The sequence below is a fragment of the Antechinus flavipes genome, chromosome 1 (assembly GCF_016432865.1).
Source record: "Antechinus flavipes isolate AdamAnt ecotype Samford, QLD, Australia chromosome 1, AdamAnt_v2, whole genome shotgun sequence".
In the NCBI taxonomy this organism is placed as follows: domain Eukaryota; kingdom Metazoa; phylum Chordata; class Mammalia; order Dasyuromorphia; family Dasyuridae; genus Antechinus; species Antechinus flavipes.
Window position 1 is genome coordinate 42,522,340 of NC_067398.1, and position 123,454 is coordinate 42,645,793.

Genomic DNA, 123,454 nt, shown 5'->3' on the forward strand with positions numbered 1-123,454 from the left:
TACAGCACCACAAATGATTTTGCCTTAAAACAATCCCAGATTGAAAAATAAAAATAAATATTCAGTTATTTAAGCTGTGTAAACAAATAAGCTATTCCTTTAAACAATAGAAGTAATTAACGTTAAAGGAATTTTATTTAAGCACGTGGGAGGGTGGGGCAAGGAAGGGGGATTTGAGTGAGTGGGTTTATTTTCTCATTTCTAAGGAGCAGCCACACCCACTGTGGGAAGGATAGACTAATCCCTTACCTAACTGAGCCAACAGATCATGCAAATACTTCAATAATAATGCACACATATTTCTAAAATCTTATTCCCAAATGCATAAATTGAAAGTTATTCTATCATATACAGCTTAAATTTAAACACACAGCAATTTAGGTAATATTTTTGGGAGGAAATTCCTCTTCTCCCTCAAAAATGCAGTGACCTATTTAAGATCTGAGATAGAGACATAGACCACTGGAAGCAAAATGGCAATGGTTCCTATCTCCCCCCCCCCCCTAAATTTTATACTCTTCCCTAAACCCTATATAGGGTTAAATCATTAATATGACTCAGCTCTAGATTTCCTGACATCCCCTCTCCTCCAGGACTATATGAGGGGGAGATCCCCGGAGTTCCCACTCCTTGGCACCATTAAATCCCCCATTTTACCAATCTGGCTGATATTTCAAATTGTGTAAGATGACCCCAGCCCAAAAGCAATACCAGATGGTCCCCCTTCTTATCTTTGGTCTGTGTACAGAGTTGCCTGGCTGCTGCAGAACTTACTCTAGCTCCCTCCTGATTCCTGGATTCATCAGTGACCTTACTTACCAATGTGGTCCTGAGACCCCAGACGGTCTATGAGTGGGGGCCACCACAGCTGAGCCACGAGGCCTCTGAAATCAATGGGATGCATCTCCTCGTGCTTCAGCAGGGACCACCACCAACTCATAATGTCCGGATCCTAGACAAGCCCCCATTTGTAAGAAACAAAATATTCTACCTACAACTCCACTGACTCTCCGCTGAATTTAGAAAAGATTTTATTTTATATTCTTGCAAGAATTGATGCCTAGGTGAGTAGACACACCTTTGAAACTCCAAAGGCAACATGTTATTTCCTGTCCTGAAGCACAAGTTCCTCTCCCAATTTTCCATTAATTGGATGTTACAGAAGTTAAATGACATGAATCTCTACCCCTTATTACATGGCTATCCCTTCACCCAAAGAGCTTACATTCTAGAAGGGGAAAGGTAACAGAGGAAGTCAACAGCAAGAAACAAAAGATTTTTTTTTTCAACTCAGGCCAACACCCCTAATTACAAAAGTCAGGTCCTACCCCCAAGAAGCTTACATTCTTTTGGGGAAAGACAACCTCCATCCTTGGCCACCTTTTGATGTCTCTGGGGTTTTCAGTTTTCTAATTTAAATTTCATTTCTCCAATTTAAGTTTCATAAATGTGGAAACCAAATGCCCATCCATTTCTCATAAAGAAGTTTTTAACTTTAAAACCACTGGAAGAAATGGACTTTGCAATTAGGAAAGTTGCTTCTTTTAGCTAACTCTAGAATCCAACTAGATTCCACTCTGGTCCCAACACAAAGATTATGGTTACTAGAGCCTGGGGCTGTTGGCTGTTGTGGTTACTCCAAGAAGAAGAGAGTTTCCAGTAGCTTAAGGCCAATATAATAAAGAACTATGAATTTTGTTTAATCAGGTCATTATAATAACAAAGATTAATAAAAAGACTTCATAGAATTCCCAGAATGCTAGAGCTGGAAGGTCTCATAGGCTTCCTCTAGCCCAACCTCCTCTTTAGAGGTGAAAACTGCCTCCTTGAAGGATGAAATTTTGTGGCATGAGTTTAATTCACAACCTTCAGAATCCTCCAAACTTCTTTCTTTCTCCATTCCTAGTTTTCTTTGTTTTGTCTTCCCTTAACTAACTTCATTTTTAAAAGCTCATAGAAAAGAACTCATTTTGAAATGTCACCCATAGTTCTAAATTGTGCTTGCCTTTTATTTTGATTCTTCTAAGACTGTGATGTTCCCTGAGTCATAGCCCCAAAGTAGCACGAGATTAATACTGATACTATAAAGATGCACTCTGCTGATAGGCGAATACCTTAGAACCATTGGAAACAATGCAATTTTCCAGGGTTCATCCAAATTGATCCTTATTCAATTCAGGATCCATGTAGTGAGTCTATTTATGACACTTATTCAAGACATATATACTCAATTTAGACTATCCATCCAACTACACATCATCCAGGATTTGGACAATAAGCACAGGCTTAGTAGGTGCTTCATTTTTATTAGCCCAAATGGAATCTTTATCCTCTTAATTTCTTCAGCATGAACCGCCAGGCTGAGCTCTTTCAAATGACTATGCATTTCATCAAGGAACCTTTATGGAATTTGAGGACTTGATTTAGTTAGTATAAATGTCAGGTAACAGTGTGTGGGACAGGTGCTAGACTCCCTTTCCCAAATTAACTAATCAGAGACATCTTCAGGTAAAAAGAAAAAGCATTTATTTAATCCCTGCAGGGAGAGGCCCAGACACACACCTGGAAGTCATCCCAGCTCCTGCCATATGTTCCTGAACTTGACCAGTTGGAATTAGAATCCCGGTTAAACAGGAAAAGACCCAAGCTTTTTCACTGGATAGACTAAAAGAACGTAACCATTCTTGACCAGTTGTCTGCTTCCCACAGGTCACATCACTTCCTGTCACTTCCTGTCACTTAGGGTCCAACCTTTTAGAGATCATTTGACTTCCCAGGATCCTTCTTGGATCCAGAGTCCAAAGCCTGATATCCCAGTTCTGGGAATAGGGATCATGTGATGTACACCCAGTCCCAAACTGACAAAACTTCATCCAATCAGTCCCATTCATTACCATTTAGAAGACAGTGTCATCAGAATGGAATATCTCTTCTATATGGAATCTTCTCATTCTCTAAAGAAGATTCTATGATAATGGCAACTGCTATGGATAAGCACCTTTCTTCTGTCAAAACAGGTTATTTAGCAGATCACTGAATCTGTCTTAGCATTTTGTGTACTTTTAACACATCTTCAACATTGAGTCAACACTTATAATCCATGGTCTTTTTGTATGTACAAATAGAAATTAAAAAACACATCCTACACAATAGGAGATTCATATCATGTTGCTAAATTTATATGCTTATTATTGTTGGTGGTGGTTTTAATAAAACTATTCTATTTTTTACACAATGCTCAGTCCCTCAGAATCATAGAACAGTGGATGGAGTGCTGGGCTTCAGGGTTTGAATCTTTCCTCTGACAATCTGTGATTCCTGTTTCCTCATCGTTAAAATGAAGTTCATCGCATCTACCCTACTGGGCTGTAAGGCTCGAATGAATGTGTGTATAAATAAAGCACTTTGTAAAGTTGAAGAACATTCTATAAATGCTACTGATAATTTCTGTAATGGAAACCAACACAGACCAAGAGATCAATGAGTCACCATTATGAAAAATGGATGGGCATTTATTTGGTTTCCAGTTATGAAAATTAAATTGGAGAAATGAAACTTAAACTAGAAAATTGAAACCCCCAAGGACATCAAAGAATAATCAAGAGTGCAGGTTAAGAATGTAAGCTTCTTGGGGGCAGGGACTGACTTTTATAATCAAGGGTGGCGGCCTGAGGTTTAAAAAGAATCTGTTCTTTGCCCCTAGCCCTCCAAAGTTATCATCTTCCCCCTTCTAGAAAGTAAGCTCCTTGGGAGCAGGGACTAGCTATGTAAGGAGGGCTGGAGATTCATATCCTGTAACTTCTGTAACATCCAATCAATGGGGAATCAGGAGAGGAACTTGAGATTCAGGACAGGAAATAAAACCCTGCCTTTTGAGTTTCAGAGGTGTGTCTACTCACCTAGGCAACCTATTCTTATAACAATATAAATCTTTCCTGCATTCATCAGTGAGTTAATGGCATTCTTGGTTAAATATTTTGTTTCTTACACCATGGTATGGAATGAGGAAGCAGCATTTGGTGCACTGAATAAAATCAGGGTTAAATTATTGCAGTAATATCATCAGTGGACTTCTTAGCTATCAAGTTAGCATCATGAGACACTTCAGGGTCTCAGATTTCTATTATATATAGGGTCCCTTCTCCCACCCACCTCTTATTGGAGGCTGCTCATAGGTCAACTTATCATAGCAGGGATTGATTTCTGTTCAGAGGTTGGCTCAGCTTATCTCTGTGTTCTGAGGTCCTATAAAATTTACCAAAATAAGGACAGCTCTTGAGAAAACTGGTTCCTAAAGAAGAATTAGTTTTCAGTCGTGGTTGCCACCAGCTAGATATTCTGTGTAAGCCACTTAGCCATAATCTTGAGCCTTGGGTCCACTTTTAAATAGGAGATGATAATATTCTGGTGTATCTATCTCACAGAAAGACTGCAAGGAGTGTTTGGTCAATTGATTTGAATGTATACTCCAAAAGGATAGAGATTGTTTCTTTTTTGTCCTGCTATCCCCAGTAGCTGACATATAAAACATGCTTAATAAATGCTTATTAATTGACTGTAAAACACTATAAAAACATTGTCTTATTAAGATAATATAAGATAGAGGAAAAGAAAATCTGAAATTAGAAAACCTGAGTTCCAAACCCAGCATGACCACTTAGCACCCATGCTTCATTATTTGTACTGATTTGAAATATTTCAAATAATGAAATATTTCATTATTTGCTGATATAGCAAATGATGTGATTCCAGGTGATGGGCTTTAGGAGAAAACAAATGTTGGAGTTCGGTTAGGTAAAGAATTCACATTGGCCATTTTCTTTGGCAAAGAGTAGGTTTATTGAAGAGAAGAAGTTACAGATAAAATGAAGAGATACAACAGACCATCAAGAATGGTAAATATGAAATAGAGTGGGAGAGTACATAGTTTTAATAATTAATGATGGAAAGGAAAGTTCCCTAGTAGAACTTACAATTAGTCAAGAGAAAGGAAAGACCCCATAAGGTTGGAGTGTGTCCTTAGCTGGCAGGCTAAATCCTAAAAGAGATTTAGCACCTAAGAGTTAGTTAGCCATAAAGAGAAGTGGGATCCGAAAGGAGAGACACCATAAGGCTTAGATGGGTTAGGAGAGACTCCATGACACAGAGGAGAGGGACAAGGGGAAAGACACCAAGAGACAGTGTCGTGGCAGACTGATCCAAAGGAGGTTCAGCAAAGATGGCATGGGCAATAAGCAGATTTATGGGGAAGATTTAATCTCAGGGACATGCCTGGGATTTCATGACATCAAAGTGAGGTTGCCCATGACCCCCCAAAAAGTTCAGGGGCTTAACATAACTTGGATTTCTTGGTTGGACACAGCAAGGTGGGACCAACTGCTCTCTATCAGAGCCTTTTTCCTGCCTGCCCGAGGGAACAATTCCATCATTGCTCCAGTTTCTCTCCGTACCTAACTATCTAGGACCTCAAAGAACCATTAGTAAAACTGAAGGGATGGAAATCCAGGGTCTTTCTCTGATCAGATCAAATTCTTCTCCCTTTAGTTTGAATTCATTCTTCAAAAATCACAAAGTGACCACTAGAGGGAGCACACGTGCAATTATGCTTAAACCCATCTGAAAGAGAAATAAGTAGTTATTTCCTGTGGATGGATACAAAATTATTAGCTACATCAAGTTTTATTAAACAGTGCTTAGTAACACTAGGGAACATCATGGCAGCACTGGACCACCCCTCTTGTGCTTGCATAAATGAGCTGGGAATGAGATAAACAGAAACATGGCCCCCCCATCCCCAAAGTGGAAGCTTTTTACAAAGGCCTGACCAGTTCAGGAATGGAGAAGGGTCAAGGGGGAAAAAAAAGTTTGGCTGGATTCTCAAGCAACATAACCCTGGAACTAGGTCTTATGAATCAACTTTCATTTGTTAACATGAAGAACAGTGACTGTGGAGGGTAAGAAACTTTATCCTCCTTTCACAAAGCCCAGGCAAAGGAAAGCTTAATCTAATCAAAGTCTTTCTACCATAACCTTTTGCCAAGTTGCAATTTAACAGGCCTCACCCAGCAAAACAGTTTCCTTTACATTCTTTCCTCATCTTTCCTGTCCCTTTTATCTAAAGGGTGAGATTCCTGGCCTAGTAGTGGAACTGATATTCACCTTTGGCTCTTCATGATTTCCAGCAGATGAAACAAACAGACAGACAGAGACAGAAACATAGAGAGAGAGAGAGAGAGAGAGAGAGAGAGAGAGAGAGAGAGAGAGAGAGAGAGAGAGACAGAAAGAGAGAGAGAGAGACAGAGAGAGAGAGAGAGAGAGAGAGAGAGAGAGAGAGAGAGAGAGAGAGAGAGAGAGAGAGAGAGACACCACCTGTTTTGCTGGAACATAATCACTTTATAAACACAGAGGTCACATTCTTTGGAAGAAATGGGAGGAGAGGGAAACACTAGCCTTTGGGGATTTTTAATCTTAACCTTGGGTATCTTGCTAAGAGTGGCCTGACTGCTGTGTTAAGAATAGTGATTACTGGAACATTACTGAATTGCTATGGCGTGGACAGTTTAAAATACAGGATTTCCTTTGAGCAAAATATGGAAAGTACATGCATGTGCATGTATATTCTATGCTATTCTTGCCTCTCTCTTATCCAAAATAAACTCTTTGCTAAGTTTTCCCTCAATTGCTCTCATTTTAAAAACTGAAAATTGACCTAGATTTGGAAAACAAACCAATAATAAATAGATCTATCTGGTACAATCTCTGCAACTGACATTCTTCTGACTCTGGGGCCTCTACATCCAAGTGGCTTCTTAATTTCTCCCAGATGGATCTTTTTGATTGGGACAAGCAATGGCTTTTAACAAACATCATGCAAAGCAGCGTAATCCCTGTGCACAGGCTCATAAAATCATTGATTTCAAGCTAGAGAGGACCTCAAAGGACATCACGTCCAATCCCCTCATTTTACAGCTGATGAATCCGAGTCCCAAAGTAACTTACCCAAAGGTCAACTTGGTGGAAAGCTGGAAGACCAAGAAGAGAATCTGGAGCTTCTGAGTAAGGCCAGTACTCAGACATCAGGCGTGACATTGCTGAAAATAAGTAAGTCATTCACAGTTTTTCACTATACAATATTGCTGTTACTGTGTACAATGCTTTCCTGGTTCTGTTCACTTCATTATCCATCAGTTCATCTAAGTCTTTCCAAGTTTTTCCGAAATCATCTTGTTTGTCATTTCTCATAGCACAGTATCCTATTTATAGCACAATGATCATACTCCACAGCTTGTTTAGCCATCCCCAATTGACAGGCATCTCTCTGATTTCCCATTTTTTTGCCACCACAAATTTGTTTTTGTACAAATGAGTTTTTTCCCCCTTTGGGGATGTCTTTGGGATATAGATCTAGCAATGATATTGCTGGATCAAAGGGCCATGCAGTTTGATAGATCTCCAGGCATAGTTCCAAACTGCTCTCCAGAATCAACCTTCTCGTTTTAAATGAGGAAACTGGGATCCAAAGAGGTTGTGATTTAACCAGGCTCACAAATCTGAGTCTGAATGAATGATATTCACAGCACAAAGTGGCTTATGGGTCATGAGACAACTCCAGCTAGCCAACCACGAGGTGGAAAAACCAAATTGACTTCACAGATCATATTTAAGGAGAAGAGGCACATTTTCTGAGCCTTTAAAAGCCAGCCACAGCCTGAGTGGGTAGCAGCACCTGTAACTTCCCTAACTTTAAGGATTTTCCAGCTGAAACAATTGTGTCACCGTGGGAGGTGCAATACACTCACAAAGGACTGTTGCACCGTGTACCAAACACTTGCAAGGTCCCAGACAAGGCAGTCATTCAGCACAACACTACATGAGCTACTTAGGGCAGTCACTGGAAATAATCTCTTAGAAAACACGGGACTTTGTTGCTAAATAATCTATACTTTCCCCCATTGATTGCGAGTCCCTGAAAATTACACCAGGTTCAAGACATGTTTGTGTTAACATCTGCTTTAGATTATAACTCATAAGTCCCCAGGCGTTTGTTTTTTTTAACCTAACCAATCAGAAAACATTAGTTCAAAGCAGAAGAACATTTAAACAGCATAGCAAAGTAGATGACAGGCAAATCCCATTTCTCACCATTCCAAGGATCCACACTCCCAAAGATTGCCACAGGACACAACTTCCTCCCCCTGTCCTCCACCCCCGTGAGACTCCAGTGCCTTTCCCCATCCTGTTGCCTTTTTGTACTATGGAAAAGAGCCCCAGGCCATTTATAGGGAGTTGTACCAGCTCCTCAAAAACTTTCTACCTTCTCTTCTTGGCATAGGGAACAGGGACTAGGAATGACAAAAACAAACAATGGGAGTCGCTTTCCAGGAACTACAAAGTCCTGAGGGCTGCGGTGTGGCCCCTGGTGACTAATATCCTACTAAGGAGGAAGCCTCCTCCTACTGGCCCAGGCCATCTGCAGTGAAGGAAAGAGCCTCCCAAAGGGCAAAATCAGCTCCTCATTTCCTTCCCCTGGCACCAACTGTTGCTTCTATTACCCTGTCCTTTTACCACCAGTCTTGGTAGGATACAGGTATGGGGGCCATTCCCCTTCTATAGAAGATAAAGAGATTTGTTCAAGTGCTTTATAGGGAAGGTACATTGGAAGAGAAGCTCCTTTCCTGTAAAGGGCCTTTTCACTTGCTGTGTTTGGATCCCTAGCACCTTGCTGATACCTGGCTTCTTCTGGCATGGCCTCCTTCCAAGCCTCCAGGCTCAGCCAACCCTCTATCACAGAGCCCTGGCCCAGCACGGTCTCCCTCTGAGCAGGTCTCTCAGTCTCAAAGCAATGTGGAGAAAGTCGTCTTCAGTGCAGAGCATGGAGCAAGGCCAGGGAGGCACAGACTCTATATAGTCTAGAAAATACATAGAGTCTGGCCTACCTTGTCCTGCTCCATGGAACCACCTGGGGAAGCATATGACAACACAGGGTTGTAAGGTTCAAATGGGCCTGGTCACTCAATTCCACTTTTTGCTGCTTCTAGGTAGGCTTCACCCGGAGGCTGACAAACTGGCACAAGGTTCTGTCGCACACAGTGAAACTGCTCAGTCACCACGCATCTCTTGCAAGTTTATAAATTTCTTAGTTAGAACCAACTAAAACGTGCAAAAATGACAGATCACAATGAGCTGGTGTTGGGTTTGGAATCGGAGATCCGAGTCCAAATCAGCCTTCAGACACTTCCTAGTTGTTTGACCCTGGCCAAGTCACTCAATTGCTGTCTGTCTCAGTTTCCTCACCTGGAGGGCAGAATAATCACATCTTCAACGGGCCAGGGTCTATGTCAAGGACTTAACGAGTAACTCATCTGATCCTCACAACAATATTGTAAGGTAGATCACTCTTATTCCCATGATAACTCTCTGAAGCAGGTCACTTAAGGTTCAGTATCCCCATTTATGGATGAGAAAATTGAGGCTCTAAGAGGTTTAATACTTGCCCAACATCATATGGCTATTCCATTCCAGGCCAAGATTTGAAAGAGTGACTCCAGGTCTTCAGCTCATTCTTTTCATACTTCATGTAATTCCTCTTCTCTGCCTTCAGAAAATTTGCAGAATGGCAGGCATTGTCTCCCACTCCGAGAACTTCCCTTGCTCCTGGATAAACATCACTAAACAGCACCTCCAGTATTGTATTTGTCAAGCCTTTAAAAACTTTCTCACTTGGACACTAGCCAGAATTCTCTACCTCTCTCAAATTATGAGATCCCAAACAGGATATTGCCTTAAATAATAAACTAATAATTCTTCAAGTAATTTAACCAGAAAGAAAGTTTTAAAGGGACAGCACAAAATGTTCTTTTAAAGAAACTCCTAAGAGGCAGCTAGATGGTACAATAGATATGGCACTGACCCTGGAGTGGAGAGGACCCAAGTTCAAATCTGGCCTCAAACCCTTAACATTTATTAGCTATGTGACTCTGGGCAAGTCACTTAACCTCAACTGCCTGAAAAAAGAAAAAGAAATGGAAGAATTAACTTCTATACCAGGAAGCAAGGAGAGTACCAGAAAACCATACAGGTAGTGTGTACTTTGTAGGCATCTGGACAGCAGCAAGGTGTTCTTGGGGATTTGCTTTGTTTGTAGGGAAACTTACTGTCCCTCAGAACATTCAGGGAAGTGGGGGAGAAAGAGGAAGGAGAGGGAGCCAGAGACAGAGAGACAGAGGCAGAGACAGACCTAATAAGACATACACACACACATTCTCCTCCAAAGAGTATCAGGACCTCCTGAATTTTCTCGAGTGACGAATATTCAAAAGAGAAGCTGCCTGCAAGTCACATCCTGACAGTGATGCCCAAATTTCCCCTTAATGAAGTTTCTGGACTATGTAGTCAAGAAGTTTACAGAACAAATGCTTGGCCATGAATGGTAATCGTTCTAACTGGAGCTTTGCGTGGTTGAGATGGGCCACAAGACTCATGTTGGATTTTTAAATGCAGTCTCTTGCCTTCTGGAAGGATCCCTTCCCACCAGTGTTTCCAGTGCGTGCATCTGTGGTCCACAGCAGACAGGCCTTCTAGCCCTTCTGCTTGTGAGACCACCCTGTGGAGAATCTCAGCGAGATTTTCTTCTCTATTCATACTTGTTTTTAAAAAGTAAAAATAAGACACTTTGCAATTTGTTTAAGAAGTAAAAATCCACGACTTTCAGAATACAGTAATGTAGTAAAACTTAGTCTCTTAAAAAAAAAAAAAAAAACCAGCAATACCCCAGCAATTTTCCCTATCAGCACCAGATGAAAAGGCGTGTCAGTGCCACCTGACAGCATGTGGCCTTTTTTCCTCTTGATTTTCCATGAGTTCATCTGCTCTTTCCCTAATGTTTGGCTTCACAGCACTTTGCATTATTATCTTATTACCCTATTTAGGGAGAAGCTCAAGAAGCTAAAAAGAGATCTCTCTCACTAGTTGTTCACCCACAAGCCCACTCTGCTTAGAAATCTAAGAACCTAAATCTACATCCACAAAGGACTACAGGGGGTAGGTCATCTAGTCCAAACTTTTCATTTTATAAACGAATAAACTGAGACCCACATTGAGGGATTCAGACCTGGCCTCCATATTAACTTGCGTTCATCTACTAGACGTTTACAATGTTATCTTTTTGTGCCTTGCCTCCTGCAATATTCCCAGAAGGACTGTTCTACCTCCTCCCAACTGTAGGGCTATTTCAGAAAGGCTCCTTCCTCACTAACTTTCAGATAGTCATTACTTTGGCATCATTACCATTTTGGAAAAGGTTAAAACTCATGACTTCAAGCAAGAAAATAACTCCTTATTAATCCTCATCAATTTTCCTATCTTAGTGGAGGAAGCTTTTGAAATGAACATGTCTCACTTTCCAACTTACCTGAAAATAGTTTGCAATGGCATCCCATTTTTCATTGAGAAATTAATCAAACCCCTTCTCTCTCATAAGCACAAGACCAAAAGAAAACAATTCTTCAGGCCCGATGTCACTTCTTCACTTAAGGCCCTTTGTGATCGTCATTTCCAAGCTGTTGTAAGCATCTAAGAAAATAGTGAACAGGAATATCTATTCATCACAAACAAATATGGTGAGGTCCATTCTTTGGCAACTTTTATTAAACTTTCAAATAAAAAGAAATCACAGAAAAAAAAAAAAAAACAGTAGGGTAGAAAGAAAAAAAGTTTTAAGATCCAGGAGCTTACTGACCAGAAAGCACAAGGCATCATTATGTCCCACTTGCTCCCAATACTACTTACCTTTAGACCAAGACTACGACTTTCCAACTCTTGGGTTCAAGGGAATTGCTACTTAACAATAATTTGATTTTGTTTTGTCTGAGGTATGGGGGAAACGGATCTCAGCTTTAGAAGGCTTGGGCTCAATGATTATGATTTCCAGGTTACAAATGCTGTTCTTGTGTCCTTTTATAGTTCTTTCTTTGAAGAGAAAAATAAGAAAAGTGCTTATAATAGACAGAACACCAGACAGAAAGTTAGCAAGTATGAATTCTAGGTAGCCCCTTACTTGTTATGACTAACTTAAGCAAGTTTCCATGTCCCTGAAGATGAAAACAAATCAATCAGAATCTGTGAATATTCGATCCAACCCTCCCAGCTCATAATTAACAACAACTTTGAAGGAACTGTATAGTATTTCGGGGAAAGGGTAGGAAAAAAGGTGGCAGTTATTATTTCAGGAAAAGAGCAAGTAAATATGGATGTGGCTCAGGGGTAACTACTCAGAACTTTATTACTTGGACTTTAATTTTATGCCTATTCACACACTGCATCCTATTTTATTCTCATTGTCCAGTTCACTGCTTAAGGTTAGAGATCCTTAAGGGAAGGAACTTTCTTTTGCCTTTCTTTGTATCCTCAGGGCTCAGTACAATACCTGGCACACAGTAGACTCTTAGTAAATATAAAATGTAGAAAAAAGAAAAACCACTAAAGACTATAGAAGACTAAGGACTAAGAATTCAAGCCACCCAATTATGCACATTGTATGAGATTCACAAAATAGTTTCAGGTTAAATTCTTATTTCAGCAAATTTTTCAAAATCATATCAAGACATCATAGTTCAGTTGACAGGGGGATTTATTAAGAAAAGATTTTTATGTGCAACTGGTAAAACAAGGTAGACGCATATGATTGATTTAAAAAACAAATAATACTTAAGCTATACCCAACAGAATGCCCAAACTTTTTTATTGATAAGAAAGTTCATTACTGTTTAGTCTCACTTCATAGTTCCTTCTCCATTTAAAAACTATTGCTAGTAGAATGATTTTGTAATCAATAGAATTATGTTTTCCCACTCTTGTGCAGGTCAAATTAAGTCATCTTCATTGATTGATTCCTACATGGTACCTTCAACTTCTTCCGGATCATTAGTGGATCATCAGGATGGTGTGCCAACTTTAACACAATGCCTGGCATGCAGTAGATGCTTAATAAATGTTTATTGATTGATTGACTTGCCAGAATGGATTGGTAAATTACTTACCTTTATATATCTTTATGCCTAAGTTTCAAATTTTAAAAAAATATAAAATCTGAGGTTACTATGCTGTTTGAACCTCTGAAGACAGTGAAATCCTAAATATGGCTCCTCTTATCCAATTGGTTCCATGTTTCTGAAGTTAAAGAAAGATGAATTAAAGTTTCTGTTCCTACTTTAAACTGAGATAAGTAAGGGTATTCCTGATATGTGGAATAAACAGTATGGAAGTTTCCTGGAAGTCATTTGGCAAACATGAAATAAGTCTGAATACAGATGCACTACAAAGAGCGCGATAAGCTAATTTTGTTTGAATCTATACCTTTATTGCTGTAGGGAGCCCTCAATAAAGCAACCCTCTCTAGCAATGCAGATTGGCAAATGTTCTAACTTAGTGTCTTAGAGAGTCGCTAGTACAATAAATTGTACAATAAATTGCCCAAAGTGCAATAAGTGGTTAAGTCACTTGCCCACGGTCACACCGCCATCCTGTGTGAAAGACAGGATTTGAATTCGCTGGTCCCTTTTCCATTCCCACTCCTCTGTTTCTCCACAACATACCTGTCCCCTGCTTGGTCACACTTTACAAGGTCAGACGTAAATATGGGAGCAATTGGGTAGCCTTAGCTTCACATTGGCTATTCTCTTAATCTAATTGGTTTCCAGATAAAGACCAATTATGTACACCTATGATTCAATTCCAAACTACAAAATAAGTTTCTCCTAAGGATCAAAAATTGGCCAAAGTTTATGGCCAAAAGTATGCGTATTTGGTCCCCAAAGCCTATCAAAGGCCTGTACCATGTTTCTAGAAGGCAGGTGGTACCCCACTGATGCTGGGACTTCATGCAAGAGTTTGCTGCAGGAACAGCGGTAAGTACTCTTCTTCCAGGCAGATGTCGGCATGTTCAGGATGCAATCACCTCCCTTTTCAGGAGGCCATCAGTGGCTGCCAGGAAGAAGAGCTGGCGTGAAGGGCATTCTGCTCAGCCATCTTTCCTGCCTAAAATCACAGAAATCGTTTCTGGGGTTCAAGCCTCTGATTTCATTGTTGTAGGAAACTCCCATTAAGGAAATTCCTTGTACCTGTGTTAACAGGCAAAGGTTCCCTAAAAGAGAGTGGAAGAAAGTTGCCTGGGGGCACTCAGAAGGAAAGTGGCTCACTGGGCGTTAGACAGCAACTCCAAGAATGGTTTTCTTTCCACTATGTGACACTGCCTTTCACTTGCTAGTACAGACCTCACTGGATCTTCCAAATGCCCAATGGAACAACTTCTAGCCTCTGACACGCAAGCTTTGGCTAAAAGAACCGGATGGGGCAGTGGTCTGCCAGTAGACAGGCTAATGGTGAGCCCACTTCCCATTCTCCCATGCGGGAGTCATCGCAACAATATTCCATCCTGGACTTTCCTTGAAGAAAAACATGTGAATGAATACAAAGGTGCCTCCTCCGTCTGATCTAAGAATACTCATATATGTGATTACTATCACGTAAGGAATCTTTTTTATCTTCAAAAGCAACCACAGTGAGACCTAAGAAAGAAACTGATTCAATTAAAGCCTCATTTAGCCTACAATGATTTATTCAAAATAGTGCACAATTCAAAGCATCTGTTATTCCAAAGCCTACTAAATGTCCTATTATTCTTTGATTAAGAATTCTGGACCATCCGAACTTGGTCCATTCAAGGCCATTCACCAACATTCCCATATTTAGAATGAATAAGGACTGACTACAGACCTCAAATGTCACATTCACCAAAGACTGGCAAAAGGAAAAATGGGGCTTTAGTACATAGCTGCCCCTTCAAACTAAAGGCACTTAATGTTTAAAAGACATAGCACTACATCACCCCTCCCCAGGCATTCAGGACAGTGAGCTATCCCGAGTCTCACTGTCCCATTCTTCCAATCATAATATGCTATCCTTGGATTTCCTTGAAGAAGAAAAAAAGTGCCAATGAATACAAAGTACTATGTCCTGCCTCCCACTGCATGAAGCCTGACATAAGACAACTCTTGTTTACATGATTAATATCCCACAAGACTCACACATGTAAAAACATCTTAGCTAAAAAATAAATCTGTCATAGATTGTTGTTCGGAAATTACGTTTGCTCTTTAAAGACCACCCCCAAAATAACAATAAAATTGCAGCTCTCTCCAAAGACACACCACAATAATAAAACACTGGCTACTAACACTCTGTGTCAGTGATTGAATCTCGCAGGGAAGGGAGGGTCCTTTGGCTGGCAGCTCAGTGGATGCAGAAACTGTCAAAAGTTGGGCATTTCCTTTGATAAGAGATTGGCCACTTCAAAGCTTTCCAGGAAGCCCAGTTCAGGCTGGACATCATCCTTCTGCTGGTTGGAACTGGAGGCCTCCTCCCCAACTTGGCTTTTATCATGTATCTGGGAGACGGCTGCTGGCACAGCGGAACCCAAGGTTCGAAGAGGAGCTGTCTGGTGTATTCTGGCTGCGGGCAGCACATCGGTACCTATAACAATAGGACTAAGCACAAAAAGAGAAGAAATACCATTTTTACTCTCTTCAAAAGGCTCTGAACTGGGTAAAGCATACTCGGTGAAAACAAATAAATAAATAAATAATGATAGTGTTTTTAAGTTAAACAATACTTTAACATAAAAACTTTACTTCTCTGACCTTCACTAAATAGGCAAACATTCTGAAAGTGATCATGCCCTCTGCCAAACATAGGACACATGGGGCCAAAAGACATTGGATCCCATTTTTCCTTTTTTGTAGAAGAAGAGACTGAAGGCCAGCAAGGTCAAGGGGTTTCCCATTAGACTATCTAAGGCTGTCCAGCTAGGAAGGAGAAAAGCCCAGGACTTCATCCCAGTTCCTTCTGCCTGCCAAGGCCATTGTTGTCTCAATAATTCAAACACGATTCACACCCGAAGGCTTAGAAAGAGCCACAGCTTCTTCACAACAGCTCTCTAGGGACCGCAATGTAAGCATTATTATCTCATTTGACAAGAAGGGGAAACTGAGCCTGAGAACACAGAGACCTGCTGAAGGGATAAAGCTGGTGGCATCTCCCCTGGAGAAGATGCTTTTCAGAGGAAAGGAAAAGAATACTGTTTAACAGAACCAGCGTAGTAAGCTTCCAGGAGAAAGGCTCATCTTTCGTCAGGAACACTAGAGTTCACGTTCTGCCTCTGACATGGACACGGAGTATAACTAAACGAGCAAAAACTCACGCAAAAAGTTCAGCATCCCAGACAACTCCTTCAAATTAGTTATAGATAAGGCAGCTATCTGTATCAATGGAGGGAATTTCCATACCAGATGTTCTCTATAAGAATGAAACCACAGGTCCACACCAATAATAATTTCTTAAAAATTATCTGACCACCAAAACATTTCCTAAAGGCAGATAAAACATTATTATATGTCTCTTTTCTCCTTTCACCCTGAATTCAAGACATCTTCACCAACCTCCTATCCCTTTGACACTTTTTCCTGGTAAACACCCAAAATAACACCTCCAAATGGAAATAACCCTTTATGTAACCAATGCCTTTGTTTTTTCAACTACAAAATTGGGAGTGACTGGTGACCTCTGGATGTATACACATTTTGGGCTCTTCTAGATTTAAAGTTCCTTCCTGTGCTAAAAGTGTTCCAGTTGGGAGTGCCAAGAACACCACCCTTCCACCACATGCTGAGAAGTTAAGTACAGGATTCAGATCCTGTGTCTGTATGCTCTTTATAGGTCAAGCTTCTAATTTAATTTTGCCTCTTGTCCCAAAGTAGAAAACTCCCGCTAATTTGCATGGGAAGAGCAACACACCCCGATGCAAAAATAATCTTGAGATTCTGTCCTTAGGACTCTCCCCCTCTTCTATCCCATGATCACCCCCTCCAAACTGCCCTATTAAACACTTTGCATACATTCTGCATTTAATTAGCCATGCACAGGCTGCATCTAGCCCTGGGGAATATGAGCAGTATTTCATGTTTGCTTTTGCGTTGCCGATGTGTTTAGTACGGTGATGTGCACATTTTTTATAGATGCTCAATGAATTGAGCTGGGGCTTCAGGGCACAAAGCAGACCTGTTGAGATGAGCACCGCAACAGACATGGCATTGTCAGGTCTGCACAGGACTTACAGCCACCCTGAGAGGTTGGGGGGAGGACAGGCATTAGTCTCACTTTACAGATAGGAAATTGAGGCAGACAGAAGTAAAGTGGCTTTAGATGAGCTCAAGTCTTCCTGAGGCCAGTTCTCTATCTGTTCCACCTCAGGGCAGTTGCCATGCTGCCTCACCACGTGGGATGTGCCCGAACTCAGGCGGTAGTGGAGAAAGGGAGAGAAGTGAGAGGTAGAAGAGCCCTAGCTACCACAAATGTCCCATCTAGCACAGGGATGAAGACAAGAGAAAACAACACTGAGATCTCTGAAAATAATGTGACTACAAAGGAGAATCTCTCACTTCAGAAAAAGGAAAAATTACAACTGCGCTTGCTCCCAGTTCTGGCCCCCTAAGCCATTGGTACAATAGCCCAAAGAAAGACAGCAGGCTTCTGAAAGGGGCTAATTAGCCAAGGGATCCATTCCTATCCCACTTCTCTTCCATGCCAGCTGGGCTCCCCTCATGTCATTCAGCATTTGTGGCTCAGGAATCCAGAGTTGGGGAGGTTCTGTTTCGTAGGGATGCCGGGAGCCTGGTGAAGCTTACAACAAGGCAAGAGGAGACAATAATTCAGCCCCAGAACAAAGAATGGGGCACCACTGGCACAATGGAGTCAGAACTTGAATTTGAAACTTCATTCCTTCACGTGTCAATTGTTTAATTCAATGTAAATCACTTTAATTTCCTTGTGTACTTCAGTTTTCTCATCTGAGAAGTGGGCCTAATAATATTCATACTATTTCATAAGTTGTATATAGGTTCAAATAAGATCATATGTGTAGTTTTCTAATCATCAAAGGATACTTGGGTTGTTGTTGTTGTTGTTTTTCCTCAATGATCATTAGCAGTTTTGGGTAAAAATTCAATGTACAAATAAAAGGAAGGGCACAGTTCAGAAGTGTGCAAAAAAATAGAAGCAGGAATAGAAAAATATCAGAACTACAGGTTCCAATCCAATCCTTCCACCCATAGCTGTTACAGTGATTAGAGAAGAGCTGTTAACTTAAGAACAAACAAACTCAACTTGAAGTCTAAAAATTAGCATTCAAATCATGGACTCTGGATTTACCAGATAATTTTTCTAAGCCCTTCTCATTCTCAATTTCCCCATCTGTGAAATGGCAATAATAAAACATCTCACTGACTTCACACCACAGTTGCCAAGATCAAATGATAAAATGGATAAAGAGATTTTATTGTTGTTTTTAAGAAAGGGGAAGGTACTAAATATAAAGTACTATTAAGCATCATGTGGAAGTGGAACTTATTTAACAGGACTCTCCAATTCTATATAAAATAGGACTTACCCTCCTCTAGATGGAAGTCACAAATTCTCAGACACTTAAAATCCATATCAGCCTGTTGATTTAATTGTGTACTGTCTTTTTCTATTAGTCCTGTTTCATGTTAATAACTCCTTAACAAAACTGTAAGACTGTTTGGGGGCAGAGATCACATCTCAAGCCTCTCCTTTATCACCCTCTTTATCACTTACTATGTGCTGAGCACATAGTAAAATCTTTGCAAACAGAATATTTTAAAAGCTTCCAGATCTTCATGCTTTTATGAACTGCACCACCCAAGCCTCTCACAACCTAAATAATAACTGACATTTGTACAGCCCTTGAAGGTTTGCAAAGCACTTTACATATATTATCTCATCTGATATTTATTGCCTTTTGAGCTAAAAATCCCTGAGTTTTGACAATAAATCATTTTTCTTGCGCACCAAAAATATCTAACAATGAATTTGGCTCTCTCTTAAACAGGAGGTCATGAACTATATAAAATTTCATAGAGGAATCATGAGGAGATTAACCTTGGAACTGAAAAAAATTAATTTGTGATTTGTGAAAATAAGTCAAGAGTTGGAAGTTTAACAACTTGCCTCGCATAAGTAGCACATTCCCAATGTTCTGAGAAATTATCCCAGGGGCTGACATAGATATTTTCTAGAGAAGGCACAATCTCCTTCCCCCACTTCCCCAGTATGGTTACTATAATCACATAATCCAGTTTTGTTTCTGCATTTGTCCTGTGGATAGGAAGGGATGTGATGCTAATAATTCTCTAGCTAGCACAGGTAGGATGAAGAAAAACATGTCTGAAATAATAAGAACTAGAAGACAGATTTCAAGGAAAATACTTGTCCTTATGTATTAGGAAACTATCAAATAATCAGAAGATATTCATGTATCAAAGTGCAATGGTAGCCTCACTATTTTGCTACTCAGAGGGTTCTCATGGGAAAGCCATGTATTGGGGGTCTGTCAGAGTCTGGGTAGGCAGTGCTACAGTGGGAAAAGCACTAGACTCGGTTTTGAGAACTAGCTTTGAATTTTGGGATTTTTGGCTCCTATGCTTACTAGTTGGACAGATCACTTGATTTCTCTTAGCCTCAGTTTCCTCATTTGTAAAATAGAAATAATAATAGTCAAAGCACCAACATTATGGGATTGTTCCTCCTCCCCCCAAAAAATTAACAAAAAACTTTGTAAAACTTAAAGCCTATAGGAACATGTGGAGTTATTCTATTAGTTCTAGCAAAAACAAGACAGATGATGAAGGGTATGAAAATCAAGAGAGAAGTCTGGACCAGTTACAATAAGAAACTGGGACCGGAAAAAAGTCCATGGTACAATGAGAAAAGAGTCTTAGATTTGGAATTAAGACCTCACTTCCAATTCTGGCTCTGTCAATTACTATCTGTAACCAACTGCCTTATCTATAAAGAGAGGGACAGGCTTCTAAGTCTCTTTCACTCTAAAACTATTATCCTATAACAAACCAAGAAATACATAGTAATCTGTTTATTAGGTGGAACAGTTAACATGTACTATTTTATTACAAGGTCCCTGTGAAATTATATATATTATGTCTCATCTGATCTGCTTCCCAAAATGAACTTCTAATTTTCTTAATTCAAATTCTAACTCACCTCTGTCATAATTATATATGCAGGTAATCCCAGTAGATCTTTGAGAAACACAGACAAGCTGGAGCACAACCAGACGAAGGTGACTCACTGATAAAAGGACATGGCCTTCAAGGGACTGGTTGTTTAACCTGCAGGGCAGAAGTCAGCAGAGACAGTGCTTCCAAACGGAGAAAAGCCTGTCATATGCAAGAACAATCAGACAAAGCCAGCACCAAAAAGCACCAGGGAGAAGATCCAGATGCAGGTTTCAGTTCAAAGTAAGAACGCTAATGGTGCACAGGGCTAATGGAGTTCTTTTCTGGAAATATCCAAGCAAAAGCTAGATAACCACTTCTTGAAAGGCTGGATTTGAAAGCCTTCAAGGTCTTGGGCCACCTAAAGTAGCATCACGGCTGCTTTCCTAGACTTCCCTTTGGATCCCATAGAGCTTAGAGCCCTGCAAATACCTTCATGAAGAATGCTTGTCTTGTAAATGCAAAATTTCTTTCCTAAGCTGCTATATAATAAAAGAAGCTTAAAGCCAGAACTTGAGAAAATTTTTACTGAAGGTTCAGGCTGGAGGGAAATAGCCACAAGATGACACAATTTTATTATGGGTATATCAAGTCCATATAATGCTAAAAAAAAAAAAGGCTCTTCTGAGTAACTGTCCATATGCTATCCACTCACCTAAAGGACAAACTATAAGAAGCAAAAGGAGGAAGGCCTTCCACGATTAACTTGTAAGCTTCGAAATGCAACCACTTCTCAAAATAACTTTCACAATAAGTCAATAGTTTTTAACCACCCTCACCTTCCAGATCACTTTTTTATTTTTAGGGTGGGTGCATCATAGGGGCTTAAAACCTACTTTCAGACAAGTTTTCTCACACATCTCCCAGCTAAGTTTAAAGACAGAATAGTGGAATGAAGAGGTTACTAGGCTTGGAATTAGAAAAATTTGGATTCAAATCTTGCCTTAAACACTCCCTTGGAGGTACTAAGAAGGAGTCAGCTAAGAGGGCTTTTAATCACAGCTCAAGAGTCCAACTCCTGTATTTCACAAGGGAGGACATTGAAACTTGGAGGGTTCAGTGACTTTCTCAGGTGGGTGTCAGAGCTCAGGTCCCCCTAATCCAGAGCCACTCTTCTGTCTACTGCTCCAGACTAGCTCCCTTCTAAGAGAACATATACTTTCAAACCCAGTTTTGCTTTTTTTTTTTTTTTTTTTGGTCACTATTTCGGGATCATGTGCAATAAGGCAGAAAATACACATTCTATGTTTATGACACCAAGGAAATATTACTATTCACTTACACTAACATTCAATTAGCATGACAAGATCTTTTAAGTGGCCACAGAAGCACAGAATTTTAGGGACAGAAGAGCCCTCAGCAGCCATGTAGGCCAATGCACACCTCTAAAAAGAATCCCACTATAATAAACCCTATCAATAGCTGTCTGGCCTCTTCCTGAAGACTTCCAATGAGGAGGAACCCACTTCTTGCTGATGCAGCTGATCCCACTTTGGGACCGTTTATTGACATCAGGACTTAATTTAGCTCTTTGCAATTTCTACCCATTATTTCTAACTCTGTCCTCTGAGACCAAACAGGGCAAGTTTATTTCCTCTTTCACATCAGAGTCTTTCAAATACAGTATCTAAATACAGCTATCCCTACCCCCAAGCCTTCATTACAGCAGTATAAACTTTTTCAGCTCCTGCAAGTGATCTTTGTATCATAGGAAGTTAAGAACCCTAACATCTTGACTGCTCTCCTCTGGACTCACTCCATTATCAATGTCCTTCAAGAAATGATATTCCCCATGCATTTTGACCAGTGCAGAAAGAATCAGCTCATGGCTACAGAAGACATTTCAATGACTGATCCTACAACTGATCAGTTGTTAAAATCCCTCTCTTTTCCTCTCTCCAGTTTTTGTGTTAGCCTAAAAGATCATGAACTTAACTTCAATAAATGAGGGAAGAAGTCTTGCCATTAATGCAGTCACCACAAGAAAGTTAGTATCTTTCCCCACTTCACCCCTTCCTAATCCAACACTGGCAAGTGACATCATAAATCCATTTTCTAGAGAAAAGTGGTTCACTTGAAATTCTAATCTTTAGCAACTAATGGATCAAGTAATTAAACAGTTACATGGCCTAATTCTGAATGTTCCCATTATAAGCTCATGCACATATGTGGGCTGTTTTATTTTTTTTAAATATCCACTTTTAGAACAAGAAATGATTCTTTAGGATAAGAGGTCTTTGGGTATCTTGAAAATTGGGTCACTTTTTTAATCATGAAAAAGGAGAGAAATTCATTCCAGAATAAATTTAATCAAACTAGTTAATTAATAGGTGACATTGATTTCACCTGAGCCAGATACTGGTGCTGAAAATGTGAACTCAGATGAAAGCAATATAATGAAAAAGATGATCTATCAAGGCAGGGCTCAGAAATCAGGCAGAACAATTCACAGATGGCCTCATTTTTGTGGGAAAAGCCCCCATAGTGAAGTAATTTTCAGGGCAAAACAAGAAATCTGCATCCTTTGACTGGACAACATGGTATAGAAATATTTGTCAGAAAATATCACGTGCTATGAGGAAGAGTCTGTGCTGACAAGAGATAAAGGTCATCAAAGGGGGGTTTACCTAATTTAATTCAATGTTAAGTACCTACCATGTGCCAGATACTGTCCTATATACTATGGATAGAAAATAAATAACTGCTATGAAGGAGTTTATGTTCTATTGGAATATGCAAACACAGAAGTAAATTTAAAACATTTTAAGAAACAAAGAACATTAATAATGAGAGGGATCAAAGATGACAACAAGCATATTATCCCAGCTCTTTTATCAATGGCTATCCATCTGGATGGGCTATTTACAAAGAAACATGTCTTTAGAGTTTACAAAGCCAAATGGAAAAAGTAGAGATAGCCCCTAGGGATGGTGAGGTCTTCCAGATACTCCTGTTAGTAAATGACACGGTATTGATTACAGCCCAGAATATTAGACAATCTGCTAATGAGATAGCTCCATACTCACTCAAAAGGATTTGGTTTATTTATTGAAACTGGCAAATCCAAGCCAAAGGAGAATGCCAATGCAGCTGGATAGACAAACTTTGACAAAAGACAATGCCAATGAACTGGGCAGAAACCTGAACTGGGAGGGCAGAGCTGGCTGGATTGACTTCCTGATATTTTAAAAGATTCTGAGCTTCTACTCAAAGCAAAGGTCCACCTTTTCAATACAGTAACATGACAACATTCTTCCACTGATGATGTAAGTGGTATGACTCATGTAATATCACAGTCTCTTAAGAATCAGTTGATGGTCAAACAAAGGACAACAGAAACGGGCAGGCTTTACATATCGCCAACCTGAACAGAGGCCAATGTGATAGCAGATTCAAAATACTTATCCCTGAGATCAGAAATAACCAAGATAACTTTTACAAAGGGTCCTATGAAGTTCACGTGACTCTCAGTAACCCTGAAAGAATATATCCAAGTAGCTTCTCTTTCAAGCACTGGCTCCTCTCCCCGAGGATATTTTCAGACCTTTCTCCAGGGAACTACCATTGTTACCACCACCACCAAAGTTATGATTGGCTTCTCCTGAATGGATTCTGTCTGTTTACTGCTTCTAGAGACCCCAGTGAAACTTTGGGATTAGAATGAGGAGCTGACAGAGATAGGAGGTGCTCCTGGATGTCCTGGCTCAGGGCTCCTACTGCCCTGATTGGTCTGTGTCTCTTCTCTATGGCTGCTTCTGCAGCTCTGTCTCTCTCCACCCTTAAATAGCCCTCCATGGGAAGGTGGTGGCTTTCCCTCCTATTGTAGCTCTCTCTTTGAGGGAAAGGATTTGTTTTTTGGCCCTCCTCCCTGTATTTCCTTTTCTAGTGAGAACTCCTGATCTTTTTAAAGGTTCAGCTCTAAGGCCAACTCAAATATCTAAACCTCCATATGATAGGGTGTCAACTTTTTGTTCCTCAGTGCTTCTCTGATTCAATTATTTCACCAGGGTTGCTTCATCAATTCCAGGGAAGGAAGCGAATCCCCACTCTTTCAGAGAAAGGTCAAGTTAATACTTTGTTTCTGCTCTAAGGCATATATATCTAAGCACCCCATACTTCACAAAAATGCTTCTGGGTCCCTAACAAATCAGTAAGAAGTACATGTACATGTAGCTTCTAGCTGAGGAATCTGAAGGAACTGATCAAGTTTGCAATTGAGCAAGAACGAGAAAATCATGCGGGGAGGATTTGGGAAAATGGCTTTATGATTCAAAATCAAAACAATAGATGTTCGATATAAAGTCTGTTGGCTACTACTCCATCATACGAATAAAGAAATAACTTGATGATACCCTTGATGAACATCCATCCAAATAAGTAAATGAGGAAGGAATTACTTGTTCAATAATCTCCAGAGTACATTTACCTTTGGGTGGGAACCCAAATCACAGCATGTGTCTGTCTTGAGGGTAAAATATGTAATAACCCACAAGAAAGAGGAACTCACTAAAATAACAAAGCATTGGTCTAATATTAATTTAAAGTTTTGTTACCTTCTAAGGGGCCTTAGAACTTACTTGAGTACTTTCTGCATTTTCCTAATTTGTTAACTGGCTCTTTTGAGTCCCCTGAATTCTATACATTTTCTGTATACTTTGAGCTTGTCCTATTTGAGGTGCCTTTAATTCCTAGAATGGTGGGCTATCCTTTTTTTATCCACATTTGGGAAATCTAGACAGAATTATACCTAAGTTTTAGGTAAAAGCGAAGATTTCCTTGGAATAAACTCTAATGTGGAGGCAAAGGAAAAAGTGATCCTTTATGGTGGGTCTGACCCTTTCTGTATAAGTCCTAAGACTTGAAGGCCCCAAAGCCAGGGATCACCAATATTTTATTATAAGAGAATAAAATATAGTATAAAGAGTGCTAAACTTGGAGCAAAAAGAATAAGTTGGAATCTTCAGTGTATGGTAATTTTTCTAATCTGGATCTTACTGGCAGGAAAAAATGATGATGAATGTTGGAGGGGATGTGGGAAAACTGGGACACTGATGCATTGTTGGTGGAGTTGTGAACGAATCCAACCATTCTGGAGAGCAATCTGGAATTATGCCTAAAAAGTTATCAAACTGTGCATACCCTTTGATCCAGCAGTGCTACTTCTGGGCTCATATCCCAAAGAAATACTAAAGAAGGGAAAGGGACCTGTATGTGCCAAAATGTTTGTGGCAGCCCTGTTTGTAGTGGCTAGAAACTGGAAATTGAATGGATGCCCATCAATTGGACAATGGCTGGATAAATTGTGGTATATGAATGTTATGGAATATTATTGTTCTGTAAGAAATGACCAGCAGGGTGAATACAGAGAGGCTTGGGGAGACTTACATGAACTGATGCTAAGTAAAATGAGCAGAACCAGGAGATCATTATACACTTCAACAATGATATTGTATGAGGATGTATTCTGGTGGAAGTGGATCTCTTTGACAAAGAGACCTAACTCAGTTTCAATTAATAAATGATGGACAAAAGCAACTACACCCAAAGAAAGAACACTGGGAAATGAATGTGAACTATTTGCATTTTTGTTTTTCTTCCCGGGTTATTTTTACCTTCTAAATCAATTCTCCCTGTGCAACAAGAGAACTGTTCGGTTCTGCAAACATATATTGTATCTAGGATATACTGCAACATATCTAACATATATAGGACTGCTTGCCATCTAGGGGATAGGGTGGAGGGAGGGAGAGGAAAAATCAGAACAGAAGCGAGTGCAAGGGATAATGTTGTAAAAAAAATTACCCTGGCATGGATTCTGTCAATAAAAAGTTATTATAATCTGGATCTTACTTTGTTCATTGAAAAAATAAGAAATTTGGACTAGATACTTTATAAGATCATTTTAAGCTCTAAACCTGTGACCCAAAGAATACTTCTAGAACTAAAAGATTTACAATATTCTTCCATACACAATCACCAAATCAATATATGTGGAAATAAAAAAGAAAATAAATTTCTATAGGCAATTTAAAGAAATTAGGTTTATTTATCAAGTGTCTCTTTTTAACTGGGAAAATAATGTAGGCCATCCCCAGGTTTCTTATGAGTCCTTGGATCATCTGAACTAAGTAAATTAATAAAAAAAGCACTTAAATCATCCAAAAAGCCATCTTTGCATGAGGAAGAAACAGGTTTAAATCATTAAAAATAAGTCATAGATCTTCTGAAAAATAGCTTTATGACTGTTAAAGTCATTTAATTTCACTGGGCTTTATTATTCTCATCTATCATTTACCTGCAAATATTTTGCAGAGAAAGTACTTTTGCAAACAGTGAAACACTAAATGTGGGCTAGCATTACTTCACTTCAGATCAAATCATGTTCAAAATTCCTTCTGCTTATAACACAAGCCACAAGTTATTCCAACCATGGAGTAGTTCTGTCACTAACAAGGGTGAAAAAAAGGCAAAGCAGAAAACCAAAGTGCAAATAAAAACCCACTACGAATCATGTAGGTTTCATAAGGCACACATTCTATACCAGGAATTCTTTTAAAAGTTAAGCTAACAAGGGTTACCAAAGTCTTCCACCCACTAACATTTTAAATTAAATTAGCAATTTAATATTTCAGTAGAGTCTCTACTGAAGCTGATATACAAATAGAGGAATAGATTGTATCACACAAACACAATCTACTTGTCCTATTCAGGGAAGCCAACCATAACTTCAGCAGCAGCAGCAGCGACGGTGCTAGTGATGGTGGTGGTGATGGCAGTGGTGATAGCAATAGCAGAAATGGTACTAGTACTATTTTTGATGGTGGTAAGAGTAATAATAGTAGAAGAAGTAGTAATGGATCACATTTAAAGAGAGCTTTAAGATTTACAAAGCACTTTCTCCACAATGCCTTGGAAGGGAAGCATTCTAAGCATTCTTTTTTGTTCAGATAAGGGGGGTTTTCCCCAAGACATTCAGCTAGTAAGTCCTGAAGTATATAAACTATTAGTAGTAAACATCATTTACAATGAGTCTCAGAAATAGGGTTGTGTCCAACTAAAACAAATATAAGAGAAATGATATCTGGCCTTCATGTGAGCAATTTCTGCACTATGTATTTTCTGTGTTCCTCTTTATTAAGTTATCAGAATCTCCCCAGGCCATTTATAGCCTTGATTTTTGCATCATCACCTCCTCCTGGCTGCAACTGAGTCAACTCCGTTTGGGTAAGAAGCAGGAGAGTTAAAGCTGCACTATTGTACCTATGTGGGAGTCTGCATAGGTGACTCTAGAAGTCTGTTAAGAAATACATTGATTTTCCAAGTGACTTTTACCTTATGGCACATGTATGATCCTCCTTTCTTCACCCGGTCATTCCCAGAGGGAGGCCCTTTCTGTGGACAGAGAGAGGACAAGCTGTCAGGCCAGAAAACAAGACTGTCATTAGTGAAGAGAAGCCACTCCAACCTAACCATCCATTTTTCTTTCTCTGGAACATATCCTTCACATGGAAACTACTCAGGCTGCCTCTTTTCTCCTCTCTACCCCCAGACCCTAATCAGTGTTTCCTAATCTCCTCATACCAAAATCCTATCAATCTTGCAAATCTCAACCTAGTTAGTGTCCATTTCCTCAATGAAAGCTTCTATGATTGCTCCAGACTACCTTCCTTGTCTATAAATTTCTCTAGCACTAATTGCAACAGTTAATCATAGGCTGGTCACTTTATAACAATCACCTAACTATCAAGTATATAATAAGTACCTACTATGTACTAGGCACTATCTAAAACATTTATACAAAATCAAAAATTAAACAGTCTCTCCCCCTCTCTAGTGAGGAGACCACGGGAACATATATATATATATATATATATATATATATATATATATATATGTGTGTGTGTGTATGCTTGCTCTCTCCCCACCCCCCCATCTCTGTCTGTCTCTCTATTTCTCCATCTCTCCCTCCCTCCTTCTCTGTATCTCTCTCTTTTTCTGTTTCTGTCTCTCTGTCTCTGTCTGTCTCTCTTTATCTTTCTCTTTCACTCACACACACACACACACACACACACACACACACACACACACACATACAGTAATTAGAGGGCACTAGCATCTAGTGCTACATGTACAAAGTATTCCTGAGCTGAGCTTTAAAAGGAAGTAGGGGTTCAAAGCAGTAAGCAAAAAGCGAGTGCATTCTGGAATGGGGAGCAATCTGAGCAAAAGCACAGTGACCCATTACTTCCAAACATTAAATATAAGACGATTTTAGATGAAATCTTAGCATTCAGAGTACTAAGGAATAAAGAAAATGAAAGACTATGGGCCTTGCCCTGTCCTGGGGTGTATTTAGCATCTCATGTGCGACTATCTCAAGTCCTTGCCTATTTAAAGCTCTCAGAGGTCAAACTCCCTTCTATGTACTTGTCTACAGGCATATACTGCAGATGCTTTCTCCTGGGCCAAACCAGAATCTGCCGGCCTGCTCCTTCTGGGAAGGGTGGGCATGGGAGACAGTGCCTTCATCACCAGCCATTGAATGTGGACAGTCCAGAAACTCAGTTGCCAACATGAGATTGTCTCCCTTGGGGAGCCAGTGGCAAAGCAGCTCACAGGGCAGAAATGGCTCACACAAGCTCACTGTGAAGGGAGCGGGGGAAGCAGGGAGACAGTCCCTTTTCAAGCCTGTTCAGCAATGACAGAAAGAATGCTAGAGATGCTTGGATCCCCCCTAGGAGACAGACTCCTCTCTTGTCCATCATATGCTGTCACAGCTTTAAGAGTCCAGAATGTAAGGAACCACACCTATTCTAGGTACAATTACCACCAACTCTGAAAACTTTAATTCAGTGAAAAGGTAGAGGAAAAGCTGTACTGATCTATTTAGGTAAAGAAGGATTTCTGTCAGAAATGTTTCCAGCTCCTGGGCAACTGCCCTACGTCAAGCAATAACACAGTCCCTGTGGTAGTGGAGGCCCAGTTTTTTAGCCTTCTTCACTGCTTAATGTTGCTACTAATAGAATTTCATCAAAGATTACAAATTGAATTCTCTAAATCCACAAAGGCTCAATTCTAAAAATTAAGCTTTAATGCTGAACTATTAGTTCTGGATACATTCTTTGGGTGTCAGATCTCCCACTGGTAAGGATACAATAAGATCCTCAAAGGTAGAGAATTAAAAAAAAAAATAATCTAGCAGGTGTTTCCGTTAGCATACCTAATATGTTATAAACACTTCACCCGAGTCAGCAGGATAAGGTTTGTAATTCTCATCCCTCAGCAATGAAGTGGCAATAAACTAATTGATGACCTCTTAGCTCTGCCACAACACTTACTCAAAGTCAAGTAGGTAAATGTGATGCAATTAAACACACGCTTAATGAACACTAACTATGTATAAGTCACTGTCCTCATTAAGACACACATTCCTTGCACTCAAGGAGCATACAAACTAGTTATGGAAAGGACAGCTATAAAATTAGTTAGAATACAAAATAAGTCCTTCAAAAGAAAATGGATAAAGTCAAAAGGAAGGAGAGATTTTAGTTCATGCAGTCTAGGGATCTGGAGAAGTAAATCAAGTAGTGGCAGAAGGGACAGGACAAGGGAAATGAGACTAGTAAGACGCTGCTGGAATATTCTAAGTGAATGACAATGGAAGCTTGAACTGGGATGGTGGTAGTGGGGTGTAATGGAAAGAGCACTGGGCAGGGACTGAAAAAAGTCATAGTCTCCAGAAGCTTTAGTTTACTCATCTGAAAAATAGGGTGAAAACACTTGTTCTACCAACCTCACAGAAATTTAGGAGAAAAAATACTTTACAAGTGTGAGATATGAGAAGGAATGAAAAGGAGGAAGCGGATGAGACATATTAAAGAGGCAAAACTGCCAGGACCTGAAAAACTGATTATATTGTGGGGGGAAGGATTCAAAGATGATAACAGGTTTTCTAACAAGAGAAGCAATTTCTGATGCCATAAATAGAAATAGAGAAGTCAGAAGAAGAACAGACTTTGGAGGGAGATAAGTCCAATTTTGGACATTCTGCTTTTGAAGCACTGGGCCAGTCCATCCTCCACTTGGTTTTCTAATTAACCTTCCTATTGGCTAAAGCTGACCATGTCATGTTCCTATTCATTAAACTCCCTATCACTTCCAGATCTGTTTGACCTTTAAAGTCCTTCCCAATCTGGCTCCCTCTTCCTTTTTTCGGTCCTCCACCTTACTCTCTTCCACATTAGCCTGTGATCCAGTAACATTAGTCTCCATGCTGGCCCATGAACAAGACACACCTCAGCATTTTCCTCTCTGGGTGTTTTCAGACTCTCTCTCAGACCCAAAATGTTCTCCCTCCTCCTCTTGGCCTTCTGACTTCCTGACTCTCTTGTAGTTGCAGCTCAAAGGCCACCTGCTATAAGAAGCCTCTCCTGATCTCCTTTAATGCTAGTGCCTTTTCTCTGTCAACCAACTCCAATCTACTCTGTCTGTATAGCTTGTTGGTGTACAGTTGTTTGCAGGCTGTTTCCCCTTTCAGACTGGGTGCCCTCTGAGTTGTCTTTGACTCTTTTTATATCCTCATCCCTGGTCAAAGAAGATGGTTAATAAATGTTTGTTGACTGACTGGTGACCGAGGGGACAAATAGCTGGAGATGTCCTGTAGAATATGAGCATTGGAACTTGCAAACTGGAATTCAACAGAGAAGTAGGGTAGAAAACGTAGCGTTATTAGTCAGTTAGATGGGGAGAAGCATTTATTAAGCACTTACCAGGCAAAAGACCGGAAAGATGGATGGTAGTTGAGATGCAAGAGGCCCTGATTGCCAGGCTGCAAAGTATGTATTTTACACTATAAATAAGAGGGTACCACGGCAGGGTTTGGGGCGGGAGAAAGATTGACACGGTCAGCCCTGAGCATTATGCCATTATTTTCTCAGCTATATTTGAAGGGGGAAGAGTACAAAAGAATGACTGGTTATGAAATTAGTAGGAGAGTTTTGGTGAAAGGTAACAGGAGCCTGACCTAAGATAGTGTGAAAAATGGGGATGCTTCAAGAAATGGGTCAGAGGCCAAATTGATAGAATTTGGCAAAGAAAGAGACAGAGAGAGGCAGCAATCAATAATATGTTTTAAGTCAGGGTAAGTAGGGAAAAAGTGGTGCCATAAATAAAAGTAAGGAGATTAGGAGGATCACATCTGAAAAGAGGAGTAATAAATTCAATTTATCACATGCTAAATTAAAAGTGTTAAGAGACATTCAAGTGGAGATGCCCATCTGAAATATGGGACTGAAGTTCAGGGTCAAGTCTTAGAGATATAATCTGGGAGTCAATGGCAGTGAAAGAACAAACTGCAGTCAAAGGCAAAGACAAGATGTCAAAGGAGACAATAGACAAAAAAAGAAATGTGAGCCAAGAACGGAGCCTTGTAGCCAAGCAACTGTCCATGAGCCACTCACTTCTGGGACAAGTCACTCCAGATGCTCCCTGGGATTTTCTGATCCCACCATCGGGAAGGAACTACTTCATGGCCTTCAGAAACCAGGCCACAGGGAAGCTAACAAATGAGTGGGTGAGGAAGAAGCAGAAGCCCTGAATAGAGATTACTTTTACTAGAAATCTGGCAGTGAAGAGAAGGAAGGATATCAGAGTTGAACTCAGAATTCAATTAATAGATATGAATTCTACCATGAACATTTCTGTCTCAGTGGGACCACAGTAAGACACACAATTAAAGATAACACATATATACCTATGCATGGGAATGTAAAAGCTTTAATGATATAATGAGGTAATGGTGAAAAACTGTCCTAAAACTTTTGGAACATCCTGTGTGTATATATATATGTATATAGAATGTACGCATATACATACATATGTATATATAATGTATTATATAAACTGATGTATGTATGATGTTATATTATACATTATATATGCATACATTAATATATAAACATTATATATACATATATATTACATTAGTGAATCATCCACAGAGCTTTACAAATAAAGCCATTTCCTTGGCAACAATATGACAGGCAATTTAATTACAAATATGTGACAGGCCATTTTGCTGAAAAACAGAAAAAAAATAATTGAAGGGAAAAGTCTCATCTCATATGTGCAAAGAAAAGGGCAGGCAAATCATACTCAAGGCTGCCTGCCTATCACTAAGGCTGTTTCTGGAGGATGTATGAACATAGGGCATCTGTACTTGTCTGTCATACATTGCATTAACTACTTTATCTTTCTGCTTATTCAAAGAGATACATTATAGACCCATCCCTTCACCCAGAAAGTTCAATTAAAAGAAAACACAGAACACTGGGTCTTTTCAAATCACACAAAACAAGAGAGAAACAGCCCTGAATCTTTAATGCTGCTCTCAGATGTAACTCACACTTAGCAATACTGCTGCCTATGTGCTCTGAATATTTCCTCTCCATATGTAACCATATGCAATTAGTCACCCTGGTATAGCTTTTTAAAAGAAATTGGGGGGGGGGGGATAGAACATGAACAACATTGTTGATCAATCCATCTCAATAAGCATTTATTTAATATTTTCTAATTGGTACACTAGAGAAAAACAGAATCATCTTTGCCCTTAAGAAAGTTCTATTTTAATTGAGCAATGAACAAACACAGATGGGGAAAATATAATACCACAAGATCCAAGGATGAACGGTAACAACTATAGAGACTGTGGAAGGCTTCCCAATGGGCAGCAGCTGAGCTAAGGTTTGAAGTTCCACTGTTATTTGAGAGAATCAGATCATACCTGGAGTTCAGAAACCACATTTTAGGAGGGATAAAGAATACAAGGATTGCAATCAGACTGAGGAAGGAATCAAAGACCACTCTCTTGGGAAGGAACTCATGATGTCTAGAAAAGTTGGGATTTGAGGAGAATGTGATTCTTGTATTACAGCAATTGAAGGGCTAGCTTGTGAAAGAATGGATTAGACTTTCTCAGTTTGACTTCAGAGGAAAGAACTGGGTACAAGCTATAAGAAGGGTTGGTATATTCAATCCAAAAAAAAAAAAGTAAACAAACGAACAAAAGCTGCTGAAACAATTCAGGCTTTTCTGCTGTGGGCTACCTCACTGGAGGTCTTCAGTTTGGAGATAGATGATCATTCGTGATGGATGTTCTACCTTATATTCCTGTTCAGTGAAGGGCAGGGCTGTATGAATGACCTCAAAAGTCTCCTCCAACTCCGATGTGACTGGGGAGAATGAGAAAACAGAAACTGGAGCCCTGTTTCCTCACTGGTAAATTGTTGGGCTGGAATAAAGTCATTTTAGTTCTATGCCCTGTGAGACTTCACAAAGCACTGATAATCATAAAGAGAGCTCAATGCTAGTTATCAGATCTCCAAAAAAGCAAAACAGTCATGAATCCGTAGGCTGTAGGATGATAGGCGTTCTGGATGTAGCATTCATTGTCAGTGGAGGGAAAAGCATGATCCATTTCAAAACATCGGGATAGGAGGACTATATGAAAGCCTTGCAACATGACTGCACAACCTCCACCAGAAGGAAAGCTATGGAAAATGTAAGAAAGTAAACCATGAGGAAGCAAGTTTGCTTGTTCAAGGAGAAGCAAGCACATAGAACTGAAGTCTCCCTAGATTAGAGTTCTGAGACTTAGCAGTGGTGAGCTTCTGACATCAAAAACAGAAGAGATACCCTGCTAAAAGTAATAGAAGGGACAGACAGGAGCTCAGAGACAGACACAAACCCATGGCCTCTAAAGAATGGGTGAATATGATTTAAAATACACACATAGGTCTGGAACATACTTGTTTGGTTCCACTGGGAGAAAGAGAAAACTCACTAGTAAAGATCTAACTCCATTTCCATTACCTTTCCTTTAAGTTCTTATTATGGTGATGAACCTACATCTCTAAATATAACAAAAGATATTTCTTCAAGAACATTAAACAAAATTTGGGTCTCTATCAAAGGACTACCATCACTGCACCAATGAATTTTGGAGTTGCTTTTTTTTCTATCATGACTTCAAAGTCATTATCAGCTTTAGAAAAATAAAATAAAATAAAAAACAGCAGTTTGATTCTGGCAGTACTCTGGTGCTTTAGGTACTTGCAACCCGCCCAAGGATTCAGACAGAACCCCTGCCAAGGCTGGAAATAAGAACCTTCTCCTCTTGTTTCTCCTCTGAGTCCAATGGAAACATCACCCAATAAATAGAGGGGGAAGAAACAAATTGAAACTACTTTAAAAAACAAAACAAAATCCAGCATTCATAAGAGAACTGGAATCAGAGGTTGATCTCGAGGATGAAGCTGCTTTCACAAGTACCATAAGTTCTAAGAAATAAAAGATACCAAACCAGGCCGCACTCCAGGTTTGGAGTCTCTCAGAAGCAATAGATTAATACCAGACCCTTCCAGAGGCATACTCAACCTGTTCCCTTTTCCTTCTTCCTCACCTTTCATCTTCAAACTTCATTAATTAATCCAAGGGACCAAGTCATCATCTCACAAGATGCTCTTTTAGTCACCCTCTCACAAAATGCTCAATAGAAAACAACAATCCCTCGATAACTCAATTTCCCTGAAGGCCTCACCTGCCCTCAGAGGCCAGATGGCTTACAGCCTTTGAATTCCAACATCACAGTAGCCCATCACAGTGACCATCTGTCCTAGTTCCTCAAAGAACATCCCTTAAAGCAAAGTAATGTCCTTGTGAAATATCACCTTAACTGTGAAACACCCAGACCCTACGCAGCCCTCTTACTCTTCAGATTTATTTGGGCCCGACCCCAAGGCTATCCCCAGTTTCAGGCCCCAAGCCAGGGAAAAAGAGGATATCCACATTTATCATCCAATCCAGATCCTGGATCTTTCCCAACTTCCAAGTCATTATCCTTCCTTCCTCAATGAATTTAGTGCCTGGCTCACTTTCCACTCCACTCCTGACCTCATACTAGGGGACTTTAACATATATATCTCAACCTATATCAGCATATACAGATACTTCCTCAAATACCCAAAGTACCCAGTTCCTCATTTCACTCAATTCCCATAACTGGCTTCTCCACTCCATCTCAGCCACTTACAGAAAGGGTCACACAAGACAGTGTTCCACTTCCATATCCCTTTATCTAATTGCCTTACGACTCCCAATCCTATTCTTTGTTCTAATTCTGCCTTCCATTCTCTCCAGGTTGCAGGTCTTTTCCTGGCCATCACCCCAGCACTGGCAACATTCTTACTTCTTCCCAATAAACCCTTAGGTGAACTATATTAAGTACAGTTTTGGAGAAGGGATGGGGTCTATTCAAGCCAAGTTCAGCACACAGCAATCATTATTTGAATTTAAATGAAATCTATATAGAGGAACTTCAAAAGCCCACAAGTGAAAGTCCCCTTTCTTTCTCTCCCAGGCTTCTCTCTCAGACCATCACCTCTACAGGTGGCCATTTTCTCTCATAAATCCAGACATACTCCATACTACCCTCCACTCTCACATCCCTCCGAGTCTGGGCAACAATGCCCGCCCAAACCTCAATCCTGGATTATTCTACGTTTTCTTGACTTCAATTCACATAGTGCTAGAAGAAACCAGAAGAAATCACATAACTATGTAGACTGGATCCAAAACATCTTCTACCAGACTGTTTCTGAGACATAAAGTTAAATGCTTCCAACACCTTGAATCAAATGTCTAACAAAGGAGGTCAGACATTTTGATAAAGTCGAAGTAGTCAGGGAAGCGGGACACAGGTGACAGAGGACATAAAGGTGACATTCAATATGACTATCCTGAAATTGACAGTGTTACCATTAGAGAGATTTTCAGTCTATCCTATTTTCAATCACAATTCTACAAGAGTTATATTTCTCCTTGAGAAGCTTTAGTTGCTTCTGCCCTCCGACCACTATACCACAACCACCTTTAGGAAAGACCAAAGCTTGTTATTTCAATTTCACAGAAACAGACCTCACTTTCTAACATTTCTCAGAAAACCCAGTAATCTTGGGAACATCTGAAAAATGTTTTAAATACAGCTTTTCTAATCTTCCAATGGGGGCTGCTCAACCCAAGTTCAGCACACAGCAGTAATTATTCTGAAATCCAGTGAGAGGAACTTCAAACAGACCTGTGGTGAAAGGTCAAAATGTCTTTCCCAAGGCATTAAAATGCCGCAAGCAAAACCAAACAAATAAGCAAAAACACAACAAAACAAAACAAGACACCTTCAGTATACCAAATTGGGTTTTGTCTGTAAAAAGGCACAGGGAAATATAAAAATCCAAAAGTTCACGCTAGGTCCATATAATCTCTGTCCACATGTGTCCATTTGAGAGAAAAGGCATACTGGGGCATGTAGCCAAAGGCTGGCCAAGCCTTCAACTTGCCAGATCATACAAATCCCCCACAGTTACAGTATAGCTGTATAGTACACCTGACCGTACCCAGGGCAAAGAAAAATAACAGTTTTGCTGTGGTTTCATAGCACCACCTTGTTAAAATAAAAATAAGGAAATGGAGGGAGGGGGAAGGGAGACAGAAAGAAGGAGAAGATCTTTTTTTAACTGGGCAGTGGGGGAGGAGGTTGGAGAAATTGTTATTACTGTCTGTTTAAAGTATTTTTGCCACTGTAAAAGTTCTAGAAAACTGCTTTCTAGGTGAAGGGGTAATATCTGAGCTATCCAAAGATCACCTGCGAGGAGGAAGAGGAAACTGGTTAACTAAATCTAATTAAGCCTGGAGCTCAGCACCTGCTCAAAAACTCTTCCCCACAAAGGAGCTGGAGGCATCTCCTCAGACTGGAGCCAGAAATTCCATGGGAAGTGCAGAAGGCCCAAGTTTTGAAACAGGAAGAAAAGCCGTCTGTTCCTGAAGATAGAGGGGGAGCAAATACAGCTCCAGGAAACGATGGCACCCAGCACTGTGGCCACAAGGCAAGGAGACCCAGATGCTAGCCCAGAATAAAGGGGTGGGGGGAGGCAGATCTTACCCCTGGTTAGAGAACAGACCAACTGGACTGAAGTAAAGGAAAGCAACAGAGGAAGAGGTGCCCCTTAACCTAACCACTCAGCAACTCCTGTGGTCGCCTCAGGATAGGGTGTCTGAATTCTAGAAAAGTGCTGGGTTAACGTGAGATCCATTTCCAACCCAAACAAGATTCTCTTTAAAACCAGCCCGTCCCTGGCATGAAGGCTGCCTTTTTAGTGAAAAGAAAACAGCATTTCTTCCACATTTCGGACTTCACGGGGGCTAAAAGGACGAGAGAACTCCTGTGTGTCCCAAGCACCATCAGCTTTCACAAAGAGATGGCAGGTGGCTCACCCTTTCCCTGTGCACAGCACATCCTGTCATACCCCAAAGCCAGGCATTTCCCTGCAAGGTCTAGCATTCTGGCTCCATGGGATTCTCACTGTCCTGGATTTTCCATGTAGTCAATAAAACTCCCTACTTAAGATATCTCAGCTCCCTCTGAAATTTACACCGGCCTACTGTAATTCATGAGGACACCAGGGAAACCATTGAAGCCCCTAAACCAAATGTGAGTGATAGCTTAAAATACATTCTTTAGCTTTCGGGGAAACACAACTTTTGCCTTTTCCCATATTTTTCTTTCCTTAAAAAAACAATAAATTGATATGTAATATTAATGAGCTTGCATGGCAAAGCACCTACATAATATCACATTTGGATTTCACTCCGATTCTGTGAACTAGGTGTTTTTATGTTAGTTTTACAGATAAGAAAACGGAGGCAGAAAGACATTAAGTGACTCACCTAGGTTCACAAAACTAAGTGTCTGAGCCACAACTTGAACTCAGATTTTCTCTCCAAGTCCAAAGCCCTATCTGTATATAAGGCATAGTCTCACCTCTGACCCATTCTAGAAGTATAATAATGATTCACAAGACTCAGTGTCCCCAGGCAACTCCCAAAACTCTAAACATACAAAGAAAAAGAAGCCTTTCCTCAGAGCTCCCCAGAACATTTCATTCATAAATCCAGGCCTTACTCCAGTTTTTTTCCATAAAACAAAAAGGGGAGAGGAGAAGGGAAATCTGCACTTCTCTTAAGCCTTTTGCTTAAGTAAAATTGACCATAGTGTGACACGTTGTAGCTCAACTCTAACCTAATGATGTCATTTTGGTCCACTTTGGGAACGCAGGACAACACCCCCAAGTAGGTCCATTGACCCCCATTTCTATTTGTCTGACCCCCCCCCTTAGCTGTAGCCGATCTCAATGTCTCCCTGTGCATTCTCCTTGTCTGACCATCATTGACTTGGGTGAGAGTAATTTAGTTGTCCTTCCCTCTTCATCTTCATCTTTATCATCCCTTCTCTTTGCTCACAGAAATCCCTCCCTCTTCCAAATGGAAGCTAATCTGCTTCCTTGGGTCCTTGAATGTTCTTCCAAGACCTTAGGCCGGCAATCATCACCCCTCTGCTGTCCAGCTCTGGTCTTCTCCCTTGAGTCCTTTGATGTGTGTGTATGGAAGGGGAAGACTACCCAGCCAACATCACACAGTAAGTGGGTTTTGGGAGCAGAATTTTAAGTCACTTCTCTCTACTGGGATCCTCTTGAGCGTTTAGTTGTTTTAGACTTCTTCCCCTGATCATCACCCAATTTACAATGACCCCAAGAAAGTAAGTGAGAGGAAGAATAAGGCTGCTTTCAAACAAAGCCCTCCAAGTTAGTGCTACACAAATGCAAGACTCAAGCTCAGGTGTGTGCAATGACTAAGCCAAGAGTCGGCAGTTTTGTTTGGGTTTGTTTGTTTTTAAATAACATAAGCTTGTGTCACACCTGGCTGCTAATAACTGGTCTGTTTTATTCCATCACATTACAATGTAGGAAGAAGCTATTAAGAGAACTGGAATCCTTTAACAATACAAAGTGAATCATTTCCCATTTCCTACAAATGATAATGACTTTCTTTTAAATGAAATTTCAAACAACTGCGGCTTGTTTCTATAATTTTAAAGTACTTCCCAGCAAATTTATTTTCAGGGGGAAAAAAATTGGCTCCAGGGCACCAGACTAGGATGGATTTGAAAATGGAAAGTAATTGCTATTTGCTCCATAGCTGTGTCTTAAATACAGTCTTATTCTAAACCAACTATCAACCATGACAATAAAAACAATCTCCCCAAGAGTCCCAGCTTATTGATTACATGTGCTTTAAGAATCTTTATAAGTCCATGATTTATACATCACAAAATAATGAGGGTGGAAAACATTGCATTACATATTCTAGAAATGGCTCCAAGCTAGGCTGGAACTGGAGAGATGAGGGAGGGAAGATGGCTTGGTAAAGAAATCATAGCTAGAATTTACTTTTACTTAAGGTTTCATTTATAGTCTCCACATTGAGCAGTTCTTATCCATTAGCAAGTTATGGAAGGCTAAAGCAATAAGCTTTTACTATATTGCATCTTTAGTTAAGGAAAAAAAATTTCAAACTCTCAAGTGGCAGGGACTTTAATACATCCAGTTTCCCCCATATCTGATAATAGAGGAGTGCTGGGAAAGAGAACCAAGGCCAGGAGGTTAAATGACACATTTTCTGTTCCCAGTTTTTTCCCTGAATACAATAAAATGCAACTTGTTAAAAGGATAGAGTCTATTCATTTTTGTTGTTGAGTCATTTCTTTGGGGGGCATAGTTGATAGAACAGCATATTTGGAGTCAGGAAGAACTGAATGTGAATCCTGTCTAAAGCACTTACTAATTGTATGATCCTAGGTGAGTGACAAAACACTCTGCCTCAGTTTCCTCATTTGTAAAAGTGTGAATGATAACAATAACTAATCATAGGATTTCTAAGAGGATCTAGTAAGATGGCATGTAAAGGCTTTGCAAACCTAAAAGGACTATAGCTCAGTCCTTGGGTTTGAATTCCCAATGGCTAGCACAATGCATATTACCCAACAGATACATTATCTGGGATGGAAGAGACTAATTTTCTGTACTTCCTTCCCTGAGGATCAAGACAGGCTCCATGAAAAGAAGAATTATTTGTAGCTGGAAGCTACCAGATGAACTGTGTCCATTTCCGTGTCACAGAAGAGGTTTTTTAAATAAAGACACAGATATAAACAATGAGTTTGTAAGCTTTTCGGAATAAGAGACCACTGAACACATTATTTATGCCCCCCTCCCATGCTATCATCAGAAGTGATCTTTCCTTGGTGCAATAAGCACTTACTACCACTTTTAATGTAATGGATCCTTTATCATCCAGATGAATTCTTTCTCCAGTGAAACAAATTTCAGTTCATCCATGCTTTATTCCTTTTTTGTGACTCTTGTCTCTCTCTCAAAAATCTTAAGAAGTGGGAAGAACGGCTATCATCTTCTGGATTTCTTGACAGTATATGGGTAACAAGGAATACTGAACGTCCATAGTTGATCTTACTACATGATGATCCTCTAGTTTTTCCAGTCATATACAATTCTGATGAGATTCTTCTATAAGCTCCTTCTTCTCTAGCATGACAATCTAATACACAAGTCATTATTTTGCTAAAGTATATTTGGGAATATCATTTCCCTTCCCCTCTCCACTAGAAGGCAAGTTCCGCAAGGGTAAGGCTGGATTTTAATTATCTTTGTACATTTCTCCAAACCCAGTCTAGTGCTTTGCACAAGGCAGATATCTGAGAAATATTTTTTGAATAATGAGTGAATCTCAATCAGGTTGGATGCTTGTACTGGATATATATACATCTGTATTTCACTGAGTACTCTACTTTTAATCTGATCTCCTCTTGTTGAACTGTTGTCCAAATTTCATAGCATATGTCTATTCGTTCCCAGTGGTGCTGTAAACAAAGGAATCTCTAATAACCAAGCTAGCTCAATTTAAAGGAAAAAAAAAAAGAACTCAATAGAGCTAGGTTTCAATTTCTCTATCAATACAATGACTTTCCCCAATGGCTTTATTTTATATCATGGAGAAGGGAAAAGAATAAACAGGAGATAACATTATGGAAGTTCACAAAAAGGACTCCATAGACATTTAAAGTAGTACACTTGTGTTTCACTTATCACTGCATTAGTTAATTGCTTTAAAATTCAATGTCTTAAATCAATAGTGCTGAAAATAATTTAACTGAGTAAAGAAAGGGGAGAGACAAAATAGTGATGCTAAAGAAGAATTCTAGAGATGACCTTCCACGATCTTAAAGCTCCTTTTATACCAAACTTCACCTGCAATCTGATGCATATATTTGGGAGAAACTACAGCGTGCTATACAGATCATATCTCCTAGGATCATTTATCATTAAAGATTTTCTTTAAAGCACTGTTCTTATGTATACAGCACATTGTAAAACTGCATTCTGTTAGCATAAATGGTCATTTCCAATATTGCATTTCAAAGATGGGCCAATCAATGCTGCCCACATCTCAATTCCAGACCTAGCTCTACAAACGACAATGAGGTTCTGGACAAAGGTCTCCTAGAATTTTCTTAAATGAAAACCACCTGTTGTTCCTGCCTCCTCCATAGCACTGCCATAAGGGTATGACATAAAAGAGTTTAGCATTTTAAAAGAAAGAAGAGCATCTCACACATTTCAAGTTGACGATAGGTCGACTACTAGTGTTTACATGTCTAGCAGTGAAAGACAAAAGGAGGAATGAGAGCTAAGTGCTCAAACAGGGAATGGGAGGACAATTATGTTTGTGAAGCAAATAAAACAGGATTCAAAAGGCCCAAGCTCTTTTGTTTTTATTCTTCACAACTATAATCTAGAGACCTGAACCTCACAGAAATCTGTCAAATTATCCTAGGAGCCCTAATATCCACCCCAAAGATTACCACGAACAGTTGGAAAGGGAAAAGGAGACGTTCTATAGCAGGTCCTTAATGTTGCAAAGCCTGAAAGCAATAATGGGAGTTCAGGGGGAGGTGTGAAGGGGCAGAGTTTTCGCAAGCAAGCAGGCCTGATATATGCCTGTAAGCCCCAGGTACCACCTGCCCCGTCCTGCCTCTGCCCAGTGTCCAGAGAAGCACAGGTGAGGAGGGGCTGCCTGCTCTGGTTCCCAGCCTGGCACTGGTTTCATAGCCAAAAAGCAGAAAAGCATTAAGTTGTTAACCAAAATGTCACTGCATTCTAGAAATAAGCCTGGGACGCATTAATGCACTATTGATAAAGCTGTGATTTGGTCCCAACATTTCGGAAAGGAATTGGAAATTAGATGCTAAGATTGTCAGAATGGCCAAATCTTTTGATTTGGTCAGAGATCCCATTGCTAGAAACATATCCCAAAACAGAAAAAGTCCCATATACACCAAGGTACTGATAGTGACAATTTTATAGAAGCAAAGGTCTAGAGACAGGTTAACGTGATACAACTGGGGATGATTAAACCAACTATGATACATGAATGTGATGGTATAATAGTACTCTGTAAAAAAGAATAAATATAAAGAATTAAAGAGTAAGAGAAGACTTAATATGAACTACTGCAAAGTGAAAGAACAAGAAAAATTAAATATATGTACATGTATGTGTATACACACGTACATATATGGGTTTATACATATATGTATATATTAATATGTATGCATGTGTATATGTACATACGTACATGTGGGGCATCCCTGAAGTCAGGAGGACATGAGCTCAAATCTGGTCTCAGACACTTAACATTTTCTAGCTGTGTGACCCTGGGCAAATCACTTAACTTCAATTGACTCAGCAAATATATATGTGTGTGTGTGTGTGTGTGTGTGTGTGTGTGTGTGTGTGTGTGTGTATGTGTGTGTATTTATATATACATAAACTTCAACAATGTAAATAAGCAACAAAATATAAACAATAATTATAATAATCAAGTTTGATCATAAAATAAAGGTGAAAACATATCTCCTTCCTTTCTTTGTAGAAGTAGGTAAGCATAGATGGGAAACATTGCAGACATCATCAGACTCGAGTGACACACTAGTTAATTTTATGCATTGCTTTTTCCCCCTATTCTTTTAAATTTTTTATTAAAAGGAATGGCTTTTTGGATCAGGAAGAAAGGAGATATATATATATATGGAATAAAAGTGCAATAAAAACAAAGAATATCAATCTCAATTTTTGTAAAGAAACAAAACTAGGGATTCACAACCTACTAGTGTCCTGGTTCCCCACTTAATTACCAGTCTCTTGCTGGCCAAGATACAACGTTATTCAAGATGACTACTAATCACAGTGAAAAAGATGGTAAAAAATATTGTGGGGAAAAGAATCATGAGGCATGAATTCTGATCTTTACTCTTGCAGGGCCAACATTGAAAAGAAAGAAATGGACTTCTTTTAATCTCATTGGGATTGGGAAGAGGACATAATATTTACACTAAAGAAATAAATCCCAAGTATATAGAAGTCAAATTGATGTGATATGTTCAAGAATAACTCACTAGATTGATGAGCTCTATTTGTATGAGGAGTAAATTATTCAGTCTTCAATTGATGTTCCACCTATTATCCCAATTTATTTTGCTGATTTTCTGCTTCTAAAATGACCCAAACCTTGCAGCATATGGCAGTTCCTTCCCTGTGCAGCTATAAACTCTGAAAGAGCTAATAAAAATCTTTATATTGAACAAACGAATGTAAAGAGAATAGTTTTACAAGCTACTCACTAAAAACCCCAGCAAGTTACACAACAGAAATTCTCTAAACCCCAGGCTCATGACAGAAAAGAAAAACTAGACTTGCAAAAATGAAACAAATTGTTCATCGTGAATTCTATTTTTACTTTCAGCACGAATCAGAAGTTAGAGAAGAATATTAATTGGTAGCATTTATGTTAAAGCACATTAAGATTTGCAAAGTACTTTATGAATATCCTCAAGTCAGGAACTGTGTTCAAAAAAGGCCTCAGACATTTTCTAGCCGTGTGGACTTGGACAAGTCACTTAATTGCTGTCTCATTTTCCTCATTCATCATTCCTCATCCTGCACCTCCTAGGATTGTGAGGATCAAATGAGGTACTACTTCTAAGGCCTTTAACACAGTGACTGCTATTACTGCTATTATTACTACTGCTGTTGCTATTACTACTATTATATTACTACCACTACTGTCACTACTGCTATTACTACTACTACTACTGCTACTGCTACTACTATTATTACTATTACTACTACTACTATTGCTATTACTATTACTACTATTACTACTGCTATTACTACTATTTTTACTACTATTATTACTACTGCTGCTGCTATTACTACTACTGCTATTACTACTACTACTATTACTACTACATTACTACTACTACTGTCACTACTGCCACCACTACTACTACTACTGCAACTATTACTAATACTGCTATTACTACTACTGCTGCTATTACTATTATTACTATTACTACTAGTACTGCTATTACTACTACTACTGTCACTACTGCCACCACTACTACTACTGCTGCTATTACTATTACTACTACTACTACTATTACTGCTATTATTACTACTGCTATTACTACTGCTACCACTACTACTACTACCACTGCTATTATTACTACTACTATTACTGCTATTATTATTACTATATTACTACTACTGTCACTACTACTACTAGTACTACTACTACCATCACTACTACTACTACTTCTGCTATTACTACTATTACTACTACTATTGCTACTGCTACTACTATTGATACTGCTATTACTACTATTACTACTACTACTGCTGCTACTACTACTACTACTACTACTACTACTACTACTACTACTACTACTACTACTACAAGTCTTCCTCTTACTACTTTTTCCCCTCCTCCTAACTTTAGGTCCATGATCCTATGCACCATGTCACCTAAATGTCTCTAATTCAGATTGGAAAAGAAAGCAAAAACTGCTATTAATGAAAGAACATGTTAGAAGTGATTAAAAGCACTCAGGGAATTTGACAATTCAAATGTCAAATTGTCAAATTTGACAATTACAAAATGTTGTTCTCTTTTTTAAAAATCACATCAGTGAGTTTATTGATGCTAGACCTTTATAATGTGACTGTGAAGTATTAATACATTTACAAAGCCATTCTCATAGGGAGTGAGAATAATGTACTTAGGCAAACTGCTAAAAGTAAGTGAAGAACAGAAAATAAGAATTCATCTTTTCCTAAAGTTCCTCTTCATTGTGTCCCAATAAAAGGGGAAAGCTACTGGGTTCTCAAGATCAAGTTAGCAGAATGCATTTGCTCTAACCCTAGAAAACCTATGAGTTTTCTATGGTTATGGGCCTAGTGTCAGTTGGCCACAGACTAGTTTAGTTATATCCAGAGAGGCCTATCAGCAGAGTAGCCATATATGAGATCATGAGTTTTCTAGCCGTATTAATTCTTAAAAAACATCAAGGTACTAAGTGTTTACAATGCTCACTGTTAAAAGAATTATCCATCCTGAGGAAATCACAGAACCTCTCAACAGAAAAGAAATAGCACTGGAGCTTTGACGTTAACAAAGCAATCCCAATCTGACCTAATTAACAATATTCATTTCCATCTGTTATTTTCCTTTTGGATTCCTAAAAAGGTCTCACCCTAAAAACTGCTGTCAAATATTTAAATGTCTTTAAAGGTTCTCATTGCTTGTGACATTTTTAAAATAGGGGGCTTGGAAAGGTATCCAGATGCACTATACTAACCATAACCACTTAGAAACAACAATAGAAAAAAGAGAAAAAAGACAAGAACTAGAAGCAATAAAAAGCCAAGAATTAATGTTATAAAATTCCAAACAAAAAGATAAACCCAAGAACATAAACTAGTGGAGAAGGATTCCATATTTGACAAGAATTGTGGGGGGGAAATTTGGTTTGGACCAACTTCCAATATACCACAATGAGCTGCAAGATATGTGAAATGACTATAAATAACCACATCATAAAAATTTAGAGATAAGTCAAAATCAAAGATAAGTCAAATAATATAATTATTATTACAGTAAAGATTTTAAAACAAAACAATAAAAGGCAAAATTAAGCAAAAGGCAAGAAGTTTGAAACAAAATATAATAAATATTAACTGTGATGGAGGAAAGTTTTAGATTGCATATCAACATATATGGGGTAATTGAAATAAAAATTTCTCATTTCTCAATAGATGAGTGGCCAACAGATATTAAGTTATTTTTTCTTCTTTCTCTCTCTCTCTCTCTTTTTTTTTTTTTTACTCTTATATTTGCTAATAATCCATAAAGACTATATCTCTTCCCATCTCCAAGTTAGTAAATCATTCCTGGTACCAAAAATTAAAAAAAAAAAAAAAAAAAAGACAATTCAAGAAGGAAAAAAAGTTCAAGACAACTAACCATCAATCCATATGCATAGTTCTTTAACTCTTCAGTGAAGGAAGGGGATTTATTTTCTTTCTTTTTAAAATAAATTTTTATTGACATCGCTTGTTTTTATATAAGCTAGCTTTCCTCTTATATATTCCTTCTCTTCTCCAGGACAACCATTCTTTGCAACAAAGAATTTTCTTTAAGAGGAGGGAAAATAAATAAAACCAAATCAAAAGATCAAAAAATCTCACAAAGTTCCACACTCAGGAACTTCCCCTACCCCCTATCTTGCAAAGGAAAGGAGGAAGGTGTCTTCTGATATATCTTCTTTGGGCCTTAGTTTTTATTTGGAATTTTGTAACATAAATTTTCTTTCTTTTAAAATAAATGTTTGTTGATTTTTTTTGTTTGTTTGTTTTATTTTGTTTTATATCGCTTAAATCTCTTCAGGTTCTTCCCCCCTTCTCCCTCCCTGAGCTAGCAAATATATTTTTTAAAGAAAAAAACGATTAAGGAAGAAGGGGGAAAATAAAAGTAATCAATTTAAATATTGCATATTTGTAGACCACCACTATCCACATTCTTCCCTCTCTCCCTGCCCCACACACCTCCAAATTAATGAAGAGAGGTATCATCTCATGTCTCTCCTTTGAGGCTAGGCTTATTCCTTGTAATTCTGCGACTTGTACTTTTACTGTTCTGTAGTTTAGCTTATTCCATTTATGTTGTTACAGACATTACAGACATTGTTTTTTTTGACTCTGGTCCTTCCCTGTCCATCACTTGTAAGTTTTTCCATGCTCCCTATATAATAATATTTTTTTATATGTAATCATTACAATCATTGTTTCTTATAAAACAATAATATTTCATTATATTCATATACCACAAATCTACTTATTCCTCACCTGATGGACATCTACTTTGATCTAAAAAATACTGCTATAAAAATATTTTGTTATATAAGACTTTCTTTTTGTCAAAGATTTCCTTGAGAAGTATGTCGAGCTGTGAAATTCTAGGTCAGAGTGTGGACATCTTACTTTACTTGCACATTTCTAAATTGTTTTCCAACATGGTTGGACTGTTTCACAGGTCCACCAAGTATTCATTAGGAGGCCTGTATCTTGTACAACATATTCAGTGTCGAGCTTTCCTATCTTTACTCAACTCTGACAATTTGTTGGCTGGTGAGGAGTGTTTAGTGCATTCTTTTATATGGGTGTCAATATTCTGATATTTTCCTTTTCAGAATTATTTGTTCTTTGACCATTTATCCATTAGGGAATGTCTTTTTGTGTTATATATCTGTTAGTTGTTTACATATCTTGTATATCAAATCCATATCTGAGAAACTTGATGTAAAATGTTTTCCTAATTAACCACTTCTCTTTTTATTCTAGATGAATTTTATTTATGCAAAAGCTTTTCAATTTCAAGAAGTAACCAAAATTAGCTATTTTATCTTTTGAAATTAACTATCTTTTTATCTTTAATATTCAAGTCAGAAATTCATTTTGAATTTATTGTGGAATCTGGTGTAAGAGGTTGGTTTAAGTCTAATTTCTGCCAAATTCAATTCAGGTTTTCCTAGCAATTTAATTCTATCAAACATTGGATTACTGAGTTCCAATTTGTCTGATTCTTCCTTGTCAAGTGTATCTCACTGATATGCTTTTCTATTTTTAACTAGTATCATATGGTTTTGATAACTCCCACTTTATAATATAGTCTGAGGTCTGAAAGTGTGATTCCTCTTTCATTGCTACTTCTCATTTTTCTTAATGATATTCCATATCTTTTCCTATTGTAAATGAATTTTGTTATTATTTTATTGAGTTCTACTAAGTTTCCCTTTAGTAATTCGATTAATATAGCATTAAACCATAAGTTAAGTTTGGAAGTGATGTTATTTTTATTATGTTAGCATGGCCCCAACAAAAACACTGAATATTTCTCCAATTATGAAAGTTCTTCTTTATTTCTTCAAGGAGCATTTTGTAATTCAATGTCTACAAATATTGAATGGGCAATGCTACATTAGATCCTAAACTTTGTATAGACACCACACTGGATTAGTGTACTATAGCTTAGAACTCTAAAGATCAAGAGTTGTGTCAGCTTCAGCTTCCTCGGTATTAGGGAATCACAGACATAAGCCACCATGCCCAGCTCCCTAAGATTTTCTAGATAAACCATCTTATCATCAAGAAAATAGGATATTTTTCTCTCTTGCTTGCCTGTCATTACAGCTTTAATTTTATTTTTTGTTTGCCATTCCTAGTTCTAGAATTTCTAGAACTATATCAAATAATAGCAAGCAGAGTGGATATCGCTACTTTCCTCCTGTACTTATTGGGAAAGCTTCGAGTGTATCGTTATTGCATATAAGCTTTGGTTTGGGTTTTAGGAATTTTGCCAACAACCATTAAACTTATTAATACTAATCTGAAGACTGAGTGGTTGAATGAGATAATTCTCTTCATACTCTACTTTTTATAATATTAAAAAAAAAAACCTTCATGCCTATGCTTTGTATGCTTTTAGCATAAATGAGTTAGGCTTTATCAATTGTTTTCCTGCATCTAAGGATAAAATCATGTGGTCTGGGATGTTTTTCTTTTTAATATGATGAGATTGAAAATTTTTCTTAACACTGAACCATCCTTGTATCTCCAACTTAGTTATAATCATTGATTTCTCAGATAAATTACATCAATACATTGATTAGGATTTCATTTAAAATATTTTAATCAATATTTATTTATAATATTAATCTACTGTTCTTTATCTTTTCCTGGCTGAGATGTCAGAGGAGTATTTGTCTTATAAAAAAAGAGCTTAATGACTTTATCAATTTTTGTAATGGGACTAACTGTTCTTTAAAAGTGCTGTAGATGAATGTAATGTAATATTATTATATAACAGGAAATGATGAGCAGACAAATTTAAGAAAAAAACTGGAAAGACATATATGATCTGATGCAAAATGAGATTTTAAAGATTAAAGATTTAAAGATTAAAGAAAAGATTTTAAAAATCTTTTCTAAGCTTTTTGGGGTTTTTCTTTAAAAAAGAAAAAAGCATACTCAGTTCATTAATCCTCTCCTTTTCTACCTTGTTAGCATTTATCCCTCTGAAGATCATTTTTGTTACATGAGGCCTGGAGGTTTACTTTGGGGTCATCCTTGGTCATTACAATTATGTTTCTTTCAATTTTAGTTTGTTTTGTTCTTCCTGATAAAAGAGTCCAAATTAGTAATAGAAAAACTGAGCTTTTACCTCACAGCCTTAAAAATTGGCAAAGATGAGAAAAAAAATGGAAATGGTGATTGTTGGAAAGACTATGGAAAGCCATATAACAAATCAAAGTTTCAACAACAAAATTTAAATCTGATATCAGGAAAAAACTTTCTAAAAATCAGAGTTGTCCACATCTGACAAGAATGAATTTTTTAAAATTCAAAACATAGACTGTACAAACACAAAGTAGGAAAATGTAGTTTTCTATTTGATATTCGGCTTTAAAGCTAAGAACGAGAGATTGAAAAATAGCTATCTGCAGGGCCCTCTGATCTACACAATCATTCTAATGCTTAAATCAAAGAAAATAATAGGACTACTGAGGTCCTATGTACAGCACTTAGTCCACTTCTGGATGACAGATTTTAACAGACTCATCAATTCCCCAAAACACATCCAATCATGTCAAGATCCAAAAGCACAGCTTTGCTTGCAGGTGGTAAAAGGCCCAAAACAAAACATCTCATTTATGCCTGATATTATGTCTTTTATCCTGATATTTCTCATCAAACAAAACTCAACTCTTAAAATGGTTGTATCTGCTACCTTTCCCTCCTACCCTGACAGGACCACTGACCACAAGTGTCAGATGCTCAAATACTCATGATGCTGGATGGGTTTCTAGGGTCTCAAATTTCATGCCTTGACATAACCAGGGCATCATTCCTAGTCATTTGAGGAAGCAAATATGGATGTGAAATAATCAAGGCAGAAAGGAACCTCCAATTGGTTACTGAGCAATCTGTGACTGGTGAAGACAGAGACTATTGAGATCCTTTTCACATCCTTGGGAAGAAACTCACAGACAGAAAGCTAATACCCACTCAGGCAGGCACCAGATGGCCAAAGATATGTATTTCCACTACGCCAGAAGGCTGCAGTTCGTGCTCTGCTTCCAAGCTTGCAGATGCTTTTTATCTGAGAATAAAGGAAAAAGCTCCCTCCTCGTTTGACTGCAAATCATCACAGGGTCTACATCTTGCCAGTGGACGGTGATGTTTTCTGGCTACAGACCCAGTGAGGATTTTCTCCTCAGGAAGACCTCTCTATGCCCCTCAGCCTAAACATTGCTGCTCCTGAAGGATTCAGCCTTTTCATCTTTCACCAGAGAAGCACATCTAAGACTTGGATTATTCATGAATAGCCCATGTGTTACACTCTAGAGAAAGGCAAGCACCACAAAGCAAAATGATAATCACACCAAGAAACATGCCTGGGGCACAAAAACCCGAGTTATGACAACTTCTACAAAATTTCCTGAGTGGCAAATGACAGTTGCCTACCCACCAGTGAGAAAATCCTGAGAAGTTATTTTCCTTTTCCAGTAATTTCTCTTGTTTTTAAAAGGCCAAAATGTAAAATTAAGTATGCTAGCTCCTTGTCTAGCTAGTATTAGCAGAAATAGAGACACCCAAAACTGGATTTATCTGAATGTCTGAGCTTCTTATTCAAGGACGTTCTGTGTGTGACTTTTCAGTCTGTTCACACAATGAAATACATTTGAGGATATTATTTTTAATGATTATGTTTTCTTTTTAAAGAGCTTTATTGATGTCTTTTGTGAACGGTGTTAGTGAGGAGGAGGGGAGAGACAATTCTTCCTTTTACCCTGTCAATGAGAAACACTTTCCTTGTGACAAAGCAAAAAGAAAATATATAATTACTTCATCTGAGGATGCATACAACATTCCACCATAATATGAGAAAGGAATTATGTTTCATTATTTCTTTTCCAGTACCATCAATGATTTCTCAATTATTCAGTTCTATTTCTTTTGGAAAGATCTTTTTATTTACATTGTTCTAGCCAGTACTCATTCTTTTGTTACTTTTTCACTCTACAGAAGCTCATACAAACCTTATCATTTTTGAATTCTTCAAGACATCATTTCTTACTGCACAATAATATTCCACTATATCTGTATGTCAAAGTGTTTTCAGCCTATGAATGATGGATTTTTTCACTGTATATATAAATTTGTTGTCATTCAGTCATTTTCAGTCACACCCAACTCTTCATGACCCCATTTGGGGTTTTCTTGGCAAAGACAGGAGTCATTTGTCATTGCCGTCCCCAGCTCATTTCACAGAAGGAAACTGAGGCAAACAGGGTCACACAGCTGGTGGGTGTTATAGGCCAGCTTTGGATTCTCAAAGGGACCCAGCCCGGCAATCTCTGCCCTGCGCCCCCCAGCTGCCCCGACTGTGAATATACACCCACCCACATGCCCACAGACATGGTCACAGTCTTCACTTATTCTGCGTCTCCTTCCTTTCTTCCTGCAATATTATACCAAACTCACCTCCCATGGGCCCCGTGCTCCGACACCTGGGAGCTCCTCCCAGACCTTCCACTTCAGGGCAGAGCAGAACAGCCCCGCACCACTTCCCACCTGCCCACGAGACTACAGCTCACCCCCAGCCTGCAGATGCTCATTCTCCCCCTTTCCCCCCTCCACCTCTTGGGGGGCAGGGGGTTAATATGTTCTCTTCCTCGTTAGTCAGTCCCTTAAGAGCAGGGACTGTTTTGTGCCTCTTTGTATCCCCAGAGCTTATCACAGTTCCTTGTATATAGAAGGCACCTAATCAATGTTTAGTTATTGACTGAGCCAAGGTAAAAAAGCAGATGCGTCCAAGGTCCTTCCTCAACCACATCATAAGCAACTTGCAGGCAGAAACAGTGCATAAATCATCCACTGCCCTTCCCTATTATATCTAGAAAACTGCTAAGCTTTCTTAAATGAGCACAATCCTTTTCAATTAACTGGAGAGTCACCTAAGTCATCATTTACAGAGTATCCCCGCCCCTCACAATATTCCCAAAGGCTGCGGCCTTGTGCTTGCCTTCCAACCACACAGATGCTTTTATCTGTGGAACAAAGGTCTCCCCACCCTGGAACATCTCTCTGCCAGACAACCGTCTTCCCTCATTGGTAAGTTTCTCTTGGCCCCCCTATTCTGGGACAGGCCCCGCCAGCCAAGCTTTATTCCTCTTCGGGCCATGATTCTGTCTTTCTGAAATTCAAAGCTACACCTCAGTGGCAGCCACCCCCTAGAAATACAGACCTCCCAGCCAAGAACTCCCATTGAGCCCTACAGTCTTCTTTCTCATCCAGTAATATCTCACTCACCCCAGTCTCCCGTTGGTGAGCTCCTCCTACTGCCGCCATGTTGGGAAGGGCCTCAGGTCTTCACTAACAGGGCCCCACACAGAACCTTTTCCGCCCCCCCCCCCACCTCACCTCTTCTCAGCACCCTTTTATGTATATCTTCCCTCACTAGAATATAAACTCCTGGAGGGCAGGGCCTATCTTTTTTATTATCTTTGTACCCCTAGCACTTAGTACAGTGCCTGGCAAAGAGCAAGTGCTTAAAAACTGTTTACTATCTGCTTTGCCTAAAAGCTTCTGTTCAAAAATTTCCAGTGGCTTCATATTATGGTTTGACTAAAATCCAAATTATTCAGTCTGAAATTTCAGCCTCTCTACAACAAGGCCCAATTTTTTCAGAACCACCTCCCATTCTTCACCTCTGTCACTATTCTGGTGACAATGAATTGACCATCTGTGATTTCCCAACTTCAAGGAGCTCCCAAGGAGGACCCTCCCTCATAGGATCCACTCTGCCCTGGGTCACAGAGTTCATCTGTGTTGGATTCAAGGTCAGCTCACTCTCCTTTCTACCACACTGCCACTCAGCATACTCTCTAGTGCAGCCAAACTAGATTACTTAGTGCTCCCCAAATATACCGTGTCTTTCTACCTTTGCTCACGTGCTCCTCTTGGCCCAGAACGCCTCATCCCCACAGATCTGCCTGCCAAAGTTCTACTCAAACTCCAAAGTCCTATCCAAATGGCATTTGTTATGAAACAAATGATCTCTGTTATGGATCTTGCCCCCGATCCAAGAGATACTATCATTCTAGCCTCAAGTTCCAAAGTACATGACTAATCTCTTATGATACTCATCACATGCTCCACTACAAAATCATTATGTCTTTTTCTTATTGGACTCTCACCTCCTCAAGGACGCGGACCAAGTCTTTATATAGCCCAGAGATCTTAGCTCAGGGCTTTAACCATAACAGGTCCCACCAAGTGCCATTAAATTGAACTGAACATCTTCTTGGTGCTAGAGAAAAATGGTCAAACATACCCAGAGAAGGCAGATTACTAAAGTATACAGAGCCAGTGCAGCAAAAAGCAAATCTTCAAAAAGGGATACTCACAGGATCATGGGTTGCATCAACAGAATGATGAATAGTCCACCAATCTGAGGTCCACTCCCATGCATTCCCGACTATGTTGTACAGACCATACCCATTTGGAGGAAAGGCAGTAACCTATACAAAGTAAACAATTTGTTAAAATTTTAATCTGTTTTCATAAACCCATTTGGCTGAAAAAAGGTATTAAATTAGAGCTCTGATTCTCATATGTGAAAATTAACATCCCTTTCATCAGTCAAAATGCAATTTGGCCAACAAACATGAATGCAAACAAAGATGTTTTTTCCCAGTTTGAGGCCCTCGAGGGAAATTTATAAACCCACAAAGAGTTTATACTTATGTAGTATAAAATGCAATTAAGTTATTTCTAACAGGAAAATTTATTACTGATTATAAAATAAAACTTCATCTAACAGAAGAGGGTTGTACAAAATAAACTTGGCTGTGAATTGCCTCTAATCTCAGTAACAACATAGTTCTGGGATGGTTTTGCATTTCCTTTTCCAGCTTATTTAACAGATGAGGAAACTGAGACAAACAAGGTTAAGTAATTTGCCCAGAGTCACCCAGCTGGTAAGTATCTGAAGGAGGATTTGAACTCAGGTCTTCTAGTGCTCTATCCACTATAACACCTAGTTGCCCTTGTATGTGTATGTGGACACACATAATCACATACACTCACTTCTTGAATGGAATTTAACAATCATTTCATATTTGTGCATCAAGGAAGGCTTCAGGGAAGATACCACCTTGGAACTAGGCCTTGACAACTACAAGTAAAGCTGACAGTGGCAAATTAGGGGGAAAGAATGAGGAAAGAACAAGCAGGATAAGAGATGCTGACATATTTATAGCTGTCTGAGGTCTCTCTAGAGTTTTTTCAACCATTATTACTATGATCTTTGGAAAATCAATGAAACCAAGCCTCAGAGAGACAGGGCTAAATCTTGGACTTTCTTGACTCCAAATATTCCTGGGGAAGGAAGAAAATGAATAAAAGCATGTGATGAAAACAAAGAACAGGAGTCCAGTGGGCCAGAGCAGCAGCTCTCAAAGTGTGGTCCAGAGGTCGCCTCTATCCTATCAAGATCCATGATGTCAAAATTGTTTTCATAACAACATTAAGAGATCCTAATTTCCATTATGGTAAATATGGATAGATATAATGCATACAAGCAAAAATTCTTAGGGGTCCTCAATAACAATGGAGGGTCAGAAGGATCTGAGTTCAAATCCAGATTCAGATATTTGATACTTACTAGTTGTATGACCATGAACATATCACTTAACCCCAACTACCTCACCCAAAAAAAAAAAAAATCTCAAAAAACAAAATAAAAGTATAATGGAGTCCTAAGAGCAAAAAGTCTGGGAGCTGTTGAATGAGAGCAGATGACAAGTAGAAATAGAACATAAAAATAAAAAGACAACCTGGACAAGTCTTAATAGGCTTGAATTATTATTTGGAGGTCCTCCAGATGGGCCTTGGTCCCAGCAGGATAGTCACCACAAGAATGGTCAGGAATAGAGTCTAAAGTCTCTATTGTCTCCTTCACAGTCTGTTCACTCTAACTGACTAACTGTGTCCCCAGTTCTCTCAGCCCTTAAATACCCTATTTCAATTACATCATTATAGCATACTGAGTATGTGTGAACTAGAGAACCATTACATCACCATGCTAAGTACTAAGTAGATGTAAACTAGAGCACCATTATCTCATAATCACACTGAGTTAACACCTTGTTTTAAGTATTCTTGTTTCAGGTATACTTCTCTAGAGTTCCGGCCCTCTACAAATTATGGGTTTAGGAATACAGATTTTATTAAAATAAACAGATGAACAATGAAACTTTTTAATAAAAGAGTGACATAATCAGAACTGTGTTTCAAGATTCCTGGCTCATCAAACATATAAGATGGACCAAAAGGCAAAAAGACTGGAGGAAGGAGACTAACAAGGAGATGACTGGCAGTTCAGCCAGATGAAGCAAGGATCTGAATTACAGTGGTGACACTGGGAAGGGCAAATACAGATTCAAGAAATGTTAAGAATAAGAAAGTCAGGAGAATGAACAGGTTGGGCAAGAAAGAGAATGAGTTCTGCTTTGAACAAGCTGAGTCTGGTGCACAACTGGAACAGCTGGGCAAGAACTGTGAACATCACCATCGTAGTTAGCCTTTACATAGCTCCTACCTACTATGCACCAGGCACTGCGCCAAACGCTTTGCAGCTATCTCAATTCATCTTCACAACAATCCTGGGAGGGAAATACTTTTATTCCCATTTTACAGTTGAGGAAACTGAGGCAGGCTGAGGGAAAGTGATTTAGCTAAGGACTAGTAAATGTCTGAAGCTGTATTTGATCTCGGGTCTTTCTGATTCCAAGCCCAATTCTCTACCCACTATACTCCCAAGCTGCCCCAGACAAGAAATCTCGTACTATAAACTTACCCGAAACAAAAAGGCTCATTATGCATAATGTTTGCATAATGTTTGGGTACCAAAGAGGATAGACAAATGATCCCACTAAGTGGGGAAAGTCCCTCCGTAGCTCCACATCGGCATCTCATCTGGTGGCAGCCCGGCTCCCCGTGGAGTTAAGGCACTTGTTTGGGAGTCATACAGGTTATACTTGCCAGAGAGAGAATCTAAACTCCCAACTCTAAGGTCAACCCATTTTCTACTCTGTCCTGCTGCCAATAGGTCTTTAAGAAATGTATAAAGCGGGGGAGCTAGGTGGCACAGCCCTGAAGTCAGGAGGACCTGAGTTCAAATCTGGCCTCAGACACTTAACACTTCCTAGCTGTGTAACCCTGGGCAGGTCACTTAACCCCAATTGCCTCAGGGGGAGAAAAAAAGTTTATAAAATAAACCATGACATGAAGCTTTATTTTCTAGTAACTAACATCCTCAAGTATTTTCATAGCATTCTACCATTAAAAAAATCACTTAGTGTCATTCAGCATCTTAAAAATAAATGCAAAACCACTTCCCTGTCTTTTCCTTTGACATCTAAAAGTGAGTTATCTTCTTTGCCTTTATTTCTTGAGGCAGAAATAAAGAATATTTTTTTAAAAGACAACTTAAGAAAATAAGCTAGCAGCTTCCCAAAGTACTCACTCCCAACTGTGAGTTTCTCTCCAGGACATTAAATAAGGAGCTTCCCACATCATTTCATTTAAACATTTGATCACCTGCAGCTCAGGCCACGTGGGCAGCATTACTGCCAAGGGAGCAGAGCAGACAGGGGGTCTTCTGTCTCTAGCCAGCCCTAATACTCACAGGCGCCGTTCCTCGGTAGCCGTCTTCTCCAGTGTTGCTCACAGGGAACTCTCCCTGCCAAAGGTTGGCATAATGTTGACCTCTTGGCTGCAACTTGTTGCCCCAGGGGTAAAGTCTGTCAGAAGAGACAGGAGCAGAGCCTGTCAAGTGTGCTCAGGCCTTTGGACTGGAATCCAGGAGAGGGAAGAATGTAAACCCCTTCCCTCCCCCCAAAAGAAAAGACATGGCTACAGCGGCCGGGCCAAGTGCCATTAATGGGGCACGTCTGCAGAACCAGACCCCGTGAAGCTCACTGCTCCCTCTATCGCCCACTGGATCGTTCACAAGGACTGAAATAGAGGCACTCTTAGGGGCCACACCATGTACTTATATGGTAGCCTGGTCACGCAACACTACACTGGGATTTCTTTAGAAATATTTCACTATTTTAAGGAGCCTTTTCCTAGAAGATTTAACACAGGCATCAATGCACTCCAAGTTTTAGCAACATAGAAATATGTATTAGTTTTAGAAGATGCCTAAAAATAGGAAAATGCTTACAGGGAGAGAGCCTGCCAAGGAAATGTAAAGAGCAATGAGTGTCTTTCTAATTCCCCAGCATTCCCCAACAACCTCTGCCCTTTGGAAAGCAGAAGGCTTATAACTCATTTTACAATACCAGGGAAAGAGTTTGGCCAGCTCTTTGCTTTTGGGTAATGTACTGATTGGTTACCCATTTGTCAATATGCCCCCCAACTAACTTTGCTGAAATGAATTAAATACAATGAGAAAAGAAAATGAAGAAAAGATTTTTAAAAATGAATATGATCACTGAGAGATCTCAAAAAAAAAAGAAAAGAAAAGAAAGATTTCCTAAGCATTAAAAAAAAAAAAGGTTTAGTAAGGTTTATTCTCCACAAGTACCTATTCTCAAGGCCCCCTCTGCAGCTATATTCCCATTCGGCTTCTGTGGGTAAGCGTTTTCCAGCCCAAGTGCAGTACGCAACCGCATCATTCCAGGAGACGTGAAGAACTGGGTGATCCTGTCTGATTAGTGACAAGAGAAAAATGACACAAATAAGAATGCAAAGAAAATTAACGGTCAGTGAGACTCATTTTATTTAAAAAGCCCCATCATTCCAACAGTATTACCACATGGATTAAACAGACATGTCCAGATATTAATCCAAGGTTCATATGTACTCAACTGCCAAGCAACATCATATCTTGTTTTCTGCTTTACCCCCAAAATTACAGAATCTTAGAATCTCAACCCTGAAAGGAATTTTATCTAGTTCAACCCTATAACAGAAGCAAATATTTCTCTACAACAACCCTAACTTAATGTCTATTCTTAAAAGTCTCCAGCTAAGGAGTATTCCCCAGTTCCTAGAACAAACTACTTTTTAAAACATTATAATATTTTATTTTTTCCCCAATTTCATGTAAAAAACATGGAAAAAAAACATTTTTATATTCTTTTTTTTTTTTTTGCTTTTTTTTGTTCTATGAGAGACAATTAGATTTAAATGACTTGTTCAGTGTCACAGAGCAGAGCAGATTTGAACTCAGACCCTCCTGACTCCTGTGCTCTATCCACTGTGCCATCTAGCTGCCCCTTTTTTTATATTCTTTAAAAAAAATTTTTTGAGTTCCAAATTCTCTTCTTTCTTCCCTCAGCTGACCCTTCACTGAGAAGACAAACCATTTGAGAAAGATCATATATGTGTAGTCATGCAAAACATATTTCTATGTTAGTCAAGTTGTGAAAGAAAACACAGATCTAAATAAATGAATCAATCTAAATTTGAAAGGGAAAAAAAATTAAAAAGTAAAGGAAGTGAGGCAGCTAGGTGGCACAGTGGATAGAGCACCAGCCCTGAAGTCAGGAGGACCTGAGCTCAAATCCGGCCTCAGACACTTAACATTTCCTAACTGTGTGATCCTGGGCAAGTCACTTAATCCCAATTGCTCAGGGGAAAAAAAAAAAAAAAAGTAAAAGAAGTAAAGAAAAAGTATGCTTTAATCTGCATTCAAATTCCATCAGTTCTGTCTCTGGAGGTGAATAGCATTTTTCATCATAAGTCCTTCAGAACCATCTTGGATCACTGTACTGCAGAAGTCATCCAAAGTTGATCATCCCACACAATTGTTGTGACTGTATACAATGTTCTCTTTGTTCTCCTTATCTCTCTTTTCATAAGTTCATGTAAATCATTCCAGGTTTCTGAGAGCATCCTACACATCATTTCATATAGCACAAAAATATTTCATCATTATCATGTACTACTTGGTCAGCCATTCCCCAATTGATGAACATGCCCTCAATTTCCAATTTTTTGCCACCACTAAAAGAACTGTTATGAATATGTTGTACATGTAGGTACTTTTCCTTTTTGTTTTTTATCTTCTGAGATACAGATTGAGTAGTTCTATTAAAAGAATTTTTTTTTCCATCTCAAGCCAAAATATGCCTCTCAAGAATTTCTACGCACTGTTCCTAGTCCTGCCTCCTTTAGTTAAGCAGAACAATTTTCATCTCTTTTTCACTCAACAGTCAATAAAATAGGTGAAGACAGCTATCGTGCTCTCCTGGCCGGCCCAAGACTTCTTGCCTCTACATGAAATATCCCCAATGTCTTCAAATTGTCACTCTTATGGCATGATCTCAAGGCATTGCAAAATTATGACTGATTTCCTATTTTGCAATGCCCTTCTTACTAAACAATGGTCCTGAGAAAAGAACACAATACTCTGCTATAGTCTGCTATAGACTGGTGAAATACAGCAAGATCATAAACTATTCACTTCTTAAGAGCTATTCCTCCACGCCACCGTCGGCCACACATAAACATGGTCATACTGCCAATCTTACTGCCACCCACCTCTTCTTACTATAATGTAAACGTTTGCCCTTCACCTCTCTCCCTCTCCTCTCCCTTACAAAATCCTGTTCTTCATCTCCAAGGGGACCTCCATCCCTGACCCCTCAGTTCTGTCTCAGACCACTTCCCTTGCACTAACTCCTCCCTCCTCTTCTCCCCACCTTGATCCAGCCAAGCCTCGACCTCAGGTCCTTCCTTCTCACCTTTGTCACCTTGGTGCACACCCTCACCACCTCCTACAGAGCCTCCTACCTTTCCAGACCTTACTTGCAGGGACACCGACCTCCGGGATATTCTAGGAACAAGAAGCTCTATCTCTCAGCTCCAGACGTTTTTACTGGCTGTCCTAGCATTGATTCTTTTTTTTTTTTTTAATATCTTTTTATTGACAGAACATATGCCAGAGTAATTTTTACAACATTGTCCCTTGTACTCATTTCTGTTCCAACTTTTCCCTTCCCTCCCTCCACTCCCTCCCCTAGATGGCAGGCAGTCTCATATATGTTAAACATGTGAAAGTATATCTTAAATACAAGATATGCGTACACATCCATACAGTTCTCTTATTGCACAAGAAAAATCGGATTTAGAAAGGTAAAAATAACCTGGGAAGAAAAACAAAAATAGCATTCATTCTTCATCTTCATCTAATGGCTTCCTTTAAGTCCCAACTAAAATTCCATCTTCCCAATAGTTTTTCCTAATCCCCCAAAAGGAGTTTTTCCCCTCTTAATTCTCTTTACTTCCTTCTAATAATTATTTTCCATTTATCCTATGTACAGCTTGTGGATACATATTTTGCTTGCATGTTGTCTCTTTTATTGAACTGTGAGCTCCCTAAGGGCAGGAATTGTCTTTGAACTCCTGTGAATCTAGCCCTTAGCAAGGGCCCGGCACACAGGAGGCACTTAATAAATGTTCACTGACTAACCAGATTACCACCTTTCCCTCTGGACACTCTGCCTTTATAAATGGGGTCAAAGACTGGGATACCTTGAGTGTCTGCCATATTACACTAGTGACTCACACTGAACTTTCACAATTCTAACTCCACCCACCAGATATTTTGCAGGCTTCACCTATCTTGCCCATCTTATACCTGTATAACTGGACCTTTTGAAGTAGAGTTTAAGATTTTATATTTGTCCCTAATCAGTTTCCTTCCATTTGATTTGGACCAACATTCTAGACTGCTTAGCTACTTCCAGACTCTGATTGCCTGATATCTTGTGTTAGCTAATCTCTGCCAAATCACTAAAGTATGCATCTATACCACTTTGTCCCCATCTCTGCAAAACACCTAAGAGAATTCAGGGACAAAGACATATCCACAGGGCACTTTATTAAATGCAACCTTCCACACTGGCATCGACCTATTAATAACAACACATTTATAAATATTTAGAGAATGCTTCAATGTTTGAAAAGCACTTTATACCCCATGTACACTAAAATAGTTTTCAATGTTTTAACTAGTCTTGCTAAGCTAGTTTTTCCTTTTTTTTTTTTTTGTCTGTGTTATAAGGGAGTTTCCTAAGAAGTGGAGGGAGAGAGGAAGCACTAATAATCATAAGTAATGTAAAAACAAACAACATACATTCTAAAAATTAAAAACATTTTAAAAGGAAAGCACTTTACATATATTAATCTCCTCTGATAACTGATAAATTAGGTATTATAAGCACTACTTTTACAAATGGGGAACCTGGGGCTCAGAAAATTTAAGTTACTTATCTAAGGACATACTCAAAGTTTAGTGCTTTTTCTATTAAACCAGTAATGGTTGTTCTTTGGGTTTGGTCATTTAGAGAACAATCCCAGACCAATAATCCTATTAAAAATGAAAAGGGGGCAAATCTGTTTGGCATAACCTGCTCTTGATAAAGACACATTGGCTTTTTGTGGTCACTATTTCATTGTGAAGAATTCATAAGCTATTACTTTAAGGAGATGTTCTAGAATTTTGTCAGCAATCAAAGTCAAACTCAATGGTCTATACTGTTCACATTCTATTCTCTTACCTTCTGCAAAAATCTGGAGGACATTTGACAGCACTCATTCTCCATGATCTTTCAAAGATCACTGACAGTGGCTTAGCAAGCCTATAGACCAGTTACTTACTACCTAAAAATTAAATTTAATCAAGGTTGATGCCTGAAACTCTGTGAAAGTACATATGCCCTTACTTTCTCCTTATTCTGAATATTAACCTATTCATCATTTTTGCTCTGTTCTTTCCAGTTTAAAGATTATTCACCATGACAAGGGGGGAAAAAATCAAAATTCAAATTGTGTCCTTTTTTCTCTTCTTGTCCATTCCCTCTCAACAGGCAATTATGAGCCTTCTTTGATCCTTCCTTCTCGTTAGTTACTAACATAATCGTTATTCTTTTTTTTAGCATTTATCAGTAACATAAGCTCATTCTAAGTTTCAATCACCCTAACACTATTCTTACTTAAGCAGTCCTCTCTTTTTAACTGATAGTCAGTATTATTGTTTCTTCTGTAAATGCCTTTTTTTCCCCAAACTAAACTGATGGGTTCTTTTTGCCTCCATATCGATCAGACCATTGCTTTTTCTTTTTGTGTCTCCTGAAATAAAATCATCACCAACTACCTGATGGACATTTCAAACTCTGTCTCAGAGACATCTCAAACTCAGCACATTCAAAACAGAATTGTCTTTTCCCCACACCCTCCTCCTAATGAATCCCCCTATTTCTGTCCAAAGTCCATTCTTTCAGTCCCCTACACTGATAACCTTGGTTGTTACCCCTGATTCTGAACTCTTTCACCCCATCTAACCAATCAGTTGCTGAATTTTGTTCATACTTCCACAACTTTCACAAATGGCCCCTTCTCTTGTTCAAGCTCTTATCATCTCTCAGCCACTTGGTTACAATGGTCCCTTCATTGGTCTCCTTGCCTCAACTCTGCCATTTTAAAGTTCTTTTTAGGCTGCCACCAAAGTGATTATCCTGAAGTGTCATTCTAACCACATCACTCTTCTACTCAAAAAACTCCAGTGACTTCCTTTTCCCTAGAAATCAAACATAAACTGCTCTGGTTTGATTTTAAACTCCCTTATGACCTTGCCCCAGTCTCACTGGAATTATTCCCCTCTCCAACTGAACCAAATTTGGCTTCTTCTTCATTCTTCCCACAACACTTGACCTTCTATGTCCATATCATTACACTGGGTATCTCTAACACTTGTTTTGTTCTCCCTCCTCAGCGCAATCCCACAGAATCCCTCTCTCCCTTCAAGATGCAGATCAAGTGCTACCATGGACAAGAAGCTTTTCCTAATCCCTTCAACTGTACATCCTCTTTTTCACACTCCCTTATATTTAATCACTATGTATTCATTTACATTTGTTTTCTTTATATTTATGCTGGATGTACTTAGACATCCTCTGTGTTTATGCCATTAAAATATGAATATTTTGAAAAAATTCATTATATGTATATTCCTGGTACAGTTCCTGGCACGTAAGTATGCTTAATAAGGACCTGTTGATCAATTTCTTTTTAAAAATTTATTTAGTATTTTATTTTTCCCCAGTTACATGTAAAAAACAATTTTTAACATTCATTTCTAAAATCATTTCTCTTCCTTTCTTTCTTTCCTCCCCTCATTGAGCAGGCAAGCAATTCTATATAAGTTATACATGTGTAGTCATGCAAAACATTTCTATAATAGTCATATTGTGAAAGAAAACACACACACACACACACACACACACACACACACACACACACACAAAAAAGAATGCTTCAATCTATATTCAGAAACCATCATTTTTTTCTCTGGGAATAGGTAGCATTTTTCATCATATATACTTCACAACTGTCTTGAATCAGTGTATTCTTAGAATTGCTAAATTATTTACAGCTGATCATCTTAGACTATTACTTTCCTCACAGAACATTTCATTTTGCATCAGCTCATAGAAGTCTTTGTGGGTTTTTCTGAGAGCATCCTGCTCATCCTTTCTAATAGTACAATAGTATTCCACCATAATCACATTAACAAAACACTATTCCTCAATAGATGAATATCCTCTCAATTTATAATTCTTTGTCCCCAGAAAAGATCTGATTTGCATTTTTGTATTTATAGGTCCTTTTGTTTTTTCTCTTTTGGAATACAGATCTACTAGTGGTATTGCTGGGTCATTGCATGGTTTTATAGTCCATTGGGCATAGTTCTAAATTGTTTTAAAAATGGCTCAGTTTGTTGACTAATTTCAAAGTTCTCCTTCTCTTGGATTGACTTCTCCCTTCTGGATTTTTATTCTATGAGATTCTATATCCTCTTTCTCTGAATCTTTTTGAAATCTGCTTTCCTAAAAATTTATAGTGTACATCAGAAAACTGTAATTTCCTTCTCTATCAAGAATCCTGAGATGTACTAGTTTCCCCACCAAGATTCCCATTACTTCTAAATTTAGTAACCAATTCCTTTTTGTTAGTCAGAATCAGGTCCATTCAGAATAGCAGATAATTACTTTGCCAGCACTTTAGAGACTTGATCAACTTGTTGCTTTGTGATTCACCACTCAGAGGATGTTACTGTGGCACTTTAGGGATTATTTTTAAAAGTATGCCAATCCCTAGAATAACAGGGAAAGATAATGTGGAATGTTGGAGGGGATGTGGGAAAACTGGGACACTGATACATTGCTGGTGGAATAGTGAATACATCCAGCCATTCTGGAGAGCGATTTGAAACTATGCTCAGCTATCAAGCTGTGCATACTCTTTGATCCAGTAGTGCTGCTACTGGGCTTATATCCCAAAGAGATTTTAAAGAAGGGAAAGGGACCTGTATGTGCAGGAATGTTTGTGGCAGCCCTGTTTGTAGTGGCCAGAAACTGGAAACTGAGTGGACGACCATCAATTGGAGAATGATTAAATAAATTGTGGTATATAAATATTATGGAATATTATTGTTCTGTAAGAAACGACCAGCAGGATGATTTCAGAAAAGGCCGGAGAGACTTACATGAACTGATGCTGAGTGAAATGAGCAGGACCAGGAAATCATCATATATTTCAACAACAATACTATATGATGATCAATTCTGATGGACATGGCCCTCTTCAGCAATGAGATGAACCAAATCAGTTCCAATGGAACAGTAATGAACTGAACTAGCTGCGCCCAGTGAAAGAACTCTGGGACTATGAACCACTACATAGACTTCCCAATCCCTATATTTTTGCCCACCTGCACTTTTGATTTCCTTCACAGGCTAATTGTACAATATTTCAAAGTCCGATTCTTTTTGTGCAGCAAAATAACTGTTTGGACATATATACATATATTGTATTTAACTTATATTTTAACATATTTAACATGTATTGGTCAACCTGCCATATGGGGGAAGGGGTGGAGGGAAGGAGGGAAAAAGTTGGAACAAAAGGTTTTGCAATTGTCAATGCTGAAAAATTACCCATACATATATCTTGTAAATAAAAAACTATAATAATAAAAAATTATGCCAATCCAAATTGGGAAATAATTTAAATCCTTAACCCTAAAGCACATAGCTTCAAAAACTAACCATTTGGCAAGACAGAATTATTATTGATATAAGTAAACACTGATATTAGTAAACAATTCACAAACTTAACATTCCTGTTTAATAGTAATGTCACAACTGATCCAACCCTTTTGGAGAGCAATTTGGAATTATTCCCAAAGGACTAACAAACTACATATCATTTGATCTAGCAGTCTCTCTATCCTTAAAGAGATCTTAAAGGGAAAATGACCCCATATGCAAAAATGTTTGTGGAAGCCCTTTTTGTAGTGGCAAGAAACTGGAAACTGAATGTCTAAATAAGTTATTGTATATGAATGTTATGGAATATTATTGTTGTATAAGAAACAACCACCAGAGACAGTTAGTTGGCATAGTGGATAGACCATCAGCCTTGAAGTCAGGAGGATGTCACTCAAATCTGGCCTCAGACACTTAATATTTCCTGATTGTCACTTAGAGGAAAGGGAGAGGAAGAAGGAGAGGGAGAGGGAGAGGGAAAAGGAGAAAGAGAGGGGAAGGGGGAGGGGGAGAAGGGAGGGGAAGAAGAAATGGGGGAAGAGAAGGGGAGGGAGAAAAAATCAGCAGGATGATTTCAGAGAGGTCTGGAGAGATTTACATGAACTGACACTAAGTGAAATGAATAGAACCAGGAGAACATTGTACACAGCAAAAACAAGATTATGTGATGATCAACTGTGACAGACTTGGCTCTTATCAACAGTGAGGTGATTCAAAGTAATTGGCATGGAGAGTGCCATCTACACCCAGGGAGAAAACTATGAGGACTGAATGTGGATCGAAACAGAGTATTTCACCTTTTTTGTTGTTGTTTGCTTACTTTTTTGTTTCTCATTTTTTTCCTTTTTGATCTGATTTTTTGTGTGTTGTGTGCAGCATGATAATGTGAACACATATTTAAAAGAATCGCACATGTTTAACCTATATGGGATTGCTTGCTGTTTGGGGGAGGGAGGTAAGGGAGGGAGAAAAATTTGAAACACAAGAGTTTTGCAGAGGTGAATGCTGAAAACTATCTTTGTATGTATTTTGAAAATAAAAGGCTATTATAAAAAAAATTTAAATAATGTCACATTTCATAAAAGCTTTAAAAGCCCACTATAAATGAAATATGAAAAGAGCCATGGTATGAAATGGGAACAAAATTTATTTTAAAACAAAATTTGAAATAAATTCCATGAGTGGCCAAATTCTGGGGAGCTCATCTGAAGATTTTGAATTCATTCTATAAAAAAGCAGAACCAAGAAGTCTGCAAAACTAGAAAGAAGGATTCATTTGTGGGAAACAGAGCCTAACTTACCTGTGCAGAATAGTAGAATCCGGGCCTTCTGGATGTCTCCAATTAGCTCCTTTAACAGGCAACCACCACGGAGCAGCTGCAACCTTAAATAAAAGCAGGCCAAGGAGAAGATGTTACTAATGAGCTTTAAATTCCCTAAGAGACCTTCTTGATAACTAGGCACAAATTTAAGTGTTTTTGCTCCACAATCTGTAATGTTCTTTGGGGCAATTTTGAAAACCAGGCCCCTTACCAACTTTTTTACAGAACAAAAATGCATGTGAATGCATTTTAATTATGTAAATGTTTCTTTTTTATAATTTATTGTAAAGATTAAATTAAAATGACATATTCGCAGGTTACCTAAAGCTATATATTCACAGAACTTAAAGAAGAACAAGAGAACATTATGAAACGGAAAATGAATACCTTTAATTACATTAAATTAAAAAGTTTGGGCACAAACAAAACCAATTCAACCAAGATCATAAGGGAAGTATAAAGCTAAGAAACAATTTTTACAGGCAGCATTTCTGATAAAGGACTCATTTTAAAACTATAGAGAACTGAGTCAAATTTATAAAAATATAAGTCATTCCCCAGCTGAAAAAAGGGCAAAAGATATGTGGACAATTTTCAAATAAAGAAATTAAAGCAATTTATAGTCATATGAAAAAATACTCTAAATCACTATTGAATAGAAAAGTGCAAATTAAAACAACTTTCAGATACTACCTCACATCTGTCAGATTGGCTAAGATGAAAGGAAAAGATAATGATAAATGAAAGGGGATAAGGGAACACTAAGGCACTTTTGATATCCAGCCATTTTGGAGAGCAATTTGGAACTATGCTCAAAGGACTATCAAACTGTGCATATACTTTGTTCCAGCAGTGTCACTACTGGGTCTGTATCCCAAAGAGAAAATAAAAGAAGGAAAATGACGCATAAGTGCAAAATTGTATGCAGTAGCTCTTTTTTGTGGTGGCAAGGAATTGGAAATTAAGTAGATGCCCATCAACTGGGGAATGGCTGAGTAAATTATGGTATATGATGTAATGGAATATTATCATTCTATAAGAAACAACCAGCAGGATGATTTCAGAGAGGCCTGGAGAGACTTACATGAACTGATGCTGAGTGAAATGAGCAAAACTTAAAAGATATACATAGTAATAGCAAGACTGTGTGATGATCAACTATGACAGACTTAACTCTTCTCAGCAATACAATGATTCAAGTTCATTCCAACAGACTTGGGATGTAAAATGCTATCAACATCCAGAGAGAGAACCATGGAGACTGAATGAAGATTGAAACATACTATTTTCACATTTTTTTGTTTGCTTTTTCTTTCTCATGGTTTTTCCCTTTTATTCTGATTTTTCTTTCACAACATGACAAATATGGAAATGTTTGGAATAATTGCATGTGTAACCTATATCAGACTGCTTGCTACCTTAGGGAAGGGAGGAAGTAAAGGAGAGAGGGATATATATTCATTTTTGTAAAAATAAAAGTCTATTAAGAAGTCTTCCAGAAATTCAATTAAGACATGAGTAGAATCATTCCAAGTTTACAAGTACAGAAACAACAGTGCAGAAAGAGTCAAGTCACAAGGACAGCATTCACCTCCAGAGGAAGAACTGATAAACACAAATACAGAAAGTTATGATTTTATATGTATATGTGGGTGTGCTTAATTGTAGCCTTCTTTGGGGAAAGGGAGGAGAAAAAATTAATTAGAAAACAAAAGATAATTTACGAGGAGGCAAAGAAAAGCTAAACAGCTTTGAAAACAATGTGTTTCCATCAATTGGAGAATGGTTGAGTAAATTGTGGTATATGAATGTTATGGAATATTATTGTTCTGTAAGGAATGACCAGCAGGATGAATACAGAGAGGACTGGCGAGACTTACATGAACTGATGCTGAGTAAATGAGCAGAACCAGGAGATCATTATATACTTCAACAACGATACTGTTTGAGGATGTATTCTGATGGAAGTGGATCTCTTCGACAAAGAGAGCCTTAATTGATCAAAGATGGACAGAAGCAGCTACACCCAGAGAAAGAACACTGGGAAATGAACATAAACTGCTTGCATTTTTGTTTTTCTTCCCGGGTTATTTATACCTTCTGAATTCAATTCTCCCTGTGCAACAAGAAAACTGTTCGGCTCTGCACACATATATTGTATCTAGGATATACTGCAACCCATTCAACATGTAAAGGACTGCTTGCCATCTGGGGGAAGGGATAGAGGGAGGGGAAAAATCGGAACAGAAGTGAATGCAAGGGATAATGCTGTAAAAAATTACCCTGGCATGCTTTCTATCAATAAAAAGTTATTAAAAAAAAAAAAAAGAAAAGAAAAGAAAGGCCAATTATATAAGAAGAATGAGAGATTAAAAAAAAAGAAAAAGAAAACAATGTGTTGATTATATAGGTTTTTTTTAAATGAAAATTTATTATTTCATATTGAATTCTCTCATGTAGTGGCAAAAAATAATAATAATTAATTAATTTTAAAAAAAATAACTGTCTTGAAAAAAATTCAATTGTGTAAAACAACCGGTCCCAAAAATAATGTAATTTGGGCATAGTACTGAGAATAAGCAAAGAGAATATGACCATTGCCTGCCCCAATCTGACCACTTTTGAAGTGCTGGATTAAGTTCTGGGTACAATTCAGGAAGGACCCTAACAAACTGAAAGGGATCAAAGGAGAATCAATCAACACAAAGATGAAAGAACTGAAGATTGTGGTAAATGATTCCTCTGGTACTTGGGCAACTACAATGTGGAAGAGAAATTTTAAACTTTTCTGCTTGGTTCTGGAGGATTAGAAATAAGCAAAAGATGTACACTACAGAAATACAATTTCAGATTTTCTGTAAAGACAATGTTCCCACAATTAAAACAATCCAGCATTGGATAGGCTGAGTCAAGAGACAGAAGGTTCCATCTTCACTTAAGAGCTTCAATCAAACATTGACTGACATGTTAGAAATGTGATAGAGAGTCTTGTTGTTAAGGTAAGAACTGGACAAGACAGCTACTGAGATCCTTTCCAAAGCTGAGACTGAAATTCTGATGCAAAATCCCTCACTCTGGCTATTAAACCTTTCTTAAAATGGCCGAGGCTCACAGTAGCTATTTTTGTTGCCATTTTACACTTCCAACTCAAATTGAGCTTTCATTCAACTAAATTTCTCCTATCTTTTTCAAGGAAACTGCTGTCTAGATTTATCTCCCAACAACTTCTATTTGTAAAGCTAATTTTTTTTTAAAAATAGCTAAATACAGAGACTTACATGGTTTCCTATTAAATATATTTCTATTACACCCATTTAATATATTCTATCATGTTAACCAGTAAAAATGTTATTGGATCTTCCTCTTCCTCACATCTTCATGACTTCTACAAATCTGATAAAATGTGGACCTTTACTCTTAGGAAAAGACAATCTGTCTTTTCACTACTACCATCCAGCCGTGCATCCACTTAATATACAGGAAGGAGATTCTGGCATTAATATTAACAATGACAATAAAAATAACAAACTAGTGACTGTGTAGTGCCTTGGAATTTGCAAAGCACTTTATAAATATCCTCACAACAACCCTAAAAGGTAAGAACTATAATGACCCACATTTTATGGAATGAGGAAAATGTAGATACTAAGTGCCTTGCCTAAAGTCACAAAAATAGCAAATATCTGTGGCTGGATTTGAACTCAGGTCTTCCTGATGCCAGATACAAAATATTATCTACTGGGCCACCACACTGCCCAAAAGTGGTGACATGATATCCTAAAGGTGTATAATTCCTTCCAATAAACATTTAGGAAGCACCTACTATGAGTAAAAATCTATGCTATCATTAGGAAAACACAGATTCAGTAAGACAACTTCTACCCTCAAAGTGCTTTCTTTGAATTTAGTAGAGGGCTTATAATGTACACAAATAACTAGTGTACCAAAAACAAGAGTGAATAGTCCACAAATAAATATGTGTGTGGCACTGTGCTAAGCACAGAGATACAAAATAAAAACAGTCTCTGCCCTCACAGAACTTACACTCTCATGAGGTAAGACCATACCCAATAGGAAGTGGAAATGGGAGAGGGGGGAAGAATTGGACCCCTAGAGCCAAACCCAACCAGAACAACCAGTGAGAAATGAAGAATTGGCAAGAAATTCTGAGATCTCTCTACATAAAAGGAGGCTCTGGAATAAGTTTTTTGCTCTGCTCCCCAGGCCACTAATCAGAGATAGAAAAGGTGTTGGGTACCAAAGCTGAAGCAATCTCCATCATGAGGAGACTCTTGGCAATGAGCTTTTCCGGGGAAAGAGCTTAGTGTATACTAAAGCACATCTGGGAAATTCCCAGTGAGTTGTCATCAATATTCCAATGATGGAATACTGGAGCTCCTTTGATAGATAATTAGCCCTAGTAGATTTTTTTTTTTTTAATCATTTGCATTGTCTTATAGTGGGTTTCCGTAGAAATCCAGCCAAACTATGTGTGGCACAGCAGAACAAGTGAAGTGCCCTGGTTTTTGTAAAGGACACCAAGGCTTCTTAAACTGCTTCTGCTTGTGACCCCTTTTCACCTGAGAAAGTAGTATGCGATCCAGGCATATTGTTTTACAAAACAGGTTTACAAATCAAATTTGTACTGATAATAAATCATAATTGTGTAACCTCCACCTTCAGTTACAAGACCCCCAAATGGGATCACAAGCCACAGTTTAAGAAACAGTGATGTACACAACATGAAAAAATTTCTGGTCAACGTGCCATAAATTATGCTGCATGTGAATGCACGTGGCTACTCCCTCTTTCCTTCCCTTCCTCCCCCCCTTTCTCTGTGTGTGTATCTCTCTGTCTCTTATTCCTCCCTTACTTTTTCCCTGTGTTCCCTCCTCCCTTAATAAACTTGCCAAGGGCTGGAAGGATTCTGGGAAGATGGCAGAGTACTTTGGTAAATTTCAAGCTCTGCAGATTTCCCACAAATTTGCCCCTCAGAGAGAATATAGACTTATGAAAACTCAAAAAGACTTGGGGCAGAACAGGGGTAGATACAACCCAAGAAGATCTGAAGAAAGGTCCCAAGCCAGTATTAACAGATCTGAAGTGGAAACACTTTCAGAAACTCCCAAATAGGGAACCCTGGAGCTCACTGGATGTGGCTGGAACCTTAGCAGGATCCACAGAGACTTTCATCTCCGGGATTGTTTGTGGAGTTGGGATCTGAGTCTGGGAAGACTGAGCAAACCTGGCTGATTGGGAATACTCGACCCAGCCGTGCTGCTGAGACCAGGCCCTGAGTGAGGAGTCAGCACCAGGCGAGTACAGAGGCAGCTGGCAGGGAGGCTGCTGGCTGTGGACACTGGCAGGAGGGGGGAGCTCTTGGTTTGGAGTTCCTGGTCAGAGGGGTAAACTGAAGGGAAGGTTGAAGCACCATCCCTGCACCCCATAATTACAGTGCTTACACTAATGTTACACTTATTTTTTAAAAAAATGAACCAGCGAAGAAGAAAGAACGCCACCACTGAAACATATTAAGGGAACAGGAAGACCAGGGTTCATCTTCAGAGAACACTTTAGTTTAAAAAAAAAAAAGCTTCTACTCCAAAGAATAACATAAAATGGCTCTCTGCCCAGAGATAATTTACAGAAGAACTCAAAAAGGAATTTAAAAATCAGATGGGACACATTGGGGAAAAACTAAAGAAAAAAATTTAAACCATCCAAACAAAAAAAAAGAAGTTTATGAAAAAAAAATTAGCCAACTAGAAAAAGAGGTCCAAAGTTTCAAAGACGAAAGCAATACTTTGAAAATTAGAATTGGGCAAGCAGAAGCCAATGAAGCTAGGGAGAGACCAAGAAATAATAAAATAGATTATAAAAAATTAGAAAACAGAACCAAATGTAAAACATAAAAAAAAAAAAACAGATATGGAGAAGAGATCAAGAAAAAAATTATATATAAGAATAAGTGGATTGCCAGAAAGCTTTGATCAAAAAGAGAACTTTGACACAATAATACAGGAAATAATCCAAGAAAAGTGTACACACATGATAGAACATGAAAGGAAAGTGGGAACAGAAAAAAATCCAACAATCAGCACCTCAAGGAGATCCTGTGTAGAAAAAACACAGGAATGTTATTACCAAATTTCAAAAACTTCAGATCAAAGAAAAAAATTTACAAGGAACAAGAAAAAACAATTCAAATATGCTAGAGTTACAATTAGAATTGTACAAGACTTATGAGCAGCTGCAATAAAAGATCTTGGAATCATATCTATGGAACAAAAGCACTAGGCCTGTGACCAAAAACATATCTAGAAAAATTATAATCCTCAATGAGAAAAAATGGACATTCAATGAACTTGCAGATTTTCAAGACTTTCTATCAAGAAAACCCAAACTTAACAGATAAGAGAGAATATGAAAGATCAATTTTAAGAAACTTAAAATGGACTGTGTGTGTGTGTGTGTGTGTGTGTGTGTGTGTTTGTAAAAGATTCACATCAATAACAGAATAGCTCAACAGAAAGATTGAAGCAGAGTTAAAGTAAAAAATTGTAATTATGTTATACAAATGAGGCACAGAGATTTTTGTTTTTCTTCTCAGGCTATTTTTACCTTCTGAATACACGTCTTTCTGTGCAACAAGAGAACTGTTCAGTTCTGCACACATATATTGTATCTAGGATATATTGTGACATATTCAACATGTATAGGACTGCTTGCCATCTGGGGAAGGGGGAGAGGGAGGGAAGGATAAAGTCAGAACAGAAGTGAGTGCAAGGGATAATATTGTAAAGAAATTTTTTTCAAAATAAAAAAAAATTTAAATTAAAAAAAAAAGAAAAAAGATATACCCTCTATATATAAATCATTTATCTTTTTTGACCTTTAAATAAAAACAAATGAGGTACAGAGGAAGAATAGACACAAAGGCATTAGAGAGGAGAGGAGGGCTCATAGTTCTGAAAACCTACTCACATTAGGAATGGGTTCAATAGGCAACACTACCTATATTAAAGCAGGGGTCCTCAAACTTTTTAAATAGGGGGCCAGTTCACTATCCCTCAGACTGTTGGAGGGCTGGACTATAGTAAAAACAAAAACTTTGTTTTGTGGGCCTTTAAATAAAGAAACTTCATAGCCCTGAGTGAGGGGGATAAACGTCCTCAACTGCAGCATCTGGCCCACGGCCGTAATTTGAGGACCCCTGTATTAAAGGGTATAGCATCCTCCAAAATCTATAAAGAAATAAGGGACGAGCAGATGGCAAAGCAAAGGGTGAGGGAAGAAGATAAGGAGGAATCCTTGGGCAGTGGGAGGTTAAGTAATAGCAAGGTAAGTTATGGAGCAGAATTATATGTGTGGGGGTGAGTGTATGTATGTATGTATTTATTTATCTATATGTATACGTAAATAAATCTTTTCTTAAATGTAGCTGGCTTGGGAGTGATGAGGGTGATGAAAGGAGGAAAAAATAGAATAAAGTAAATAAGGTGAGCAGCAGAGAACCAAAGAACAATTTACAAGGAAGTAAAGAAAAAAATGTCATTGATGAACATAATTTCTTCTAGTAATACATACACTTTCTTGATCTGGTAATTTGTTGTTATATATTTTAAATCCTCCCTAATGTTCTGTTGGGCACATGACAAAATGTTCTCTTTTGTTTTGCTTTATATTGTTTTGTATTTCTTTTCTGTTTTCCTTTTGTTCTTACTGTTTAAAAAAAAAAAAAACTTGGCAAGGAGGAAGGGAACAGCAAAAATGGCAGCGAAAAGGCAAGTTCTTCCAAATTCTTTTCCAAACAATTTTAAATAACGCTTCAAAATGCATTCTAGAGCAGTAGAATCCACAAAAGGATGGGATGAAACAATTCTCCAACCTAAGACAACTTTAGAGATTGTCAGGAAAGCTCTGTCTCCCTGGAGTAGGAATGGAGCGCTGTCCAACACAGGCACAGTTGGGCAAGTCAATGGCAGGTCTTGGGCCAATTAACTAGGAATGGAGCGCTGTCCAACACAGGCACAGTTGGGCAAGTCAGTGGCAGGTCTTGGGCCAATTAACTAGGAAGCTGTGGCTTTTGGAGCTCTCAGCCCAAATGGCAAGGGGACTGAGGTTAAAGGGGTCCCTTTGCTGGCACATGGTATAGCATTCAGTGGCACTGCCCACATGTGGATCTGGGTCACAGGGCAAGGAAGTGCATTAACATACCAATCACATACAAGGAAGCAGGAACCCTAATCCCAGATCCCAGGCAGAAGAATGCTCATGGTCTCTCAAAAACCATAACACCTCTCATTAGATTATAACTCTTCAAAACACCTAAAAACATATTCACAGAACTAGCTTTGAAGAGAGCAACTGCACAAAATTGAAGCTTGAGACAGTCTTCTCAACCTCAGAAATCAAGAAAGAAGCTGGAAAAATAAACAAACTCCTAAGAATTTTAATATTATAAAAATATGAATAATAGAATATGAATGTAGATTGAAGGATTTTTTTAACTTTATTTTTCTTGGATTTTTTTTCTAATCTGTGTTTTCTTTTATACCATGACTTATACAGATATGTATTTTGCATGATTACACATGTATCACTAGATCAAATTGTTTGCCTTCTTAATGAGGGGAAGGAAGAGTGAGAATTTGGAACTCAAAGTTTTGAAAAATGAATGCTAAAAATTTTTTATGTGTAATTAAAAAATAAAAGATTACATGTTTTTAAATTTTTAGCTTAAAACATCAAATCTCCTTTTGTAGTTAACCAAAAAACAAACAAACAACAACAACAACAACAGAAACTCCTCACACTTATATAATATATATAATCACAACTTGAGATCTGGCATGAAAAAAGAAACCTTATGTCCTTTATATGACACCATCAAAGTACTCTTTCACAGAAAAACCAGAAAATATACAAAGCACATTTCAGATGGCAAAGCATCCTCTTTTATTTGAGGCTTGGCAAGAACTTTAATCTTGTGATGTTCTTACTGACCAGACAGTTCAATGTTTAGGTGCCAGTGACAGGTAATTCATCAGATGTCAAGCAGCGAGCAGAACAACACTTAGGTCATTTCCCTTTAATGTTTAAGGAGCCTCTCACAAGCATTTGGCTCAGGTCCAGCCCAGGGACTTGGGTACGGATGGTTGCCACTTAAAAAAAAATCAATTATACTACAGGATTTAGAGCTTAATAAGCCCCTCGAGACCTCTAATTTTACAGATGAAGAAAATGAGATACCAAAAGGTTAAATGTTCTGCCCAAGTCCCACAGCTCATAATAAAGGCTCATAAAGGCGGGATTCTAACTTTTTGTCTTTCTGACTTCTACTCCATTAGTCTATCCATTATTCTTCGAAACAGAAGTCTACTCTTCTCCCTCACTGCCACCCTCACCCCATCCCCACACACACCAAAAAGTTGGAAGTAGTAGGGATGATTCACTTTTAACATTAATTTTGTAAGATTTTTGAGTTTCAGTTTACCTCCATTATCTCCCCCTCCCCAAGATAGCAAGCAATATGATATGGGTTACACATGTTACAATCATTTTAAACATATTTCTATATTTGTCATGTTGTAAAAAAAAAAAAATTAGGGGAACCCATAAGAAACAAAAAAGAAGCAAACTTAAAAAAAAATAGTATGTTTTAATCCTCATTCAGTCTCCACAGATCTCTCTCTGGATACAGATGGCATTGTCCACCCCAAGTCTATTCAAATTATCCTGGATCACTGTATTACTGAGAAGTTCATAGTTGATAGTCACATAATCTTGCTGTTCCTGTGTACATTGTTCTCTTGGTTCTACTCACTTCACTTAGCATTAGTTCATGTAAGTCATTCTAGGCTTTTCTGAAACCATCTTGCATGTTATTTCTTATAGAACAGTAACATTCCATTACCTTTGTATACCATAACTTATTCAGCCATTCCCCAACTGATTGGCATCTACTTAGTTTCTACTACGAACATTTTTACACGTATGGGTCCTTTTCCCTGTATTATGATTTCTTTGGGATACAAACCCAGTACAGACACTGCTAGATCAAAAGGTATGTACAGTTTGATAGCGCTTTGGGCATAGTTCCAAACTGCTCTCCAGAATGGATGGATCCATTCACAATTCCACCAACAATGCATCAGTGTCCCAGTTTTTCCACATCCCAACATTTATTATTATCTTTTCCTGTCATCTTGAACAAGGATGACTTAGTTTTAAAAAAGGCTTCATTGCAAGATAATTTTCTAAAACATTCCAAACAGGATTCAGCTTGAACTTAACTTTTTGTACCACCAATGAACAAAGTGAGACAATTAAGTACAGATTTCCTGTGCTAAATACTTAAAACACTTTCATTTGGCAAACTGGCAGCTACCACATGAAACCTAAAGGCTCCAAAAGCAATATGGTACATAAAGCCCATTAGGCTGGAGTCACCTATCTCTCCTCATATGTAAAATGAAAGGCTTAGACTGGCTGACTTCTGCAATCCCTTTCAGCTTAAAGCCATGAGCTCATGAGCCTGAGACACTGGGTTCCATTCTCTTCTACACATCTTGGTAGCAGACTATTTTCTCTTTCTCCAGAGTTCATGTCTCTAAAGGTTTTTCATTAACCTCCTAATCTTCCTTTTCCAATGGAGAATGGCATCTATGTATATCCTAAAATCATAATCCAACAATTATAAAGGGTCCAAAAGCAGTCTTATGCAAACCATAAAATGGCAATGATGAGTCCAAAGGCCATTAACCTTACTGAAGGTAGAAGCCAGACTTCAGACTTGGCATTAAGAGCAAAAGTAAGTGTATTTTCTGAATTTCATTTTTATTACACTCAAAAGCAGTAACAAATGCTTACACTGATTCAATATTCTGGCTTAGACTATTTTAGGTCTTTTATAGGACATATATTACTTCGGATCATAGCATCAACATAATTATATCAGTATTTTCACACACACACACACACACACACACACACACACACACCACTTAACTACAAATCATCAGATTTGGCCTTAAAGCCAGTAACTGATTTCCTACTCTTGGACTACCCTCATTCTAAACACCCAGGGAATGTCAGTTACATGACCATCGTGACAAATACATTCTGAGGAATGTCACGAAGCATGAGTTTCTCAAAGACTCACAAAAATTATTTATTTCAGGATCATCCTAACCTCACGGATATTTTGTGCAAAGGGTCCAGAAGTATCTCTCTGTGAGAAGAGTTTGCATCTGTATAAAAAACTTCTGAAAAGAAACTGTTTTCCACCTGATTTTTATAACCTCAGAGCCTAGCACACAATAGGCACTAAATAAATGCCATTTAACCAATTTGATTTATACTCAAAAATAGACATTATTAGGACTACCTGAGACTCTTATAAACCATCCAACTCAGGGGCTCTTAACATGGGGACCATGAATTGTTTAAAATATTCTTGATAACTGTACTTCAATACAATTGGCATCTTTATAATCTTCTGTATTATATTTTTATGCATTTAAAAATATCATTTTGAGAAGGGGTCTACAGGCTTCACTAGAATGCCAAAAGGATCCAAGACACAGAAAAGACATGGCTTAATTAAACTCTTTCATTTTATAGATGAGAAAATCGGACACCAAGACTGTAAGAGATTTGTCCAGCATCACAAACCAACCTCAGTTATCTCAACCTGGAGAAGGGAGGATATGGAGAACTAACTTTTCTCAACCTCTAAATTTCAAAAGAAGCATGAAAATGCTGAAGTTCTATCTCCTTCTAGGAAGAAACACAGACAGCACCATACTGCTCAGGGTTAGGGGGAATTGTCATAATCCCTAGTTTACTAATGGGAAAACTGATGTAAGTGACCACCAGAGACAAGATCATGGGGAGGATTTCATTTTACCTAGCCCACTGCCTTCTATCAAAACATGGTGCTTTTCTAAGAAACCGATGGCATAAATTGAACTCATGGTTAAGATTCCATTCTTGCTAGGTGACACTATCTTTCACTTTGCTTCAAAACCTTGAGCCAAGAATAATCTTTAGGTCTATTTACTTACAATGTATGTAGACAAAGCAATTATATGATGAATTTCACAGTAAAAATGACAAGGATATTTTGTGTTATACCTGCATCTTCCCAGTCAAATGAGACAACTCCCAGAATTATGACACTCCTCATATTTTAAAAAATGGCTTTAAGCTGACCTATTTCTATTCAACTATCTCCATAGCAACTGTCTTGTGTTTAAGTTGAAACAGCTGTACCTGACAGCAAGAGACAGATTACAATGTAAATAGTATCCATGTGAGCAGCACAGTTAAGACTGGACTAAAGGGCTTTGCAGAGGAAAAAAAGTCTGTCCAGCTCTCTCTGGAGGCCTAACCAATCTGTAGTAACAGCTCATGGGGGCAAGAAAAGGAGATTTTATTCTTTGGAGGTGTTAATTGCACTCTTCTGAACATACACAACCCCTACGAGAGGAAGAAATCAGCATGGGGAAATCAAGAATTATATAATCAAGCAAATCAAATCTGGAGAAAGATGTCAGTTTCATAACTAGTCTCCATCAAATTACAGTTAGACAAATGAATTTAAAAGATGGTCATCTGCTGTAAAAGCATAAACAGGACAACAGCTCTCAAGAGGATTTCTCAGGTGGCACTATTACTGATGAATGAGAAATTATATAGATACCTAGGGTATACATAATAAAAAGGAACAAAATACAGAAATTCAAGGTCTATGCATCATACAGCAGTTACTGAATAGCCAGTGAATTAAATACACATATACCCAGATAAAAGTCCTTTACTCAGCACTCAAAACATATATGATCATAAGAGGAATCTGCTTTATTAAAAAGAAAAACCAGCAAAAATAAATGGATGGATTAAATTTGATGGCTTGTTTTGAAAAAAAGTTCTTTGTCAAGGATCTTGTACTACTAAATAGGTATTTCAGTTTAGGGATACACTGGAAAGTGGCAGGAAATATCCATTCTTTTATTCAATTTTGGTAAAAATCAAAATAAGATTCTAGCTTGGCCTGAGGTTTCAAAATACTTCTCCTTTGATTTTTATTTAAGTTCCACATAATTCATCACAATCTTGAGCCATGAGGGCAGTACACCTCTATAAGTGTGGAGAAAGCATGCTCTTATCTATGGATATATCAAGACCAAAGATCAGACTTTGGGTCATTTGCAAAAGGCCCTTTCTATCTGCAAACTGGCAGCTAAAATAAGATCAAGTAAAGAGAAGAGTCTGATTTGAGCTTTAAATCTTTAAAGAAAAAAAATAAATAATGAAAGTTCAAAATGGCATATTCAAAAAACACTTAATTTTTGAACATGTAGGTTGTTAGTTTTTTTTTTTTTTTAAACTGAGGCTTAACAATTGTTTTTTTTTACATATTAACTTTTGATTTTGATATACTGTTCATTTGGGTTCTTAAAGCTGATTTTAAAGCCTCTAAATTAAGTTTTGTATAGCATCAGAGTATTTAGAGTTGGAAGGATTTTAAGAGAAGAGATCCACTCCAATCTCCTCATTTTATCAATGAGGAAACAGATCCAGTAGATTAAATATTTCTTCGCTCCTGGAGCAGATTTGTGGAGCGAATGAATCATTTTTAAATGAAATGATTTTATATCAAGGTCTGCACCATGAGGATGTACAGTAGAAATGTATGTGCAATGAAAAAGCAATGAGAATCAGGCAGCTGTCAAATCACTTTGGTTTCTTCAAAGAGGAATAAAAGATATCTCATAAAAATGAAGTTACACAAAAAGCTTACGAAATACAGAACATGACAGATGACAGACATCATTTAACAGCCAATGACTTGTTTATTGATTTTCTTACCCAATATCCAACCCTAGAAAGTTAAGAGAAAATAGCACAGAAATTTCAGTATCTTTTAAACAATACAATTCTATTTTTTTCCAGTTCCACTTGGGGCTTGAAAGCAATAGAATACTTATTAGAGAAGGGCTTTGAGGAAGGGATGCAGCCACTGTCAGCACAAGTCACACAGCTAGCTGAGAACAAGCCTAACCTTGAGAACCTCCAGGAAGCCAGCCTGCCAACATAACCCCAGGCAGAAAAGTCCCCATATAAGTAAAGATGATAAAAGGGAAAAAGAAGCTATAACATCTTGCCTCTTTTCTCTTCCTTTGGGGAGACAAATGTAATTTTAAATAGGCACAGGGAGTAGGACCAAGTAAGACCCAATTACCATAGTGGTGTTCTGGGAGAATGTCTGATATAAAGGCTGGTCGCAGACAAAAATACAAATAAGCAAAGTTCATCCCTGAAGATTCTTTACCCAGAGGTATCTAGCTCCTCCATGCTGCCATGTTCTTCACTCTGGGGGAGGAACCCACATTCCAGGAAGGAAAGAAGAAAGAAAGGGAGAGAGGAGAGAAAGAAAGGGAGAGAAGGGAAGATATTTACCCCTGCTGCCAGAGTCACAATAGCTCCTCATCCTACCTCACAGAGATATTCAATCAGTTGCCAGATCTTACCTAATCCACCCGCACAAATACTTCTCTGCTCATACCTTATCCCAGACTTTCATCACCTCTTAGTGGTGAACAACTGCCTCCTAATTAGCCTCTAGATTTTCCCTTTGCTCTCTATTTTTTTAATACTTCTGCGAAAGGAATCTTCCTAAAATAAAATTTAGACCATTTTGCTCCCCTGTTCAGAAGCTTCTGGTGGATTCTTAAAGCATCTGCTCCTTCAAGCATTTAGGGTGCTCCACAATCTGGATCCAGGATCACTTCCCTTCCAACTGGTCCCAAGCTGTCCTACTGGCTAGGTCCCACCCTCAGAATGCCATCTCCCACCATGCGCTCCCACCATGCTCTGAGGCAATAATGCACTTGCCTCTTCTCCCTCACAAGATATCTTCCCATAAGAGTCTGCTCTCTTAGCAGCTTACCTTCCCTCAGTTATTTATGTTCTCTTACTCCTTAAATTACCCTGTATTTCAATTACTGTTGTGTGTGTGTGTATAGTTTCTTCCCATAAGAACATGAATTCTAGGGGGCAGGGATTGATTTTAGCACCTAACATAAAACTTGTATACACGATACCTGTTTCTTGAATTAAACTGGTTAAAATAGAAGGAAACACAAATATGCAAAGCTGGTCTGCACACAAGTTATATATTCCCTAATATAATGTGCAGAAAACTTAACTATGGTCTATACCTGATGCTATTTTTGCAAAGCATACTTATGTGTTTTTTTTTTCTTTCAAAATTATCTCATGTTAAGAATGCAATCATATCATCTGAGTTACCACCTCACACCTCTCAGATTGGCTAAGATGACAAGAAAAGATAATGATAAATGTTGGAGGGAATGTGGAAAAACTGGAACACTGATGAATTGGTGGAATTGTGAAATAATCCAAGCATTCTGGAGAGCAATTTGGATCTTTGTCCAAGGCTATCAAATGTGTATACCCTATGATCCAGCAATGTTACTACTGGGTTTATATTCCCAAGAGATCATAAAAAAGGAAAAGAACCCACATTTGCAAAAATATTTGCAGCAGCTTTTTTTGAGGTGACAAAGAATTGAAAATTGAGTGGATGCCCATTAACTGGGGAATGACTGAATAAGTTACAGTGTATGAATGCAATGGAATATTATTATCTTACAAGAAATGATGAGCAGACTGATTTCAGAAAAGCCTGGAAAAACTTACCTGAACTGATGCTAAATGAAGTGAGCAGAACCAAAAAAATATTGCATATGGTAACAAGAGTATGTGATGATCAACTGTGATAGACTTGGCTCTTCTCTTCAATGAAGTGATTCAAGACAATTCCAATAGATTTGGTTTGGAAAATGCCATCCACATGCAGAGAGAACTATGGAGACTGAATGTGGATATAAACTTAGTATTTTCACCTTTTTTTTGTTTGTTTGCTTTTTCTTTATTGTGTTTTTTTTCCCTTTTGGTCTGATTTTTCTTTCACAACATGAATATGGAAATATATTTAAAAGGATTGCACATGTTTAACCTATATCAAATTGCTTGCTCTCTTGGGGAAGGATGAAGTAAGGAGAAAATTTTGGAATACATAATCTTATAAAAATGAATGCTGAAAACTTATCTTCACATGTATTTGGAAAAATAAAATAACACTGGGGCAAAAAAAAAATGCACTCATATTCAGGTATATTTTAGCATAGGCCTTATAATAATACCTTAAACCAACTGGATGATCTTAAAGCACCAGGAAGATCAGAAGAAAGAAAACATTTGGACCAGAAGGGGCTTTTATGGATCTCTTATATCACACTACATAGATCAATTTCTATCCTTTCTATTCAACAGCCTAGCTCTGGTAGTAACAGAAAAACAAACTACTTATCATGTAGGTAAACTATAAGACTAAGCCCCTTTTCTACCACCCATAAATCTTTTCTCTAAAGCTCACTGTCCAAATGTTCAAGGAACAAGGAGAATTAACTGCCTCATAAAACTAGACCATATGAGGCAGCATATTGAGAGGGTCAGGCAAGAGAGGTAAAGTAATCAGTCAGATAAAGGAGAGTTTGAGGAGAGGACTATGTGGCAATTAAAGAAGCCACAAGAAAATATATCAGAGGACAGAGTAAGGAAGGAAGTAAATATACTCCAATGATTGTTATCACTGGTAGTCCCTCTATCAGTGAAGAGTGCAGGCATAGTAGAAGGTCAAAAGTGATATTACTTTGAAATCTCTTTGGAGTTAACTAGGGCGGCCTTGAGATGATCAATATGCAGTCTGCCATTAGGCCAATATTCAGAGTTTTCTCACCTGACAGAATTGCCAGGGTTTGCCCACTGCCTTAAAGAAGCCAGGAATACCTGCACATCATGAGGCATCAGAGTAGGAATTTAGTGGAAGAGGAAAGACTACAGCAATGGAGGCAAGCAGAATGGGCAGAGCAGATACAGCTCCTGTAGGAAGACAAGATACAGCCAAGGGGGAGAAAGCCCTGGGGATCTGGGCAGATTGCAGGCTCAGCCCCAAAAACAAATTCTCCCTTCCAAGGCCAATTAAGACAGTGGGTAAGGTTGCAGAGAGGCAGACTGAGGCTCAACACAAGGAAAATCTAACAATTGGAGCTCTCCAAGACCAAATACCTTGGAAAGCAAGAGATTACCCCTCACTGTACTGTTTTGTTCTTGTTCAGTCATTTCAGTCATGTCCAAGTCTTTCTGACACTAGTCAGGTTTAGGTTTTTTTTTAAAACAAAGGTACTAGAATGGTGTGCCATTTCTTCTCCAGTTTATTTTACAGATGTGGAAACTGAGGCACCCGTACTGAGTGACTTGCGCAGGGTATCACAAAGAGTGAGGGTCTGAGGCTGGAATCATCTCAGTTCTTCCTAACTCCAGGCCTGCTGCTCTATCCACCACATCCCTAACTCTCTTCACATACAGGGCTTTGCACAAACACTGCTGGCTAACCATGTCAGTGGTGTTGTATGAGGTATTTGGGGCCGGGTATGGATTAGACTAAATGGTCACTGGGATCCTTTGGGATTCTGCGACCCAGACCAATGGAGTTTGCTTTGTCTTTCACCTTGAAGAGAACCAATCCCAAGAGATCCTGACTGAAAGTGATGAAAACTGAAAACTGCCAGCTGGTTAGTAAGCTAGAGAACCAATATAGCTCTCAGACAGATGTCTTCTCCCAAGTCATCCTCATTCCACAGAAATCCTCTGAGTCCCACAAAATCCAAGGTCTCCCCTAACTAAGCTGAATGATCTCCTGTTCACTGATGAGAAGCTACAGCTCAGCATGCAAGATTGACTTCCTCAACATAAGATCTTTTTTCCCCTTGAGAGCAGTTCCAACATTTTCTTTTCGTCTCCAAGATGGGACTGCTTATGCCCAAAATTAGATTAAAAGATATAGTCAATATCCCATTTAGTGCTATAGAGCCTTTGAGGCTCCTGGATTCTAAAGATGACCTAAGGGTAACTTTGGAACAGGGTCAGTGATTTTCTATTATGGCTCAAGGTACAAGAAACAAAGATCACTTAGCTTCCTCTTTCAATGTGTCCCCTTCTGAAGTATGGATAATACCAGCTCAGTCTGTGGCTGTGGGAAAGAACAGCAAAGATCTCAGGAGTGCAATATAAATATGTAACCATGTCCACTATTAGCTTCCTCAGGCCAAAGACCTCCCTCTCGCCTGGCCTTTCATCCTGCAAAAGGAAACATCACGATCAAGGCTGGCTCACCATGCATCAGCAGAGTCCACTGCCTTTCTGTCATATGGGGAGTAGCATGTTTCATCATAAATCCTCCCAAATTGTCATTGGTTATATTGTTAGTCCTGTAATCTTTCACAGCTGTTTCTTTTCACAATACAATTTATATTTCTGATTCTGTTCACTTCACTCTGAAACAATTCATACAAATTTTGCCAGGTCTCTAATTCTCTACCATTTCTAATAAGACAATAGCATTCTATCATATTTATATACTATAACTTATTCAGTCATCCCTCAATTGAGCACCCACTCAGTTTACAATTCTAAAATAGTTACTAAAACAAAAATTAAAAACCAAGTTGCTATAAAAGACTTCCCCATTCTTTTATCTCTCTGGAGGATAGACGTAATATTGTTACCACTGGGTTGAAGAATATAAACAGTTTAATAATTTGGGGGACATAATTCCTAAATGTTTTCCAAAATGGCTAGACCAATTCATAATCCAAGACACACAGTAATTTACCTGTTTTTCTACTGCCCTTCTATCATGTCATTTTCCTTTTTTGCCAACTTTGCTGATATGAGGGGTATGAAGTAAAAGCTCAAGAATTGTTTAATTTCTCTAATTATTAGTCATTTAAGACATTTCTATATGATTATGATCACTTAGATTTCACATTCTGAAAAATTCCTGTTCATCTCTTTTCGGTGAAAAGAGTTCCTGTCAACTGAGGAATGGCTCTTATCCTTGTCAATTAGTTCTCTATGTCTCTGAAATAAGATTTCTTTTTAGAAATCTTAAGGCATATTTCTTGCCATTTAACTACTTTCACGTCTAATTACATTTGTTTTGTTTGTGCAAAAAAAATTTAATTTTATGTATAATCAAAAAAGTGTTTTATCTCCTGTGATCCTCTTTCTCTCTTGTTTAGTCTTGAATTCTTTCCATAGATCTGACAAGTGAAGTCTTTTTCATTCTTCTAATTTATTTATAATGTCACTTTTTATATTTAAGTCATACTGAGTGTGGATCATAGCATGGTATTTCCACCTTTGTTGTTGTTGTTATTGTTGTTCTTTGCTTGGTTTTTTCTTTCTCATTTTTCCCCCTTTTGCGCTCGCGCTCTCTCTCTCTCTCTCTCTCTCTCTTTCTCTTTTTTTTTTTTTTTTTTTTTTTTTTTTTGCAGCATGGAACAATGTTCGTAAGAATTGCACATGTTTAACCTATATTGGATTCCTTGCTATCTAGGGGAGGGAGAAATGGAGAGGAAAGGAGAAAAACTTGGAACACAACGTTTTGTAAGGGTGAATGCTGAAAACTATCTTTGCATGTATTTTAAAAAACAAAAAGCTGTTATAAATTGTATTTAAATCATATCTTTTGGAGTATATCTAGGCACATTCAGTATGATATGTATGGCAAAGCCTTTTGTAAATCAAAATCATATCCTCAAATTTACTTATTTAAAACAATCCATTTTAACAACAACAAAAATCTTACTAGTTATAGAATAATAAGCAAGACATTAACCTTTGTGGTTCTCAGTTTATCTATTTGTAGAATGAGGTTGAATTAAATGAATTGAAAATTAGGAAACCTGGGTTCTAATTGTTGTTTTGCCAATAACTTTGGTAAAGTGCATTTGTGGTCAAGTCACAAACTTTTTTTTAGATCAACACCCTCACTTGTAAAGTTGAAGGTGTTTGAAGAGATAATTTAAAGTTTCCTTCTAATTCTAAGCTTCTATAGTTCAACCTTTCAATTTGTATGTAGGATATTATTAAGGTAGGTCACACATATATTTGGATCACCCATTTGCTATCTCCCAAATGACCTCTCTGCCTTATCACAAGGTAGCTTTATGATACAAATCTCAGAATATTTTAATGACAGGAAGAAAAATGCATGCTATTGCTCTGACTTAGGACTGATCTCCAATGACTCAAAGGCAGAGCTCTGAGGAAATAGGTAGGCAGCAGCAAACAAGAGCTAAAATCGGATCTAGCTCCCTGGTTTGCCTCAGATAGATCCCCTGTGCTCAGATGTCTTATTCTGGAACAGATAAAAAAGTGTGCCATTATCCTGCCACACTTGGCTCTTAGCCTCAGGTGTTATCATAGGCACCCTTCTAAAACCTCTACAACACACTACCTTCCTAGGGTCAGACAAACAAATCCTCTTTTCAAAAAGACACAAAGGGTAGCTGTTTTAACAACTGTTCCCTCCTTATCTTATCCATTCACTCTTACCCAAACCTACCTTCCTGAATAATTTAGTTACCACATATCTACTGAACTCTGATGGTTAGCTTTGTTTTTTCTTACTAAAGAAAATCTGGACTTAAACCTGAGAAGGGTCACATCAGGTCCAGGTCCAGGAGGTTGTCAAGACTGGTTATTCCATCAGATGATAAGGAAAATAGATTTTTAAAAATGTCTAAGTCACAGTGGGGTATCAAGTGGCATTAAAAGGACCATGGTAATTATATCTGTAAGAATTCATTTTAACATAGAACACTGCTTTCCGAACTAAATTGGTAAAGGCTTCAAATGAGTTCAAGGAATCTGAAAATAATGGTTAAATATGAAATGCCCAAAAAAACCAGAGAAAATTAAATTTATTCCCTATTCAAAAAACCTCAGTACTTAAGTATTTTTGACAGCTAGACATTTATAAAGTACATATACCTTCTTGTTTGATTCTTATGACCACATGCAGAAGTATTACAAGTATAATTTTATAGAGAATGAAAACTAAGTTATATGAGATTGTGACCTAAAACTCATAGAATCACAAATCCCAAGGCAGAAGGTAGTCCTTAAGACAACATGATCCAATCTCATCATTTTGCAGATGAAAAACTGGAAAGGTTGAGTGCCCATTCAAGATCATATTCATTAAGAAATTAAATATTGAGGAGATGCCCATCAATTGAGGAATAGCTGAATGAATGTGATTGTAATGGAATAATTCTGTTCTATTAAAAAAAAAAGGGGGGGGGGGAGCTGTGTGACCCTGAGCAAGTCACTTAACCACAATTGCCTCAGTAAAAATTTAAAAAAAAAAAAAAAAAAAAAAAAAAGGGAAGCAGAATTATTTCAGAAAAACCTGGAAAGACTTACATGAACTGATGCAAAGTAAACTGAGCAGAACCAGGAGAACACATTAACAGCAATATTGTATGATGATCAACTGTAAAAGATTTAACTAGTTTCAGCAATTCAATGATATAAGACAATTCTGAAGGACTTATGGTGAAAACTAGCATTCCTCTCCAGAAAAATGATGACATTTGTATACAGATCAATGCATATTATCTTTCAGTTTCTTTATCTTAACTTTTCCCTGTACTTTTTTCCCCTTGGTCTGTGATAGGGGAAAATGTTTTACATGACTGCACATGTATAACCCATATCAAACAGCTCACCATTACAGGGAGGGGGAGAAGAAATGGAGGGAGACAATTTGAAACCAAAAGTCAAAAATTATTTTTACAAGGAAAGATAAGGAGGAGGAAGGAGAAAGAAAAAGGAGGAGGAAAAGAAGGTAATGATGAAGGAGGAGAAGGAAGAAGGGGAGGAAGGAATAAGGAAGAGGAATAGAAGGAAGAGAAGAAGATCCAAGAAAAATAATTTTAGCACCAGGTCCTTTGATGCCAAAGCCACTGTTCTTTCCTCACCACCACCACAGCACATGCTTTACAGAAAAGCTAACATTTTCCACCTGTCTCAAAATCATTGTTCTTCTGTTGTTCATTATATTAACAATGCTGACGATCTCCTCTCCCTTTTCTATTCTACCTCTTTCCTTATAATGTTCATTTTTTCCAAAAAAAAAAAAAATCCTCAATATTCTTCTGTAAAATGTGACGATTGAACCACAAAGTCAGCTCACTTTAGTTTTATTGCATATTGACAATGCCTCCATTTAAGCAGCAGGCAGAATCAAGATGGTAAAGAAAAGGCTGGGACTTGCTTGACCTCTCTCTCCAAAACTCCTTCAAACAACTTTAAAGAATTCCCCAAAACAAATTCTGAACCAGCAGAATCCACAAAAAAAGATGGTATGAAACAATTTTTCAGCCCAACACAACTTAGAAATTCAGCAGGAAAGGTCTGTTACATCAGGGTGAACAATGAAATACATTCTAGTGAAGGCTGTACCTCAGCAAATCTTTGGGGCCCATTGAGTCAAGTGACACTAGCAGTTTTCTGACTTCTCAGCCTACAGAGAGGGAGTCAAACAACCTGACAGAAGGAGATTATAGGGATCCCTTTGCTAGCACTGGAAGCAGGACTCTGTTGCACTGCCCAAATTTGGATCTGGTTCACAGTCCTGGGTCTCAATCCCAGGGCAAGAAGGAACACTAGCACACCAAAGTTTTCACTACAAGGAAGCCGGGACCTGATCATAGTGCAGGGTAGAAAAAGTACTTACAGTTACTCACAGACCAGAGCACAGGCTAAAACAATAGTAAACACAACTATTTCAAGATCATACAACCTCTGAAAAACCAAAAATGTAGAGGTTCCCCAGAATTATCTCTGAAAACAGATGCACAAAAACACCTAACGCTTGGAAAGGTGCAGCAGAGTCTAGCTTTAGCACAGAATTAAAAGTCAAGAAACAGGCTGGAAAAATACGCAAACAGCAGAAAAAGATCATGACTATAAAAAGTTAGTAGGGTAATAGGAAAAATCAAATTAAAAACTCAGAAGATAACAAAGCCAAAGCTGCTGCATCCATAGAAAAATATGAATCAGTTTCAGGCCATGGAAGAATTCAAGAAAGACATTAAAAATAAAGTAAAATAGGTAGAGGAAAAGATGGAATGATAAATTAGAATGATAGTGGAAAATCATGAAAAAAAGAGTTAAGAGTTTGGTGAAGGAGGCACAAAAAAATACTGGAGAAAATTAACACCTTAAAAAAGAAACTAGGTCAATTTGTAAAAGAAACACAAAAATCCAATGAAGAGAAAAATGCCCTGAAAATCAGAACTGGCCAAACAGAAAAAGAGGTATAAAAATTCACTGAAAAAATAATTCCTTAAAAATTAGAACTGGGAAAGTGGAAGCTAATGACTTTATGAGACATTAGGAAACAATAAAACAAAATCAAAAGAATGAAAAAAGAAAAGATAATGTGAAAGAGAGCATTGGAAAAAACAACTGGCCTAGAAAATAGATCAAAGAGAGATTAATTTAAGAATTATTGGACTACCTGAAAGCCATGATCAAAAAAAAAAAAAAAAAAAAAAAAAAAAAAAAGAGCCTAGATATCTTCTTTTAAGAAATTGTCAAGGACAATACCTCAAATCTCTTTAGCTTTAGTTGTGAATAAGACCTTGTCAATTAGATAAATGGTTTCAGCCTTTATAATGTCAAATAACATAAATTTGCAACAATAAAACCAAGTGAAAGATATCTACATATACTATGGCCAACAATTAAAATGAGGCAAGGTCACTGGGATTCATTAGAAGAGAGAAAAGGTAGTGCTTTTCTAAAAAAGTGAAAAGAAGAAACTGGATAATCATTGACTCAAAAGCTTCATAGTAAAGTATGAATTCTTGACAAAACATTTGGCCATCTTTATCTCAGATATAAATCTGATCTCACCTTTCTTACATGAATTAATTATATCTCTACTATCAATTCAGGAATTATTGAACAAGAGACCAGAAACCTTCATGAATTTCTCTTACCTTTATTGATTATCCCAAAGTCATTGATTCATTTTCCATATCCATGGCTTATTCATATACCACAAATATGTAAAATTGATTTACATACAGTGCAAACACTAGAATACTCAATATCTACATAGAAAACTGTTTTCTACTTAAACCATATCTAATACAATACATTAAAAAACAATTCAAATAAAATGTGACACTTTTCAGGAAGACAGAAAACCTATTATGGCTTTTCCTATCCTTAAATGCACTATTTCTTCTGCACAGAACTAATTATGACTTCCAAATTAAAGAGGATGTTGAACTCAGAAATTTTATTAATCATCTGATGTACACTGACCCTCCAGTGAACAGAAAAACACATTAAACAGCTCCTCCTCATGAAATTTTTCTCTGATGGTATCAAAATGCCATTCAGTTTTGATAAATGTAAAATTCTTAATGATATGCCAACAGAAACAAAATGAAGGCTCTAAACTTGAATAAAGGAGTCAAAGTGCACCATAGGTCAAAGACAACATTTATAAATACAATGATCCTCCAGATGAGATATAATGCCATTACAGAGAAATTTGTAGCAGAATATATTTGGAAATTTATTATCATCCTTAAACCAAAGCTAATTGTAAATACCTAAAACAATTAAAACACACACACACACACACACACACACACACACACACACACACACACACATATATCACTTGGCTTACACTTTCAGATTCAACTTTGGATTTGGAAAGCATCATAATAAAATTCAGTACAATATTGATTAAATACAGGGCCAATTTCCCAAGGAAACTATACAAAATTTGACACTTTCTTGCCAAAATGGAAATCATTAGAACCCAAGATAAACAGGTCACAACTACAGAAATACTTTTTGAGCAAACTGTTATTATTTTACCAAACTATAGTAAAGTTTAATGACAAGTGAATGCCATTGGGCTTGTCAAATATAATGAAAGTACCTAAAAAATGGTCAACAACTAAGAATGGATTCAAAGACCTTGTATGAGCAATATTCAATGAACTCTGCCAATTATGTTAACAAAGAAGCATTGAACAAACAAAAGGCTGAATCATGCAGATTTTTCTGTGGAAACAGAGAAGCCATAATGATGGCAATTCAAGACTAGTATTTACTATCAGAAATAATAGTACAGTTGTCCTTGATGAACCCAAATAATACAAATTATGCAAGGACAACTGGAAATTGTGCAATATATTGTTGAAAGATGTAAAGATTCAGTACTTCTCAAATAACATGCAATATAAATCCTGGTGGCTAGAACTGTACATCAAAAACTCACTATTTTTCTGGACTAAATGATGAGAAATCCTCATACTACATATACAGACCTCAAAATATCTTGGAGAACTCAACCAATAAACTGTACTGGAATTAGACTATATCAATGAATGAAAATTTGCCTATGATTACTCAGACAAATCCATAAAAATCAAAGAACAATTTTTTAATAGATGTCACCACACCTATTACTCACAATCTCCGAGCTACACAGAACAAGAAGCTTTGAAAACTTAGAAGCCTACCAAAAAAGATCAAAATCAAATGAGAAGAATTTAAGATACTTATCATTCCTGTCATCCTATATACTATTGGAATTAAATTAAGGAGGCTTTCAGTGAGCTTACAGAAGATAAGCTTACATCCTGATACTCTCAATCAACTACAAAAAGCATTTTAATCTTTGGAAATATGTTGTGGGTACAGCAAGAGAAAGGACTAGAATTTTTTTTTTATTATCTACTGACTCAAAAAAAAAAAAAAAATTCTGTATCAAAGATGGAGTAATCAAAGCAGAAAGATTCCACAGGACAAGAATGCAAGAAGCTCAACTGTAAAGTTCCGGGTAGCTCCCTGGAGGCCTCATGACCAGCCAGAGTCAGGATAAGTAAAAGCCCTTAGTCTTTAGGGGGAGAAGTGAAGGAGACAGACAAACTGCCACAGCCTCACCACCAACCTTTTTCCTCCTTGTCCTCTTGAGTCTGGCTTATCTCACCCCACCCTCTAATCCTTGCCCAAGATTATCTGTATACATATACACCAAACATTGAGCCAGCACAGAACAGTAAGAAGGGCCATTTTCCCAAACATATGCTAATAAAGTCATTATCGAATAGGTAATTAACCTTAAGTGCTTCTTTGTCTGATTTAAGCACACCTTTTAACAGTTTCAGCCCTTTATATCTCCCTCTTTCTTTTGTTTTAGAATACAAGTGGTCATATACTACCTAAACTAATCTATTTATTTAACACTATACCAATCAGACTTCCAAAAAACTATTTTGATGACCTAGAAAAAAATAACAACAAAGTTCATATGGAAAAACAAAAGGTCAAGAATTTCAAGGGAATTAATGAAAAAAAAAAAAAAAAATCAAATGAAGGTAGCCTAGCTGTACCAGATCTAAAATTATATTATAAAGCAGCAGTTACTAAAACCATCTGGTATTGGCTAAGAAATAGACTAGTTTATCAATGGAATAGATTAGGTTCAAAGGACAAAACAGCCAATAACTTTAATAATCTAGTGTTTGACAAACCCAAAGACCCCAGTTTTGGGGATAAGAACGCATTATTTGACAAAAATTGCTGGGAAAATTGGAAATTAGTATGGCAGAAACTAGGCACTGACCCACACCAAGTACACCAAGATAAGGTCAAAATGGGTTCATGACCTAGGCATAAAGAATGAAATTATAAATTGGAAGAGCATAGGATAGTTTACCTCTCAGACCTGTGGAAGGGGAAGGAATTTATGACCAAAGAGGAACTAGAGATCATTATTGATCACAAATAGAAAATTTTGATTTTATCAAATTGAAAAGTTTTTGTACAAACAAAACAAATACAGACAAGATTAGAAGGGAAACAATAAAATGGGAAAACATTTTTACAGTCAAAGGTTCTGATAAAGGCCTCATTTCCAAAATATATAAAGAACTGACTCTAATTTATAAGAAATCAAGCCATTCTCCAATTGATAAATGGTCAAAGGATATGAACAGACAATTCTCAGACGAAGAAATTAAAACTATTTATAGCCATATGAAAATATTCTCCAAATCATTATTAATCAGAGAAATGCAAATTAAGACAACTCTGAGATACCACTACACATCTGTCAGATTGGCTAGAATGAGAGGGAAAGATAATGAGGAATGTTGGAGGGGATGTGGGAAAACAGGAACACTGATACATTGTTGGTGGAATTGTAAACATATCCAGCCATTCTGGAGAACAATTTGGAACTATGCTCAAAAAGTTATTAAACTATGCATACCCTTTGATCCAGCAGTGTTTCTACTGGGCTTATACCCCAAAGAGATACTAAAGAAGGGAAAGAGACCTGTATGTGCCAAAATGTTTGTGGCAGCCCTGTTTGTAATGGCTAGAAACTGGAAATTGAATGGATACCCATCAATTGGAGAATGGTTGAGTAAATTGTGGTATATGAATGTTATGGAATATTATTGTTCTGTAAGAAATGACCAGCAGGATGAATACAGAAAGGACTGGCAAGACTTACATGAACTGATGCTGAGTGAAATGAGCAGAACCAGGAGATCGTTATATACCTCAACAACGATACTGTCTGAGGATGTATTCTGATGGAAGTGGATCTCTTCGATAAAGAGAGCTAATTCAGTTTCAACTGATCAAGGATGGACAGAAGCAGCTACACCCAAAGAAAGAACACTGGGAAATGAATATAAACTGTTTGCATTTTTGTTTTTCCTCCCTGGTTATTTTTTACCTTCTGAATCCAATTCTCCCTGTGCAACAAGAGAACTGTTCAGCTCTGCACACATGTATTGTATCTAGGATATACTGTAATCTATTTAACATGTAAAGGACTGCTTGCCATCTGGGGGAGGGTGTGGAGAGAGGGAGGGGAAACATCGGAACAGAAGTGAGTGCAAGGGATAATGCTGTAAAAAATTACCCTGGCATAGGTTCTGTCAATAAAAAGTTATTAAAAAAAAAAAAAGAAAAAGGAAAAAATATAAATCCTTTTGTTTGGAACTTAAAAAAAAAAGAATACAGGTGGTCATGCCATCCCCGACTTCTCAGGAAGTGAAAACACCAAAAGGAAGTGGGGAGTTAAGCCAGATATTGTTAGGGGGTTTCTGGACTGAAGGGTCTTACTAGAAACAGGTATGTACAATCAAGAATTTCAGCCCTTTACACTCAATGAGGCAACAGTCATAGGAATTAAATGAAGATTAATTATATTCACTCAACATATCTTTCTCACCAACCTTTCAGCTCTGGCATTTCCACCTTCAACTTTAATGCTTTGGGACTCAAAAACCTGATGCCCACTCCCCTGAATGAGGCCCTGATTCTGCCTAGAGGGAGACAAAGGAAATCAGGCTTCTTTACAATTAAGGAGGCTCCTAGCTTAAATAATCCCAAAGGCTAAAGGGACAACCCAGAACAGGAACCTTCCAACCTCCAAAAACCCTGAATAAGCAGCTAAAGCTGACTCAGTCCAGTAACAAAAGGAAAGATTCCAAATGGTACTGCTGCATGCAAAGCCTTCAAGAAAAACATGAATCAATCTCAAGCCTTACTTGAAATACAAATATAATGAAAAATACAATCTGGAAGAAGTAAATAATAATAATGCTCAAAGAATTCAAGATTTTTAATGAAATAAAAGTTACTAATATTGAACACAGGATGAGCAGAAACGGCTTACAGATCATAAGTCTCCTAGAAAAACATAATAACTGAGAAAAATTGAACACTATTACACAAGAAGAGAAAACTGCACAAACTTCTGAATATAGGTAACAAAGCACCAATCAAAAGAACCCACAGATTAGTTCCAGGAAAGAAAAATATATATACAGCTCAAGATCCAAGATACGTTAAAGTTTACAATTCTAAATTATCAAGAAGCCTGAAAAAGAACTTCAGATTATCAATCTCTGCAGTAGTTTAGAGAAGATTAATTATAAAGGAAAAACAACAAGACAGAAATTTTAGCATAGCCACTCTGGAAAGCAATTTGGAATTATGCAAATGAAGGGGCTAAAATGCCCATATTCTCTGACCTAGATGTTCCTCTAGTCATTGACAACAAGAAAAGTTCCAATGATCGCAAAATATTTATTATATCTCTCATCATGGCAGCAAAGTATTAGAAACAAAATACAGATCCATCAATTGAGGATGAATAAACTATGATACATGAATACAATGGAATATTATTGTAATGTAAGAAATGACAAACAGAATGAATACAGAGAAGCATAGTAAAATTTCCACAATCTAACACCAAGTGAAGAAAGTGGAGACCAGAAAACAGTATACATAATGACAAAAACACTGGCAAAAGAAAGAACCATTACAAAACAATCACAAAGAAATGTCCCCAAATTACATAAAACAAAGCTATCCTAAAGAAGAGTCTTCTCACTCCTCTGCAGAAAGAAAGAAGGAAAGAAATCCAGGGGTGGAAGAGTGAACATAGTACCCAATTTGTTCAACCAATGCTTTAGTTGTGCAGGATATTTTTTGAAGGGGGGAAAGAGCATGGCAAGCCAATGGGAGCAGCCAACATCAAGGCTCGACATGGAAGATGGAACAGGGGAGGGACATCCAGGCCAGAAGTCAACAGTCAAAAAACATTTGTTTACTTAATATTAGTCACTATGCTCAGCTCAAGGCACAGAAAATTAGAAAAAGGAAAACAGTCCCTGCATTCAAAGAATTTACAAGCTAGTGGAGGAAAGACAATACATAAAAGGAAAGGAGTGAAAAGATTTTCCCTGATGAGTTTAACCTGAGAAAAGCATTAGTGTATTCCAAAGCACAGTCTGGGAAATTTCCAAAGTAAGTGACCATTAATATTCTAATGCGATAAGGGAGTTCCTTTGATAAATAATTACCCCCAGTAAATCAGTTGTATTATTTTATTTCTATGAAAGCACAGCTGTACTATACAAAGCACAGCAGATCTTTCTTTGATATCACTGCTTTTGAAAAAATGAACAGTTAACTCCAAGATATGGGATACAAGACTATAATACTTTGGTGGTCAAGTTCATAGATTCAAACCCTCGTTTTCATTTTATTTAATGAATCATACTCTATACCTTGGCCAGTCTATAAATGTATGACCTTGGTCACTATGGAGACCAGACAGGATTAAAGCAAACTCATTCACACCTTTAGGAAGAAAGGAAAGTCTTTCCATTGCCAAGGATATCATATTCTCAAGTGAAAAACAACATGGGCAATGGGTGCAGATATGGGTGCAGATATAGGTGTAGATGTGGGTGGGTATTGCTGCACCAAAACAAAGTGAGTCCAAACAGTTACTCTAGGTCTAAAGACATACAAGAACCATCCATTGTTGCAGTGGGAGAAGTTCCTCCATAAAAATACTCATTCCATTCAAAATACAAATGGCCATTGGTACAATTTTGAGCATAAAAATACCTAATAATAATAGCTAGCACTCAAATAGAATCTTAATGGTTTTTGCAAAGCATTTTGCAAGTATTATCTCATTTTACCCTCATAAAAATCCTGGAAAGTCAGTGCTATAATCCCCATTTTACAGATGAGAAAACTGAAAGGAAAGCTAAACAACCTGGCCAAGGTCACATAGCTAGCAAGTGGCCCTCTCTGCACTCAGGTCTTCCTGACTCCTATTCTACACGGATATAACAAAAGCTCTCCATAAAGCAAAAATGCTTCAAATTAGGACAGTTTCCTCACAGGCCAAAAAAAGAAACAGATTGTAGCAAGGAGAAATAAAGAAGATGCAAGACAACCAATCCACAAGATTCAGTTGCTGATTTACAGGGGAAAAAAAAAAAAAAAACTTAGTAATGCTATAGAGGACATTAGCCAAAGTTAAATGGCACTAACAACAAGCTATTTATTGAATTAATAAAAAAGTGAGTAAGGTAACATTCAACACAATGTTGACTGATTTAGTCTGGCACCTGTTTTGGCTTGTTTTACTTTATTTTTACTATCCACTGAAGCATGACTTTCTGAAAACTTATTCTGTCTTGTATTACTGTACAGTTAAACCTTACTTAGATTTCTTAAACCTTGAAATTTTATTTTTTGGAGAGAAAATAGATTTTTGTCAGGCCTTAAGGCAGCTCTCATTACAGTTTGTGCTCATTTATATAACTGCATCAAATCCCTAGCATTTAACAGTTCTTAGCCCGAGCTATAGAATTCACTCTTTTTTGTTTAAGAAATGAGCAAGGCAAATTGACCTGCTTACCTTAACTCTTTCCCAGCATAACAGGCCTTCTTAAAAATTTTTCTACTCACAACCCTTTTTCAACCAAGGTATTTTTGGATGACCCTGGATATACAGGTATAAAAACAAGTGTACAAATCAAACATTTACTGATAATAAATCATAATTTCACAACTCCCACATTCAGTTATGAGATTCCATGTGGGGTTGCTAATCACAGTTTAAGAAGCTGAGGTCCAAACAACAAAATCCCACCAATTCTTTGAAAAAGATGTCTTTGTCTTGGGATCTCTTTTACTCTAATGACTTCTTTATAACCTTGATGTCTTGTTATGTGAGGAATAAAACCAATGAGTTTCTCTTTTTGATCACAGAGGAAAATCTCAAAACAGAATTCTACCTTCCTTTATATCAAGAGACAACTTGCTCAGGAATTTGCTTTTCTAGATTGTTGACAAGCTGGACAAGGCCAAACCACAAAAAAGGAGCTAATCATTGGTCACTTGGGAAGCCTGACAACAGAGTCAAACTACCCATATCTTTTTGTATGCCTACCCTACCATTTATTCCTCATGCCCAAGATTTATGAGATATGCTAATAATACACTTTATTAAAACCAAAGCAAAGAGCAGACCCCTACTAATACTATCCTTCCCAGAAACCAAAATCCACCCAAGATCAAACAATATAAAGCCTTAGTCTCAATTCCACTTCTTATCAAATCTCTACTTCAATTGAGACCACTGCCTTTACCTCAAAGTATCAAACAAAAAAATTTAAGAACAAGCATTCTCTAGCTAATATCCTGAATATAAAAACAAATAATTTTTGGAACCAAGAGTCTACAATGAATACCAGTTATTCTAAAATTAAAAAAAAAAAAAAAAAAAAAAAGCTTGAATCTTAAATCAATCCCCATCTTCTGCCTTTAGGATCTAAAAAACAACACTGTTGGAAAATCAACTGGTAAAGTACATCAGTGAAATAGAATCTTTTTATTAGCTTCAGCCCTTTCCAAATACACTTAAAACATTTGCTTTACCATTAGCAGCCATTTATGCAAGTGATCAATACTACAATCCAGTAAAAGCTACTTGTCCGTGTCCTAGTTATGAACAGAGTTGTCACTATTTACTTAACAAGCACATTTGGGAACCTGGCAATAATCTGCCACTCCTTTTATATCTAATGCATGTGGAAATTCTTGAGTTACAGGAGGCCATATATCTGCAAGTGCAAACTTGCGATACTAATGCAAATGCCTATCAGTCTAAGTCCAGTATCTTAAAATAAGCACCTGATGTTGAGTTGCAAATACATAAAATAATCAGCTCACACAGATCTCTAGTTCCTTAAGTAAACTGTAAATATATAAGTACTTATTGTGCAATCTCATTTCCAAACACAAATTTTAAGGAGGGAACCATTTCTCCACAAATAGTTCTAAAAAAGATTTGTCATGGGGAGAGATGTCTAAAAAATTTTCTGATTTTCATAAAATATTTGAGGACTTCACATCATTCTTTCTTCAATTTTTTCAATGGTAAATATTTCACTACATTATCCTGAGCAGGAAAACTAGCTTGAAGGATTTAATTTAATTTTAATTTTAATTTTTTAGCATAATAGCTCTCAAAGAAGTGGGCAGAGTAACATCAATATATAAAGATTCAGTTCTTAGAGGAGTTAAACAAACACTTGTTAAAAAAAAAAAAAGATAAGTACTATATTCCTTCATTTGTAAAAATAGTTCAATCACAGTCTCATTCTAATCTTCAGAGCCTTCAATTCCTTTTGTCTCCTTTTTAGCTCCTAACCTTTCTCAAATTAGGTACCTTGCCACCTACTTTTGTCATCAAATCCTTTAACAAATCTACTAAACAGTAAACAAAAATAAAGCACTCCCTCTATCTAAATCATCCAAAATCAGTTAAACATATGTGTTTAGAAGACTAGAATATAATCTATATAGAACATATAGCAGATTAGGATTACCTGGTTTACCATGATCCCCATCAAAAATAATCTCAAGAAACAGAAAAGAAACAAAATTGCTAGAAAATCCTATTAGAAAATAAAAACTCACCAAAAAGCTAATGAGTTAATGAAAGAAGGCTTCTGATAAAATAAAATAAAAATTACAGAGAAAGGGATGATGGGAAAATACAAAAAGAAAAATGCACAAAGCAGTATTAGAAACTAAATCAAAGAACAGCAACGTTCATTAAATTCTTTAAGATATAATAAAACATATTGAAAGAATTTAAGGAAGTACTGGACAGAGAATAAGACAAATGTCTTAAAAGATAAAAAAAAAAAAATTCAACAAAAGGGAACCAAGCAGAGAGAAAACTGAAAATCCCAATGAATAGAATAAAAACAAGATTAATACAACAGAAGGACAGCTCCTAAGTTGAAATAAAATACCAAGCTCAGAAAAGAACTCAATTAGATATAGTCTGGAATTTAATGAACACAAAAGAGACAGTTTGGAGGGTGAAGGAAAGAAAATCTCCATGACTAAAATCCAGTAATTACCAAAAAGAAAAAAGAATTTGATTGGTGTACTTTAACAAGTAACACAAGAAATTTTAGAAAGACTTCCCACAATATCAAGAGAGAAAACTCAAAATGCTGATATTCACCAGCAAACTTCAAATATACAACTATAAGAAAAAAATCCTTAAAACTACCAGGAACAAAATGCTGGTTTTGGATCGGAAAAAAAAAACACAAATTAGCATGTCTCAAAATCTTTCTCCAAAAGTTAGAAATGATTGGGGAGGAAAACTGAAACATGATATGGCTCCCTACTCTCAGCAACGAAGTGGCAGAGCAGAGGCATGGAATGAGACATATGTTGTCATACATGACTAATGAGTAGATTAATCTTGTTCATTGATTTTCTGTTGCTTCAAACAACTTAAGGTGGGGAAATTGAAAGAATCATAAGAAGGTAAAACAATGATTTTAATCATCATTTATTAAATGTTTATTTTTTAAAAGGTGCTCAAAAGATATTAGAACACAAAACAGATTAAATTATTATTAGTTTGTTGGAACTCTTTCTTTTACTGAAAAATAATGAATCACAATTTTTTTTTGCTTTTCCTTGGATTTTACTCCTTATTTTATTTAGTTCATTATTTAAATCTGCTAAGGTTGTTATTAAGTTTCTATACATGCAGGTAGACATACACACACACAACTACAATTAAAATTGGTGTAGACAGAGTAAGTACCTTCTCAAGAAAGGTACAAAAATAGTTGGCTCACTCTACACATAGAAATTCTATTTTAGAGTATATTCTGTAGGGCAGGAACTTCTGGTTCAATATAAAAAATTTGAAATTGAGTCCTTAACAAAAAGACTTCTAATATTATCCTGATTAATTTTTTTCATTAATGTTTGAAATTCAAGCTCTAACACCAAACTGAACTAACACAAGCTTGTAATTTCTTATAGTTTAGAACTTACAATTTCTTATAATTTAGAAACAAAATTTCTCATCTCAATTCTCTACTATGTCTTCAAGATAATAAACAGAAAACTGTCAGGACCTTGGATAGTAGCCAATGAAGTTCCAATTCAAACTCAACACACTAGCCTGTTAAAAAAGATTATGTATTGCTCACGTGAATAAATGAGTTGAAATGATAATCAACATTATAATCATTTAGATTTATATCATGTTTTACAGTTTATCAAAGTTCTCTTCCCAACCACTGTTCGAAACAGACAGGACAGCTATTATTTCTATTTTACAAAGAAAGATTTTCCAAAATGAATTTCTATAATATGTTTGGAAGATTTGCACATGTGCACATAGATTGCACAATATAGATTTTTAACCTATATTGGATTACTTGCTGTCTAGGGGTGGGGAGAAGTGGGAAGGGAGGGAGGAAGAAAAATTTGGAACACGAGATTTTGCAAGGCTGAATGTTGAAAACTAGCTTTGCGTGCATTTTGAAAAACAAAAAGCTATTATTATTTAAAAATTAAAAAACAAAAACTAAACAAAACAAAAAAACAACAAAGTGATCCTCCATGATGACAGATCTAATAAAAGGCAAGTGCCAGGATCAACAATCACACCATGACTTCTCTTCTTCTACTCCTTATCCTCTATCACAATCTTACAATACTTGCTTAGATTCAATCTAGGACTTGATCCATTTATTTTTAGTTAAATTTCATTTGTTCTGACCCAGATAGTTCATTATTCAGGAATATTACTTTCTATCAACACCCCCCTCCCTCATCTTCCCTATAAAACTGTCCCACAAATGTAATTAGGTCAGCCATAGTACCCAGTTTAATTAAATATATCTTACTGCCTGGTGAATGTTGTTCTTCACCTGATCACTCAACATGCTGTCGAAGACAAAGGAATCACCAAATTTCTCTGCCTACAATGAAGGGGAAAAAAATAAAATCTTTAAGTGGTTTGCACACACATCAACTTCTTTACAATCATCAAAATAACTACTTTTGAGAATCCTACACTTGAAATGAGGAGGTTTGGTTCAAGTTCTTATTTATCATTAGTTAAGGAATCTTTGGCAACCCACTGAACCTTTCTGAGACTTAATTTGCTAATCAGTAAAATGAAAACTTCTCTTACTTACCTTATAGAAGTATTGTGAATATTTAATGGAATGATATGGCTTAAAATAAAAAGTTTACACTTTCTCACATTTCTTCAGAAGATCCACTAGAAAATACTACCTAGATAATAAAACGGGCCAAAATTATCCTTTAACACTTATTCAGTTCAACTGGTGAATATATAGCTTGAAGTGATTGAATGCCTCCTAACAAATTACCTTGCACAGTGATTAATAAATGCTTGATGACTGTGATGGACTTGGCTCTTTTCACTACAAAGGTGATTCAGGCCAATTCCAATAGACTTTGGTGGAGAAAGTCATCTGCATCAAGAGAGAGGACTATGAGAACTGAACATGGCTCACAATATAGTATTTTCACCACTGTTGTTTGCTTGCTTGGTTTTTTCTTTCATTTTTTTTCTTTTTGATATGATTTTTCTTATGCAGCACAATAAATGTGGAAATATGTTTAGAAGAATTGCACATGTTTAACCTATATCGGATTACTTACTATCTATTACTTGCTATCAGTGGGGGAAGGAGGGAAAGGGGGAGGGAAAAAATTTGGAACACAAGATTTTGCAAGAGTGAATGTTGAAAACTATCTTTGCATGTATTTTGAAAAATAAAAAGCTATTATAAAAATAAATAAAATAAATAAATAAATGCTTGATGAGCTGGCAAATACTTTACACTTGCAGAACCCACAGAAAAGCTGATGACAAAAAATCTTCCAAGCATCCCCCCAAAAACCACAATTTTAGATATGTAATATTATCTTTTCTGTGCAATAATAAGGAGCACTGTCCTCCCCACTATCACACCTCAAACACACACACACACACACACACACACACACACACACACACACATCCAGTATTTGAGCTAACTATATAGCACACAGATGGAATCAAGATGAAAGATGACTAGATAGATGAAGATATGCAAACCATCCACATATAGGTGATAATTTAAACCATGGAAATGGATAAGAAGATAAATAGAGAAAGAAGACAGCCTAGGACAAAATCTTAAGGAATATCTATATTTAAGGGGCAAGAAGGGGACAAGGAATCAGAAAAAGTGTAGTCAAAAAGATAGGAAGAAGAATGAAACTAGGATTTATTAAGTACCTACTATGGGTCAGGAACTATGCTAAACATTTACAAATCTCATGAAATCCTCACAACAACCCTGGGAGATAGATATCATTATTATCCTTTTTTCATAGCTAAAGGAACCAAGAAAAATGGTGGTTAAGTTACTTGCACAAGATCACATAGCCAATAAATATCTGAAATTGGATTTGAACTCAGGTATTCCTGTCTCCAGGTCCAGAGCTCTATCCATTGTGCCAACCAGCTGTCTCTAGAGGTTGAAGGGAAAAAAGAAGGAAGAAAAGTATATTAGGAAACAATTACTATTAAAAAGAGAAGGACATTAATTTTTAAAAGAGGATAGAAGGGTGAGAGGAAAGAAAGCCAAATTTACAGTCACAAGACCTTTGTGGAGCCCTAGCTCTAACACTTCCTATTTATTTCACTGGAAACTACGAAGTCCGTAAGCACAAGCTAAAGTTTCCTACCTGTCAAAAAAGCAATGGAATGACATTTGTGATATCTTTTTCCCCCCATCAAGGGGACGCAATCAGGGTTAAATGATTTTGTCCAGAGTTACCTTGAATGCCATGTGAATGAAGTCACATTTGAACTCAGATCTCCTGACTCCAAGCTAATGTTTTACCTACTGTATCCCCTTGATGCCTCTGTGCCATCCATCTAACAGGGTTGTTGTGAGAAAAGTACTTTGGGAAACTCTAAAGCTACAATTTATTACAATATACAATATACAAAGAGCTACAATTATTATTAGCAGTATTATGAAAATTAAGAGAATCGTCAAAGTATTGTGATTAGAATTCATAATAAGCAGCTCAAGCTTTTCAAGGGGCATCTTGAAGCTATAGATGTTATTCCCTGATAGAACAGCAAATTGAGTCTCTCTGCCCTTCTTTCTTTTGCAGGAAAGGCGTCTTTGTTTTATTCACTCTCTACTGACTCAGAAGCAGTTCATGACCCCTGGATGACTGCCATCTCATTGTCTGGTTTTCCCACTCCAAAGAATTAAACCACTTTTAAAGGCACTTTAAAGGAATTGGGTACCCACCTCTGTCACATAGCCAGTGGAGTTCACAAATTTCTCAAATTCAGCATTACTGACTTCATACAAATCCATGTAAAAGGAGTTAATTCGGACCCTTCTGGCAGGTCCTTCCCCATCCTGCTTTATTTGAGGATCATCTGTGCCCATTGTAAATATACCCGCAGGGATGTGGGCCATCTGGAAAAGAGAGAAAAAATTAGGGAAAAGTTGTGCTATCATTTCACTGCGCAGGAGGAAAAGGACCACATTTCTCATCAAAACTCACTGGGTCCAACCATGCCTGACTATGTAGCCTTAGAGTCCCTGTACTTCTTTGGACCTCAATATCTTCAACTATAAAAGAAAGTGTTACACTTTTAGCTCAACCTCTATGATCCCATGAATAGGAGATTAAGATGTCTCTCCTTCAATTAATAATGTCATTCTTAAATGCCACAAATCAACATGAAGTGAAGACTTCTTAGAAAATGAGTCCTTTCATTATAACGCTATAGATTCTTCCTCAGAAACACTCTAAATGACTTAGCAGAGGTAGAATAATTTCATATCTGTGTCCCCAAGTCATTTTGAATGGAACATTTTATTTGCCAAATCTTTTAGGGTAATGAGGGAGTCATGGAAAGTAATGAATGCTATGTTAATGCTAAATTGTTGAAATCTTTCTAATATAATGTAGGGCAGGAAGGAACCCTTCTAAACTAGTTCAGTCCCCTAATGTTACTGCTCAGGAAGTTAAGAATAAGGGATACTGGGAGATTTGGGGGAAGGAAGAGGACAAAGAACCCCAAAACCACTCATTTATTAACATTAAAAAACAGGATATGATCATAGCAGGAGAATTTTGTTTCATTTGTTGAATAAACTAGCAGTTAAGAGTTCAATTTCTACTCCCACTTACTCAGCAAACAAGCAATTAATGGAAAGCATTTATTAAATGGCAATTTATCAGGCACTGTGCTGGGACCTGAAGATAACCAAGACAAAAATAAAAATAATTCCATCCTCAAGGTTCTTACTTTCTACTGAGAGTACACAGCATGTTCACAGAAGACTAAATACAAGTGGCACAAAATATATGCCAAATGTTGAAGGGAAAGGGGGAAGAAATCGAGAATGGCTTTTTTTAAAGAGGTGGCAGATAAGCTGAGCTTTTGAGGGAATGAAGGCTTTAAGAGGTAAGGACAAGGAGGGAGAGGATTCCCAGCATGAAGGGGAACAGGCTATGTATACAGAAATAGAAATAGGAAACTGAATGTTATGTTCACCAAACAGTAAGTAGGAGAATATGGAAGGAAAGCAAAGACAGAGAAAGACAGAATCACCGAGTCAGAGACAGACAGACAGAGAAAGAGAGAGACAGATATTTGTGGAGGGCTTTTGAATGTCAAAGATAGGAGTTTAGATTTGATCCTAGAAACAATGAAAAGCTAATGAAAGTTCTTAAGCAGGGATGGGACATGAGTAAAACCATGCTTTGGAAATACCATTTTTCTTTTTAAATGATGGACAAAAGAGACAGAACCAAGGTGCGGAGTAAAAGGCAGGAAATACTACTTTGGCAGCTATGTGAGAGACGGACCAGAGAGGGGAGGACCTGGATATAGGGAAGACAATTAGAGAGCCAATGACAATAGTTCATGCTAAGGGTCTGAACTGGAATGTTTTGATGTGCATTAGAAGAAATATGTATCTATTTAGGAAATACAGCAACAAGATTTAGCAACTGATTGGATATGTGGATTTAGTGAGAAAGAAGGGAAGAATGTGACTTCTAAATTTTGAACCTAGGAGATATATATAGATATAGATATAGATATAGATATAGATATAGATATAGATATAGATATAGATAGATAACAGTGATACCCTGGACAGAAACTAAGGGAAATTAAGAGGAAATATGAGTTTAAGTAGAAAGGGAGAGAAGAGGGAGAAACATCATTAATAATTCTGAAAAGGAAACAGAAAAATTAGAGAGTTATTCCACTGAGTCTCAGTATATGATAATTTGGATTCATCTACTTCACATTTTAGCCTCCCAAAACACATGCATGTAAGATGACCAGGGATCTTTAGGAAATAGGTATTATTAGAGTCAACATTAGAATCTTGAAATAACATGACCTATTAACATACAATATTAAGAAACTGACCACTAAATCAATCTATCTTCAATGCAAAATACAAGCAAGGACCTCGATATAATACTATCCCCTAAGTACACAGCTGTGTAGCATAGATTCTGAGAACTAAGAACACTAGAAAGATAAAACAAAAAAGCAAATTTAACTTTGATTTAAAAACAAATTTCCTAATAGCTAGAGAATGCAGCATGTATAACAGACCACCTTAGCAAGCAGATGATTCCCCAAAACTAGAGGTCTTCACGTAAAAATTCAAATAGTGTTATAAGGCCCTAATATAATAAAAACTAAGTCTACAATTCTTTCACATATTTATAAAACTCTTCAGTCCTTAAAAACTCAGATTTCTCTTACATTAGCTTTACCTTTCTCACCCCACATTAAAAAAAAAAAAATTGGAAAACACTATAATATAAAAGCTTAAAAATTAGTTTAAAAAGAAACCAATGAAATTTTAGAAAGTATTTAAAGGAGGGGTAAAAAATACTTGCTCCAGGAAGGAATTTGTGACCAAAGAAGAACTAGAGATCATTATTGATCACAAAATAGAAAATGTTGATTATATCAAATTAAAAAGCCTTTGTAAAAACAAAACACATGCAAACAAGATTAGAAGGGAAACAACAAACTGGGAAAACATTTTTACAGTTAAAGGTTCTGATAAAGGCTTCATTTCCAAAATATATAGAGAATTGACTCTAATTTATGAGAAATCAAGCCATTCTCCAAATGATAAATGGTCAAAGGCTATGAACAGACAATTTTCAGATGATAAAACTGAAATTATTTCCACTCATATGAAAGTGTTCCAAATCACTATTGATCAGAAAAATGCAAATTAAAACAGCTCTGAGATGCCACTACACACCTGTCAGATTGGCTAAGACGACAGGAAAAAATAATGATGAATGTTGGAGGGGATGCAGGAAAACTGGGACACTGATGCATTGTTGGTGGAGTTGTGAATGAATCCAACCATTCTAGAGAGAAATTTGGAATTATGCCCCAAAAGTTATCAAACTGTACATACTCTTTGATCCAACAGTGTTACTACTGGGCTTATATCCCATAGAGATCTTAAAGAAGGGAAAAGGACCTGTATGTGCACGAATGTTTGTGGCAGCCCTTTTTGTAGTGATTAGAAACTGGAAACTGAGTGGATGCCCATCAATTAGAGAATGGCTGGGTAAATTGTGGTAAATGAATGTTATGGAATGCTTGGAAAGACTTACATGAACTGATGCTGAGTGAAATGAGCAGAAACAGGAGATCATTATATAATTTAACAACAATACTGTATGAGGATGTATTCTGATGGAAGTGGATATCTTCAACAAAGAGAAGATCTAATTCAGTTCCAATTGATCATTGACGGACAGAAGCAGCTACACCCAAAGAAGGAACACTGGGAAATGAGTGTAAATTATTTGCATTTTTGTTTTTCTTCCCAGGTTATTTTTATCTTCTGAATCCAATTCTTCTTGTGCAACAAGAGAACTGTACAATTCTGCATGTATATTGTACATATATTATATCTAGGATATAATATAACATATTTAATATGTATAAGACTGCCTGCCATCTAGGGGAGGAGGTGGAGGGAGGGAAGGGAAAAATCGGAACCAAAGTGAGTGCAAGGGATAATGTTGTAAAAAAAAAAAAAAAAAAAAACATGCAAATGTTCTGTCACTAAAAAGTTATAATAAAAAAAAATGCAAAAAAAAAAAAAAAATACTTCCTCTAGAAGAAAAATAGGTCCTATTGTGAGAATAGCTGTCAATTCTTCAGCTCAAAAGTGAAGTCAACAGAAAGATGTGCCCATTTAATTTAATAGAGTTTTTTAAATTACCTAGTTTTGTCCCCTTATCTCCTCCTGCTGGAAGGTGAATATCAACAATTTTAAAGAATTCCACTGTGGCCTCCTGTCCTCATTTTTTTTTCTTTTATTGAAGAAATAAGGCTACAGAAGACAATTTTCCATTGTAAAGGTTGAAGATAAAAATAACCTGCTCTACTCTGATAAAAATATGCTTCTCAAATTGAACTAATGAAGTCAATGTTATCCCACCTTACAAATTTAAAAATATTCTGAAGAGACATGATAAGCAACAAGTAGTCTTTGGCATTTCTGAGTCCCTTGAACAGCAAGATCAAAACAGCAATATTTTAAAAAATTAATTTAGGTAATTCAGTGGAAAATTAAATACTGACATTGAAGCTTAAATACTTTAGCCACATAATGAAAAGATGGGACTCATTGGAAAAGATCCTGATGTTGAGGAAGATTGAAAGCAAAAGGAAAAAAGTAGAGGAGATAGACAATATCATGAACATGAACTTGTACAGATTTCTTAAGATACTGGAGGATACAAAAGCCTGGAGTACAGGTCATGGAGTCATGAAGAGTCAGAACTCCATTGAACAACTCAACAACAAAAAGTCTTTGACAGGGTCTGTAGTCAAGCCTTGCCGAAGGCAGCTGTTACAATACATGAAACTCTCAATTCCTTTTTCCAGCCAGCAAGTCAGCAGTAATATTCCCCCAAGAATTCAAATGGGAAGAGAGCTCCCTCTGCCCACCCCATCCTGGGACTTTTCATTCAAGTCAGATTTATGAATGACTGAGGTAAGAGAAGAAATCCTGTTTTCCCATTCAAGCTTTATAGTGACTTGGAAAAAAAGGAGGCACATATATATATATATATATAAAATCAACCCCATTAGTAATAATATCAACAGCTCGCAAAGTGCTTTCTCTACAACTCTATGAGCTAAGTTGCCCATAAATTTATGATGTCTGTTCTACAGATATTGAAACAACATAAATAGCAATATTAACAGCTCACAAAGTGCTTTCCCTACAACTCCATAAGCTAAGTTGTCCAAGTATTTATGATGCCCATTCTACAGATACTGAAACAACAGGTCAGCCATGTTTAAGATTTGGTCTTGAATGATTCAGATCAATTCCAATGGAGTTGTGATTAAGTGAGCCATCTACAACCAAAGAGAGAACCATGGGAGCAGAATATAGATCACAACATAATATTTTCACTCTTTTTGTTGTTTTTTTTTTTTTTTTTTTGCTTGCATTGTTTCCTTTTTCCTTTTTTCTCTTTTTGATCTGATTTTTCTTATGCAGCATATTTCTGGAAATATGTACTGAAGAATTATACATGTTTAACATTAAAAAAAAATTAATTAAAAAAAAATTTAGTCTTGAGAGGCAGCCCAGTGCAGTGATTAGAGTACTGGATATAAAATCGGAAAGACCAAGATTCAGATCCAAGCAGTGTGGCTATAGGCGAGTCACTTAGTCTTCTTCAGTCTCTGTAAAATGGGGACACTTCAAAGGGTTACTGATATGATATATTACTATTGCCCAGTGACACATCCTTGAGAATTATAGGAGCTGGCAATCAAACCCAAAACACAGACATTTTATAAATCTCTTCCTTCTTCTCTCTCAGAGATACATGGGGTATACAGGGAAGACTAGCATCTCTGATGTGAGGGCTTCCCAAGACTTTTCTGGGCAGCTCATCCACATTTGCTATCCACTTGCTGTAACATATGCAGTGGCCACACCTTAGTAACACTGTCTCAATAGATAAGCTAAACCAGTTTGAGGAAACCAACATACCTCAAACCTGTCTGTGAGCAAAGGGGATGTTTGCCCCAAACGTGGGAAGACTTTTAGAAGAATGGGCAGAGAAGAACCATTTGTTCCAATGACTGTAAAGGAGGCTGAGGAAGGCTCTATGGAGGCTCAGAGCTTGGTTACACATTGAAGATGCATCTTAGACCCAACTTTTGTCTTGCCACTATATTTCAATGACTCTGGAACAGAGAGTGAGACTGATGGCTTTGTAAAACTGTTTCACTTCAATCCAAATCACTCACAAGACATCACCCTGTGATGTTATTGGTCCCTTTTGAAAATGAATGACAAGAAACATTCAGCATCAGCAAGCAGAGCAGAGGACATGACTTTAAATGGGTTATGATAGGAATAGTTAGACTCTAATCCTCTTCTCTCTCCCTCACTCTCTCTTCTCTCCATCTCTATCTCTATGGCTCGCTCAATGAACATTAACCTTCTTCTTGTCTTGTTGCAATTTTAGAGGGACAAGCAAAACACAGACTAGACTATCTCCAGTAACATTAAAAAAAAAACAGACTAATCAAAACAATTTACCTAGGACCAGAATGAACATGTCTACAAATGGGAACTAGGTTTTAAGTGCTTAAAAAGGGACGCACACAGATGTCATTTCCTTGTTAGTTTCTGAGACCTGCTTTTCATCAAAGCTAATACCAAAGAAAGATATCAATGCATTCATTCATTCAAACGTGTATTTTATGCAAGGCATTAAGCTAATACAAAGGTTCTACCCTGGAAGGGCTTAAGAGTGTACTAGGAAAATGAAAAATGCACAGAAATAATTTAAGTAAAATGCAATTATATTTAAGATTGGAGGAGTTAAAAAGGGAAATTATCCCAATATGGAAAATTCAGGGAAGATTCAAGGGCAAGTTTTATTTCAAACTTGGGCTTTAAAGAAAACTTATAGAAGAGGGAAAGTTCATTGACAGTAAAATCTGATTTTAGTACAAATATGCAGTCATGCATATTCATTGTCCTCAACTTTTGTCTCTTGAATAGAGCTACTATGCTAAGAAATTTCTTAAGTTTGAAATAACAAAAGGGGCCTGTCTTGTTACAAAGTACTAGAATTTGTAATCAACTCAAGATCATTTTAACAATGATATACTTTGATTGGCTTTATTTAAAACGAAGCTTTCTATCAGAGTTTTCCGATGTTTTCTGCCAAAGTCTTCTTTTAAAGCAAGCAGGCACATTTTTATTGGGTCAGTCATTTTTCAGTAGTACCTGTCTCTTCTGGACCCCATTTGGGGTTTTCTTGGCAAAGATATTTTCTTTTTCAGATAATTTTTACAGATGATGAAAATGAAATAAATAAGGTTAAGTGAGTTGCCCAAAATTACCCAGCTAAAAAGTGTCAGAGGTCAGATATGAACTTAGGAAAATGAATCTTCCCAATTCTAGGCCGAGCACTCTATCCACTTCCAACACCTAGCTGTCCACACGGGCATATACAGTGCCCTACTTTCCAAAACTTCTCTACACAGAAAACTAGCCTACTTATGGCACCTCATAGGTTACAATTCAAGTTTTATTTCCTTTTCCCCTCACTAATAGTCTCTTAATACATTATAAATGTTAACACAGTACTATTAATGACTTTACTAATGAAAGGACAAATGGAAAAGTCTTTATCTTGACCAAGTTCTTACTTTCTAAATAAACAGCTGAAAAACTCAGTTATCTATTCTTCCATTAAAAAAATTATCCTGGTATCCTAAATATGATTTACTAGTAATCTTAATGTGTAATCTTATTAACGTCATAATGATCCAACCAGCTGGTTGGCATTTTTGTTAAAAGAATGAATTAAAGTGTATGTTATATCTTTCCAATAAGAATCCTGGTTCCTTTAGGGCAAGGGAAGCATCTTATAAATCTTCACTTCTTTTATAAGTCACTTATCACAAGTTCACCACTCAACCAAACTGAAGAGGGTACCACTCCTTAGATTAAGGGTTCTTAAATTTTTTTGTGGCAGGAACCCCTTTGGCAATCTGGTGAAAATTATGAATGCTTGTACAGAACAAGATTTTTAAGTAATTGTCAAATTTCCTAAGTTAGTAAAAACAAGATGCTTTTTTTTTTTTTCCTATCCAAGTTCATGGAGATCTTCTTAAATCGTAGATAGAGATCCTTTAGGGCAAATTCCAGGTCATGAAGACATTGGTGTTATTCCATTTAATGTTAGGAGCCTAGGAATAATCAATCACAAGTTACATAAGGCTTTAAAGTTGGAAGAAACCTGAGAAAAATGTCTAGTACAAGAAATACCAAACATGGTCACTGATAAATACATCTGACTCACTGCAATAATAAGTGGCAGAAGAAGTTTCAAAGTAAGTCCACAGTAACCTTACAACAGACTAATTTTTACAAAAGAAAAACAACTTGGAAAAAATACTACTGTTCAAGCAATCTATCAATACCTTAGACAGCTGCCTAACTTCCCTGAATCTCCATTCCTTCATCTATAAAAAAGGATAATACCTGGAGTCCTCACCTCACAGAAGAAATATTAATAAGCACTGGAGTCCTCACCTCACAGAAGAAATATTAATAAGCACTTCACAAACCTTAAGAAATGACAGCTATTACCAAAGACCACTAAGTTACATATCCTTGAAGACTTCAGGGCTGAAAGTCATCAACCACCACATGAAACACGAAGGAAATAAAATCCAAGTCTGTCAAGCCAATAATAGGTCATGCTATTTATTTAACTTCCCCATTATGACAAACATTAAAAAGTTTTCATTTCTATGAAATCCCTGGATTACTTCCCAAAGGAATCAGCAAATATATTTTATTAACTCCCCAAGGAACAGAAGGGCAGATGCCTCTTGAACATTCAAAGTTCCTAATGGTTGAGAAAGCCACAACTGCTATGGAAATGACTGATCCAGATGAACATTCAGGCCCCATAGAATGATAATAATATGTAGGATGCTCTAAAACGTCCTTCAAACTGGGACCCCTCCTCTATATTTAGAGCTGGATGAGACATCCTCCAAATTCAACACTTCTTCAGCTATGCCATGAAATCCCTCATTTCAGGTAAAGAAACCCAAGTCCTAAAAGACTAAGCAGCCGGCTCAAGGTCAGTTCCATTCATTAGAATGTGAACTTGAGGAGGGCCACCTGCACCGCGATGCTGCTGGAAACCAGAACCTCATCGCCCCAAAACCAGGCGTCACAAGCTCCTCTACGGGAACTCGGGCTGATCCGGACCGCGCAGGAGACTGCAAGCCACGCCCCAGGATTCTGCAAATTAACCAGGTCAGGACAAAGCCTCGCCGGTGCTTCGCGGGATGCGGAGTCCGGGCTTTGTCGGGCGCGATCTCAGATGCTTGACAAGCATCTCAGGTCACCCGCTCCAACCCCGAGATCTACAGAGGAAAACGAGGCCCAAGGCCACAATACGTAGGCAGACGCGAAGCTGAGATTGGAAATCGGGTGTTCCGACTCCAAATCCGGCTCTCCCCGCGGCCTAGACTGCGTGGAGATGTTCTCTTCCCAGACGGGTACGCGCGCGCCACTGCGACCGCGGGAGCCAAAGGCCAGCCTGATCCCAGCCCCCGGGGAACCTCGGAAGCTCCCGAGTCTCTCCTACAGGACACGCGCTCTCCAGCCCGCCCAGACCCGGGGCCCCCCTCCCCCCTAGTGCCGACCTGCAGGGGCAGCACCGGTCGCTCGGAGGAGGCCCGCTCCGCCACATTCGCTTCCCGAGAGTATCTGTGTGCCGCCGATCCGGGACGCTGGGGAGTGCCGCAGCCGCACGTCCCCGCCGCGTGGGCCCCATCGCCTGCGGCAGGTCCGGCCTCCGAGCCTAGGCCCTGGGCCGTCCCCAGCGCCCCAAGGATCACCAGCAGCAGCAGCGGGAGCAGAGGCGGCGGCACCCGGCGTGGCCGAGTCAGCCCCGATCCGGGCGCAGCCATGTTGTCTGAAGAGCCATGTGACCGCGTGAGGTCACGTGGGCCCGACCCCTCTCCCGACGGCGCAGGCGTGCGAGCTCTTGTCCGAGCTTCGAAGATCAGCCTAAGAGTGTGAGGTCCCTCTCCGCACTCTACGGGCCCTTCTGGCTATTTAAGAAAAACGATCCCTGTGTAGGTCCCGAAGCGGGTGCCAGAGAAATATATATAGCGATTGGCCAAATTCTGAGGAAGAGTGAAAATAGCTATAAGGAGCCTTGGCCGGGAGAGCGTCGAGCATAAGCTCTGGCCTGCTTCAGCTGGAGTCCCGCGTCCCCACGGAGAGCTGGGGGGCTGAGAGATCAAGCGCAACCCACTTCTACACCTCGCCTGCTCCCACTTTAGAGATGAAACAACTGAGTCATTGAATCAATGACAGCTAGAGTGGTGTCCTTCTAAGACCCATTAAAAGTCCACCTTGTACAGAATTCATCCCTGATTCCCTCCCCCAATTCTAGTGTCTTTCCTCAGCTAATTATTTCCATTTATTCTTTACGTGTCTTATCTATAGTAATCGTCAGCAATTTGTCGTCAGACTGTGCTTCCTTTGGAGCAAAGACTTTTTTTTAATTGTATCCCGGGTACTCAGTACAATGCCTAGCACATACCGGACATTTAACAAATGTTTAGTGAGTGGCACAGGAAACAGGCCCAGCGAAGTTAAATGACAGTCCTTGCCACACAAGTAGCGGCAAAATCAGGGTTCAAATCCAGAACTGCTAACTCAAGACTAATTAATTTGGGGACCTGATCCATGGGAAGATTTCAGATGTTTGGATAGGGGGAAATCACAGCTTTATTTTTATTAACCTTTAACTAGAATTTAGGGAAACTTATGAAATGAGCAGAACCAAGATTGTAACAGTAATATTATAACAACAATAAATAATGAAAGACTTAGCCGCTCTTATTAATGTAATGAACTAGCCAGTTCCAAAAGACTGGTGATGAAAGATGCTATCCACCTTCAGAGACAACGGATAACCTCAGGGTAGATTGAAGCAGATTTTTTCACTTGCTTTATTTTTTTCAGTATGGCAAATATGAGAATTGTTTTACATGACTTTACATTATGTTACCATATTATTTGATTTCTCAAATGGGTGGGAGAGGAGCTGGTGGGAGAAAGAAAATGTAGAACTCAAAATTTAAATAAAGTTAATTTCTAACTGAAATGTTAGGGCAGCTAGATGGAAAAGAGGATAGAGCACTGCTACTGGAGTCAGGAAAACTCATATTTCTGAGTTCAAATCTAACCTCACATATTTGCTACTTCTGTGACCCTGGGCAAGTCATTTAATCATGTTTACCTCAGTTTCCACTCTATAAATGAGCTGGAAAAGAAAATTGCAAACCATTCCAATATCTTTGCCAAGAAAACTCCAAATGAGGTCACAAGGAATATGAAATAATTGGACAACAACAATTATATCAGGCACTGTGCTAAACCTGGGGTATACAAAAAGAGGCAAAAGACAATCTAGGTCCTCAGAATCTCACAATTACTTCTTCCTCAAGATTAGATAAACTTTATATCTATAATGTGATACCTTCCTTTCATCCCTTATAGAGCATGAACATTGCATTGAATTAATTTAACTTAATTTGTGAAGCCATTCCTCCCTAATAGAAATATCTCTGGTTTCCATCTTTTGGTTATAAATTATACATTGAATGTTTTTTATACATGTTAGTCTTTTCTTGGCATCACTGACCTCCTCAATATATAGTCTCTGAAATGGAATCTTTGGGTCAAAGCATATGAACAATTTAACTTTTACTTTTATTTTGTAGGATCATAGCTTTAAAGTTAGTGGGGACCATAGACATCATATAGTCCAATTCCCATATTTTACAGGTGAAGAAACTGAAAACCAAAGAAGTTAAGAGATCATGTGATCATCTTCTCCTGGATAATGAGTGTCACAATCCAGGTACAAACCTAGGTCATCCTATTCCAAATCCAGTGCTCTTTCTATTGTCTCTTGTATATCCTAATTATTTTAAAGATAATTCAAAGCTCCTTAAGCAGCAAAATAGCATGTCTGTTTTCCCACAGGTAATAATAGGTTTGTCATATCACTCCTGGATATATTAGCACAATGCCTGGCACATAGATGGTGTTTAATGAATGCTTATTAACTTGCTGATGAACATAAGGTGATTTTTTTCCACTTTTTAATTTTTAATAATCATAAATTAGAATAATTATTCCATATATAATTAGAACAGAAAGAGGATTTTACATAAAAATATTAATTTCTACTACATAAAGCTTGCTTTTCTTTTAAAGCATGTAATTAATTCGACATTGCATTCAAAGCTGTCTTACTTGGTTATTCCTTCTGTGTAAGAGAGCTTGCCTTCCTTCCCCCCCTACCCCCCCAGCCTTGGACATCACACAGGGCATGGCTCAGGTAATCTGAGGGTAGCCTTGTAAGGATGAACAAGATGGTGCTGGGAGGAAGAGGGTCCCACCCAAAGGAGCAACGTGGCAGTTCCCAGGAGAGGCATGATGGACATTAGAGAGGAGTACCTTGAATATCCTTATTAGGAAAGGAATGCACACAGCATACCTATGTGTAGCTTCCTGTAGAGAATCATGTACCTACTGTAGGCTAGAATGTGATTATGTATGAAGTAGTAACTAGAAACAAGCACCAAGATGATAAAAAACACCTGCAGTCTTTGTAATAAACTGAATCTTACACCACCCTGGCTCTCGCCCCTCATAGCTGACCTTCTTTGCCATTTCAAGTGAACAGGCAGTGTGGTCACATAAGGCCTATTCCAGTTGGAAGTTGGGGCTGTGATCCCTAACACTTCTGACCTTCCTTCTGTTCTCAATGCATTTCACAAACATTTCAATGACTCGCTTTCTTTTATTTTTTCTGGTTTTCTTTAGGGGTGGAAAGCAACACGACTCCTTCTCTTTTTACTTTCCACTCCCCCACACAGCTAAAGAGGAAAAAAGCAGATCCTTTATAACAAATTTGGCTAGTTAAGCAAAACAACTTTCCAATGCAGGATGTGTATAGGGTAATTTTTAATTTGCTTTTTTTTTTTTTTTTTTTAGCTATGAGTAATTTTGAATACTTTTTGGCTAGTTATCAATAATTTTTGTTTTCTTCAAAACCATTGATGTCTTTTGAGCTCTTGTTTTCTAGGCAATCATTTTTAATTTTCTACTTTTCTGGGATATCTCTGTAGATATTGTAAGTTATATTTAGATTTTTTTCAGAGATATTGAATGTAAATTTTTTTCCAAATCCATGCCTTTTTAATCCTGTTGTATTGATTTTATTGGTGCAATTTTTTAAAAAGTTATGTAATTAAAAGTGTTTCATTTGTTCTTTTTGATCCAGGAACCAGGTAAACTATCTATACAATAATATCATAGAGACAAATAGCTTTGAAAGATATAAGGACTCTGATCCATATGTTGATTAATAATGCTTCCAGAAGACTGAAGGTGAATTAGATGTCCTTCACCTGACAAAGAGGTAATGGATTCAAGATACAAAATGAGACATATTTTTGAATCAGGACAATGTGGGAAATTGTTTTGCTTGACTATGCACTTTGTTTTTCTTTTTCTTTTAAATCAGGAGGTGGGGTACAAAGGAGAGAAAATATTTGTTAATTGAATAATAAAATGAAGAAAGAAAAATATGGACCAGAATTTCAAATTAAAAAAATTAAATAAAAATTAAAAATAAAAATTAGCATTTAAAAAATTAAATTTTTTTAATTAAATTAAATTAAATTTTAAAAAAGCATGGGTGGATTGTAGTCTGCCATGACACAGAGTACTAACACCGATGAGAAAACACATCCTTCAGAGTTTATCAGAACCAGCTTAAATTGATTCTGTTAAATTTTCAGAGAAATCTCTACAAATTACCTCTTGATTTTACTATGTTGTTGATTGTCTAGGATTTAGAAACTGATAAAATGTTGATAATGCAGATTAAAGTTAAAAGTATGTCATGAGTAGATTTTGTATACAATACAATATTTTTTGGATTTATAATTTTACTTTTAGAAAACAAAACAGTATAATGATTAGATCTACACAGAGCTTTATTAGTTTTAATGATATTTACCATTTTAAACAATATCTTTAAAAACCAAGGACAGCTTCAGTTTTGCAACAAAGAAAGGAAATACATATATAAAGACAAATATTGACAGTTTTAAAAATACAAGAGGACTATTCATTCTTGATACAAAGCTCCAGAAGCATTTGGTTAGAGAACTAGAGCTTTTTAATCTGACAGTCCAGATTCAGCAGGCAAGAAGACAAAAAAATATGGCTTGCTATGTACTAGGTACTGGGCTGAAAAGCCAAGCAGAAAGAAAACAGTCTCCTCAAGGTGCTTACTGGGGGAAGATTATATGTAAAAAGGAGATGAAAAGTAGTGGGAGAGAAATAGGGGAGTAGGGAGAGGTAGCAAAGCCAATAATCAACACATATCCAGCCAAGATTTGGATTCCAAAATAGAGGTCTGGAAGGAATTCACCAACGGAAGAAGGGGGGGCAGGTTGGCAGAAGGATGTTCCAGACAAGAAGAGGGAAGATCCTGGGTAAGAATAACCATAATACCTAACATTTACATACCCAGTTTCTTTACAAATATCTCACTTAATCCTCACAATAACCCTTGGAGATAGGTGCTTTTATTATCATCATTTCATAGATGAAAGACTGAGAAAATTAGAGATGAAGTGACCAGCCCAAGGTAGTAAATGCCTGAGGCAAGATATGAATTCAAGTTTTCCTGATTCCAAGTCCACATATTATCTTATGGACTACTTAGCTACCTAAGTGAGAAGGAAATAAATCGTGATATATCTGAAAAGCCAGAAGCAAAGCTGGAAGGGAACCCTCCAAAGATTCTCAAATTACTATTCTGGCCAAAGAGTCCTTATAATATGGATGGTTCAAAGTCATTTTGCCAGCAATTTGTTTGGCAGAATCACAGACAACCATTTTAGAGAGCAGATTTATGCTATTTTCATCTAGGTTTTTGACATGGAATACCAGGCTTCCTGGTTCCCACTTGGGGAACATTCTCTTATGATCTGACATTGGTTCAACATGGGTTACATTTCATAATTAGGGATCCCAAAGCTCTAAAGATTCTGAAAAGTTGATCAATGTCCATATCTCCATGGAAAAGTAGCTTCTTACTTGCCAATTCAACCAATATTGGTTGACTATATCATATATATATATATATATATATATATTCTGTGCCAGAATGTTACCATCTTATGTGTATATAGGAGGTATATCAGCAAATTTTGAGATTTCAAATCTCTGTGAAGAATTCTTCTTAAATGACAAAAGTTAGTGATTATAAAACTTGGGATAAATAACTTTTAACAAGTGAAGAATCCACATACTGGTGAGGAAAGACAGAATCCAACTTCTTTTTCAGATTTAGAGAAAGGAATTTTAAAATGAGGTACAGTTTAGCATCTTGCACAAGTACTTCCTTAAGACTGATAAAATGATGAAGCACTTTCAGAATAGGAAAAAAATTCAAATTATAGTATTCAATCTTCTTATTTTCTAAAATGATTTCTTTCAAGGCTGACCTGACTGACATTTTTTATGTCACCTTTTATATACATCATAGGAACTTTCCCCAATTTGTTCCATTTTTGTGTTATTCAGTGATACTAAATAAGATGAGGCCAAAGGAGCAATGGTAACAGTTTCTCAACTGCCTAAGCTCAAACTCAACATGTTAAAGTATCTCTAGATACATATTTTTAATGCCAAAAAACTTTCGGTCTTAAGGCACTTACATATTTATTTTGTATAAAGTCCACCAAAGTCTTTGATGCCTTATTTGGGTATGAAAGTAACTGTCTTCCGGAAGCTTAATCAAGACAATCCTTCTCAATGGTCTGAAAACCAGTGTAAATATAGAGATGCTCATTTTTAGAATATTGTCTACCAAGTAATGATTTTTTCCAGCCATATAAACCCTTGAAATAGATTGTTTTATTAGAATATAGGCATGAGATTCCTGTGAAGAGCAACATTTAGGCAGTACTTTTTCTAAAACTACCTGAAATATATGTAAGATATTTTAAGGTTAACACCCTCATCTGTAGCTTAGGTGGGGTTGGATTGATTATATGGGGTACTGCATTAATCAACAACTACAGCAAACACCCACCTCTCTACCTACTACTTCTTTGTTATTTTATTATTTCTTAGCCAGGCTTCTAAAGCAACCAAGAAGTTATATTCTGATAGGGAATAGAAATGTTGATGGCTTTGTTTTCACTGATAAAGAGAAGAACTTAGTATGCAACTTCCCTCAAGTTGACACTTTTACAACTTATAGTCTCACAGACTATAATTGAATTGAACAGTGCTATCTGTAACGTCCTAGCTAGCTCTCTGGAGAACTTGGGATCGCCAGAGTCCTTGGTCTTTAGGTGGAAAAGTGAAGGAGGCAGGAGAGCCACCACATGGTTGGTCAAAGATGGAGTCTGGAATCTGGAGCCTGAAGTCTTCTCTGTCTGAGAGAGCTGTGGCCCAGAGAATTCTCTCTCCCTCCCCAACTCTTAAATCCTTCAGTACGATTACTTCACTACATTACATTGAGCATGCGCAGCCATAGGCACCATGCTGTATTTCAAATATACCTTTTCAGAGTTCCAGCTTGGCCTGCTACAGGTATCAACAAACTCAAATAGAAACCTGAAAGGAACTACATATTGACTTAGAAAGCCATACATTAGCATTATATGTATTTATTGTATTTTTATTTATTTTGTTCAATATTTCCAAATTACATTTTAATCTGGTTTATGCCTCATTTCAGAATATCTTATTGCTAGTGGATACAAGTTTGATATCTCTGGACTACAGCACTAAGAAGCTGAGTCATGTCCAGGATCACATAGGAAATATGTATAAAAGGCAAAACTTACAAAACTTTTGGGTACAAATGGGATAACAAACGTAAAGAGTGCTTTATGCAAGCCTTTTAGCACCATGTAAGTGTTAGCTTTTATTAGTATGATTCCTCACTTTAAAGCTTGCTTGCTATCCTCTGGTCAATAACCAATAAAAATTTACTAAGTACTACTATGTGCAGAATACTGTGAAACATTGAGGATATAAAATTACACCACACTAACTCTTAGAAGTCTACTTTTTCCTCTTAAAGTAGTAGACATGCACAATCTCTCATTAATCAATTAACTTTGAGCCCCATCTTAATAAAATGAAGAAACTATTTTTTCTATAAGCTTTCATTTATGTCATCCTCAGGATGAACTCCTTTAAACTCATGGGATTAAACATTAAAATTTCTGTCTACATAGTTTATTAACCATTTAACAAATAATATAAAGACACATTTAGATATTTTAACAATGTAGCATAATAAGTAAAAGGACTTCTGAGGTCAGGTTGTCTTTAGCTATCAACTATATCTGCTAATTTCTTAAATCTGGAAACATAGTCTCACTGTTCAACTGTTTTGGAATAGCAGTAAAAATGTTTCGAGAATTGCCCAAGATAAAACTCCCTCAATCTCTCAGCAAAATTTTCTTATTTTTTTTCTCTCTGGACAACATATTCTCTCTTCAATCATGTTAATTTCCAGTTTTCAGATGACAATTGAACTGTCTTTCTCCTAAGACAGTATTCCTAAAACACAATTGCAGTATTTATAGTTTCAGAAGGATAGTCTATTCAAACTAGTATTATATATAAAAATGCCTTATCCTACCTCTGTTCAAGACCCAGGAGAATGAATCTCTTCTAGTGGATATCTTAACACCTTATAAGCTAATAGGGAAATTACTTTTAGACACCAGAACCTATTATATTACAAAGGGAGACAGTCATTCTGCCTGTCTATTCAGGATAGACTCTAGGTCCAAAGTCTTTGCTTCCCAGAAGTTTTCTATTTGGAGATATATACATACAAACATACATATATATAGATATAGATATAAAAACACATATAATTGTTTTCCCTCCTTTTAATTCAGATGATCTTTTTGTATACTCTATTTCCAAAATGAGATGTCTAAACTTTTAAAGAAATGTGTTTTCATCTAATCATGCAGAACCAAAAAAGCATTAGAATAATTGAATTTAGAAAAATTCAATATTTAGTATCTCTCTTAACTATGATAATCTAAGATTCATTCTCTAGGGAAATTATCTGATTGATAAAATTGTTAAATTGGGATTTGTGATTTCCCAATTTATGTAACTATAAGATAAAGAGCACTTTGTGTCACAATGTGTTTCTCTTTTTCAAAAACTTCAATTTGTTTAATTTGTACTTTCTTCCCTCTTAGCATGCAAAATGTATGTAGGCAAATCTTGACATATATAAAAAAATCAGCTTCTGCTACACAATGTTTTCATCTTCTTAAGCCACTGGTCTTAGGCAAGCAGTGCAGTAAAGGAGAAAGAATCAAGAGACCTGGATTCAAATCTTAATTTTGCATCTACTGCCTATGTGACACAGTGGGCAAGTCACAACCTTTCCTGGCTTCAGTTTTATCTGCTAATGAAGAGAATGGATCAAAACCAAAAAGGAACTTCAGAAGAATTGGAATCCAGGATTTAGAGAGAAAGAAATAGAATCTGTTGGGTGATTAAGTGCAACAAGGTAAGAAACAG

General features: G+C 37.5%; 1 protein-coding gene, 1 long non-coding RNA gene and 1 pseudogene across 3 annotated transcripts; all 3 read right to left on the bottom strand.

Annotated features, from left to right (window-relative positions):
* Positions 1 to 4,815: 4,815 nt before the first annotated feature.
* On the bottom strand, positions 4,816 to 11,402 carry LOC127551445 (uncharacterized). The gene is made up of 2 exons (XR_007951090.1): positions 7,000 to 11,402; positions 4,816 to 5,616 (listed from the first exon to the last, which is right to left on the bottom strand). It is a non-coding gene; the product is annotated as an uncharacterized LOC127551445 (long non-coding RNA).
* A 3,194-nt stretch (positions 11,403 to 14,596) lies between these two features.
* SUMF1 (sulfatase modifying factor 1) lies at positions 14,597 to 114,887 on the bottom strand. Of its 2 annotated transcripts, XM_051981154.1 has the most exons (9): positions 114,484 to 114,887; positions 105,005 to 105,178; positions 102,563 to 102,637; positions 66,996 to 67,078; positions 58,164 to 58,286; positions 57,261 to 57,375; positions 53,977 to 54,090; positions 27,477 to 27,536; positions 14,597 to 15,542 (listed from the first exon to the last, which is right to left on the bottom strand). In XM_051981154.1, exons 1-9 carry the CDS (start codon positions 114,748 to 114,750, stop codon positions 15,435 to 15,437), a joined length of 1,119 nt encoding a protein of 372 aa, XP_051837114.1. In that variant the 5' UTR covers positions 114,751 to 114,887; the 3' UTR covers positions 14,597 to 15,434. The 2 variants fall into 2 exon arrangements, with proteins under 2 accessions (XP_051837114.1, XP_051837106.1); XM_051981146.1 differs by lacking the exon at positions 102,563 to 102,637 and having other exon boundaries at positions 114,484 to 114,765.
* Positions 114,888 to 119,041: 4,154 nt separating this feature from the next.
* On the bottom strand, positions 119,042 to 121,434 carry LOC127544032 (cyclin-dependent kinase 1-like; annotated as a pseudogene).
* Between the last annotated feature and the right edge of the window lie 2,020 nt (positions 121,435 to 123,454).

Coding starts and splice junctions, on each gene's coding strand:
- SUMF1 (XM_051981154.1), bottom strand. CDS start 114,750: ATGGCTGCGCCCGGATCGGGGCTGACTCGGCCACGCCGGGTGCCGCCG. Junction 105,179..114,483: donor GACCGGTGCTGCCCCTGCAG/GTCGGCACTAGG, acceptor TCTCTTTTCCAG/ATGGCCCACATCCCTGCGGG. Junction 58,287..66,995: donor GATTCTACTATTCTGCACAG/GTAAGTTAGGCT, acceptor GTCACTAATCAG/ACAGGATCACCCAGTTCTTC.